General features: G+C 40.6%; 4 protein-coding genes across 6 annotated transcripts; 2 read left to right on the plus strand and 2 right to left on the minus strand.

The window, feature by feature from the left end:
- The first annotated feature begins 1,399 nt into the window (after positions 1 to 1,399).
- On the plus strand, positions 1,400 to 32,103 carry LOC142152841 (F-box/LRR-repeat protein 21-like). Of its 3 annotated transcripts, XM_075209863.1 has the most exons (7): positions 1,417 to 1,556; positions 2,948 to 3,010; positions 21,866 to 21,961; positions 23,495 to 23,870; positions 27,552 to 27,674; positions 28,894 to 29,065; positions 29,217 to 32,103. In XM_075209863.1, the coding sequence occupies exons 3-7, from the start codon at positions 21,900 to 21,902 to the stop codon at positions 29,858 to 29,860; spliced, it is 1,377 nt and encodes a 458-aa protein (XP_075065964.1). In that variant the 5' UTR covers positions 1,417 to 1,556; positions 2,948 to 3,010; positions 21,866 to 21,899; the 3' UTR covers positions 29,861 to 32,103. The 3 variants fall into 3 exon arrangements, with proteins under 3 accessions (XP_075065966.1, XP_075065964.1, XP_075065965.1); XM_075209865.1 differs by lacking the exon at positions 21,866 to 21,961 and having other exon boundaries at positions 1,400 to 1,556; XM_075209864.1 differs by lacking the exon at positions 2,948 to 3,010.
- A 22,185-nt stretch (positions 32,104 to 54,288) lies between these two features.
- On the minus strand, positions 54,289 to 104,163 carry HMMR (hyaluronan mediated motility receptor). Its single transcript, XM_075209866.1, has 21 exons — positions 103,916 to 104,163; positions 102,583 to 102,681; positions 101,748 to 101,830; positions 96,598 to 96,675; positions 95,358 to 95,546; positions 91,457 to 91,543; positions 88,330 to 88,441; positions 79,315 to 79,380; positions 79,152 to 79,225; positions 78,434 to 78,520; positions 74,944 to 75,041; positions 74,448 to 74,534; positions 73,718 to 73,896; positions 73,487 to 73,635; positions 73,064 to 73,278; positions 64,730 to 64,834; positions 62,059 to 63,042; positions 61,018 to 61,111; positions 59,526 to 59,702; positions 58,361 to 58,523; positions 54,289 to 54,433 (listed from the first exon to the last, which is right to left on the minus strand). The coding sequence occupies exons 1-21, from the start codon at positions 103,959 to 103,961 to the stop codon at positions 54,414 to 54,416; spliced, it is 3,192 nt and encodes a 1,063-aa protein (XP_075065967.1). The 5' UTR covers positions 103,962 to 104,163; the 3' UTR covers positions 54,289 to 54,413.
- A 362-nt stretch (positions 104,164 to 104,525) lies between these two features.
- NUDCD2 (NudC domain containing 2) lies at positions 104,526 to 119,785 on the plus strand. Its single transcript, XM_075209867.1, has 4 exons — positions 104,526 to 104,765; positions 109,025 to 109,073; positions 113,704 to 113,855; positions 117,386 to 119,785. The coding sequence occupies exons 1-4, from the start codon at positions 104,535 to 104,537 to the stop codon at positions 117,458 to 117,460; spliced, it is 507 nt and encodes a 168-aa protein (XP_075065968.1). The 5' UTR covers positions 104,526 to 104,534; the 3' UTR covers positions 117,461 to 119,785.
- Positions 119,786 to 131,109: 11,324 nt separating this feature from the next.
- CCNG1 (cyclin G1) lies at positions 131,110 to 141,008 on the minus strand. The gene is made up of 7 exons (XM_075209868.1): positions 140,801 to 141,008; positions 136,989 to 137,252; positions 136,626 to 136,879; positions 135,762 to 135,840; positions 135,495 to 135,593; positions 134,428 to 134,631; positions 131,110 to 133,163 (listed from the first exon to the last, which is right to left on the minus strand). The coding sequence occupies exons 2-6, from the start codon at positions 137,250 to 137,252 to the stop codon at positions 134,440 to 134,442; spliced, it is 888 nt and encodes a 295-aa protein (XP_075065969.1). The 5' UTR covers positions 140,801 to 141,008; the 3' UTR covers positions 131,110 to 133,163; positions 134,428 to 134,439.
- Between the last annotated feature and the right edge of the window lie 3,171 nt (positions 141,009 to 144,179).

Raw genomic sequence — 144,179 nt, forward strand, 5'->3', positions numbered from 1 at the left:
ATTCCTCCTTACTGGTCTTCCCCAAACCAGAGTCTCACCCCTTCAATCTATCTTACATGCAACAGCTAGATTGATTTCCTTTGCAAATCGCTCTTCCACTGCTGGACTGCTCTGCCAGTCTGTATACATTGGTTGCCTCTTTTTTACTGAAACGGATATAAAATTCTTCTACTAACATACAAGGCCATCAACAAAATTGAACAAACATCTATTCATTTGCTTGAATATATCAATTCAACACCTCCGTTCTTCACAAAATCTGCGTCTCTGTTCCACACTCATTAATTGATAGCCATTCCAGGATACAGGTCTTTTTTCGGGTTGCACCCACTTTGTGGAATTCCCTCCCTAACACAACAACATTTTCCATTAGTGTTCAAACCTTCAAACTATTAAAACCCACCTCTTCAGGCTAGCTTATCAAATCCCTGCCTACACAGTTCACACAAGACTTGCACGTGTTCTTTCTATACTCAAGCAACCCTTTGATCCCCTGACCAACATTACTGTGTGAATGGATCATAGAGCCCACTAAGCACTTTTTACCTTTGTAATCTGCTGTATCAATATGCAGTATGTAGCACTTAACCTCATGTATTAAACCAATATTGTCCTATAGATTGGAAGCTTGTGAGCAGGACACTCTTACCTCTCTGTCTGTTTGTATTACCCACAGAGCCAGATTAACAATAGGGCTAAAGGGGTTACAGCCCAGGGGCCTCAGGCATATGGGGGGCCCTCCGGCATTCATTGGGTCGGGGGCATCTCCGCCCTGGATCTGACTTTCAGCTGTTCAAGGAGAATGGCAGGCAGCTAACAGCAAATGTTATGCTGTTAGCTGCCTGCTGCCACTGTAGGGCTTACACGGCGGGCAGTAATCTCCTTACTACGGAGATCTTGTGAGGGTGAGACTATGGGTGGGGGGGGGCACATGGCTGGGGGGGCCCTCACAGTACCCTTAGCCCAGGGGCCTTCCTTCCCTTAATCCGGCCCTGATTACCCAGTATTGTTTTATTACTGTGATTGTTCCCACTTGTAAAGCACAACTGAATATCTTGGTGCTATATAAATAAATGTTAATAATAATAATAATAACAATAATAATAGTAATAATACTAATAAAAAAACACCACAAATCAAAAACACCATGGGCAGATTAAACTATACATCTTTTAATAGTGGCCTGTTATGTGGGTCACTTTTATTATAGTGTAGTGTTGCTCATTAGAAATGTAAGATAATGCATAGGATCATTAACAGAAGCATATTTTAATTATTTTCAAAGCAGCGTATTTTATGAAGCTGGTAACCCTGCTGCTAGTTCACTTAAGTGATTACTGCGCCTACACTGGAGCTTCGCCAGATCTCCTCCTTTCCATAGACCTCACCGACACATTGACCTACTTTACACAGAGAGAAACACAGAAAGGCTGGGGAGGGAGGGGGACAGACGTAGAAGCTGTAGTCATCAAACACAGAGATTCTGGTCTCACAGTCTGCAGGGATACTAAGAACAACAACTCTGTCACTATAGGTGCTGGCGTAGCAAGTTGGAGGTAAGATGTTTTTATTCATTATTCTTTCAATATTTGCTATGGCCTTTTAGCAGTGACTGAATTGCTTTTGTCTTGTTTGTGTATATACATTACGTACATGGTGTTATGTAATCTACAAGGCAGTAGATCCAGTTACTGTTTAACCAGCTGAATCTCCGAGTAGAGAAAAATGATTATTATTTCATTTTGGAATGTTGGATTTTTAGCTTATTCTTGAGAATTAATGTCTGTGTTCAGATGACGTGAGTACATGACTCATGATTCTCACTTCTTTTCAGTGTGTCAGATATAATGATTTGTAACGTTTGTATACAATTATGTTTCAGATACATAACTAAACATTTAAGATATATCATTTTTAATGACTGCATTTTATATATGGGAATATTCTAGTGTGTTTATATCTTGATCATTTTAGGTGGTATTAGGTTTTTAGGTGTCTGCTTCTGACCAAAACCTATTTTTATGGCAATATCTATGCATACATTGACATGTTTCTGTCCTTATCAGACTTTTTATACAATTTTTGTATAATGTCATTACTATGACATCAGAACTATCACCATCATCATCATCATCATGAACATTTATTTATATAGTGCCAGCAAATTCCGTAGTGCTTTACAATTGGGAACAAACATTAATAAAACAATACTGGGTAATACATACAGACAGAGAGGTAAGAGAACCCTGCTCGCAAGCTTACAAACTATTATTTGTATTTGTCTGTGTACAAATGATTATATTTTCCCCATGTGTGAAAGTATATGTAGAGTATGTGCCACCTAGCACTTCAATCAAGTAATTATTTCAGTTTAATATGACGCACTTGGGATTAAATAACAGAATATCCTTTCCAAGTATCTGAAGCACGGTGACCTCAGGTCAAGAGGACTAAAGAGATTTGTAGCCCTGCTCCAGTCAGGAAACTGTGGTGTGAAACTACAGCCTTTAGTACTGACTAAGAGTGGTGGGTTTGAATAGGTAGGTGTTACATCAGATGTCAGGGTTCTACTATTTCAGTATCTACTTACATTATAGATTCAAAAAAATAAGTTATTCTTTTTCTACAGCTATTAAAAAAAACATGGATTTCCCATTTTATTGATAACATCGCATTTTCATTTACTTTCCTTTTCCTGGTTATACCCTGCTGACACAAAAAAAAATATTCACAAATGTTTTTTAGGAGTGTGGTCCCCTTCTACAGAAAACCACCAGAAATTGTACTTAGTAACATGCCGCTGTGTATTTCCCTTTTATGTGGTATATGTGGATTGTTTCTGGATTTTTAACCGTTTTACCTGATCACTTGCTAACTGGAACAAAAACAGAGTAAAACAAAGAAATTTCAGTTTTTTCTGTAATTGTGGTTACTTTTTCTTTCCCAGAGACAACTTAATAAAACTGAAACTGAGGTCTCTCATTAAAACAAATTTAAACTTCACTTACAGGTATGTCATTTTTTTTGTAAGCTTATGGTTTTATTATGTATATACATTGTCAAAAATGTGTAAAAAATGTATCTTTGAACATTTATGTTCTTTTCAGTATTTTAGTAGAATAATTGCTTTGTTTTTCTATAATGTTGGGAAATTAGTAGAAATGGTAGCAGTTGAGGCTTAGAAGGTATTTTCTACCTTCTAATCCTTAACAGCCGCTTCTATGCCTGGTTGATTCTGTTACATTCCCTCCAGTGAATTTTCTCTGAACGCAGAATTGGGAATGCATAGCCATGGTGTTGCCAGGGATTACTAGTTAAAATGGGCACTGTGGAGGCATCTATTTTGTGAGCTGATCAATTTTCTCTAAACCAGTGACATCACTGAGGCACATTCTGACTAATATTCATGAGCCATGACTTTTTTTTGGTAAGTGTTGACTCCAAGTGGCTTAAAAGGCCACCTTCTTAGTTCATCCACTGTGTATGTGACAGGACAACTTAAAAGCTCATTCACACATGCTCTGGGAAGATGGGATAAAATACATGAAAATTAGCATGCGCTTTAATGGTGTTTCATTAACACATTTACCATCCTCTTTTCATATGTTGCACTTTTACAAATACAAATTACTGCATCGGTAATGTTCTCTAAATGCATGAGAAATAGGACATCCTGCATTCTAAAAGTTCAAAGTGGCATTCAAATTTTAGAATGCAATGGGGAAACTATTTTATAAGAAATAATTCCTCCTATTTTAATTGGGATGTTCACACATTATTTATCTAGTGAAATAACATTTAAAGTATATAGGTGTGAATGAACCCTAATAAATACTGGAAATATTTGAAAATTTATATGAAATAAATATAGGTTGGCCTTTATGTGTTATGTCTGGTTTGAAATTGTTTATTCCCTTTGTGAATATGAAAATATATCGGTGTGTGACTGTCTTGTTTTTATGTACGTTTTGATGACACCAAGAGTATAGTACAAATCTGTACTGCTTTAAAACACCAAGGGGTATATTTATCGATCGGCAGGTAGGAAAAAATGCTGATTCTCTGCTGTTTGCCGCCATTATTTAGAACGGCATCAGGCTTGATAAATTTACCCCCAAATGTTAATTATCCAGGAGTTGGTTTCTAATTGGTGCATAGCAAAACCCTTCTATTGAAGTGTACAATATTTTTAAATACTATATAAAGTTAAATTGCAGTATAAACTTAGAACATAATGTTCTATATTTTATCAGGCCTCCATGCTAATACAGCAGAATACAGCTTCTTATTTTTTTTTACATTGTATATAAATGTATTTTTATCTGACAATGGTAATTCCTTTAATTAATGTTTGTTTTGTTATAATCATTGTTACATTTATCCAATGTAGTGGTTTGGTGTTTTTGCTTAAATTTGACCTTACTACTTTTGTTTGACTTCATGTCTGTTCATTGTCATTCATTCACATACCAGTAAAGCTTGTAAAAATGATGATATATTTATTTGTGTGACCTTCTTTTCATTTAAATTTTAAATGGATTAAAATAACTATTTAACATAATTATATAGACTGTCTCACAGCACTGGGGTTATGTGTTCGATTCCCGACCATGGCCTTATCTGTGTGGAGTTTGTATGTTCTCCCTGTGTTTGCGTGGGTTTCCTCCGGGTGCTCCGGTTTCCTCCCACACTCCAAAAACATACTGGTAGGTTAATTGGCTGCTATCAAAATTGACCCTAGTATCTCCATCTCTGTCTGTCTGTCTGTCTGTGTGTTTCCCTCTCTGTCTGTGTGTGAGTGTGTGTCTATATTAGGGAATTTAAACTGTAAGCTCCAATGGGGCAGGGACTGATGTGAGTGAGTTCTCTGTACAGCGCTGCGGAATTAGTGGCGCTATATAAATAAATGATGATGATGATAAATGTAAGTTATGTCTATTTCCTCATATCTAGGTTTTCATAGGTGTATGTAATGAACACCATACTTGTGAAATTATGCTTAGAAAGCTATATACAAGCACATTTTGCTATTGTTAATGCAGATACGTAAGTCAAGTAGTTGATAAGGTCCTGATGTACCACAAGGATCAGTATTTGGCCCTGTCATTTTCAATCTTTACAGCCTTGTAGATTTCATAGAATGTAAGACTTCCATACCAGATGACAGTAAGTTGTGTAGCATTATTAACACAGAGTAGGATAACATTCATTGTAGATAAATGTAGGCTTATGCACCTAGGATGTGTTAATAAATTTGGCTCTTATACATTAATTTGAATAGAAATGTGGGAAAACTGAGGTGGAAAAAATGTATTATTAATTATCAGTTGACAGAAAGTAGCAGCACACGGTGCCAGGCACCTGCTGCAAAGGTGAATAAAAGTGCGTGATAAGTGCATGGAATGTGGACCTAGTATTACCTTTTATATTCATTACTGGTTAGACGTATCTTCAATACGATGTACGATGGTGGACCCTTCATTGTAGGAAGGACAATGGAGAACCTGGGAAGGTTACAGGTGGGCAGCCTCCTTAATAAAGGGAATGTAATGGTTACATTATAAAGAGAAGTTAGAAAAAAGTAGGTGTGTTTACTTTGGAAAAACCTAATTATTTAAATACATCTGAGGTCAATACAGACATTTGTATAATTAACTTTTTCTAAGAAGGACCATACAGAGGATATGGGTCATTAGTTGTGAATAGAAGAAAGAAGGTTTCACCATCAGCATTGGAAGGGGTTATTTATCCCAATTGTCAAGCGCTACGGAATATGTTGGCGATATATAAATAAATGAAAATGTTGATGATGATGATTTATCATACATGTGGTTATGCTTTACAATAAAGGTGGCGATGGTAAATTCACAACAGACTTTAAACATGATCCATGCCTTTCGTACAAGAAATCACATCAGTAGATTTAATTAGTAGAAAACATTATTAGTGTGACTGATCCAGGGAATTTATCAGATTGCCATTTTGGTTATCAGGACGGTATTGTAAGGTTATGTTGGCAACACTCATCTGGATCAATACAATTATAATTTTTGAAAGGTTGAACTTGATAGACCTCTCTTTTTCCAACTTCACTAACTAAGTAACTAAGTAGACTGTAACTAAGAACAGAAAGTTTACATGTGACATCGCAGTTACAGTCTTTTCAGTTGCCTTAGTTTTGCTACAGGTTAAGAAGAGTAATGTACATTTGCCACCAGAATGGAGTCTATATTGTGTACTAGTCACCAAACTGCATGGTATGCATGCCACCCAAACGCAGTCTGTATTCTATAATGGTTAACCAAAATGTGGTCTGCTTTGTATACTTGCAACTCTTCATTATATAATGGTGACTATAAGTGCTCTAAGGTGTATACTAGCCACCAGAAAGGAATCTATTTGTATACTTTCCACATTATAAGGGGCTCTACTATGGTTACCACAATTGTTAATTCTTTTTCTTACAAAATGAAATACATTTTGATTATATTTCTATAACTACTTTAATAAATATACAGACAAACAACTTATAGTAGATGAATCATGTTTATTACAGGATAGATGCCAACTGTTTCTAATTTCCAGAGAAGATCCCAGGATTTAAACATGTGTCTTGAAAATGCTCCTATTTTTCCAATATTCATCTAGTAAAAATAATAACCTTCCTCTTTTTTGTATGTTAGATGCAATTCTTACTCTCTAGGATTTATGTCAGTATTTCTTGAAAGGGAGCATTTCAACTGCAAAAAGTACACTGTTATAAAATTCAATAAACAACAAGATGGGAATTGTCATACTCCAAAGTCCACTGCGATAATATTAAGTGTAACCGGCGTGTATTCGCCTGCTCAGCTGTGCAGTGTCCCTGGAAAATATTTAAAAATATTGGCAACTTGAGCTTTTTTCCAGAATAAACTGTATTAATAATTTACCAGATTTTCAAAAATGCTTCTTCGTGGAAGAGGGTGTTTCATTGATGTATTCATTATTTCAATGAATATAGTTAATGGCCAATTCTTGAATGTTCCAAGATGAAATAGGAATGTTGAAGTTACTGGATAATGGAAGGAGGTATGATCACAAAGTTCCTTTTGTCATCAAAATCTTGCCCTCGACCCTGTCAATGCTGCAATAGCAGAAAATACTTATTATAATATGAATTAATACTTATTAATACATGGTGCTAAAGGTTAGCAATACTATGGATGGTGAGGATATAGATTGGTCATTTAAACAAAAATAAGTAAATAATAACTGCACATATGAAAAGAGAAGACATCCTACCAGCCAGTTGAATGCAAAATAACAAAATAACATTCATTTCAGGGGAATTGGAGTGGATTGGGTAAGCTTGGCTATTAGTCTAATGTTGCTTGGAGGAGCTTACTATCAGAGTGCTTGGGGATGTTACGGTTAAGCTACAGGGAACGTTAAGGTAAAAGACAACTATGGCATGGGGGTTAGTGTATACAGCTAGCTTTATATGATACTGAATTGATTTATTATCATATATTTATATAGCACCAACAGCATTGTACAGAAGATATGTAGCCATTAATATCAGTCACTGTCGCACTGGAGCTTACAATCTAAATTATATATTAAATTATTACTGAAATATATCATTATATATCTATAGCATACCATATACAGTATGTAAATATCATTTATACAGTATTTGCTTTTTCTCAGTGGAAGCTGCAATCACTGTGTCTCAGAATGGATGTTCTTAATTAAATGAGAGCAAAGAAAATTCTATGGCAACTATGCTCTAATTGTCTTTACCATTGTTGTAAAATAGTGTGATATACAGAAAACCATTGTGGTTTCTATATGTCCCTCATACATACAGAAACACCAACATGGTCTGTTTAGTAAGTTATTTAGACTTCCTAATTTTGAACTCTTGCTTCAGTGCTCCTGGTTTATAAAAGCTAAAACTGCTAAACAGGTTTTTCTGGTCCTTCCACATTAACAAAGAGAGGAACAGAATTAGGTAGTCCTAAGGCAGAAGGCCAAATATTGGGGCCACAGTGAGCCCATGAGAGCTCATGGACCACGGTGTGCTTGCACTGCTGCTACCGGTATTACCAAACCACTGCAGTTAGAGCTGTTTATGGAAACATACACACCCACACAACAGTACGTTATTCATTCATCTAAGTCACTAAGTTGACATGTGAACCTGACTTTCACATGAATATGATAGTGATAAATATCTGAAAGATTTTCAGATAAAAATAAAGCTGTTCTGGAAACTTAAAAACAAACTTACACTTTTCTAAAAACATATTTTTTCCCCCAATATGGGACCATTTTTATAATGCTTGTATTGTATTAAACCCTTTCATATTTTTTCCCCATAATTCACTGAATTTCCTTTAAAAAAGTAGCAATTTGCAGCAATTTTGCTTGAATTGGAAACTAAAAAAAGCACTGATAGATTTGACTGATTTCAGTGGGCCAATAATATTTAATGTAAAAAAACAATATCTCCCCATCCCCAGAGCTACCAAAACCAATGTTTTAAGCTTTTATATTTATACTTCAACAAAAAGCATTAAGAGACTAAAGCATTAAAAACTACCAATTTATTTAACCAGGGATGACTCGGCCAGTTGCTACTTAGTCATTGGTCAACTCGCCTATCAGGGGAGGTGGTAGAGGTTCTAAATTCAAATGATCTGACACTTCCTGTGTCTACGCTCCGATTGGATGACTGCTTAACCATTCACTGAGCTCTCTCAGCTCAAGAATGAGGTGTCAGATCGCTTAGGTTTAAGCTTCTCCTGCAGCAAGCAGATATGGGGGGATGAGTATATTACAAATAGCATGAGTCATGGAAACCAGTCCCACAATTTGTACTATTTGGGGGTGAGGTGTTACACTAAAATTTGGAAGAGATCATCTAGAGAGAGAGGAATAGACATTTATTTAAAAGATGACGTTACAAAGACAAACTATGTGTCACGGAATTTCAGAGATGGCCGCTAACCAGTATTGGCGCAACTGAACAGGGAGTCTAACGTACCCCCGGTATTCACCAGGGACCTGGGTTTTGGCTTAGCTGCAGAGGGTACGCAGGTCGCGGTTCTCCAAGACAGTAACCGTTATAGCGACAGTAGTAGACAGGCGTAATCAGGCAATCCAGGTCAGAGCCAACCGAGCAGTGCAGTACACAGGAAGGATCCAGAGAGAAGTCAGGACAAGCCAAATAGTCAAACCGGCTGGGCAGTGAGGTACCAAAATGAAACACAGAGAATAGTCACAGGAAGCCGAGTCAGAACCGAAGAACACTGGATCAGAAGTTCAGGAAACGTTGGAGCAGGAGTGAACCAATACTCTGGCACTAGACATGTGTCAGAGGCTGCTTTATATACCATAAGGTGCATCCTGATTGGGTTAGGGAGATTTTGGCGGTCAGACATGCTGACTGCCGACAGGTGAGCAGAGATAGTGTCCCGCTGCTAGGCAACAGGACGTGGCTGCAGAGAAGGTGCAGGCGTCTGTCTCCTGCACCAAGTGTCAGTGTGGAGACGGCGCCTGACACTATGTGCATGTAAGCTATTGCCAATAGTAGCAAGAAATGTGAAGGAGGGTGAATGGCGGGAAAACAATTCAATCTTTTGTAAATAAAACAACGAGGTTACATAGTAGGGATAAATAAGAGCATAGATTGTAGTATACTGTAGTATACCGACATGGATTATGACAAAATTGATATTAAAGAATTGATAGGAAAGTGAAATCTTAGAGAAATACAATCACATCAAAAAAATGAATGAGGTTTAATTATTGGTTACAATGCTCTAAACAAGTTGAAACTTACTAAAGAGATTTTGCGATAACATTGCTAGCAGTCAGGTAAATTATTTAAAAATACAAATATATCTGGATATATAACAAACTACCCAACTATGTCAAGCAAAATAGCTGAGATCTGCAGCATTAATTTAGCCAATGTTCCAATATTATAAAAACGCATGGTTTAACAGTAGTCTGTATATATCCATGTAATTAAAATTACTATTCGGAAAATAAGCTAGTAATATACCCAGTGTTATATATGCATTTCCATAAATGTGGCATACAGTTTATCACTGGGATACATACATGCAGTTAGAGTACACATAGATTAATATGCAGGGCAGTGACAATAGTACACTATGTCATAAAGCCCTCTACAGTGCTGCATTGTAGATTGATATGTGAGCTATACATAAACATTATGAGGTTACTACAACCAGTCCCGGCTGTGGGCCATGTCCACTGGCCTGTCCTTCTGTCCAGGCTGCCTTCACTCCTATCTCCCTGAACTATCACAATAAAGCAATGCATGATGGGAGGCCTCCTAGAGCCATGTGAATCCCTGCAGAGCTCCTGGTGTGTGTCAGTACGTGGTGGCCGGCCCTCAAGGCGCCAATCTTAAACACAATTGCTCTCCCCCTGGCAATGCCACTGCTTGTACACTAAATGGCGCTCAGTTAGATAGGCACTACAGACAGATAAGAGATAGACAGATAAATAAATAGATATGAGAGATAGATAATGTGGAATTTGGTTTGGCGAGATCAGGTCACATTAGATTGGGAGTATCCTGGGAGGGACTTATTTTGTTGGGAAGTAGAGGTAGTGTGAATTGTTGTATAAACTGAATTGTTGTATAATCTTTGACATCATAAGTCATCAAAGATAACGTGAAGCCCCCAATCGGCTCAAACAGCCGACATACGACCGCTCGTTCAAAAGTCGGGTCAGTGTGTGCAGTGACACGATGGTCGAAAATCTGCCCAAATGGACGATTGTCGCCTCATTTGTTTGGTTGTACCGTTTAATATTTTCATTCCAATCTCGTTTCCGCTGTGTAGTGTATAAACTTCCGACCGATCCACGACAATCCTCCGATACTTCCTCGACCTGGGGGGCGTGTGTGTGTAAATTTTTTTATGTCTCTCCCAGTCCCACGTGGTGCGGAATCCGCACATCACAGACTAGTGTTTTGTATCGATGTATATTGCACCTGTCTGGCTGCAGACCATTACACTTGTGTAAAGCACGTGTGTTATTCATATTTACTCTTTATACACTTATACCTTTATAACCTATTAAAGTTATATTAACCTTTATTAACTTATAATTGTGAAGTACCCAGAATAAACCACACAGTGTTTTATTGCAGGAAAAAGGTACAAAAATTTTAACACACACAGCTGTCTGAAAGATCCGCATGAGAAGTGAGCGCGCCAATACCAATCAGAGAGCTGAGTACTACAGAGTATTATATTTAGTATTTAGTATTTGTAAAGGTGCTACTGGTTTGTGGCAGAACAGGTCTTGATGTCGCTTGGGTTTCTATTCCCTTTGATTATTTTATCTACGATACAAGGAAATAAAAAAATGTTTACCATTTAACTTCTATATATATCTGTAATTTATATTCAACTACATAATTACTCTCATTTTCTCACCTTTCACACTGCTCGAGATCAGTTTATATTTTGGTTCCTGTGGCGAAATCGCAATAATAGCGGGCTTAACCTCCAAGCATTCTGGAAAACTGGCGCCATTTTGGTTATTATAACGGTACAGGTATGTGCCCAAAGCATTTAGTTGTCTACACATGTTCACTGAAATACCTTTGTGTAGAACTTCTTTAGTATATTTTTCTTTTTCAATTTTTTCTTGTTTGCTAACAGGTGTAACATTAGTGGTATCAGTAATATCTAAACAGACCGTCTCACCGTTAATTCTTCGTTCTGACATAAAAAATTAGGTTACCAATTAGTTTCCATTGCTTTATGTGACACTAGAATGAAATAAAGTCCTTCTATCATGGACACTACATGTGCTACTGACTTTTTTTAATGTCGTTGTTGTCTTGGTCCAGTACTTTGACCATCATCTCCACCTCTCTTGGGCTCATTGGATTTGCTCTTTGCTCTTCTTGAGTATCTCCATCCCCCACCTTAACTTTTCCAACATTTTTTGGCCCTTCCAGCACCATCTCTGACTCTATCTGCGTCTCCGTCTCTGTCTCCATAGCTGCAACCCCCACTGACACCTTCTCCTCACCCGCAACCCCCACTGACATCTTCTCCTCACCCGCAACCCCCACTGACATCTTCTCCTCACCCGCAACCCCCACTGCCACTTGCTCACTCGCCATCTTCTGACGCTCCTCGGCGCCAAACAGGTTCCTCTGTCATTTTATACACTCACACATGGGCGTTTGTTTCTGCTGTGGACCAATCAGCGATGATGCAGGCCGAGAATTATTATTATTATTATTATCCTTTATTTGTTGGGCACCACAAGGTTTCCGCAGCGCCGTACACAGTACAAACAGTAGTACAAAACAGGGTGACAAAGTACAGAACAATAAACACAAAGTACCAATGCTTCAAGAACTCCAGAAAGACATATGGAGTAAAGACAGAGCAGAAGAACCGGTATGGAGACAGGAGGGGAGGGGGGCCCTGCTCATAAGAGCTTACATCCTAAGGGAGGGTGAAACAAAAACAGGCACTAAAGGGAGCCAGTGAAGCAGGGGGAGAGAGAAGAAAGGGGCCAGGGGAGAAAGGGAGAACGAAAAGAGTGGATGAGGGTTATGTGGCTGGTTGGTAGGCTTTAAGGAACAGGTGGGTTTTAAGTGCCCGTTTGAAGGAGCACAGGTTGGGAGAGAGACGGATGGAACGAGGGAGGTTATTCCAGTTTAAGGGTGCAGCTCGGGAGAAGTCCTGGATTCTAGAGTGGGAAGAGGTGATCAGAGTGGAGGAGAAGCGAAGGTCATTGGCCGAGCGCAGGGAGCGGACCGGAGTGTAGGTGGTGAGGAGGTTAGAGATATAGGGGGCTGTAGACTGGGAGAGAGCTTTGTAAGTGGTGGTGAGGAGTTTGAAAAGGATCCTGTAGGGGAAGGGGAGCCAGTGAAGGGGCGTGGTAGAGAGGGGAGGTAGAGGAGGAGTGGCGTGAGAGAAAGATGAGTCGAGCAGCCGCATTGAGAATGGAGCGGAGGGGGCAAGGTGGGAGAGGGGGAGGCCAGTGAGGAGAAGGTTGCAGTAATCGAGGCGGGAGATGATGAGAGAGTGGATGATTGTTTTGGTGGCATCTTGAGAGAGGAAGGGCCGGATGCGAGCGATGTTGCGCAGTTGGAAGCGACAGGCTTGGGCAAGGAATTGGATGTGGGGGCAAAGGAGAGAGAGGAGTCAAGAGTGACACCTAGGCATCGGAGTTGGGTGACAGAGGAGATGGTAGTGTTATTGACAACGATAGAGAGGTTGTGATGGGAGGGGAGTCTGGCGGGAGGGAAGACAATAAGTTCAGTTTTAGAGATATTAATGTTAAGAAAGCGTGAGGACATCCAGAAGGAGATGGCGGAGAGGCAGTCATTTTTTGGCCCTTCCAGCACCATCTCTGACTCTATCTGCGTCTCCGTCTCTGTCTCCATAGCTGCAACCCCCACTGACACCTTCTCCTCACCCGCAACCCCCACTGACATCTTCTCCTCACCCGCAACCCCCACTGACATCTTCTCCTCACCCGCAACCCCCACTGCCACTTGCTCACTCGCCATCTTCTGACGCTCCTCGGCGCCAAACAGGTTCCTCTGTCATTTTATACACTCACACATGGGCGTTTGTTTCTGCTGTGGACCAATCAGCGATGATGCAGGCCGAGAATTATTATTATTATTATTATCCTTTATTTGTTGGGCACCACAAGGTTTCCGCAGCGCCGTACACAGTACAAACAGTAGTACAAAACAGGGTGACAAAGTACAGAACAATAAACACAAAGTACCAATGCTTCAAGAACTCCAGAAAGACATATGGAGTAAAGACAGAGCAGAAGAACCGGTATGGAGACAGGAGGGGAGGGGGGCCCTGCTCATAAGAGCTTACATCCTAAGGGAGGGTGAAACAAAAACAGGCACTAAAGGGAGCCAGTGAAGCAGGGGGAGAGAGAAGAAAGGGGCCAGGGGAGAAAGGGAGAACGAAAAGAGTGGATGAGGGTTATGTGGCTGGTTGGTAGGCTTTAAGGAACAGGTGGGTTTTAAGTGCCCGTTTGAAGGAGCACAGGTTGGGAGAGAGACGGATGGAACGAGGGAGGTTATTCCAGTTTAAGGGTGCAGCTCGGGAGAAGTCCTGGATTCTAGAGTGGGAAGAGGTGATCAGAGTGGAGGAGAAGCGAAGGTCATTGGCCGAGCGCAGGGAGCGGACCGGAGTGTAGGTGGTGAGGAGGTTAGAGATATAGGGGGCTGTAGACTGGGAGAGAGCTTTGTAAGTGGTGGTGAGGAGTTTGAAAAGGATCCTGTAGGGGAAGGGGAGCCAGTGAAGGGGCGTGGTAGAGAGGGGAGGTAGAGGAGGAGTGGCGTGAGAGAAAGATGAGTCGAGCAGCCGCATTGAGAATGGAGCGGAGGGGGCAAGGTGGGAGAGGGGGAGGCCAGTGAGGAGAAGGTTGCAGTAATCGAGGCGGGAGATGATGAGAGAGTGGATGATTGTTTTGGTGGCATCTTGAGAGAGGAAGGGCCGGATGCGAGCGATGTTGCGCAGTTGGAAGCGACAGGCTTGGGCAAGGAATTGGATGTGGGGGCAAAGGAGAGAGAGGAGTCAAGAGTGACACCTAGGCATCGGAGTTGGGTGACAGAGGAGATGGTAGTGTTATTGACAACGATAGAGAGGTTGTGATGGGAGGGGAGTCTGGCGGGAGGGAAGACAATAAGTTCAGTTTTAGAGATATTAATGTTAAGAAAGCGTGAGGACATCCAGAAGGAGATGGCGGAGAGGCAGTCAGATACACGAGAGAGGGGAGTGGAAGAGAGATCAGGAGAAGAGATGTAGAGTTGAATGTCGTCAGCGTAAAGGTGATACTGAAGACCAAAGGAGGTGATAAGAGCACCGAGGGAGGAAGTGTAGAGCGAAAAGAGAAGGGGGCCGAGAACAGAGCCCTGGGGGATGCCAACCGGGAGAGGGGAGGGGGTAGAAGAGGAGCCAGACATGGAGACAGAGAAGGTTGCGGTTAGCGAGGTAAGAGCAGAACCAGGCATGGACTGAGCCAGAGAGGCCGAGAGATAGAAGAGTTTGCAGAAGGAGAGGGTGATCAACGGTATCAAAGGCCGCGGAGAGGTCAAGGAGGATGAGTATGGAGAAGTGACCCTTGGATTTGGCTAATAGGAGGTCATTGGTAACTTTGGCCAGGGCAGTTTCAGTGGAGTGGAGGGGGCGGTAACCAGATTGGAGAGGGTCAAGGAGGGAATGGTCAGAGAGGTATTTGGTGAGGCGACAGCAGACTAAGCGCTCAAGTAATTTGGAGGCGTAGGGGAGAAGTGAGATGGGGCGATAATTGGCAAGGGAGGGGGGGGGTCAAGATTGGGTTTTTTGAGGATAGGAGAGATAAGAGCGTGTTTAAAGGAGGAGGGTACTACACCAGAGGAGAGTGATAGGTTGAAAAGGTGAGCAAGGTAGGAGCACGCAGTGGGAGAGAGAGAGCAAAGGAGGTTAGAGGGAATGGGATCGAGAGGACAGGTAGAGGGAGGGGAGGAGAGAATGAGGCTTTGAACTTCTTTGCCAGAAGTAGGACAGAAGGAGCACCAGAATTGTTTGTTGAGGGGGGAGGAGGGATGGGGCAGTTGGAGAAGGGGTGGAGGAGGAGATGTTGAGTCTGATGGCCCCAATTTTGGAAGAGAAAAATGTGGCGAAGTCTGCAGCGCAGAGGGAAAGTGGGACTGGAGAATGGAGCATTCCATTACATACGAAGGGATTTTATTATTAGGGAATAGTCATTGCATTGCACTTTAGCAGTTAAATGTTTTTCTAAATTAAATGTATATTGCTAAACTTCTATTTTATAGAAATGAATGAAAAGACAGTGTAGTCTTCTCTTTTTATGCAGCTTTGGGTGTTAACTTTAGCGAAAGCTCTGCCCCTTTATGCTAATGCCTTTGGTATCTCGTTACATTTCCCGCAAATGTCGCTGCAGTGTGTACGAAATTAAAATCATTGCTCACGACAACATGGCTGTAAAAAGTCGCTAAAGGGACGTCCGCTCTTCCCTATATCGTCCTAAACAAGGCTAGTGTGTATGCAGTCCATGGACCGAGCGATCGGACCATCGATCGCATGTAAAATCGCTCGGCATAAAAAGTTGGTCGAAATTTTCTGTAGTGTGTACCCAGGGCCGGATTAAGGGAATGAAGGCCCCTGGGCTAAGGGGGCGTCCATTCCCCGTGAGGGCCGCACCCCCCCCCATGATCCGAGCTGCCCCCGACCGATCAATACTGCTGCTGAGCACTTTTAAGGGCCCCCTGGATGCCATAGCCTATGGTTGATCCGGCCCTGTGTGTACCCAGCTTTACTGCTAGACTGCTCTGCAGGTGATGGCTGTGGGAGACAAAATCATCTGTACTATCTCTGCACACAAGGGGAGCTGGTCCCAACGTCACATGTGTTGAAGGATAGATATGGCCTACCAGGTGGAAGGGAGTAAGGGGGATAAGGGAATGTTAATTGGTTTCCTGATAGCAGTATTTTTTGTGAAAACATCACTTAATAGTTAGATTGATTTTCTATATGTCATGTGATAACGTATCACATGACATGTGGTATGCTGTGATACATGATTTAAAAATGCTGTAAGTGTTAATGTATTTTTAAAAATGCTGAGGCCTTTGTTATTCAAACCATATTTGTTTTGAGAATTTCAATTGTACATGATTTAGAATTATTAGTAATACTTTGTAACGTCATGGATAAGAAATGAATCCTGCATTAATCACGTCTTTCTTTTTCAAATTTACCTCAGTCAGTCATTACACTGATCACAAATACACTCCGCTTCTGTCATGCATTTGGCTCCGTTCCAGCCCCTTCCTCATGTAGCTTCCTGTCTCAGATAGTCACCACACAAGACACAGCCGTGTGACAGACTGACAAATTTCCTTTCTCTCATCAAGAAGAACACACATAGTTAAACAAAAGAAAACGTACACTAAAACATAGGAGCTCCAATTAGAAAAAAATATGCGCAATGTTTCTCCTAAATGGCTGCGGAGACACCTCTCATTTTTTTTTTAATGAAATTATGGATTTTTGCTCATGCCCCATAGAGGTACTAACAGTAAAAATGCGCAGCTGGAATGTTCCTGAGAAGATTACGATTAATTGATTCTCCCCCATAATGTTAATAAAAGTGCAAAAATGTTTTATTTTCTTTGTTGTAAAACTACTACTAATGTAATGTAAGGAATAATGCACCCCATAAGGTGATGTAAAATAGACATTGTCTCAAAGTCCTGTATGAAAGCACTTGGTCTGCATGGCCTCCTGCTTTTATATGGCCTTCCTTACCCTTTGTTTTCATGTCTGCATTTATTTTGTCTACTTTGTCCCTGTTTTATGTAGGCCCTGTTTTGCCCATTGTCAGGAGCTGCAGAGCACTGTGGCATCTTACAAACCAACAACAATAATAATATGGTCATGGAATGTCTTGGTGACTTCGAAATATCATTAACTTTTAAAAAGTAGTGGGTACATTGTCACATATCAAATGTACATTAGTAGTTACAATAAAAACCATACCTCCCAATGGTCCCCGATTCTGGAGGGACATTCCAAATTGTGTACCATAAAAGGGTTTGGACTTAACAGGATATAAGGTGGAATTTTGACAAATTTGTTTGGAATGCAGGTGGGGTTTATTTTGTCCGGTTTCCGTGGTTCTAAAAGTTGGGAGGTATGTATAACCCAAACACTAAACAAATGCTCTTGCAGAAAAGTACATCAAATGCCATTCATACTCAATATATTGTACAAAGTAAAGACACATGAATAATGTTCCAACAACATTCTGGGCCTGATTCATTACGGAAAGGAAAGCAAAAAAATGAGGAACTTTTCACCTGGGCAAAACCATGTTGCATTGGAGGGGGTGGCAAATTTAAAATGTGATGGCAGATTTATAGTTGGGGTTGGGCATGTCCTAGATCAACTTTAAATTTCAGTGTACAAATAAAGCTACCAAGTATTTGTGAGCTACATGAAAAAACAGCCAGTATTTATCTTATGTGCAAAATAATAAACTAATTTGCACCCCTTGCAATGTAACATGGTTTTGTCCAGTAGAAAACTTACTCCTTTTTTGCCTTCATCATCGTCATCCCATTTATTTATATAGCGCCACTAATTCCGCAGCACTGAACAGAGAACTCACTCACATCAGTCTCTGCCCCATTGGGGCTTACAGTATAAATTCCCTAATACACACACACACACACACACACACACAGACTAGGGTCAATTTATTGACCCTCGTCTACCAGTATGTTTTTGGAGTGTGGGAGGAAACCGGAGTACCCGGAGGAAACCCACGCAAACACGGGGAAAATATACAAACTTCGCACACATAAGGCCATGGTTGGGAATTGCACTCATGACCCCTGTGCTGTAAGGCAGAAGTGCTGACCACTAAGCCACCGTGCCTTACTTTCCTTAATGAATTAGGCCCTCTTGTGTGAACATGTGATCACTATGTAAACGTTTTGTGCTTTTTACAATATTAGAAAAGTAGATCTCAGTCACTTTAATAATTGTAAAGACTTTCTAAGCCGAATTCTACACATCCACATTTTTTTCTGACCTTTATAGAAAAGATTATAAAAAATAAGCCCTACTTACAGCTAGGTTATGTCCCAAACTTAAATTCTGCCTTATAAATACATTTATCAAATGATAAGTAAGTTATGTGTTTTTAGCAATTCAATTTAGTATTAATATTATTGTATATTACAAATAGTAGAATAATATTTTTAATTGAGATCATAAAAAAATATTACTTGTTATTGTTATGATAATTCTAATTCAATAACTGTCCCAACTAATTTAGCACAAATGACTTGTTTCGATTTATAGGGACGAAAAGAGAAACATGGAAAATCTATTCATTTTCTATTTGTGATAAAAATAGTTTCAATGAAAGTGATGAATAACTGGTTCAGTCCCTCAGACATCGTGTACCGAATGTTTGGACGTCGTGTCTCATAGTGTTTGGTAATTAGGTCAAGGTCGTGATTTTGCTTTGGATGTCTGCCACTTCCTTAGAATTTTCTTTTATGGCACATAATGCTTCACTCATCTCTAATTGGTATACTCAGATCGAAGTTAGAAAACCTTACCTTTTATTTTAATAGAGAAACCTTCTGAATCGGAAATAAAATAATAGCTAGTAGACCTAATTACACTAGTCCTTCGCACCATTTCAGCTGCTTTTTATAGAACCATAATTACATAATAATAGCAAGTAACAGGCTATTTTTAAACATGTAATTTGCTATAGAGGACTGATTTTTTTTTCATTAATTGATCAAATAAAACAGCCAATTCTTTTCTTTTACATCTTTTTAAAATAATGTTTAGTCTATTTAATAAATAGGTTAGATTTATTTAAGCTGCGGTACCACCAAGATTTTTTTTTTCTTATGGTGGGCCTTTCCCCTTGACAGTTCCCCGGGGGCTACTATATGGTGCCATCTTTCCATAGACTTCTGTATTACTGAAACCAGGTACTAATTTTATTTACCAACATTAAATGGCAGTGAAGATGGCTTGTGCCCAAGAGGACCAATTACAAGCCACAGTCTGTTGATTGTCATAGACCAACAGTTCCAAGGAAGATGAAATGACCACATTTGATCATCTACATAAGAACTATGTAGTCCATGTTTCACCAGTTCCTGTGGAAGTAGACATCCTTGTCTGAGGCTGACATGGTATCTTGGATCCTGTAGTTCCATAAGAGTCTGAGAGCCATAGATTGACAACTTTGACATAGATGATTGTTGGAATCTAGTATTTTTGCAGGGAGACAAAGGCTCCACTAAACAGGGAATGTTACCATAAATGCAGAGGCGGAACTAGCAAGCTGTGGACCGTCCAGCGGGCCCCATTATCTCCACAGGCCCTGGTGCACTGCACCTACTGCATCAATGGTAGTTCCGCCACTGCATAAATGTGCTTTCTTCACCGCTTGAATCTCATTTATACGTACACCCCAACATAGATTCAGGCACAACTGGAACAAAATGAGTGTGGCCCAAAAGTGCACAAACCTCGTCCCCAATTCACACAAAACACGCCCCAATCTGGCATTTTCTGACCAAACACACCTGCCTTTTTTTTTTGTTGCAAATCCAGTCCATTTCAATCCACTCAGTTTACATGACCTTCTTTACTTGGTAAAGTCAAACTAAGTTACAAAGCTTTTGGTGCAGAATAACTATAGCCCTTGTGTTTTACTGATCAATACTGCAAAGATACATTGAATATGATCCAAACTTTAAAGTGTGCCCATCGCCTGCTCACGATAAGATAGTAATATGTGGATTTAACCAATTTTCATTAGAAGCAAATGACATCACCGCGAGTCGAGGTACAAAGTGCAACTGTTGTCACTAGACCCTAGTGGACTAATAGGCTGCATTCTCATTAAAATTGGCTCAGTGCACAAAATGCTTCTTCCGCTGAGAGTAATTGATGTGCACACTTTAAACAAGGTATTTAATTTCTGGAAAGATAGACTATTTCTTACTATATCTTATATATTTAATTATAAAACCCATGCCTACCAATGTCAGTAAAATGGAAATATGTCTTTTTCTGTAAGCTAAAAATACAATTTGCTATTCTTTAAAGGCGGGGACTCTGGGGAGGTATCGTCAAATTCAGGGTTTAATATGTGTAAAAACTAATATGAAAGTCACTGTTCATCATGATGAAGAAAGTAACTAAATACCCTCCCACCGGGAAAATTGCATAAAAAATCTGTGATTTAAAAACTACAACAACAATCTTTGATTACTAATGCCCATGGTGGTCAAATAAGAGAGGTTTAAGAGATCATATGCACTTCTGTTGCCGTTGTTTTACAAAACTGTAAGTAAAAAAACGAAGGCCGATGTGTCTGTTATAAGATCTCTTGAGTGTTCCTATTGTGATTACTTGTGGTAAAAAGAAGTGAAAGTACATGATGCATTCATGGAAATGCGTCCTCTCTTGCGCACAGTACGATAGTAAATATGCCAGTGGTTATGGCGTCAATCTTTTTTTTTGAGTACTGGCATGCAATGTACCATTAAACTGTAAACACATGTAATTACCACCAGTGGGTACTTCCCATTACAGACCAACAAGGGACGCTTAAAATTGTAACAGTTTGTAGTTGTTCCTGGCCATCATTGTTGGTCACTGGAGGCCGATATGGTGAATTTAAGCCAGTTTGGTCCATATCTGTCAAAGTGTGTTGTCCTTTTGAAGATAACGTAGGTGAAAAATTATTCATCGTTTTGGCACATGTACATGAAATTCACCTCTAATTATTCTACTGCGATATTTCCATACTGGGGTGGATTTGCTAAAAAAAAAAGATAAAAGGCGCAGAATTAACTTTGATCAGCCCAATTAAACAATGAAAACAATTGTCTTATAGACGAATTACCGTAGGTTGCTATGGGTTACTACATATTTGAGGTTTGTAAGTAAGTCCAGCTCTTTGGAAATAGTTGTAAATAGTTGTAAAATATTATTATCATTATATTGCTATTATTTTATTTTATAGTTGTTTATTTTTATATTATTATTAATATTTATTCACATGATGAAAATATGAACAAAAATGACCAAAATAATATATTTTTAATATCCTGATTTTTATACTTTCCATATATTGCTGTCAACTCTGCTGGCTCTCGTGTAAATTTGTATACCTTGTATTTAATATTAATATTGCACAACAGGTGGTGGTCTGTTAAATGTAAGTGTCTTGTCTTAGTTACAAGATTTTCTGACGGGTTTATTTTTGTGGTATTCTGCTGAGGTAGGAAGTCAAAGTGGACGGATGCTGGTGAATGCCCCATGGCAGCGGCTAACTCAGTCCATACATCAAGTACAAGCTATAACTTGGAAGCATTCTTTAGGTAAGAACTTTGTTTCCCATTCTGGAAATGCACTTCTTACTGTAGGAAAATAGCTTGCAGTCATATATTGTGTAGATAAGTGTCTGTCACTCAACTTATTCTCTTATAGTTTAAGAGAAAATAACTTTAAATCTTCTGCAACTATACATTGAATTAAATAAGGCAATGTGTTTGATTATATATGCTATTCTGTATCTTCACAAACTGAACTACTTCACATACAATGATAGCACCAGACACCTGAAAGGTGAGAAATGTAATTAAAAATATTAGCTATTAAAAAAATATACACATATAAGTCATCCCTTAATGTACGTATAAAGTACCTGATTAAAAAAAAAACATCCTACTTTCTACAATTAATATAGTTATAAATCATTCCAGCACAAATTCATAGGAAGCCGTCTTGATCAATTTTATTTTGGAATGCTATGTTCACAACTAATAAGTATCAATATATTTTGCAGTGTGCCATGTTTACAAAGAATGATAGTTCACTAAATACTTTGATTCGCTTGTGCGGGTATTTTTAGATCTACCTTATTTAATATGACACCAAAATGTTCAAATAACTTCTTTATTTAAGCAAACATAGTAAAATCAGACAATTAACATAAGCAGTCCCAATTTTAAAATATATGAAAACGACATTGTGTAGGCAGCCATAGCTTAATGTACCGCAAAGGTAATGTGTGTGCCTTCTAGTATTAAGAGTGAGATACAAATCTACTGTAAAATACCATTTACCCACTACTAGTCTATTTTCGGTTCCATGCTATTATTTATAATTTGTATTTTATCATGATCCCCTCAATTACAGAGCTACATAATATGCTTGTCCTTTATAAATGAAAGCTAATGATGATAATAACATAATAATGGTCTATGGTACTTGTAAGGGATCCTTTAAGATGCCCACACACATGGAGTCTGTTATTCAGCCAGATCATCAAAGTACATTGGTGTGGTTCATATAGAAAGACCCCGTATAACAAACCCCCGATCATAATATTAAGCAATATAGTTGAAAAAGTTGACGTGTAGCATCCCCATTTTAAAATGTGTTTGGGATAGGGTCATAGTTGCATTAAGCTTTGGGATTAAGGTGTTTTAGTTTGGTGAGGGCTATTAGCTCTTTTTTAAACTTTAGGCATTGGACAAGTAGTGCAACATAAATGTTGAGCTAAACTTGCCATTTTGAAACCCTTTGACTTTATGTTAAAATATTATTTCTGTCAAGATGACAGACATCTATGGTTTGGAGCATGGTTGCCCATCACCTGAGCATGGCCATTGATAATGAGCCTCCGCTGTGTGGAGAGCCGGTTACAGAAACATGTACTCCATGGGGATGCTCCCTATAAGTCTTGGCCAACTAAGTAGCCGTGTGTAGTATTCTCTCCATAAGAAACACAATCATGATGAACAGAGAACTAAAGTTTAGAATCTTGGAATCTCCAGATCTGTGAAATAAGCATTTGTTTCAATAATCCTTTCTGTAACCCTAATGCTTTTAAATTTTGTATTTTCCAGAATGAAGCGAGGTAGACTAACTGTTACCATTGATAGCCAAGTTGTGGAAGGACCACAAAGGACAAAGAAACAAAAAAAGGATATTCAATCACCTAAACTTTACAAATCTCAGATGCTGACCTATATGTTGGATTGGGGGAGTCTGCCGCACCATGTAGTGCTGCATATCTTCCAGTACCTGCCGCTTGTGGACAGGGCTCGCGCATCATCCGTTTGCCGCCGCTGGAATGAAGTTTTTCATATACCTGAGTTATGGAGGAAGTTCGAGTTTGAGCTTAATCAGCCAGCTACTTCATACTTGAAGTCTACTCACCCTGATCTCATTCAGCAAATCATTAAAAGACATGCTAACCATCTTCAGTATGTTAGTTTCAAGGTACAGTTCACAACTTTATATGTTTTAATTACAAATCAAAAGAAGAAAATTAAAATCAATGTACCGTAACAGTAATAATGATATTCCTATAGTTAAACATTTACATTAATTATATGGGCTGAAAGCCTTCCTGTTTTGTTCTACTAATCATTACTTGTAGATTTACTTATTAACATAGAGCTTAAAACAATGAATTGCTGTAACCTCGCTAATGAAAATTAAAATATAACTCTACATAGCTTATGCCTATTTTTTTTTATAAATCAACAACTCTCTTCTCAGCTGGTATAAATGTGAGGTTACCAAGTCCAGAATTTGTGCAGTTACCAAGATATTCACCCATGCATCGGCCTTACAGATAGTACTGTCACACAACGCGCTATCTTGGTTCAGCCCCCGGGCAGATATAGTCATGTAAGGTTTGCCCTTAAAGCCCATTACCTTAAACATCTTGCCATTGAGTATGTTTCACCTACATTCTGAATTGTAGGCTAAAGTGCAGCAGGACTGTAGATGAGGGTTCCAGAAGCTGCTGGTTCAGCGGCATTGTCTGGTCTGACCTCTATGTGTAAGCAGTGTGTTGTCATTGTGAAAACCCAGTTATACCCCGATTATTGGCATCATTATCTGTCCCTTATATGCTATAGTAACCCAGCATGCTGAGTGGAGGGTTGAAAGATTATTGTGTTTCAGTCACTGTGTCTACTGTTACAACTTGTTCTCGATGTTATGCTGTGTCCCAGACCCTTGGATCGTTCCTGACTACAAGTTCCAGTTCTCCCTTGTCTTTACCATCTCTGCACTTATTGCATTAACTCTTGCTAATACTGAGACCAGTAAAGCTATCAGAGTTCTTGCTTCTGTTCTGACTACCTAGGTTACCAGAGCCTTGACATATGACTTATTTATGATTACAGTCCTCTTCCAGACATTAAGCCTTGACACTTCTCTGAGCACTATATACATATACAGTTTATGCTTGTTTTAGTGCTGATCTGCTAGCACTGTTATGGATACTATGAAAGGCACTCAAACCTTTGTCACTCGAACCTTGGTCACATATGATTTAGAAGTCTCTCTATGTTGATGCACTACTGTTGCGGGTCACATGGGGCTGTTCCCTTCCCTCTTGGCACCCCTACATATCGATCTATTTGCACTCAGTGGTGTAAAACTACTGGAGAACAAGAACTACAGTGTACCCCCCTCACTGCGATAATCCAATATAAGTAACTATTAACACTTGAGGTGTACTGAAATAATATATGTGTGTTGTACCTCTAACAGGTTATTACTAGTAGTTGCAGAGGTATTTCCGGAAATGTGAGGGCATGGAAGCTATGCATTTATGGTGGTTAGGGGAAGGTTGTTGAATTATTTAAAAAAAACATGTAGGTGGAGATCTACTCAGTAAAGAAGAAGAAAAATATATCTGTAGAGCATATTAAAGATTAATATTAAATATTCAGAAGGTAATCAGTGAAAAAGACACTAAGCTGCTTGCCAAATAGGATTCTGTAGTCCTAAAAGAAAAATGCAAAACAAAAGTACAAGGCACTGACTCAAAACTCAAAAATTCCCCTCAATACCAATATAATAAAAATGTATTAAATGTTAACATTTTAAAATATCAAAACCTCAAGTTAGAAGATAAATATATTACACTAATATCTGGAACTGACCATCAAACAGTTTGAAATAATCATCCAATGAGATATAGATTGAACGCACGTTCTGACCTTACATCTACATAGGTGAGTCATGCATATAGAATGTAACATATCAGTCTCCTTTTTAGGAACAGAAATTCCTAGTTCATTAACGGAGAACTAAAGGAATTTGAATACTTTGAGCTCACCAGTTCTGTGTGGTGATAAATTACTCCGTTCTTGTACATGGTCTCTTTACTCCTAGTATAATATCTAGACCAATGATAGGCAGCCTGGTACACCTCAGGGTCTGCATGGACATCAATAAAGCAGGAAGGAGCTGCGGATGAAAGCTCTGTGGGCTGTATGTGGCCCAAGGACCACCTATTGGCCATTATGATCTAGACGGTCTAGCATCCAAACACCTTGAAAGTCTTTTAGTACAAAGATCCTGATCCAAATGAGCACCTCATATCTAATGTGTTTCTTTGCATGTGACAATTTCATCAGAGGCATGTTGGTAGCCGATATGGGGTTTTCTTAAAATTCCAGTCTGCCAATCAAAGCAATTAATTAATTAACTAGTCAACTGCTGGATCTGAACAAGTATAGCACTTAGTCATAATACATAATTAAATGAAATTCATTGAACTCATATTCCATATCATAAATCCACCATTAAATACACGCAATAGGAGCTTATTTGGATAGGGACCTTTGTACTAAAAGACTTTCAAGGTGTCCAGACACTTCATCTTCTAGATATTACACTAGGAGCAATGAGACCACAGACAAGAACAGAGTAATTCATCTCCACACAGGACTAGTGAGCTGAACGTATGCCAATTCCTTTACTTCCAGCTTTTGATTATTTGTTGATATTAATAAAGTAAATATAAATTGTTATATTGTAAAATCTGTCTCATCTTAAAATATTTTTATTATAATGGTATAGGGGGAATTTTTTGAGTCAGTGTGCCTTGTACTTTTTTTTTTTGTTCTATCTGACATCTAAAGATTACAGCACATGTGTTTTATATTCATGGTTCTATCAATACTAATGGGCAGATTTATCAAAGGGTGAAGAGTTCTATTGCCAACGATAGCAATGAAAATGTGTTTTTGCCTCATTATCTCATCAACCTACACATTCAATGGGTTACTGCCAGCGATGATAATATATCCGCCGCCAGGTTCATGGGGAAGGCCATTTAAGAAGTTTCAAATAGGCACTTGTACCCTTACAATATCTCTTCTGTTAACGTCATCTTAACAGCATACAGAACATAATCATTAGAAGATGCTTTATTCTTAGAATAAAGCATTTTTAATGCATCATTTTGTTTTAAAGCTGCAATATTGCTTATGAAACATTTTCCCTATTGTGACCTCTCCCCCTGAAACGCTTTGTTAACCATCATTAAATGACTGAGGATGGTGGAGCAAGAAAGAGGACCAATCACAATCCGCAGTCTTTAAACTGTGCTCTTTGATTTATCCTTTTGCTCCGTTTCTCTCATAGCCCAGGGGAAAATGGCCGCACATAGCAGTCTCCTAGGTCTCCAGCTAAAGGGAGGTTTACCTTTGTAAAAAATGTAATAAGTGGTAACGCAGCTTTAAAATATTTGTCATATTTTTTAAATAAATAACATGTGATTTATACTTATGAAAATAATATTTTCCATGTTAGTGAAACTTAAAGCTGACTGATACATACACACAGCTAGAGACTGGCCTGGCAAAGCAGTAAGTTAACTCATACAGCTCCAGTACAGTATCTCTGTACATTGCTCAGTTTATTTGGCAATAGTTGTTTTCATGAGTCTCAGAAGCCCAAATGGAGGTATCAGTATATTGATTGCGCTATACTGGGGCCCCTTATATGGGCATTTTGTATACATTTATGTTTTGTCCGTTATATAGGTTATTTAAAACAACAGAAAAAACAAAACCAAATGCGCCTCCTCCTGGTTATTTGTAAGATATGTAGGACAAATTTGGGCTTTCCATAAAGCTGCTCTTCATTTTTCAGGTTGATAGCTGCACAGAGTCAGCGGAAGCAGCTTGTGATATCCTTTCTCAGCTTGTGAATTGCTCCATTAAAACTCTTGGTCTGATATCAACCGCAAAGCCCAGTTTCATGAATGTCTCTAAGGTAAAACTAAACAGATAAAATACTGTAATTTGTATTCATGGCAAGGTTTGCTTCCATAGTGAATGAATAAATACTGTATTAACAAGGCTGGATTTACATTTTAATATCCCCTTTGAAATGTAACTATTAACACTCCTGATGCGAGACTCATCAATGTCTGAGCTGCATGTTTTTATATTCAGGGGGGGTGCGAAAGTGCTAAGATTGATGTATGTGTTTATCAAGGTGTGCAGGTGGAGGGTTTGTGATTAGGTGTAGGGGAGATCCACAACATGCTTTCTGTCCATGAAAAGTGAACAGTAGTCAATGACATTTTGCTTTAGCAATTTGGAGACTATTAAAGTTATTTTATCGTTTACCAATAATCATTGTCTATGCAATTTGTGTGGTTCCAACTCACAAAGCGATTTATTAGCAAAAGCAAAAGAATAACAATTAAATAAATAACTACAGCCGATACATACGCCGCGCTGTGCTGGATCCAGCTTGCAGTCATTCAATCCTGAAGTCTATGGTCAAAAAGACTGTAAGCGAATTCCAGAGAGCAATATATATACATTTGGTGTTACAGTAAATACAATACAGATGTTTCCATAGGTTCAGGCTCCAGGACAGTCCAGTATAGTATAGTTCATAGGTCAGTTCAAACGACGCCCTCCAAGGGTGGGGGTCAGCTCTCCAATCAGATGCATACTAATCTTCCCGCCGAAAGCTAGTTCAAACTTGTCTATTTACATTATACACACAATACCATTCTGATCACTAATTCCCTATATTCCATAACTAGCATACACGAGGTGCGATTTTATAGCTGATGGAACTGGATTACTAAGGATAAATAGGGGATTAGAATGACACCAAACATGATATGTTTCTTGTAACCTGAACCTTAGATCTCACTAAAGTGCAAATAACATTATAATATTTAACTATAAGCTCAATAACATCTGTTCATAAACAACTGTGGGTTGGAACTATTATAAAATGAACTATGTACAAGTGAATGTGTAAGTGTAAGTGCATGCGTGCGTCATTTATCATGCGATTGTGTCATAACATGTGGCGTACTGATCGCAATCGCACGGTAAAACAATATTAATCAATATACTTTCTTTCATCCAATTATTCGACTTTGACAAGACATATTTAAAGTATATATTTTTGATAGCTTTAATTTAATATCTATAGTAACTAAAAAAATGCCTCTTTTTTTTGACAGTCTCACTTCGCATCTGCACTAACCGTAGTTTTTGTCAACTCAAAGTCATTGTCTTCAATAAAGATCGATGACACCCCGGTGGATGACCCTTCGTTAAAAGTTTTGGTGGCAAATAACAGTGATACTTTGAAGCTACTGAAAATGAGCAGCTGTCCTCATGTATCTCCTGCTGGTAAGACACATTTTTTAAAAAAAAGTTTAGAAGAAAAGTAACTGCAAACATGAAGATTTGATTAAGTATTTTTGTCATGTATGCAAAGTAGAACCTAAAAAAGAGAGTGGTATAAATACATTGTACTAATTTTTTGCCTTATTGCCATTAGGAATTTTGTGTGTGGCTGACCAGTGTCATGGACTTAGAGAACTAGCATTGAATTATCATCTTTTGAGTGATGAGTTACTGTTGGCTCTTTCGACTGAGAAACACGTTCGCCTTGAACACCTTCGTATCGATGTTGTAAGTGAAAATCCTGGTCAAACATATTTTCACACAATAAAGAAGCAAAGCTGGGATGCCCTTATCAAACATTCTCCCAAAGTCAATATTGTTATGTACTTTTTTCTGTATGAAGAAGAGTTTGATGCATTTTTTAGAGAGGAGACTCCAGTTACTCATCTTTACTTTGGTCGTGCCGTGAGCAAGGCCATGCTTGGTCGTATAGGCATGAATTGCCCACGTTTGATCGAACTAGTGGTTTGTGCAAATGGACTTCAGCCGTTGGATGATGAGTTGATCCGCATTGCTGATCGTTGCAAGAACTTGACTGCCATTGGCCTGGGAGAATGTGAAGTTTCTTGCAGTGCATTTGTTGAGTTTGTAAAGATGTGCGGGAGAAGACTGACGCAGCTGTCCATTATGGAGGAAGTACTCATTCCAGACAACAAATACAACTTGGAGCAAATTCATTGTGAAGTTTCAAAGTACCTTGGAAGAATGTGGTTTCCAGACATGATGCCTACGTGGTAGGCTATAAGAAGACTATGTTTTAGGATGCTTTTTGCATTTGCTTACTATGCAATAATCATATGATACACCGATGAATATGGCATATAGAATCCCACTTACAAACCAAATAAGGCAATTTCAAGATCAATATCATTGTGTACATGGACCAAATTTATCCTGACATCAACTACAAAGCAATTATATTATTCAATAACATGTAATTGTAACGGTATATAATTTGAAATCATACTTGCACAGATCAGAGAATTTGATTATTTGTTACTTTGTGTGGTATTAAGATAACTATTATCAAGATTCAATGATTATTTAAAATGCAGTGAGTTAATGGTGTTTATAAATATCTATTGTATGCACTATAATTTATTATAAATGTACCACAGTTTCAAAGGTTTTATGCTGATGAAAGACACTGGAATATATCATTTGGCCTAGGGTTGTTAATATAAGGTAGCATGGAGTTTGTTTATCAGTTGTGTACATATAATAAGACTACTACTGTATAAGATATATCTATAGATATTTAGAAGCAGAACTACTATGTGAAAGGGGGCAGAATTATTACTTGTTCTTTCATCAACTTTATTAGAGTTGTATTGACAAATAATGCACTATGTCATTTCTGGTTAACAGATTGTGTCAAGAACCTTAGATATGACTCTTTATAAGGACTGTATACTACATATACAGAAATGCTTTAGATTAGAAAATCCTATCTCCTCTGCACCGACTAGGACTGTGTCCTTTATATCTATATTATCAGAGTGGCAGCTTGATGTTCACACTGCCAATATGAAGAAGAGTCCATGATTGATTGTTCGTGCTATTTTATAATTCCCAATTTCAGACTGATGTGTATAGGGCCCAACAGTCAAGCAAGTTACTAGGGCACATGGTAGAGTTCAAATAATATATTCTAGGTAGCACACATATTTCATACCATAAATATACACTAATTCCCATGCTATTACGCTTCTATTAAACATACAATGGAACCTTTTTAAGTTTAGGTTTTAGAGAAATATCATCTAGAAACATTAACAGTTCATCTGAGCCTGACCCTGCTGCATAGGTAGTGGGACCATTTATTATTGCAACATTTACACAGAACCAGAAGACAAATGGGAGAAAGTAATATTTTACAGCTCAAACACAGCAGCCAAAAAATGTATTATTTGTTTAACACCCCAAATCCTTGTGGTCTTTTGGGACAGGAGAATAGGCTATTTTCTTCCACAGGTTACCATTTACCCACCACTGCTCTAGGTGATCATATTATGTCACAAACACACAACACAATTATAGGACAGACAGTAACACTCTTGTACACTATAAAGGTAACAACCAACACATAATAGAAACAAACTATGTGATTCATTAATGTATTTCCAATCTCCCAGGTTAAACATCATTTATGTGGAATGCAGCATCACCCAAAGTACCGAAATCAATAATTCAAGTCTAAACATAAGGTTGGAAAGTAACAAAGCTACTTTTGCCTTGTAAAATTACGTATTGTAGAAATGACCCAAATTAGACCAGATGAATAATCCAGTTCCCTCTTCAGTGATGTCAGACCCTGGCCTATCCCGGATCAAAGTGGTCCACATAAAGTCCCATCTTCCATTTTTTTACCAAAAAGATCAGAATCATGCTGGAATTCTAGTTTGTTGAATAATAATTAAATATCTAGTTGCACACTGTCTGCAATCCACACGTGTGCTCAGGGATGAGGGTTTAAAGCCGCACATGATCGGATCGCTCTGTAAAATTCATCCAATGTTCATGGCTAAGCTGAACCAGAACCGGTTCTTTGGCAGTGAAGATGTGCAGAAGATTATGCTTATGTTTGGAGAGCATAAGTGCTGGAAATCCTGGCTTAGTACAATAAAATGTTGAGATTTTCAGCACATGCCATAGAAACACAGGGTTTGACGTCTCTAGAGGAGAGTGGATTTAGTTACTTGCTGATTGTAGCCAGAATTCCCATTTCCTTTTAACAATAGTAAAAGCTACAAGCAGGGCAGGTGAGGTGCTGTTGGGGGATGAGCTTATACATATGTGGTAGGTACACTGTAAGATTAAATATAACTACAAACCTTTACAAATGACTCATACTGAGTTAGATTTTATTTACGTGACATTGTTTTAAATATATGAACTTTTCTGTGTTTGAGTATGTAATGATTCTGTAGACAATACTGTGCAAACTGTTTTCTTGTATGCATATTAAAAGTTTAACTATATTATCACTTCTTTGACATAATTTGCTCTTAGACAAGAGTACTTAAGCTGGGTACACACTACAGTTTTTTTCACCCGATTATCACACCAATCAGACGATTAACGACTGTTAGGTGCGATATTGCATTCATGTAGGCTCCCATGATCATGTTTTATGGTACTAAAGCAAATCGTATCATTTCATTTGATTTGAAAACCAGATGAGAAATCTCTATAAATGATGGAACGATGTCAGACAAATTCTGAAGTGTGTACGGACTCACGACTAGCAGTGTAGGCAGCTCTCCATAGAGTTTACAGAGTCACAATCTTTTCAGCCGATGGTCATGACAGATGAAGAGCACAGATCTAAAGGGAAATCGTGTAAGTGTGTACGATTGGATCGGCATGCTGAACAGGACTTTCAGTTGGTGGTAAAATTGTTAAAGATATTGCTTTGGGAGAAATTTTCTGTAGTGTGTGCCTAGCTATAGTTTTCACTGATAGTTCTGTTACTTTGTGTGCACTGCCACACCCATACAGTGCAATACTAGGTCACATGAAATGGGCATGCCACTTATGTGATGCCAGGATACAGGATCACACGAGACAAATTACATCTATACACGGCTTACTTCATGCTAACAGGACAACTAGATGTAAAATGCAAACTGTTGATAGAAACATAGAGGTATCTGCAAAACCTTCAGGGGTTTATTAGAATGTAAAATATATTATTGAAGGTGGAATTTTCTGTGTACATCAGATTTCTCACTGTATCATTCTCAATAGCTCATTTTGGCATCACTGAGAGTCTGTTTATAACAAGACTTTCGTGAATATGCTGTCAACATACCCACCCTACTATGGCCATTTCCCTTTCATTGTTGGGTAGCAGTCATTTGCTGATCATCACAAGGACTATACCAAGTTTCTATAGTGGTGCTAGTTAGTCAGCTTGCAGAGGTTACCATGCTGGAGAAGTGCCAGGGGGTAAATTTATAAAGCTGTTGGTTTGAAAAAATGGAGATGTTGCGTATAACAATCAGATTCTAGTTATCATTAATTAGTACATTTTACAAAATGACAGCTAGAAACTGATTGGTTACCACAGGCAACATCTCTTTTTCAAACCCGCAGCTTCATAAATTTACCCCCCACCCCCAGTCTTTGACTTCTCATTTTCATATTCCCTTTAGTTCCTCAGAAAGCTTTAATGTTCAACTTACTATGGGGTGATAATCAATCCCCCCTCTCTCTTTTAAAAGTGAAAAATAATTGATTGATCCAGTTGCTTAAAGGGAAAATAAATACAGTTATTTACTACAACATTAATTTAAGATTGAATTACGCAGAGCAGCCAACATGATAACTTTTATTACTGAACTCTTTCTCCATAGCAGCAAGAGGGAAGTTTTCATACTATTTGTACAATGGGAACAGTTCACAAATATACATAAATTATTCGGTGGTAGTCACTTTAACGATGCTGATAACGCTGACAGTGACTACCATGATGGTACCAAAGCGAAAATGACTTAGCCGACTTACAAGAAAGGAGGACTGACCTTAAGAATGACAGATCAAGTGGGCGGCGATCTCATAAGAAATGACGATCCCTAGTAACAACGGCATGTTGTTACTACGTCATTTTCAATTGTCTCACTATTTTTAAAGCGCTTCTCATCCCACCTAACTATTAGACTAAGGCTTAAGTGTATTAGGTGGGATGACAAACGGCATCGCCACTTTAAAAATAGGCACCTTCCTGTTCATCATCTGTGTTTGTTTCTTAGTCATTGGACACTAAAGAGCCTATGCAATTAGGAGCCTACCGTCTTTCTGCAAAGGAAAAGAACAGAAGACGGATCCAAGGTCTGTGTCTTTACTGTGGCATCAAAGGACATTTTTCTCTTTCCTGCCCTAACAAGTCAGGAAAAGAGTTGGCCTAGGAGATAAAGAAAAGGTCCAGTTAGGTCTGCAGATCATCTCCTCTAAAAATGCAGTTTTGGTTCCCGCGCACATTACCTATGGTGATCATTCTGTTGATATCTCAGCCTTTATTGACAGTGGTGCTGCTGGAAATTTTCTGGACATTGAATTCGCCAAATCTGCTGGAATTCCTTTCAAGCATATTAGTACAGTTATTACTGTAAGTGGTCTAGATGGAGGATCACTCCCAGATGGCAAGGTCTTGTATGAAACACCCCCGTTACACTTGACTGTGGGAACCCTTTATTCAGAAACTCTTTCCTACCTTATCAATTGCCCATCTGTACCGGTAATATTGTGGAATCCCTCACTACGCCTTCACAACCCTGTAATTGATTGGGCACAAGGGGAGATTAGAGAAAAAAGGCAAACCCATCTCGCTCTAGAGTTAGGACTTCCTCATCCTTGTTACCTTAAAATTTACAAGGGGAGATTACTCAGTGGAGTTCCTTGTGTTCTCAGACTTGTTTGAGCTTGCCTATTCGGATTCTGCAGCCTGCTTCCGAATTTCTTCCTCTAAAAAAGTGTCTGACACTCTGCCTCAACATCGGGATTTTGATTGTGAGATCAAATTAATTCCAGGTACTAAATTACCAAAAGGAAGACTGTATTCACTCTCCGGTCCTGAAACCAAGGCCATGCAGGAATACATCAAGGAGAATATACAAAAAGGCTTTATTAGGCCTTCAAAGTCTCCGATGGGAGCTAGCTGTTTCTTCGTCTCTAAGAAGTATGGTGGACTACGGCCCTGTATTGATTCCAGAGGTCTTAACAAAATCACTATTAAAAACACTTCCTCTCATCCTGCTCCTGTTTAATCAACTCGGAGGTGCTATCATCTTCACAAAAATTGATCTTCGCGGGGCATACAATCTCATCTGCATCAGAAGAGTCATCGAGTGGAAAACGGCTTTCAATACCCATTCCGGCCACTAAGAGTATTTGGTTATGCCATTAGGTCTTTGTAACGCACTAGCTGTCTTCCAAGATCTCATTAATGAAGTTCTCCGGAAATTTCTTGATCAGTTCGGGGTTGTGTACTTGGATGACATATTAATACATTCCCACTCTCTGTCTCAGCACCGGCTCCATGTTCAGCAATTTTTCCATAAATTACGGAAGCATCATCGGTTTGCCAAGCTTGAGAATTGCGAGTTTGAAATTCGAAGTGTTTCATTTCTAGGATATATAATATCCTCTACCGGTTTCTCTATGGACCCAAGCTCTTCTAAATTGGGTGCGGCCCGTTAATCTGAAAGCTGTAGAAAGGTTTCTGGGGTTAGCCAATTACTACAGAAGATTCATTCAAGGCTTTTCCAATTTGGTGGCTCCCATTGTTGACCTCACCCGAAAGTGGGCAGATCCTGATAGTTGGTCCTCAGAAGCTATCAATTCCTTTGAGGCTCTAAAAAAAAGCATTTACCTCCGCCCCTGTCTTGAGACATCCTAATCCTGAGCTGCCGTTCATTCTGGAGGTCGATGCCTCTGACATTGGTGCAGGCGCTGTTCTCTCTCAAAAAGATCCTGGTAATCACCAACTGTTTCCTTGCGCCTCTGTTTCCCGCAAGTTTTCTGCTGCAGAGACCAACTATGATGTTGGTAATCGGGAACTCTTAGCCATCAAATGGGGTTTTGAAGAATTGCTTCACTGGCTGGAAGGGGCCATCCATGTCATCACGGTTCATAAAAACCTCCAATACATTGAATCCGCAAAACGGCTGAATCCTAGGCAAGCCCGTTGGCCAATGTTCTTTACCCGCTTCCGTTTTGTTATCAGTTATAGACCAGGATCTAAGAACACCAAGGCTGATGCTTTATCCAGAAGTTTTGTTTCTCATCATGCACCAGTTCCGAAACCTTTGCCTATAATACCACCTTCAATTATTCACACAAGTTTAGCCCAGGACTTGGGTATAACCCTTCGCAGGTTCCAAAAGTTGGCTCCCTCTGAGACACTCGCAAACCGCTTATTTGTGCCAGTCCACCTTTGAAAGGCTGTCCTCACTGAGGCCCACGAAAATAAAACTGCCGGACACCCCGTTATCTTTAAAACCACAGAAAATCTTTCACGCTCTGTTTGGTGGCCCGATATTTCTTCAGATGTTCGAGACTTTGTTAAGTCCTGTGAAATTTGTGTTAAAACCAAAACCCCTAGGAACCGCCCTTCTGGTCAGCTTATGCCATTATCTGTTCCTACAAGACCTTGGACACACCTGTCCATGGGTTTTATTGTAGAGCCCCCTTCTTCAGCAGGCCACAATACTATCTGGGTAGTGGTTGACCGCTTCAGTAAAATGTCCCATTTCATACCTTTAACCAGACTTCCTAATGCACAGACCTTAGCATAGCTTTTTGTCCAGCACATTTTTCGGCTCCATGGCTCACCTGTAGACATTGTTTCTGATCACGGCTCTCAGTTTATTGCTCAGTTCTGGAAGTCCATGGTGACGGCCCAGGACGGAAACCGTAAGTAACGCCCCGGTCATCATGACGACGGCCGGGACACATCTGAGGGGCCGGAGCTAGTCGCAGTGGTGCCGAGCCGCTGTGGCTCGTAACAGTACCCTCCCCTTGAGGAGGGGTGAAAAAACCCCGACATCCTGGTTTCCCAGGGAACTGTTTGCAAAAGTCCTTGAGCAGCTTGTTAGCATGTTGATGTCTTTGTTTCACCCAACAATGTTCTTCTGGGTAATAGCCCTTCCAGTGGACCAGAAAGTGAACTTGTCCTTGGACCTTTTTGAAATCGAGGATTTTTTCGATTAGAAATTCTTGGTGTCCCTTGACTTTGACAGAATGAATTTTATGAACCTGAGGCGGTCTGTAACAGGTTTGAGTAACGAGCAATGAAAGGTATTCTGAGTGAAGGAGGGAGATTCAGTCTGAAAGCCACTGGGTTGATTTGCCTTGAAATGACAAAGGGTCCAATGAATCTGGGACCTATCTTCTTGCAGGGCTGTTTGAGTTTGATGTTTTGCAAGTACACAGCCAGACCTTATCACCAACCTTAAAAGAGCATGGTCCACAATGCAGATCAGCATAATGTTTAGATTTGAACGAGGCTTGTTTGAGGGCAATATGAACTTTCTTCCATATCCGTGAAAGACGGGCAGCAGAGTGATGAAAATCCGGGAGGTTAGAGGGCACCAGAGCAGATAAATAATTGGACTGAGGATGGAACCCAAGGTTAGAGAAGAACGGAGACTTATTAGTAGAAGAGTGGCATGCGTTGTTGTAGGCAAAATCTGCCCATGGATACAGAGTGGCCCAGTCGGTCTGACATTTGGACACATACAAGCGAAGAAATTGTTCGAGGGATTGGTTCACCCTCTCTGTTTGTCCATTGGACTACGGGTGATACCCAGAAGCAGGGCTGCCATCAGGGGGGTACAGGGGGTACTCTTGTACCGGGCCCGGGCTCACCAGGGGGCCCGGCGGCCAGGCCCACACTGCCCAGCGGGCTGGCGCTGGTGCTTGTGTTTGGTAGTTCATTGGTGGGGGAGAGGGTAGTGGAGAAAAAAAAAATCCAGATACTCACCTGATCGCAGCACCGCCGTCCCTCCTTCTTCCTCTCTGCACTAATTACACTGAATGTTAGGCGTGACATCAAGTCACGTCTGACACTCAGTGAGGAACTGTGCAGAGAGGAACAAGACAGAAGCAAGAAGACAGAAGAAAAGAGAAGAGAAGAGAGGAAAAAAGCTAATACAAAGGTAAGTAAATAAAGGGAGAAAGTCACACCATGAGGAAAAAGTAGGGGAAAGAGGCACAGACAGTATGAAGAAAAATGGGGGGAGAGGCACAGACAGTATGAAGAAAAATGGGGGGAGAGGCACAGACAGTATGAGGAAAAAGGGGGGGGGAGAAGCACAGACAGTATGAAGAAAAATGGGGCTAGAGGCACAGACAATATGAGGAAAAAGGGGGGGGGTGAGAGAGGCACAGTGTGAGGAAAAAGGGGGGGTAGCAGAAAGTCACCGAGTGATGGAGAGGGGGGGCAGGAAGGCACAGTGATGGAGAGGGGGTGCAGGATGGCACAGTGTGATAATGGGGGGCCAGGAGAAGGGGGAAAAGCAGCATGGAGGGCACAGTGTGATCATAATGTGCAAAACATGGTGATGAAGGGGCACAGTAATGTGTGTGTGATGGTACAGGGGGCTTGTGGCAATGTAGTGTGAGGTAGTCGGTGGCTAACTAATGGGTGCAAGTTTGTTTGTGGGGTAATGGTTGGGCAATTTTATTATGCGGACTATTACTTTAAGATGGGGTGGTTTGGGGGCTACTGAATGTGGGGGAGAATGAGGTCACTTTATTAAATGTGACTATGAATTATTTAATGTCAGTGATAGGTATATTTCTGAAATGTAAATACTATTAATTTATTGCTGGGGCTGTTTGTAGAGAGGGAAATAGGTTTATTTATTAAATGTGAATACTGTTATTTTAATGTTGAGGTTGGAGGAAGGCCTGATTATTAATCGTGGATGCTATTGATTTAATGCCGGGGCTGGCTGTAATTTTCTATATGTACCCATTTTTCTTCCAAATAGGGCCCCCAACATTCCAGGATCCAGACAAGCCGCAACTAAAGAAACCTGCAGTCACAGGTGGGGAAAGTGTGTGAAATGTTGTGATTCTAGTAGGGACAAAGCCAATATTTGGTGAGTGTGTGTGTGTGTATATATATATATATATATATATATATATATACACATTAGGTGCCCCCTTAACTTACCTGAACTTAACTGATTTAGTTCAGTGATTTTTTTTTTCATTGTCATGGGCCCCCTTTTCCCCTGGGCCCCCGTCCATCGTGCGCAGTTGGAAAGATGGCCCTGGTTCATTGGGTGGGGGGGTCATCGGGGGGCCCTGCCTGCTTCATTTGTACTGGGCCCCATGATTTCTGATGGTGGCCCTGCCCAGAAGACAAACAAAATTTGATTCCCAGCCGGGTATAAAAAGCTCTTCAGAAGGTGGTGACAAATTGGGAGCCACGATCCGAAACAATGTTGATGAGAGTTAAGAACATGGACAGGATATCTCTGCTAGAACAAAACAAAAAAAATGGATAAGTTGAAAAGGGATGTAGCCTTCATTACTCAATATAACAGGAAATTTAGAAATTATGAGAATGTATTGAGAAAGTATTGGAAGATACTTACCAGCAATCCCATTTTGAAAGATCAGTTACCTAAGGAACCCAAATTCGTGCATAGGAAAGCTCTGAATATTAAAGATCACATTGTCTGCAGTGTATTACCTAGAAAAACTAACCAACAATGAATTAATACTACAGGTTTCCACAGATGTGGCATGTGCCTACCGTGTAGAACTATACAGAGTAATCAATCAAAAATCACAGAATGCAAATCTACAGCAAATGGCTTGAATTATAAAATCAAGGAGTTCATTACCTGCCATTCAAAAAATGTGATCTATTTGATTCAATGCAAGTGCGGCAAGCAATACATAGGAAAAACCAGCCGACCGCTTAAAGTGCGTTTGGCGGAACATTTGAGAAATATACAGAAAGGCAATTTAAATCATTCCTTGTCTGCTCACTGCAAAGATTTGCATGATTGTAATCCTAATGCAATTGAGTTTTTTTTGTGTTATTAGGAAGATAGCGAGCACTTGGAGATGTAATGACCTAGACATTAGATTAGCTAGGGCTGAAATGGAGAATATCTGTTACGAGCCGCGGCGGTACTCACAGCCGCCGCGGCTCGCTTACTGTGCCCTCTGGCGTCCCGGCGGTCAGAAGCTTTGTGTTCTGCACTGCATCCCGGCAGCGGAGGGAGCCAGGTGCGCACGCGCAGCAGCCTGAAACCTGTGGCTTAATTAGACAAGCCTTCCACCAGTCTGTGAGTTAATTTATGTTGTGTTAATTAATCATGCAGGAGGCTGTGAGTTATTCAGAGCTAGGCTCTGATTAGTGGCCACTAGTATTTAAGGCAGTGAGGTCTGCAGCCTCACTGCCGGTTATAGCTTCTGTTACCAGTCTGCTGACCTGCTCTGCTCCTTGCTCCTGTCCTTTGGATATTCTGTTGGATTGCCCATGTATGACCCCTTGCCTGGATTTGGTCCCTGCCTGTGTTTCTTGTGACCCCGACCTCTGGTGTGTTTACCGACTTTCCTGTTTACTCATGACCCTTGACCTTGGCTTGTCTATTGGATTTGTTGTCTGCTGCCAGCCCTAGACCCTTGCCCGAACTACACTCCGCTTTCCTGGGATCTCCCCAGCCGGTACGCACTTCACGACCCTCTGTCAGTCTGCGGCCAAGTCTGTCCCCACCACTAGGGTCTCCAGTGAACACCTGACTGGCAGAGCAGATTCCGGGTTGTGCTGTACCGGCTAGAGGGGTTCCTAGCAATATCTATAAATTTAAAACACTAGCCCCAGAGGGTCTAAATGCAGAATTTGAGATAAAATGTTTTTCTTGTTCCAAAGAACAATGGAGAATATCAATTACCCCAATTTTTCTTTGCAAACTCTTTATTTTTGTCTCTGAGATATTCTTTATCATTAATATATATGAATGGATATGGGGATTGGAGTAGGGTTATTACTCATAGGGACGTGGATCCTCCAATATACCTCGGTGTATATATATATATATTTGTAAGGATGTTAGAATTTGATTATCAATTTCGTGACATTTTTACTTGTCAATATATATGTGTGGATTGGTGCAACAGTCGCCTCCGAGAGAGAAGTAATTTGGTGGAATGTTACCTATTTTAATATATACTTTTACTGCATGTTGGGATGCATGTTGGGATGGATAACTAATTCTGCTGGCCGGTTACTGTATCTATATAGGCATACATCATTTTTGATGGAGAGACCTGACATTTATTGGTTACTTCCGGAATAACTGAAAGATATCACATAGGGCTAGATTTACTAAGCTGCGGGTTTAAAAAAGTGGGGATGTTGCCTATAGCAACCAATCAGATTCTAGCTTTCATTTATTTAGTACATTCTACAAAATGACAGCTAGAATCTGATTGGTTGCTATAGGCAACATCCCCACTTTTTCAAACCCGCAGCTTAGTAAATCTAGCCCATAGTGTTGATACAATAAGTATGTATAGACTAAAGAGGGAATTACAGTACTTTGTTATAATGTTATGTTTATATCGGAACCTTGATTGGAACTGATTACCTCAGTCGGATTTGGGATGTTTGATGTATATTTATCATGTAAGGAATGTCTTGATAGAGATAGGCTATCTGAAGTATAAATGAAGACCAGCTGGAACTCCGTGTTACACTTTGACAAAGACTCCAGAGGTGGAGTCAATACATGTTAGATGAACATGGGTTATCCTATCATAGCAACGTCTCAACATACGGAGGAATACTAATTGCCCAGCTGATCATGCCCGGGATTTTTACATCTTTATGCTGGCTTTTATCTTCTACTCGGTACGAGTACATTAGCTGCTTGATGTCAGGATTCATTTTAGAGTTTTTTTATATTGTTTGTAGTCTGCTATTTTTATGAATAAATCAAAAGGTAATGCACCAGATGTCCTCTCCCCTTTCTTTTATATATTGATGGGGTTTTTGAGCTTTACATGGACAGAAGTGTTGCCGTGGAAGCGGACTTACTTACGAATATATGTGTACGTTTATTTGATGATTTGTATGCAATACCATTTTTGAAAGACTTCTTCGCACATATGTGGTGGTGGTTTGCTGTTTAACAATCAACACAGCTTTCTTAGCGGTATTTCTGGGTATATTGAAGTCCGTGATTGGTGATATATCCACTAACCCAGTACTTTTTTATTTTTTTTTCTATTTTTATATAATTCTTCCATCACTATCGCTGGGAGATAGTGAGAAGCAATTTTGATATACAGAAGAACTTTAGGAGGCATCTACATATGATCCATAGAAGAAAGTGATTTTATGGTGGACATTGTACATGTTTTTTCATCTGCTTGGATGATGATAATGTGTTTATCTTACTATTACCGCCTTGTATACTTTTTTGGTTTTATAAATGTTGATGGGGAGTCCATGTAGGAGGAAGACATGTTAGATGAACAAGGAAGCCAGCAGTCTGGCACATGGCAACCCTGTAAGTGGAATGAACTGTGCCATCTTACTAAACCGGTCAACAATCACCCAGATGGTGTTAAGGCCGGATGAGCGAGGCAATTTCACAATGAAGTCCATAGATATGTGTGTCCATGGTTTTATTGGAACGGATAAAGGCATGAGAGGGCCAGCTGGAAGACTACGAGAGAATTTATTCCTAGCACAAATCTCGCAGGAAAGTATGAACTCTCTGGCATCAGCAGATAAAGAAGACCACCAAACTGAATGAGATAGCTGTTCAATAGTTTTGGATACTTCAGGATGACTAGAAGTTTTGTTGTCTTGACATTCAGTGAGAACTGTCTTCCTCAGATGATCTGGTACAAATAACTTGCCTTTGGGAGTCGCTGGAGGGGCCAAATCCTGAAGGATCATGCCTAAATCCTCGGTCAGACCTAGAACAATGTCGGAGGCAGTGATTATAGAAGAAGTTTCGGTGAGGGATAGATGCGTGGAGATAAAGCTGTGAGACAAGGCATCCGCTTTGATGTTTTTGGATCCTGGTCGGACTGTACTAATAAACTTAAAACGAGTGAAGAACAGGGCCCACCGGGCTTGACTGGAATTTATGGTCTTAGCAGATTGGATAAATTGGAGATTCTTGTGGTCAGTGAATACCGTAATCACATGAGCTGCTCCCTCAAGCCAGTGGCTCCATTCTTCAAATGCCCACTTGACTGTTAACTCCCGATTACCAGCATCTTAGTGGACTTCTGTGGAAGAAAACTTTAGAGAGAAAAATGCACAGGGGTGCAGTTTGTGGTCGTAGGGATCCTTTTGCAAAAGAATTGTGCCAGCTCCAACATCAGAGAAGTCTACTTCGACTATGAACGGCAGTTCTGGATCCGGATGTCGAAGGTGCAGAGATGAATGCATTCTTGAGCGCCTTGAAGGAAGCCAAAGCTGAGGGAGACCACTTAGTGATATCGGCCCCTTTGTGAGTAACGGCTGTAATGGGAGCCACCAATACAGAGAAGTAATTGATGAATCGCCTGTAGTAATCAAGGATTGCCTGGACGTTACTGGGGTCCATCGAGAAGCCATTAGGGGAGAGGATATATCCCAGGAACGTGACTTGGGTAACCTCAAACTCACATTTCTCCAACTTAGCGAAGAAATGGTGCTGACGTAGTTTGAGGAATACCTCCCTGACGTGTAGTTGGTGAAGTTCCAGTGATTTGGAGTAGATTAAAATGTCATTGAGGTAGAGCACAACGAATTTGACCAGAACATCTCGCAGTACATCGTTGATAAAATCTTGGAACACAGCAGGGACATTACATAGGCCAAAAGGCATGACCAGGTACTCGTAATGAATCGAGTGAGTGTTGAAGGCCGTCTTCCACTCGTCCCCGTCTGAACCGAACCAGGTGGTATGCTCCTGGCAAATCAATTTTAGAGAAAATGGTGGCCTGCTTGAGCTAGTTGAAAAGAACAGAGATGAGAGGTAATGGATAAGTATTTTTTATTAGTAATTCTATTTAGGCCACGGTAATATATGCATGGCCTAAGACTTCCGTCCTTTTTGGAAACAAAAAAGAAACCAGCTCCCACCGGTGATTTAGAAGTTCTGATGAATCCCTTCCGAAGGTTCTCTTCCACGTATTCCTCCATAACTTTGGTCTCTGGAACAGATAACGCCTACAGCAAATATCAAACTCGTAGAACAGGTAGCAGAGGTCTTCACCTATAGCAGCCACCTTTCCCGTAGAGCTGACCGTGCTCACAGGTACTGGGATGCCCCCATGTCTTAAACTCAGAGTAGTACAAGTTTATAATCTTACCGTAGCGCAGACAAGGGCCAGGTGGTAGAAACAGCGAAGTCCAAAATGGGCCGAGGTCAAAGGGTACAGCAGGCAGCGGTAGTGAGGTCCAGCCAGAGGTCAGGGCTGGCAGCAAACATCGTATCCAGGTAACAGGCGGAGATCAGGGTCACAAGCAATCCAACAGAGTCCAGTAAGCGAGCCAAGGGTCATACACGAAAGAGTCAATCCAAATAACAAGAGCAGAGGAGCAGAGAAAGAAGCAGGTCAGCAGCCAGAGACTGAAGGTATAACCGTCAGGGAGGCTAATACCTCCCTGCTTTAAATACTTGCAAAGAAAAATAGGAACTGACGAACACAGGAGGATAATCAGGCCCAACAGGAGGCTAATTATTCCAACGTTGCGCATGCGCCCGGCTGTCCAGCTGGCCTGGTTGCGGCGGTGCTGTTCAGAGCCGGAAGTGACACCCCAATCGTCATGACGTTGGCCAGGGCGTGTCTGAGGGGCCAGAGCAAGTTGCGGCAGTGCTGAGCCGCAGCGGCTCATAACAATATAAGGTGTTCACCTTTTGCGATTATACCCGGCTGGCGAAAATCCTTGAGTGCCACTTTGCCTGAAATGTATACATAGTACCATTTTCATTAAAGTTTTGAGGAAGGCAAGTGGGTAAAGTACTCTTTTTCCTAATATACTGTATATATATATATATATATATATATATATATCTATCTCTATCACCATTTATTAAAACTCTAGTTATCAGACATCACCCCCAACCCTTGCACATAGTTTTGAATTCTGACATGCCTATTTCGGCAATAGTTCCACTGACCTGTTAGCTGACTGATGTAACCCATCTATTATTCTGGTAGTAGCATGAGCATGTACATAGGGTGGTGGTGTAAGGGATGAAGTTGGATGTGGGCGAGAGAAAGAGGTAAGAGTTGAAGGGATGCGAGGGGTAGCTAATCCATGTAATAAAAGGCAGTGATTGTAAATAAAATAAGGTGGGGAAATCTATAGTAAAGAACATTACTAAGCCCTGTTATGTGTCATGGGGTGGTAATAAACAACATTGCAGATCAAAGACAAGTATTATGGATCAGTAGAACATAATGCAAGACATCACATGGCAGAATGTTGAATCATGGAATATTATTCAGTGTAAAATATTACTACATGTGATAGCAGGGGGGTAGTGATATGGAGAGTGTTCACTACACGAGATCCCGATTGAGACTCAGTGGCCTCGAAGGCTTGTGTCTTTGTATTATTATTACATATTAATTTTTTTCTCCCAAAGCATCCGAGCCCCCTTTTGGAAATGTTTGTTTTTTTTAAAAAAATAAAAAATGCCAGTACCCTAGTAAATATCCAAAAAATAGCGCAACTCTACCTCAGCCCTGTTGTAAATTGACTCTGTACAAGGTAACGGAGCCTAGAAAGATAGCAGCAGTACATTAAGCAGGCCTTAAAAGTTTATGCCTCAGAACTCATGTGCTATACAGCTCTCAAATGGAAGGGATTCTGTAGAGGAAATTCTGTAGTCTAGACTTTAGATGGAACCTTTCTTTTAACAAACATCATAAGAGTGAGCCTAACTAGGTGAAACAACAAACGTTAAACAACCAAGCAAGCAAGCAAGCAAAGGGAGGGAGAGCAGTGTCCCTAAAGAACTCAGAAATTGATTTTACGACGAGTAAGAAAATCCTCTTTTCTTTGTCATGCCATTGAGGGACACTGATGATGGGGACAATCCAAAGCTGCCCCTAAGGGAGGAATTGCTCTAAAACAGCTGGACGTATAACCTTGCATCCCAAAACTAGCATCGTGAGATGCAAAGACCTGCAACTTGTAGAAATTGATAAAAAGATGTGGACAGACTAGAAAATAGCAGTCTGGCAGAAATAGCAAGCAAGGACACTACCTTTCAGATGACATTGCAAAGATCCACTATATCCAACGATTGAAAAGGCTCTCTAGTAAGAGCCCAGAGCAACAAATTCAGATCCTGAGGGTGTACAAAAGGGGGTTGAGCATGTACGAAAGTATGTACTTTCTTTATTACTAGAAATTTGCACTGGAAGAAGAGTGCTGGGAGCTTCAAGGGAGAGGCTGAGATCTGTTGAGAACCTCCTGCAGGAACAGTAGCAATCAAGTTTAAAATGAGAAGTGTGGAAACCCTAAAGTGAAGAGGGCCTTGGAAGGGAAGATCAGGAGCAACCAGATGGGGGGCCTACGGCCATCAGGAGGAGGATGTCCACATGCCATCTTCTACATGGCCAAATCAGGGCCGCCAGAATGGCAGACATTCATATTTTTTTTTAGCTTCTTGAGCACCTAGAGGGGCATGGGAACTGGAGTCAAACAAACACCAAACAAAACACCCACTGAATATTCAAGGCATCTGTGTTACCTGGACTTTGTGCAGAAAAGAGTGATCTTAAAGCTCACAGGACGCCATGAGATCTATCTCCATGTGACCCAAACGTTGAATCAGAAAGCCAAAAACCTCTGATTAAAAAAAAAGTTCTCCTGGATGGGCCTGTTGAATCTAATCAGTCAGTTCATCTGTAAGCGTCAGTTTACCAGTTTATGAGCTCATCAGCCGGAGAGAATAGAATACACTGCAAGTTCTGTGTGTGCACTTAGCTCTACTTTGTTTACAAATTCACATACTTATAGCACTCTGGCAACACAAAATCACGTACTTCAGCAAACTACGCCCCCTAGCTGTCTTATCTTCGTCGTAACCACTCATTGTGCATGATTGTTACACAGACCTTGCTACATTCACGCAGGAATTCTCCCAAAGGGGCTGGTGTTCATCTGCTGTCTGCCATATCTAAAGTCCTGGACGCAGCACCTCTTAAAACAACAAGATAATAATGAATAACTTCTACAAACTAGCTGTATATAACCTGTCTTTGAGCTGTACAAGAACAAAATAGCTGACAGGTAACAAGATGGCGACAGCTCAGCAAAATCACATTTCTTAGTCCCTGTTGTGGCTGAGGTAATCTGTCTCCCAGTTGTCCACCTCTGGGATGAATATGGCAGATATTTCTGGAACATGGCGTGCTGCCCAGAACATGATCCACGCAATCTCCTTTATGTCCATGGCATTGCGGGTTCCCCCTTGATGGTTCATTAAGGTTACTGCTCTAGCGTTGTCCGATTGGATTTTCAGTGGATTGCCAGCCAGAGTTCAGCCTGCTCAAATGCCCAGCGGGCTAATTGGCACCCATGTCTCCTGGGGAGACCAAAGGCCCTGGAACAGGAGAACACCTATGACTGTGCGACTTTTGTACAGACTGGCGCCCGAAGTAACGAAAGTCTACTCCAATGATGGGTAGGACTGACCCTTGGCAAGATACGGCCTGGTCAATCACCACGTGATGGACTGACGAGTGGTCACGGACAACCCAATGAGCTGCTTGTCCAGATGAAGGGTGGATTTGGACCACTCCGGAGAAGCTCCGTCTGGAGTGGCCAAAAATGAAACTGCGTGAAGGGTACAGCTTTGAATACTGATACCATGGTCTCTAACAATTTCATGCAGCAGAGAAGGGATACTTCCCACTTGGTCAGAAGGTCTGAGGGAGGGAACGGAGAGAACTTTGTCCTCTGGAAGGAATACCCTCTGACGCACTGTCTATGTCGAGGCCAAGAAAATGCATCCTTTGCGCAGGAATTAAGGAAGACTTAGGCAGGATCCAGCCGTGTGCTTACAGAAATTTCATAGTTACCTGAATGTGTTGTAGAAGGACAGAATATGGGAACATTCAACAGATCGTTTCAGAGGAAACAATAGCAATGCCCTGAGAACACAGGAGACCTGCCATGACAACCATCACCTTTGTGAAAACCTGTGGTGTGGTAGCTAGGCCAAAAGGCAAAGCCCAGAACTGAAAATGTGTACTGCAGACCACAAAACGAAGCAGATATAGATTCCCCTCCCAAATGGTGACATGGAGGTAAGCATCCTTTATATCCAGGGAAGCATGGAACTCCCCATGATCCATGCCTGTGATGACTGACCACAATGATTCCATCTTCAAGCCCAGAACCAGTTTGAGGGTTTTGAGGTTCAGGATCGGATGAACAGAGTTGTCCGGTTTAGGAACCATAAAGAGTAAAACCCCAAACTTCTTTACAGAGGAGGAACAGAAATAATTACGCATAAAACCAGAAGTTTCTGGATAGCCTCCCGCAGTACCCTGCATCTCAGTCTGCAGGAGGGCAGACCTGTGGAAGAACTGGCAATGCAGGTAATGTACAAGCTTGATGACATAACCCTGGATGACAACCTCTCAAACACAGGCATTGTAGGTTGAGGTCTGTCATTGATCCTGAAACTGCAGGAGATGGGCCCCCATCACATTAACATGGTTGGGTGTCCTGTTACACAGAAACTGTTTCCGCCAGCTTTGGATTTCTGCATCTGGCAGACCCCTATGGAAACCTCCTCTAGAGGAGGGAGACTGCCCCTGGTGGAAGTCACCCTTAACCTACTGAAGGAATGAAAGGAATGAAACATGGGAGGATTTGGTTATTGGTTGACAGAAAGAAGAGCTCTTACCACCCAGGGCAATCTGAAATAATTTGTTCCAGCTGTGAACCAAAGAGTTACCTCTTCAAAAGGCAGATTTGACGTTTAGAGTCTGCATTCACTGAGCAAGAGTACAGCCACAAAGAAATCCAGGCCACTATAATGAATGCATAAAGTTTGGAAGTAACAGACATTGCATCCAAAGATGTTTAAACTTAATTTAAAAAAAAAAAAAAAAAAATCTGAAGTCTCCTCTCGAATGTTTTCAGCTAACAAGCAAATCAGCCATGGGCCAATTCAGACAGTTAGCCAACTGTTTCACCCATTGAATAGCCTTGTTCACCTAGACTGTAGATATACCTGGTCTGAACAAGCTACCAATCGCCACATAAGCTGCTTGAAGCAGAAAACTCATACTTTATCTGTAGCATCCCAGAATAAAACCCCACCCTGCACAGTGATAGCAATGGTCCATTAGGCAGACAATGGAAGGATCCAAGGTAGAGTGTTAGTTCAGCGCTCCCTATAGTGTAGTGTGGATAATATGCAGCCTCTTGGGATCAGGGAAAAGGGGGGGGGGATTTGAAGGGGAACTCAACCCTCAGTGAGAGTAAACAGTAATAATCCCTGGGTGCATAGACAAGGGCGGCATAGGACACAAACATTTATTGTAATAGACAATAGGTAAAAGAGTTGCAACTCTATAGGATGACTGTACAGTATAATCACAATGATTGTATACAAGTATCTTATAGATAAATCGATCATATACAGCAAAAATAAAGATATATCTTGCAAGCACTGAAATGGTGCTTAGATAGGTGAATATTATATGCAGAGCTTGGTAAATAGTGACAATGTTCAAAGCAGGAGTGGCCACAATTCCAATAGCCCTTTAGTTAGATATTAGGCAAGTAGAACACTGCTTTTAGGGCTATCAAGTCCACTAATTCAGATGAATGGCAGTAATAGCAGTCTTGAAATAAATCCTTATTCGAGAAGCAAGGCAGAAATGTCCATCGGATAAAGCCAGATGCGGAGGCTGGTAATGGGACTTACCGTTGGTAAAGCAGAGCAAAAATCACGCTGTAGTAGTCTTCCATATACCTTAATGTCTCCCGTCTGTTTAAGGCTGGTTACCGTGGGGACGCTCAAGCGTCCTGCTGCCGGGCGGAAGTCTCAGTCTTCCAGTTGGATTGTTGTGCGCATGCATCTGACATGATGCCACTTTGCAGCGGTGATTGAAACAATAGTCCACAATCAGTATAGTGTCGTTGGCAGTTGAGTGCAAGTATGAGTGATACAACCAACGCATTTCACCCTGGAGCTTCTTCAGGGATCGTAGATGAAGTGTGAGCAATCCTGTAGATCTAAATAGGCACCCTTTTTTCGTATTAAGCTGCTGATAGGTTGTTTCTCCTTGCCCTACCATACGTCTTTTTTTTTTTTTTTTGATGGACAGGTGCCTGGTCCAATGGGAAGTCCCATAGTGAGTTATTGGCTCCTACAGCATAACAGCTGTTCAATAGACCATACGTGGAGCATACCTCAGAAATTGCCCCAGTTCAAAATCGATATTAAGTCCTACTGGCACTAGGGTTTTCATTTTATATATGTATTTAGATTCTTCTCTTGAAATACATTTGATACAATCCCCCCTCTCCTGGGTTTAATGACTTTTTTGATACCAATAAACTCCAACAGTGATGGGTCCTTAGAATGTTTAGCAAAATGGTCAGAAACAGTTTTTCAAAGCCCTTTCGGATGTTCCTTTAGTGCTCAGATATTCTAACGTGCAGTTTTCTGATGGTTCTCCCAATATATTGTAACCCACAGGGGCATTGTAGGAGGTAAATGACCCCTGTGGTGTCAAAGGTGATTTTTTTTTTTCTTCTATAGTGAAAGATTCCCCAGTGGTGTGTGAGATGTATTGGATTGGGTGAATGGTTTAGTATGCCCCTTTCTTTGCATGCTGCACATCTGTTACAGTGGAAGAACCCATTTGTCTTTTCTTTGAGCCAAGTTTCACTTGTACTTGGTTTATTGGGTGGGATAGTGCTATGTACAAGTTTGGTTCTGAGGCTGTTTGCTTTGGTGTAGATGGAAGTATCCACATTGGAGGAATATTCTAATTTAAGGCTCTTTTTCAAAAATGAAAGTTATTAAATTTTCCCAGCATATGAAGCTTCCCATCTGGCTTCTGCCAAGCCTCCAAAACAAACTAAGAGCTGAGGAGATGGTGGGAAGGAGACCACCTGCTTCTTCTGCCATTTAAAAAGGGAGAATCTAGTTCTAGTAGTCCTTCAGGATGCGCAAGCCCTAAAGTTTGCCTAACCCCCAAGGCCAAGTCACCTACACTCAGACCAATCTTAACCACCATTAGAGCCCTCCCAGTCAGACTCCTGATAAACTGCCCTGTCATCTTCAGAAAAGACATCTAAGTTCGAGACAATTGCCTGACATCCTATGGAAGAAGTCCTAGCAGAAACCTGGGCAGACTCAGCAAGAGAACGCCAAACCTGCCTTAGCTTGGGAAACCCCACTAGTGGTCAGTACCGGCTGAATGTGTGGCACGGTAAAAGAAAGTGATCTACGTCTCCGGACTGAGGCATTAGCAGACTGAGTTTGGTTATGAACATGGTCAGTGACTTAAGCCAAGCTGGTTCATCCACTGCCACCAATGCAGTCAGAGGTAAAACTTTCTCAGCCATAGAGGTATAGTAAAACACAGGAAATACAAGAGAATTGATATAAATTAATATATCAGTAAAAAAAGAGTGACCAGTCTCTGAATTATACAGCTTCTGACATGTGCATAGTAACTATAATTATATAAATATATAAGGAAACACACACAGTACACAAGCTTAACAGTGTAGACAGCAGTGTGGAGGAAGGAAGAGAGGGAAAAAAAACCAAAAAAAAAAACGCAAATCTAAAACAGGTAAAAACTGCACCAACTCTAGGAGCACAGCAAGCGAGAACAGGATGTACAGGAATGGCGATACCAATTAAAACAGTACAACTATACTCCCACGCTATGACAAAATTATATCAAAATGTTGATATTAATTTAAATAATATTATTTAACATATAAAACTTCAAATTATTAATTTTAATTATGTTGCCCGCTTCAATGCTTCTAATTAGTCAATGGCCAGCTGACTCAAAGCTTATGGGAACACCATATAATCAAGTTCAATCGTTATTGCCAAATGTTAAATGTCGATCCACAGAAAAATGTTCTTCCACATTACTATCAAAATTATAACTTGCTGTCCCGGAGCATATACTCTATTGGTGCTTCTTGCTGTATTAGCCGCCTGATTGGAGACATTATAGACACCCTTTAGTGACGCAAAGCTTGGCACTTAAATCATAACCATAAAGCAGAAACTACACAGCAGCTGTCAGTGCAGAGGAGTATATGCAAGTGTTAGCTTGTTTTCAGCTAGCAATAGTCAGCACAGAGGACCTTATGTGATTAATATCTTGTGCTCAACTAAAGAGCCTAATTACCATCTCAGACTGTTCGATAACTTTCTTTTGCGACTGAATTTTTTTTTGTACAACTTGGGTCCATTAAAAAAAAAAAAAAAAAATTAAAGCGCATATAGGAGATATGTTGTTCCTTAACCAACTGATTTTGGATGACAGTTTGAATTCTGCATATTCATTATAGGGTTGTTTGCTCCCTCTACGCTGCACTCACTGTGCAGGGTATTCTACGGAGTTATAATTTTGCTAGCATGTGGAAGAATATTTTTCCATGGATTTATATTGTTATGTTTGTATAATCAAGTTCAATCCTTAATTATTTCCAGAGTTCAACTAAGATTTGAGTCAGCTGGCCACTAACTAATTAGTTGCATTGAAGCGGTCAACATTTTAATATATGTATTAGAGTTATGTTTGCTCCAATTCATATTTGTAAATGTCTGCCATTTGGATAGATCGTTTTTAGACTATGAGCTCATATTACAATTGATGTTCATGTGTTAGTGGATGTTTTATACGTTGAATAAAATTATTTAATATACACAAATCTCTATATAATTTTTGCATAGTGCAGAGAGCACAGATGTCCCATTACATTGTTATCTAGATTTTGTGATTGGGGAGTGCAGATCCCCAGCAACTGCTGGCCTTACCCTATAATCATACTCAGTGCTGAAAATTTATTTTGAACAGAAATGGGAGTCTCCACTGAGGAAGTCCAACAAAAAGGGAAAGCCATCCTGCATCAAACTCCGTGTCTAACAAGAAGTCTGAATGGCATCCCCCGCTGACCTCTACTGATGCTCTTGAGGAATGTAATCACAATGGCACTCTCTGATTCAGAGGTCTGCTGTGGCTGTTGTCTCTTCTGGCAGAACTGGTCGTTGCCAAGTGACACCTATCCACGGACCCGCTGTTCTGTGGCTGTAACCAGACACCCCAAACAGCATTTCTGTGCTGCAGTTGCTGACAATGAGGAGGGACTGGCTACAGCATGGAGATGAGAGAATCCCATAGGCTTTCCTTTGAGCCAAACATAAAATGAATGAATAAACTAATCAAAGAAAATAAGTTCTACTCCAAAGGTTCCATCTAGAAGGCATCCACCTACTATAACCCATTGTTGCAGTGTGTCCCCCCCCCCAATGGCAAGAAAAATGACTTTTGCCCATATATTGATGATAACAGTGTATTGTTTATTTATATACTCTTTCTGAAGCTGTTTCAAACCTTTTTTTTTTTTTTAAGCCAAATTTTCATCTGCAGTTTTATGGCCCAGTTTGCCATTTTGTGTATATCTTTTAAATCTAATAGACGTACTAAAGTTTAAGATCACCAGCAAAAGAGACACTCTACAAAGAGCACTTCTCTTATGCACAATACAGTGCAACAATATTTAACGCTTTGCAAAATCCATTTATATAGTTAAATTTAGTTCAATTGAAACTTGGCTCCTAAAAAAAAAAAAAATTTTTTGTTAGGCATGGCTAGCCCTTCATGAAAACCAGACTGCTAAGGGACATTGAGGTGAGGTGGCCCTCGCAATGCTCTCAAAAGAGCAGAGTGAAGACCTCTTGCTCAGCGAGGAACCCCTCGCTCTGCTCTCAGGAGACAGACCGTATCACTGGGAACCTACCTACATTTTACTACGGGTTCAGCAATGCATTGTTTTACCTTTCCCACTGAAATAAAGTATTATCTTCAACTGAAATCTCTCATGGGCCTTATTTTCATGTCATGATTTTGACCCCTCTATTAAAGATTGGCACCACATCTGCTTACTACAATTTGGTATGAGGGAGTACAAAAATATAACAAATGGTTCAGTTACTGAACCAAGTTCCTTAAGCACACATGGATGGATTCCACCTGGGACAGCTGTATAATAAGTTAAAATTTTGTTTAGACAATTGCATTATCCTGCATTACTCTTCCCCGGTTATCTGATACAGACACCACACTAGTTGCTTTTTATGTCTAAATATATTTTATTGCCATAAGGTACACACAGAAGTTAAAATATTTTTTAAAAAAAAACAGTTTCCTATTTGGTCTTCACGCTTTTATTTAAAAAATTACACATTCCAAGTTTACAAGCGTCAATGCTTCTTCATTCCATGCATAGTCTACATTTGATTGACAATGAAGCAGTTTATTAAAGACCCATCCCTTACCTCTGACTGCAATATATGAATTCCAAGTGACATTTGTAAAAGGAAATAAAATGCAGCACTCACATATATTTATTAAAAAGTGTGCCAACGGTTTCTAAAAACATAATAAAAACAGACTCTCATTTACATGATTTAATAGATATTATAAGCAGTATTTATAAAATAAACATACTATGTTCAAAACATTATAACTACTTCTTGGGTATCAAATTATGATACAAGTAGAAAAATACAGGTCTCCCTCAGCACTTGCTTCTGTTTCCTGTATAAGAAAAGAATAAAAAGATAAGTTAGAAAAGGTTATTAAATACACAAAACGTACCTGGAAGAATAATGTGAGTGCACTTGCACACTTGAAAAATGTTGGAACATTATGTTTTGCTACACGTGTCTAGTACAGGGTAGTTATAATTTGATGCTATTCCTCTGTGCAGGCTAAACTGCACAAACTTACTCTTAGTCATTACACTTTTGATCCTATTGGGAAGCACCACATCTCCAATCATACCATGCACCATTCTCATGTCACGCATTGCTTGCCACTAGGCCATGTCGCAAAGTGATTGTATTGTAGAGTATTATCATACTCTATAGAGGAGCACCAGGAAGAAAATGGGATTTTTGTACTTACTGTAAAATTCTCTCACTTAACCCAGTTGGGGGGGGGGGGGGAGGGAATGACACTGCTCACCTTGGCGTATAAAGGGCGCTGTGTGGCGTAAGGCACTAAAAATCCATCTAGCCTACTCCCCTCCCCGGCCACCATCTTCAGTTTATTTACTAACAAAGCCGCAACCAGTCAGAACGGATAGGAGCAGAGTGTCCCCAACTGGGTAAAGTGAGATTTTACAGCAAGTACAAAAATCCCATTATCACTTGCACTACCCTTATGGGTGGGAATGCTCATACTGAGCGGCACCTAAAACATTATGGCCAAAACTGGCATCTTTGGAAGAAAAGATGTGCAACCTGTAAAATCTGGTAAAAGTATGGATGGAAGACCAGGTAGCAGCCCTGCACAACTGTTCAACCGCAGCCCCATGCCGTGCTGCCCAAGAAGTGCTAACTGATCTGGTAGAATGAGCCATAAGGCCTTCAGGAACAGGAGATCCATTTAAAATGTAAGCCTGATGAATAGGGTCAGTAATCCACCTGGTAACAGTCTGTTTCGTAGCTGGCCAGCCACGCATGCAAATATCATATAGTACCAGAAGGCCATCCGTCTTCCTCATCTTTGACTTACGATCCACATAAATCCCTAACCGCATCCAAGAGGGCTAGAACCCTCTTGGTTAGAAAACCTGTCACAAGGCAACATATGAATAACCATTTCCTGGTTGATATGAAAATTTTGACACCACCTTTGGCTGAAGACAGTAAAGTGTGTAAAACCGCCCTATCATGAAAAATCAAGAAAGGAAGGCGACATGAAAAAGCCGCTAATTCGGAAACCCGCTTGGTTGAAGAAATGGTCAACAAAAAGGAAACCTTCCAAGTAAGCAGTTTTAAAGAAACCGACGCCAAGGGCTCAAGGTAAGTTTACCTTGATAAAGGCCATTAGATTGAAATGCGTCGATTGGAGGTGTATCAAGTACTCCTGCTATTAACATCTAACTTGGCTGAATTATTCTAGTTTGTCCGGACTATTTAAAGATCTTTCTGTCTGCAATCATTTGTGCATAAGTATGGTAGGACTAATTTGGACTCTCATTTTAATGGAATTGTATTTTAAGAGATGATTGAATTAATGTTTTCTTTTCACTGCTTGGAACTGGCATGAGATAAATACCATTTTTCCCTCAATAAGTGGAAGAATTAAAATTTGAACACTTCTAAAGATGTCTTTTGAGGCTCTTATTTAAGAATACATCTTGTAAGTGAGATATTTAAAGGAGCTCTTCTATTAGACAACGATCCTGTTATATACTGAAGATTTTCCAGCATTAACACGCACTTATTCTCACTAACAATTGGTACTGCATTTATAAACTAAGAGCACATTTCTGCTGTAAAATCAGAAAGAAAAATATAATGTTTTGAGGAATAAACAGCTTATGAATCTATTACACATTATAATTGATTGCATCACTATGTATATTTTTTGTTGTTTCATTGTTAATGAGTGAATATTGCATTTCAACATTGGAGGAAAAGACATAACTGAATATAGGCATCAATATAATTTTGATTACATCACGTGCACATTTCATAATTTTGGCAACTTCTGGTCCCGCCCTGATTTATATAGATCACTGCTGTAGCGTTGTCTGATTGAATGCAATTCAGTCTGTGCCAGTCATGCTCTGACCTGAACTAGTACATTGAACACTGCCCGCAACTGGAGCACATTGATGGGCAATCTTGTTCCACAGAACGGCAAAATATTGGAGTCGTTCATGCAGAAAAATCTAAGAACAGCTGATCAGGTGACCCACCTCCAATTGGCCAATAAAAGTGCATAATACCAGCGCTCAATCACTGATGAAGGAAAAACTACTCAGTAAGTAGGCTAGAGAGAAAAGCGGATATCTATATACTAAATGGTCAAAATATTGAAAAAAAGTCTTGTGACATAGAGCCAAGGTTTTAAATGTATTCTATAGATATCCACTTCTCTCTATCCTACTTACCAAGTAGTTTATCCTTCATCAGTGATTGAGCGCAGGAACTATACACTAATCTTGTTCCACAGTCAAACTGCTGAGCAGGGGACTGACCGGGCACAGACTGCAGGCAGCGCTGACATCCCCTCTGCCTGGGAAACAGCTGCAGCAGCCACGGTCCCAAGGTGGCCTACAACGCTGCCCTAGACAGAGGCTGGGTCCCCAGGCACATTACTGGTGCAGATTGACCCTTTCCTGGGGACCAGCACTTGATAAGGGGGCGGCACTGAAGCACCTTTAGAGCTCTCCCTAACTGCTAGTCGAAGTGTTCACCTAGTGAACGCCGCTGTCTCAGACATTCGAAGTAAAGATTGCAAAAAAAATATATAAAATAAAAAGATAAAGACTAAACTAAAAACGTGGCCTACCCTGTAGTCACCATTAAAAAAATTGAAGATGGTGGCTGGAAGGGAGCAGGTTAGAGTAGCTCGCCTTGACCCTCTTAAGTCTATCCTCAATGCTGCTGCCCGCCTCATTTTTCTCTCCCGCCGCTCTGTATCTGCAGTCTCCCTCCAGCAGTCACTACATTGGCTCCCCATACCCTATAGAATTAAATTTAAACTCCTCACCCTCACATTTAAAGTTCTTAGTCAATCCTCCCCTCCCTACATCTCCAATCTCATCTCTACCCACACTCCTACCCGCCCCCTTCGCTCTACCTGTGACCACCGTTTTCAGGATTTTGCCCGGGCTGCTCCCCTGCTGTGGAACTATCTTCCACGTTCCATCAGGTTAGCATCTACTCTCAAAGGCTTCAATTGTGCCCTTAACACTCATTTCTTTATTGAAGCCCATCAGTCCTCCTCCTAACTCTCTCCTCCAGTTAGTACCACCCTATTTGTGTCTCCCACTTCCCTTTAGAATGTAAGCTCTCATGAGCAGGGCCCTCTTTCCGTGCGTGCTCCTTCTACTGTTCCTTCACCCTCTGTACCTCTTGGCCTGCTTCGCTAGCCCTGGTTTCCCTGTTTATTAAAGTTCGGGCCTTCTTCTCGCTGATTTCTACCATCCCTTTCACTATCTGTCCCAGATTAATCTGATTTGCTTTACCCTGTCACCTGTGTTTGTATACATTTTTGTATCATGTTGTGTCTTGGTTCAGTTTTCTGTATATGTAATGTACGGCACTGAGGACCCTTTGTGGCACCTTATAAAAGTCAAAGATATTATTATTAATAATTTTTAGTGCCTTACTCTACACAGCGCCCTCTATACCCCAAGGTGAGTAGTGTCAACCAACTAGTAGTGCAAATGAAATTAAGATGGGAATTGAAGACAACCATTAGAACCTTCTTACACATTCTTTGCGTAAATATGGAGTCAGCATTCCTTTAACAAGTGGCAAAATCTAGTATGTAGAAATATATATTGCTAGTGCTCAGAGATATAAAGTGTACCTTAAACTGTCTGCAAAAAAAAAACAAAAAAAACTGGTTTGAAATGCAGTTTACAAATATTGCCCACCGTGCCACCCTCCCCTCCCCCAATACCTCTCCCATCCCAATTAACTACTAGTTGATTGGTCTTACCATCTCTTAATGGAGCTTTAGGATAAATGTTCTCTTTGACATTGTGCTGGAATGCTTTGGATGCATCAAAGCGTTTTATGCCTTGCAATTCATTGACGTGGGACTGCAGCTGTTTTTCAGTTTGCTTTTCCTTTGCCAGCTGAGATCTCAGTTTGGTAACCTCCTAGAGAACAGAAAAAAAAAAAAAAAAATGAACACTTTAGATACAGCATACAAACGCTTAATATTAAAGCAGTGTTTTGTTTTTTTCAGGTTAATGCAAAACAAAACCCATAATGTAGCCAATAACCTTAACATTTATTCAATTATCTATTAAGCATTATTGCAGTGCATTGTCACAAAGTATTTGATCATTGTCTAGTTTAAATTCGTCCAGCTTTATAAGTCTACATTACTGCCTTTACGTGCCCATAGTTGTTACCAAAGCAGAATATCTACAAGCCAAAATTACAACACTGAGAACATTCCCTGTATCAGTGCTATACAAATGAAAAGAAAAAAGTGAAGAATCCCTGTAAGGAATCTACAGTATTTATTTTTACATTAACTACATAAAAATATGCAGATTAGAATTTATAATCTCTTGCAAGTTGTACGTATTACATTGCTGCTTTTCATTACTTTATCCAGTATGTGCATGGAGGTTGTCATATTTGTCATTTATGTAGGAATGTGCAGTTAAGTGTCCACGGATTGATCCTTTCACAGTCTACATTTCCCTTGCACTGGAACCTTTGAACATAACTGAACATCCTCATCCATTCCAGCCACTTACTAAAACTACAGACGTTCTGCAGCACCATGGAAGATTTATTTCACACCACTTCAGCATTTTCATCCACAACTTCTACATTCCACTACAATTCCCCCCAAACACATGTTCCCTTCAGTGTGGTACACAGATTCAGTGCATTTGAAACAGTTAATACATCTATATATATATATATATACACACACACACACACACACACACATCAGAATATATGAATACAGTATATTGGAGATGTGGTAGGGTGATAGTCAATACTTGAGAGAAAAGGGGTCTAGGAAAATAGTCTCAGGAATGTCACTGGTAACATTTCTAAAAGTGTTCTAAAAACAAAAGATAATTGAGAATTACTGCAGCCTAATACGGTCCAGTCACCATAAAACACTTGGACAGCACCTGTTTGAGCTGCGTGTTCTCGGTTTTCAGCTTCATAACATGTTTGATCTTCTGCTTTTGATTTTGATGCCCAAGCAGCTTGGCATACGCTTCACTGAGCTTGTTCATTTCATCCTGTGCTGCTCCGTTCTCATTAAGTAGAGCGTTCTTTTCAGCTTCAAATGCATCCAATTGTTGCTGCAGTAAATACAAAAGTCAGCCAAAATTAAGCACAACTCCAAGGGTACTTAAACACTGAAAAGCTGTTAGAAGTTGGCAATTAAATAGTTAACCGAGTCCCCTCATACAACCAAATTGGATGAAAGAAGAACAGGTTCATTTTGGACCCCCCATGCCAGGAATGTTAGGTGAGAAAAAAAATGTGAGCAATGTCCAGAAACTGTCCGAGGAACCACATATCTGACACCTGGGATTGTGAAGTGGCGCCAGTAATATAAGTGGAGCATGAACTTCCCACAGGTAAATTAAACCTGGCAATTGGAACAGCAACTGTGGGTCACCAAAGATTGGGGGGGCGAGGTGGACTATTGCCCTTCTTATGCAGTGGGTTCCTGGGAATGATATGCTTGCACCCTAGAATTAACAAGGCTGTCCCAAGACTACTCTGCCACCCTCAAGTGAGCCTTCCTGCTCATCCACAAGGGGAGCAGGACAGTCCTCATGGGCCAGATAGTACTGTCTCATCTGGGAAAGCTGCACAATGAGTGTTGGAAATTTAGGTTGCTGGAGGCAGGTTGTGATCTGCAGTCACATGGACCACACAGAAGCTGCTGTTAACAGCATTCCTACTATTCTGAGTGTATCCCATGTGCTGGACCCAAACTTACCCTAGGTAGGTCCACTTTATAGCACTTAAAAGTGGTGAACAATACCATTAGTAGAAAAGGTGCAGACAACATCTGCCACACTTCAGAAGACAGCGGAGTGTGCAAATTAAAAAGGGGCGAGTGACCTCATAATATGCAGAGCAATACAAGGAGTAACGTCTTCTTCCGATGGGTAAACATAACCCAGTCTGAACACCTTACTGCTAAAGGATAAAATGGTACAAAAACAAAAACCACCTTCCAGTAATGCAACACTGTCACACAGCCAAGTATCTATGAGTATTACAATGAACGACTTGGTATCCAACCTGTCATATCCAATAATTTATCTTCTCCATCCCTATTAACCTTTCTTCTAAAGGCATACATTCAAATTGTACACATGAATATGAGCGAGTTGTATTACAATGTGCTACCGAAAGAAAGCCATGTCTGTATTACAGTACACTTTGAGGAGGCACAACAATAAAGTAATACCCAATGAATCTGGCAGACATAAGTGTAAATCTGGTGTTATGATGGGCAGCATTACTTTGCTTGATAAAGTGGCAAGAGTATTGTGGTATGACAGCTAGCATGTTCGAGGCTGGGCAAGTTTTATGAACCTTTTATGTAAAGAAAACTATTCGTTGCAGACTGATGTCTATAGAACACATTAAGCTCACCTGAAACGGTCGAACTTTATTTTGCAGCTCCTCGAACATGGTGCGCCACTTAACCGTTTCCATCTTTTCAGCCGCATTCGTTTCAGACTGCATTCTGCATGGAAGCATATTGTATATTTGCATTACAAATTCTGATGAGCACGTTTCAGTAGTGCACATATGGCATACACTGCACAACACTTTCTGCTTATATCACAAATACACTAGCTTTGTGGCATTTGTTTTACATAAACCGCGTTACAAGGCATGAATTAACAGCTGCTAATTGCCAGTGGCAGGCCGATCTTTAACGCACGGACGCTATAAGTTTCACGTTTGCAGCTTTGGAAGTTTCGTTGTCCCTACAACCCAGCCAGCACATCAGATGTGGCTTTATGTGAAATGAGAATATACGGAAGGGAGAAGAGGACCTAATTACTAAATATTACTGCAAGCAACAAGCATCAGTAAAGAGCTTCTGAAAAATAGTAATTTTCTCCAAATTTATATTCCAATTACCAAGCCTTCAGAAAAGACTTTAGTATTGTCCTCCAGTTTCAGCCATGATGTTGTGATGTTTAATCATGCAGTAAGAACTTTTCTGCTTTCCTTATGAACTAATACATTTAGTCAATATGTAATTTTGCAAAGAGGATTATGCAGAGTGTTCTGTGCCTTCCACAAGTTCCAAATCCCTCAGGACAACTGCAGCACACATTTTGTATATCTTTTTTGAACACAGGATAGGTCTGGAAACAAATTTATGCCTATTTGACTGAGACCAACCAAAACAAACATTTACAACTAGTGTACAGGGCGATTCAAAAGTCGCAGTAAACCCTTTTATTTCAAAAACTCTACAGGAATTGGGCCGATTTCAAGATGGCGCCCATGTTTGGTACATACCGTAAAAGATAGACCACGTCACCCATACCTTACTGGAGTATTCAGGTTTCCCAATTTCCTGTCGAGTTTTTGAAATAAAAGGTTGTACGGTGACTTTTGAATTGCCCTGTATAATCCCCAACTTACATAAAATGTAGGTTTTTCTAGCTATCATACCTCATATGTTCATCTTGTAGCTCAGTAAGTTGGTTCCTCAGATCATAGAGTTGTCTATTTTGCTCCTCTAGTTCTTCTTTCATTTGAGCATTGATCTTTTGAAGCTCATGACGTTGCATTTCCAACCTTTCCTTGGATTTATTTGACTGTTCCAGCTCATGCTCCAATTCGTCTCTTATTTTAGCAGAAGCCACGTTCTGCTCATGAATTTCCTTTTCCATGGCATCCTTATTTTCAGTCAACAGTTCTTGACGTTCCTGCTCCACCTTGTTCTTTGTTTTGAGAGATTCATTCTGTAGTTCAAGCACCTGCAGCTCTAACTCAAACACCGTTTTGGTTGAGGACTCTTGCAGCTGATGCAGTTGTTTCTCTAACTCCTCTTTGGTTCTGTTTGAGGCCTCCTTGAGCTCAGAAAGCTGCTGCCTCAAAACTTCTTTGTCTTTTTCTGCAGCATCCTGGACCTCAATTTGCTGTTCCAATAGTTTCTTCGTTGTGGCAGAGGTTTCCTGAAGCTCGTAAAGCTGCTTTTCTAAGCTTTCCTTTTTATCTTGAAGCTCAAGAAGCTGCTGTTCCAATAATTCCTGTGTTTTATTGGAGGTCTGCTGGAGCGCAAATAGTTGCTGTTCTAAATCTTCCTTACTTTTAGCAGAGTTCTCCTGTAGCTGAAGAAGCTGCTGTTCTAAACTTTCCTTCATTCTGCTCGATGTCTCTTGGAGTTCAACAAGCTGCATTTCCAAGCTTTCCTTTGTTTGGGCTGAAGTCTCCTGCAGCTCAAGTAGTTTGTGCTCCAAAGCTTCCTTAGTGTTGCTGCACTCTTCTTGTAGCTTACAGACTTGCAGTTCCAAATCTTCCATTGCTTTGGTTTCGTCTTCAAGCTGTTGTTGTAACGCGTCCTTATCCTTTTCTGCCTGAGCAAATTTATCATGCAGGGACGCGTTTGTAGATTTTAAGGAATCAATTTCTGTGGTTGCTGAAACCCTGTAACTGGAAAAAAAACAAAAACAAAACATTTATAATATGATACACACACGTTACCTAAACCTAGTTATAGCCTAAACCAGTGGTTCCCAAACTTTTGCAGTTCACGGCACCCTTAGAGTCTCCAAATTTTTTCAAGGCACCCCTCCAAAATAATTACTGAGCAGTCCTGTTTTAGAAGTAGTTGGGTCAAAAAAATGTAATAAGTATTTAGGTCAGGACAGAAATACTTATTTAGTTGTATGCAAAAATGCCCCCCTCTACTTCTCCCAGCCATAAAAAAAAAAAAAAAAGCACATAAACTTACCAATCCGCCGGGCGCCGGGACCCAGCAGCCTCCTCTCTCCCGCAGCTGTCACTGACGTCGATATTCAGTGACAGCTGCGGGAGAGAGGAGGCTGCTGGGTCCCGGCGCCCGGCGGATTGGTAAGTTTATGTGCTCTCTCTTTTTTTATGGCTGGCCCGCGGCACCCCAGTGACAGCACCGCGTCACCCCTGGGAGCCGCGGCGCACAGTTTGGGAACCGCCGGCCTAAACTATAACAATAAATCAAACTATCTTTAAAGAGGTCACAAAAACATGAAACCATTGTAATGTAAAGATAGAGCATAAAATATTACATTTAAAGAGCCTTTTGAACACTGGACACATGTAGATGACTTATTGTATTTCATATCTGACTTCCTCTCAGGTTCAGTGACCTCATTACTACACTGACTATTGAGGTAGGTCCACGTCAGAGCAGAGTAGTAACTTATGCTCACGGAGCATCTTGCCTCAAAGAGTGCCCCCAAATCACAAGCTAGCTCATTTCTATACCCAGTAATTATGTAGGCACATGATCAATCAGAGCTTCAGTGGCAACTCACAGACTTCACAATAGATGTTCTATGGAGTGTCCATCAATTCTGTGTGGCAGGTAAAGCTTAAAATAGGACATGAACACGGTTCTTAAAAAGGGGAGGGGGAACGACATCCTTAAGCAAAATATGTTAAACATACTCAGGCTTCCATTCTGTTGAGAATGCACAGTCACAAATGTAATTATTTAGCCCAAGATACTACAAGAGCGAAATTTCTATTTGTTTTTTTAAAGATGTAACGCCTTTACAGCAAAAAAGATTTTTGCTGTGTATGTGGGTCTACATTAGAGTAACTTATAGTACACCTGTTCAATATGGTTGGGTAATTAACGCCTTCCAAACACAATCTAGCCATTTTGAAAAGAACGTCCCTGTATACTCTACAGACAGCTTCTAAAAGAGCCAGAAGGGTTGCCAGCGCAGGAAAAAAGAAAATGAGAATATAACTTGCGATTTGGGACTTTAAAGTCCTCAGCTGCTGTTGGTATATAGTGGGTAATAGGATATTTTACTAGTGGTCAGGGGTGCTGTTAGTAATAGAGTCACCATTTACTGGTGCCATCCTTTCAAACCACATGTCATCTGAAAACTCAAGCTCACAAGTATATAGTTTCTAACCCATCAACTGTCATTTTCTGTTAAAAAGAAAAAACATGCATTATTTGCCAATCTCCTCATCATTTGGGGGGCAAGCATTAAAGTATCCTGAAAGTACAAATTATTTACCTTGACAAACTGAAAACAAGGACGAAGCACAGTAGATTAAAACGAGACTACATGGCTACCCTAAAGAACTACATGTTTCATATGTACAAATAGCATATAGATACCTTTCATAGTCAGCAAGTTTAAGCAGTGTCATACTCTGCTCTTCCTTTATCTGCAAAATTGTTTTTCTGTGTTTTTCTTTTGCTCGTTCCAGTGCAGCATTTTTTCTGAAAGACAACATTCAATTATTAGCACTAGTAAGCGCTAGGAGGGGCAGAACACCAACAGGACAGAGAAACTTACCTCATCAATCATGATCTTCCAAATGTTAAAAGGTTTATGCACTTTGATGCTTTCCCTGCACCCATTGTACATTTGATAAGAGTTGCACAATGTTTGATTAATACAGCTCAAGGTACTGCAAAAAGATTTCACTGAAACCGTATAAGAAAATTGGCAACAGTATATACAAGCATTCAGAGGGGACGCTGCATGAACATACATGTAGTAGGTCCAATGGTCTTGCATCTGGCCATACAGCACTCGCTTTGTAAAACGTGTGTACAGTTGACTATTAAGAGTCTCAGTGAATATGCCAGTCAAGGGCTCAACTGTGCCTAGCAAATATAAGATAAAGTATATGCTAAACAGTTATCCATCTGTGCACAGACTCATTTAGCCACTTCATCCAGTCATTATATTTGGTTTTCTCCAGATGTAGCCATGCCCCTGCCCTTATGGGGTGACACTAGACATTGCACCCAAGCCATTCTTACATAGTTAATGTTGGAAAAGACAAGTCTGTCAAGACCAACCTTTCATAACTTAATTCTTATCCTCCTTAAACATGCATAATCTCACAATGTCTATATAAACCTTCTCTCAACCAAGCCTCTCTCTCAAGATTATGCTCTATTTCTCGCCTTCCTTTGGTCTCCACTTTACTTGAGTGGCTTCGTATTGATCACCTGCCTGCTCATGTCCTTCTTGACTCTACAAACGAGCTTCCGTCCACAACATTTCATTAATACCATCACCAAAGTGATGAACAATCAGGAAAGGGTTACTTGTCCATCCTCCTTCTGGACCTCCCTAATGCTCTGAACACGGCTTCCTGCACACCAATCACTCCATTGGCCATTTGTGACCATTCTCTCCAGGTTCATATCAACCCAAACAGTCCTTCATGTACACATATGGTACATCATCATCATCAACTCCTATTTGTCTGGAGTCCTGCAAGGCTGTTTATTGGTTCTCTGATCTTACCCCGAGTAGGTAAACTAATTTGCTCATCCTGCACCCAATACCACTCAAATGTACCTCTCCTCCCATAGCATGTACTATATTGATCCATGTTGTATACCACTAGACTTTAGCATAGAAGAATAAAGGGACACTACCCATGTATGCACTTATCTAGAACTCATCTATACCAAAATTATGTGAAATTTTGTGTAAGTGTTCAATATGATCACATCAATTGCACCACCTAAATCCTGTTTGACAATTAACCGGCAAAAAAAAAAAAATTGGCCCTTCATGAAATAATGCACAGAAGTGTCAAATTATTTTTTATAATGTATTTAAAAATGCCATCCCTCTGAATCCCTTAAATTATTTTTAGCTACAACTGAAGTCCTGTTTCTTGGTAATTTTGTGGTTCTGATATTATCCCCTTTTAAAAATTGGGACCACATCAGCTTTCTACCAATACTACAATTGTACCTATGAATTAAATATAAGAAATAGTGTACTATTACCAGCCTTCGTTTTATTAATTTTCAACATGGACGGATGCCATTTGGGTACAGTGATCTGTTAACTTGTTTAGGCGCATCTGCATTGTATTGTGAGGGGATTATCACATTTCAATAAAAGACTGAATAAAGAAGTTATTGGGAAGTAAAACTGTAGTATTGTAAAGGGTATACTACTCTGCAACCATACTACCTAGCACTCATGAAAACTAGGTAAAGCAATATAAAATATTAATATTTTACATCCATTAAGATTTACAAAAAGGACAAAATTGTAAGGTCTCTAAGCCGTGGTGATGAATGCACCTCAGACTGAACATACCATGGGAAAGTGCCGACGTGCAAGATGAGTGTTGCCCAAAGGAACGTTTTAAACAGAAACTACACTATTTGTTCTTACTAAACGGTGCTGCAATTCCTGTGAAACGGTTACTAAATAATCAGCAGGTGTTGTGCACAGAAAACTATATGCCTGCTTAAGAACTGAAACTGCTAGATTTACCGACCTGTAACATAAAATATTCACCATGTCTACCAAATGGAAAAGGAAATGTGACAATGACGAACTAGAACTGTACTGCCATAGATGCACGGAGTTTCTTGCACATTTCCATTATAGATATTAGATAGTTTTCAAAAAAGAGGATTTATGTACTTACGTTAAATCCGTTTCTCTGATTCCCTCTGAGGGACACTGCTTTACCATGGGTTGTGGAGGGGAGTTTGGGAGTTGGCACCTAACTAGTTAACTTTAGTACTGCTGGCAAACCCCTCCCCTCTACAATCCCCCTGCCTCTTCCTGTCCAGTTAGTTTTAACAAAGCCCAAGGATAAAAAGGGCAGTCACACAAGAGCACACAGAAGAAAAACAGACGGGAGGGATCGCAGTGTCCCCCAGACGGAATCAGAGAAACGGATTTAACGTAAGTACATAAATCCTCTTTTCTCTTTCATCCGGTCTGGGGGACACTGCTTTACCATGGGGACGTTCTAAAGCAGCCCCCTAAGGGTGGGACTACTCTGAAAATCCCGCTCGTAAGGCATTACGAGCGAAATCTGCATCAGCTGATGCAAAAACATTAAACTGATAAAATTTTGCAAAGGTATGGACAGAGGACCAGGTGGCTGCCCTGCAAAGCTGGTCTGCAGAAGCTCCATTCCTTGCTGCCAACGAAACCCCTACCGATCTGGTGGAATGGGCTGTAAGTCTCTCCGGCACAGGACGGCTAGCCTTTATATATGCTAGTCTGAAGGTAGACGTAATCCATCTAGCGATGGATTGTTTTGAGGCTGGCCAGCCTCTCTTATTAGCGTCATAAAGGACAAAAAGAGAATCGGTACGTCTAATCTGGGAAGTTCTTTTGACATATATACGTAGAGCCCTAACAACATCTAGCTTCTCCATAGATTTTTTATCTGAATGGGAAGAAGCTGAAAAGACTGGAACTACAATATCCTGGTTAAGATGGAAAGCTGACACTACTTTAGGGACAAAGGAAGGAAGGGTCTTTAACACCGCTCTGTCCTCGTGGAAAACCAAATAAGGTTCTCTACATGACAGGGCTAATTCAGAAACTCTACGAGCAGATGCGATAGCCAGAAGAAAGAGGACCTTCCAGGTCAACCATTTTAAATCTGTCTCTCTCAAGAGCTCAAATTGAGGCCCCTTGAGCATATCCAGTACCATGTTGAGGTCCCACGGAGCTGTAGGAGGTACATAAGGAGGCTGTATGTACAAGAGTCCCTGAAAAAAAGTTCTAATATCTGGCAAATCAGCTAATTTCATATGAAAGAATACTGAAAGTGCCGATACCTGCACCTTTAGGGAACCTAATCTGAGACCTGCTTCCTGGCCCTTTTGAAGAAAAGCTAATAAGCGAGGAATATGAAAAGCGGATGAAAGGCATGTCCTGCTTTCGCACCACCTAATGTAGGCCTTCCAGATCCTGTGATAGATGCGAGATGTAACAGGTTTCCTAGCTAACATCAAAGTGTTAACTACGCTGGAAGAAAAACCTCTAGACCTCCAGAGGCTGGCTTCAACAGCCATGCCGTTAAACTGAGCTGAGGTAAACTCTGGTGGTGGAATGGACCCTGTAGAAGAAGGTCGTCTCGATGCGGAAGATGGACCCCTGGTCCTTCCGCCATTGACAATATGTCTGCGTACCACGCTCGGCGCGGCCAAGAGGGAGCAACTAGAATTACCGGCAGACCGCCCTGCCTTACTCGTTTGAGGACGCGAGGAAGCATGGGAATTGGAGGAAATAGGTATCCCATCCTGAACTCCCATGACATAGTCATGACATCCACTGCTACCGCTAAGGGATCCCTTGCCCTTGCGCAAAACCTTTGAACTTTCCTGTTGTGTCTGGAGGCCATGAGATCTATGTCCGGAAGGCCCCACTTCTGAACCAGGAACTGGAAGACTTCCGGGTGGCGTGACCACTCTCCCGGCATCATCTGAATTCGGCTTAGATAGTCCACCTCCCAGTTTTCTATTCCTGGAATGAAGACTGCAGAAATAGCCGGAACGTTTAACTCCGCCCAAAACAGTATTTGAGCTGCGATATCCATGGCAGCTGCACTCCTGGTTCCTCCCTGTCTGTTGACATATGCAACAGCCGTGGCATTGTCGGATTGAATTCTGACCGGGTGGCCCGAAGAAGGGGCTGAGCTCCCCCTTGAGGGCCAATAGAATGGCCTTCAATTCTAATACATTTATCGATAGAGCCGATTCCTGAACCGACCAGCGTCACTGAAGTCGGAGGTGCAGGACTACCGCCCCCCAACCCTTCAGGCTGGCGTCCGTCGTGGCTATGATCCACGACCATGGAGCGAAGGATCTGCCTACCTGCAGATGATCCTGAACCAGCCACCACTGAAGAGATTCCCTCGCCCTCGGGAATAGGGAGATCCTCTGACGTTCTAGGTGTAGGTGTGAACCCGACCACTTCGACAGTAGATCCCACTGGAAACATCGAGAATGGGCCCAACCAAAGGGAATGGTCTCGAAGGAGGCCACCATCTTTCCGAGTAGCCTCATGCATAAATGCATTGAGGGACTTGGGGAAGACAAAACCTTAGTTACAGTCTGAATAGAGCTGATCTTCTCTACTGGGAGAAACACCCTCTGTTTGCTGGTGTCCATGATGAGCCCCAGAAAAACCATGCGCTGACACGGAACCATCTGGGATTTTGCTGAATTTATCAGCCAACCGTGGCCCTCGAGAACCGCTCGGGTGAGGGATAAATGAAGAAGACAATCTTCGGAGGAAGCCTTGATGAGTAGGTCGTCCAAATAAGTAAGAAACGACCTGAACTCCCTGCAGGTGAAGACATGCTGCCATTATTGACATAATTTTTGTGAAGACCCTTGGCGCCGTTGAGAGGCCGGAGGGGAGAGCCCGAAACTGGTAGTGAAAAGATCCCACCGAGAATCTGAGAAGAGACTGATGGTGGATCCAAATGGGAACGTGGAGATATGCGTCCTTTATATCTATGGACACCATATACTGGTCCTTTTCTAGGCCGTTTATTACTGACCTCAGAGATTCCATCCGAAATCTGTTGACCCTTAAGTGAACATTGAGGCCTTTTAAGTTTAGTATGGGACGAAAAGAGCCGTCCGGCTTCTTGACTAGGAACAGGTTGGATTAGAACCCTCGCCCTTTCTGGCAATCTGGAACTCTGCAGATGACCCTCTGAAGCAGAAGGGAAGCGACACAATCCTGTATAGCCTGTCTTCTTGATGGATCCCGGGGGAGCGGAGTCTGGAAGTAACGCTGCGGGGCCGGGCCCAACAGTTCTATCCTGTATCCTTCTGAAATGATTTCCCGGATCCAGGGATCCTGGGAAGACTCTGCTCACTGTTCCCAAAATAGAGACAGACGTCCCCCCACTGGTGTCCCCTGTGGAACGGGGAGGCAGTCAGGACGCAGGTTTCTCCTGGTTTTTGGAGGCCTGGCGCCTAGATGCAAACGAGGATCTCCCTCTAGTGGAGGAGCCTCGAGAATTAGGTTGTCTGCCCCTAAAGGACTGTCCCCTATGAGAGGAGGTCCCCCGAAAGGGCTGACAGAAAGAGCTGCCCCGAGAGTTGCGGCTCCTGTACGAATATACTGGCAAGGAAGTGCTTTTGCCCCCCGTTGCCTGTGAAATAAGGGTATCTAATTCCGGTCCGAACAAACCTGCTGCAGAAAATGGAATAGATTCAACGGACCTTTTTGATTCCGCATCACCCTCCCAGGATTTCAGCCATAGCGTTCTTCTTGCAGAAATAGAGGCCGCCTGAATGGAAGAGGAGACTGCCGCTGAGTTCTGGGTTGCCTCGTATAGGTACCCCGAAGCCTCCTTCAAGTGCATGGCCAGGGGGAGAAGTTCTGAGTCCTGTAAGGCTTCTGCCAGTTGGTCTGCCCAAGCTTCCATGGCTCTAGCCACCCAAGCTGAGGCAAAAGTAGGTCTGAAAGAGGAACCCGCAGCCGCAAAAATGGATTTTAGCTGGGATTCAACTTTGCGGTCGTTGGCGTCTGGAAAAGGACGCTGAACCAGGAGCTGGGAGTAAGGTATGCTTTGCCAATCGGGTAATAGGGATATCCACCTTGGGAATAGTCTCCCAGCGAACCACCTCTTCTTCTAAGGGATACAGGGAAGAGAATCTCCTAGGAATAGAAAACCTTCTTTCAGGCTGTTTCCATGCCCCTTCGGCAATAACCCTAAGCTCAGCAGAAGGGGGAAAATGGCTGGCCTTTCTCTTATCCTTCTTAAAGAGGCTCCTGTCTCTGGGGGTAAGATCCTCCGGTTCAGGGAGGTCCAGCGCTTGTCTAACCGCTAAAACCAAATCATTAACAAATTGGTTCTTGGGATAGTCTTCCTGTTGCAATTGGAGTAATTGGTCAGAATCTGAATAAATTTCCCCCTCTTCCTCAGAACCCTCCTCAGAGTCTGATAGGACCACAAGGGGATTTACTGATCTAGGTCTCCTTCTTTTAGCAGGCGGGGTATTAGCGGTATCAAGCAACTGGTTTAGCTTGTTCAAGCCCTTTAAAAATGCCGTAGACCATGCCGGGTCTGTAAGAACAGGGGCTGGGTCAGGCTGCAACGAGGAAGGTCCTGGCAAACCCCCTGCACTAGAACCTGAGGAAGCCGGGAGGTCTGACTGTGGGTTAGCATTACTAGCCACCGAAGTTGCTACAGTAGATAACAACTGATTAGACTGGAAAACCATCTGAGCTAAGGAGGAAACCGACTGTGTCAGGGAGGCCACCCAGGCCGGTTCCTCCGTCGGTGGGGCTGAAACCTGCTGGGTATGCACAGTGGGAAACCCTGCTTCGCATGCAGAGCGCCAAAGGGTCCTTCTGGCCACACGGTAATTTTACATGACATTTTGAGCATGTGAAGTATTTAGCCATGGGGCCCTTTCCCTTATCTGTCATCTTATAAAGGAAGGTACACCAAACACACAGAGTAAAATATGACTCTAGCTGAGCACAGAGAAAAATGGAGAGAGAGAGATAGAGAGAGCAAGTATATAAATGTGGAGGAACAGATATGAAAACAAGTAATCAACAGATATTTTATAAAAGTTGTACTTGTAAAAAATTAATACCACCAATATATATGTAAACCAGTAGGAGACTATAATGTAAATCCTACTGGCCCAGTTATTAAACATTAGAAAGTGTGTAATAAAGGTGATACTTAGCCAATAGGCCACACAAGGGGAGAAGTTCAACAGCAGTTTGTCCTGTGCCTGCTCCCTGCGTTCTGTTCCTCTTCCCGGGCTTCTCTTGGCGCCAGAAGGCTGGGAAAAACCATCTCTCTCAGGAAGGTGGGGGGAACTCTATTCTGTAGCTCCCCCCCCTTCAGTAACTGCTGCTTTGCAGCTATTTAGCATAAATTGAAATAAAAAAACATGGAGCCTGATAAAAAAAAGCTCCAAGCGTGGCAGAGTAGTGGAGACCTCTAGGACAGAGGTCTCCGCAGCAATAGCTACCCGGCGCCCCCCTCCTATGTATGAGGGGGGAATCGTGGTATGGCCCCCTCTCCTCCTTCTCCGTCTAGCGCTGGCTGTCAGAAAAAAATAAAATGGCCGGCGACGTTTGTCCGCTGCCGATAACCGGCACTCTCTGCCTGTAATGGCAGCGCCGGTTATCGGGGGAGGGGGGGGGTTAGAGGAGTGACAGCGGTCCGTGAGACCCTTGTTCACTCCTCAATCAGGCACCTCTAGACTTTGCAAATATATACCAGTGAGCGCCGCTGGCGCTCGTCTGGCAAACGGATGCCTGCGCTGCTGAAGCTGTGAGTGTGTTCTCTATAGTAGAACACACTCCAGCGCTGCCACTGTTGAAGGAAAAAACCCTAAAAAAAGGAAATAAAATAAAGTAAATCTATAAAATTTACCTAAGTACTAAAACACTGCCCCAACTCCAGGGCACCTAAAAAAAACTGGACAGGAAGAGGCAGGGGGATTGTAGAGGGGAGGGGTTTGCCAGCAGTACTAAAGTTAACTAGTTAGGTGCCAACTCCCAAGCTCCCCTCCACAACCCATGGTAAAGCAGTGTCCCCCAGACCGGATGAAAGAGAAAAAGTGATTTTATTGCATCTAAACTTTAAAGGAAAGCTGTAACAACGAGCCTTTAGGTTATGAACCCTGGCATGGTGGTTGCATGCCATATTGTTTCAATAATGCAGATTAACATACCCTTTTAGCGTTTCCGCTAGACAAACAAGCTCCTCTGCCCTCTTCTTATTTTTTTCTTCCAGTTGGGAAATGAGTTTCTCAGCCACTTCTTCCTCTTGTTGCAGCCGATCAAGTTCATCTAGTGTCCCTTCCAGCTCCTCTTCCAAAAGACGTCTCTCTGTCATCATTCCCTCCTGTACATTCTCCAGTTCTAGACGGAGGGCGTTTGAAATTTCCTAATAGAAAAAGTGAAGGAACATTAAACATAAAAGTTATCTGTAATTTTCAGTATATTGGTTTAAGATTATTTATAAATGGCAATAGAACATGTCTCCACCAACAGGCAATTTAGCTGCAGTCACTGGTATGTTTACTTAATCTATATTTGGAGAATGAGACGTTTTATGGTATTTTCAAATCAAATACTATTTGTGTCCACATTACCATCTCTTTCTCCATCAGCAGCCGCAGTTCTTCCTCTCTCTTTTGTGAAGACTGAAGTTCTCCAGCTCCTTGGCTCATTTGCTGTTTTAAGGTTTCAAGATCTTTATTTAAACTTTCCTCTCTTGCTTTACATTCAATGATGAACGTTTCTGTAACAACAATTAAATACTTTATTTTCCACCATTACATAAAGCAGAGAGGTCTCATATCCATATCAAACGGGTGGCGTACCTTTTTCTTGCAGTTGAGCAACATACATCTCTTCTAGCGCTGTCATTTTGGTCAATAGCTCCTCCTCTCTTTGGACAAAGTTGTCTTTTTGGCTTATTTGCTCCAGCTCTTTCTGCTTCAAAAGCTCTTCCGCTTGGTCTATATGCAGCCTGTACTTCTCAGCTTGCACAATACCTTCCCTAAAAAGTAGTAATTTAAAAGCTTTAGGAGCTAGTTCCTGTTATGCAAAACACTTCACCCTCACATACACGTAGGCCATCGCGTATTTCAATAGCGTCCAATGGCTGGTTCACACTGTCACTCATATACCAGGACCATATATGTAGTGCCAATCTGCTACCAGCCTCCAATCATTATTACTGTAAACTTTCAGTGAAAGGATATTACATAGTAGTGAAGCTAGTCAAAGAACTAGTAAAACTTAAATTCAAGTTGCTTTATAGGAAAAAATAAAATAAAAAAAATCTCTGGAGCCACGGACGACTAAACTTGTGTTCAGCTGCATAAAATTGGTAAATGACATTTCAAGTATCTTAAAGGGTAAATTTTCACGTAATGTACCCACAGCTTTATACTGGAGCTCTAGTTTATTTCTTACATAGTGAATACATAGTATGCATGATTATAGAAAGAGATACACAAACCTAATAATGAGCAATTCTGCTTAATACAAGATTCTCTCTTGATATATAAATTCCCTAATGACATGGAACGTGCAAGAAGTTTTTACCTCATTTGCTCCAGAGTTGCAGCAAGCTTCTTCTCCGTTTCTGCCTTTTCCTCCACAAGCTTGTTCTTTTCCCCACTTGTTGCAGAGCTAGGGTGAAGATTACATGTGGTCAAGGGTATAATTACTTATTACTATTTTCTGTACTTCGTTACAACTAAACTAAAATATATGGAGAGCATTCTCATGAAATCTGGTTCATTACACAAAATAACAGCTTCCACTGTACATAGGTAAAATGAGCTCTTTTATGGCAGTAGATATTACCTGCACCTTCTTGGATAAACAGATGTCCGATAAATAAAGAACAGCCACAAGACACCTATTTATTCCACTTTAAAATGTTGAAAGCTTAGATAATTCCATAAAAAACCTGAAATAGCTATATCTGGTTTACATGGGGTCTGGACATAGAAACACAGTTTTGGGTGGAATTATTCTTGAAGACGTTCATCACATCCTTCTAAAGCTATGGAAAACACACTAACTGCAGACTTACAGTTGTTCTTCAAGATGAGTGACTTTTTGCAATGCTTCTTCCAACTTGTTCTGAGCCTGCAGGAGATTGCTCTCCATTTCTTCAAGTTTGGCAAGAGCCTGAAAATAGTTAAATCAAATTTAGTTTGGACAATATAGAACTACATAAACATCCTTAAGTAAAAAGAACATATTACATTTATAGCAAATATCCAATGGTTAGTAGGGACCATTTATGATATAATATAAATATAAACATACATAAATATAAACATATACACATATACATATACACACGTTCAATACTTTCTTTGCCTTATGGACTATAAACCAATAAGCTCATTAATTAGTGTCCTCCAGCAACCAAATATATAAAAAAACAAAACCAGAAATAAAAACCTGTGATTTTTAGCATTCAATTATTTTATCTGTATCCATTGTGAGACACTAAGACCATGGGTATAGAGCAGTGTTGGCTCCAGGTGTTGTGAAACTACAAGTCCCAGCATGCTTTGCTAATATATAGCAGCTTATTGCTGGAAGGGTATGCTGGGACTGGTAGTTTCACAACATCTGGAGTGTCACAGGTTAGCCAACACTGGTATAGAGGCTCCAGTTAGTACAGTGGCACTTGCTGCTTTTCCTCTGCCCTTCTCTATATCTATATCTCACTAACCAACCACACAGGATAGAGCTGGAGAGAAAAACAAAAAAACAACCCCCGAGTAATAAATTTAACAGGTGGACTACAGCATGAAAAAAAGGTGGTCGTGGTTCAGAAAAAATTTAAAAGTATAAAAAACAACATGTTTTCTCTTGCACATACAGTTGGGGGACACTGCTTACCATGGGGAAGTTCCAAAGCTGCCCCTAATGGGTGGGAACACGCAGCCTGAGCTGCGCGTAAAACTTATCGGTCAAAACTGGTGTCTTTGGATGCAAAGACATGAAAACGATAAAATTTAGTGAACATGTGGACAGACGACCATGTGGCTGCCCGACAACTGCTCCACTGAAATCCTGTGCTCCGCTGCCCAGGAAGTATCAACTGACCTGGTGAAGTAAGCTGTGAGGCCATCAGGAACTGGAGACCCCTGAGAAACATAGGTCTGCCTAATAGTAGGAGTCAGAAAAGTTGCTTGTTTGTTGGCTTTGGGCAGCGCTATGTCCAAGCCTGCCTACCTCGCTGCGCCCCTTCCCAAGGTACTTACAAATGACCTCTAGTGGGGGTGCTTCTAGATCTGCCTGCAAAACAAAAGGAGCGGTAACGCCTACCTTTTGTCTTGGGAGCAGCCACTGGCAGAAACGCACTTCCTCCCCCAGTGGCCTGAGAGACAACTTTTTCTAAGGGTGAACTGAATAATGATGAGCCATCATATGGTCATGCCTCCAAAGCCTTTTTTGGATTCAGCATCTGCCTCCCACAATCTCAACCACAGTGTGCTTTCTAGCTGCCACTGCCAGGGAGGAGGTCCGGGATAATCCTTGATCTGCATCAAGTACTGCATCTCCCAAATATTCATACAGACATTTGAGGCTTTGCTTGCTGGATGCTTTGCGGGCCCATTACGGACTATGGTGTCAACCTCAATGAGCAGACAGATGCCCTTTCAATACCAAAGTCTAAGATTTCCAGCAGCATGAGAGACCAATGGCTAATGGTCTTATCCAGTTTAGGGCCAAATAAGACATCTGAAAACAGATGGAGTCTAAGATTCTGGAGTCTTGGCTACCCAGCCTTGAGCCAAAGAACATTGCAAGTAGACACCCAAGAAAACTGTAAACGCTGCTCCCAATGAGACCCACATCCAGAGCTGATCTGCCAGATATGCACAAACAAGGATGCCAATTACTAGTCTTTCGAACTTTTGCAACCCTTCAAAAGCCGCTCTGACCATGGTAATGGGTCTCAGAAGCACTAGCCTTTATAAAATATAGAAGTAACACACTCAACTTCCCTACTTCCTAAAGTGCTGCAGCAGTCAGGGTTATAAAGTCATCGCCCTAGACCACACCATGCTATAGGAGCATCCACAGACGATGTTCCCATAATCAATAAACCATCCACTATGTCAAAGAACACTAATCAACACACAAGGAACCCCCAATACCCGATTCCATCACTACCTTACCCTCTACGAGTGAGGGGTCCTTAGGATCAGACCTTCCCCAGGCCGGACAATGTAGTATTCTGACATTTCTGGGACCTAGTCCCTGATGGTTCTCCAAAAATTCTCTGAAATGAGGAAATTAAACGAAACCCTGTCTAGCCAGGGTCTGCGTTCAGAGCGTCTCGTCTAGTGGCACCACCTAAACAGCTAGGAAGAGGGACAACTAGCTTCACCTATAACCTGGTGATAGGCAGCAAGCTGCAGAAGCTCAGAAAAATTAAACCAAGGATTTAACGAAAACCATAGGCACATGCAACAGTCGGCTGAGCCTCACAGGCTGAGCAAAGGCATGCTTGCATGACTGTCCACTGGGCAAACTAGCATGACATAGAAACAAGTGTATAAAGTCACAAAAGCAGCAACTCCAGAAGCAAAACTATTCTACCCTCCTCCCCCCATCAGACATGAAGAAAATGAACCTGCAAAGAGACCCGGCAAGTGCAGTGTGAACCAACATTAGGCAGGAAAAAGTACCTTTTGTGTGAGTTGTTTCCTCCAGCTGGATGGAGCAGAAGCGGCTGTATTTCTAGAAGGCTTCAGTCAGGAAACTGAAGCCTGCCAAGGAGGTGCTGCTATGCTGCCAAGGCTACACTCCTACCTTGGGCCCTTCATGGACAGCTATCGCCCAAGAAGATGGCCCCCTTATAACCAACAAGTACCTAGTGCAGGGCTGGTTGTCTTCAGCTACCCCCAACCTGACTAGGCTATTGAGGCTAACCGTGCCTGAACTGTCTTCTCCCCCTCCCGACAATGTCAGCCCGGGACCCCCGGACACTGCACTACCTGCAGTACTAATCTCTCAGAAGGTATAAAATCTGGGAACAGGGTGACAGTTGGAGGTACAGATGGCAGAAAATTTAAATGAGAGAAAACTAAAAAATATACATGATGCCGGAGAAGCCCAAAAGTAAAGCACCCTTTCATGTGGCACTCAAGTTAGGATGATTACAGGGTGGGGATATAGAGGACGTATGACGAGGATTTTTTGTGTGTCATATTAGTCTCTATACCCATTTCAAGGTCTTCAAATTGGATGAATGAGCAAAGAACTTTTAATCAATGTACCTTACAGACAGCCAAATACACATTTTATATCTTTTTATAATTTTTAAAATCTATTTTTAGATATTTACATAGCACCAACATATCACATCACTAGAAAATAAGAATATTTTTCAGGCACAAAAATGTTTGCCGAGTCAACAATCCAGTGTTCCTACCTCAATTTCTTATAAAAAGTTTCAAAATGAGTGAACTGAAAGAAAATGTATTTGACTTGCTGTGGTGAGAAATAACCTATCCTTAATGATTGTATAACCCACAAGTGTTGGTTACTCTTACCAAGTTCTGTTCGGATATTTGAGAATTTGCAATTTGTAATTTGCTCCCATATTCTTTTTCTTTGGCGCTCATTTCCAACTGGAGATCCTGGAGGAGGAAAAAAAATAAAAATAAAATTACTGGAATATTAAAAAATAATAATCACCCTTTCGTTTGTACAACTTATTGGTTTGCAGACACCCTCTTGCAACAATGAATGTCTTAATTGTTCTTTCCTCCTATCTGTGTTTTTCACCAAAGTCTGTGCATTTGAGTCCCACTAGACTACAGGAAGAACGGCAGTGACAGGCTGCTACAGAGTCCTTGAGGAGGAGGAATACCTGAAGCTACATCACTCTCTGCTGCCCCTCAGTCATTTGATTGGAACTGGACGTTTGACAACACTTGGTGGCTAATCAAACTGAGCACCTCTAACACTAGTCAAATGAGGAGATCCATGCCTTAGTATGCTGCGCTCCCACCACTGCAGCCTTCAGAGTCTGTGGAGGCTTCCATTCCGAAAATGCCAGATGCCAAGGTCCATGCACTGTGGTACATTGCAGTCACCAATTCACCACTACCAATCCTGGGCACCCAGAACAATTTATGAACCAACCTGATTGGTTAGTTTTTCTTCCAGTGCCCTGTCTGATAGAGGGTGCTTAACCACCTTGTGTCCCTCTATTGCAGGATACAATACATTAAAAAAATAAAAAAAAGTAAAGTAGAGTCCATTTACCTGCACCTGTTCATGGGCCTTTGATAGATATCCTTCAAGGTTTTTACTTTCTCCTCTCAATTCCTCAATTGCACCTGGAGAAATAATTAGATATTAAAGTATTCATTTATGTGTGTAAAAATATACTTAAGAAAAATAAAGCCATCCCCACAAATAATGTTACCATGTACGTGGTTAAGTTCCTTCTCCAAAACGTCATTTTTCTTAGCGGCTTTTTTCCGACTCTCCTCTAGAGACCAGACACACAGAAGACATTAATACATGTACTTGGAACCAAAAATTGTTGTTTTGGCTTTTCTTTTACAGACATTTGAAATCCAGAATACTACAACATGTGCATGCTAAATAAGAGCTCTCACAAAGCCACCTCATTAGAATATGGAATAGCAAAGGAAAGTTTTCTTGATGTAAAGCAAATTACAAGTGTACCAGCTTGCGAGACAAGTAAAACAGCCAGATTTTCATAATGTTATCAACTCTTGTGCCTATAACTCGCCTCAGACACCAAACTGTAAAAAGGAATGATGTTTTTAAAGGGCCATTTCCCAAAATGTCCTTTAATTTACATACAGAAGATTTTCAAATGCAAGTCAGGGTAGGTAATCAGTGCTATGGCCGACGAGTTTGAAAAGTTGGAAAGAGATGGTGTTCTCATACTGCTATTAACTTGTGGCAATACATAATGTATATGCAATGCATTTATACACATAGGACAATAAATATGAAAATACATAGAATGAACCCTGAGAATGTGTGTGAAATTTCTGGCTTATTCTCCAAATCAGAATGAAATGTCACATTCCCAAGGTTCAGTCTATGGGGCATATTCAATTAGCTTTCGGATTCGCGGTAACGCACAGGAACAGCCGCGAAACGTAATACACGTTACCGCAATAACGTGGATTTTCGTGCGCAGCCCATAGGGTTGCGAACGAAAATCTGCGTTAATGCGGTACCGTAATACCCACAAGAACGCGCACTTTTCGCGGTAACGCGCGTTACCGCGAATCCGAAAGCTAATTGAATATGCCCCTATATGTATATAAAAAAGATTCATCTTTATAGTTACACGTTGCCACCAGATGTTTGTGTAAGCCCGACTCTAATGTTACTTATCTTGAGGAGAACATTCCAAAGTCAGTTAGGTGAATGGACATCATTCATTAACAAACAGAACCTTTAGCAAGCAGAGTGTCAACTCCTAGATTGTACACCCAACACTTACGATGTGCAAATAAAAAATAAAATAAAAAATAAAAATATCCCACATTCACTCTTCAGTACTGAAAATAAATCGGACCCTCTAAATATGCAAAAACAGAATGCCAAAGCAGGCCAACTTCCTACTAATCAGTAACATCCCAATAATAAATCACTGTCAAACAGATATATTTGTAGAACATTTTGTTGTTCAGCTATATATTTCAATGTCAGCGACAAGAGTACACAGGATAAGAGACTCCTGACTTTTGTTCGAGCTAGTAGCATTGAACGTGTTACAATAGCAACCTCTACAGGAAATTATTAGTAATGCCAGTAAGAGTATATACATGGGTCCTGCTATGTGCCTAAGGAGCATTAAACCTTAGCTGCGTTTCACAAGCTTGAATAGCAAGAACACTCCACTGAACAGTCAGTACACAGATATTATTTTAGAATGCTTAACAAGCAATATTCATGGCCCAGCAAAGCATGACCATGTAACACCCACTGCCACCTATGTCAACTATCAACTGTCTAAAGATTGTTTTATTCAGGTGCTTACCCAAAATTTGTGTTACTCAATTTGCAGAATCAGAGTACATGCTTTTTGAAAATCTCATGTTAGTATAAATTTTTAGTCACTTGTATATTTATACTTATGGGGCAGAACAATCTTGTTTCCTACTTTAATTACAGTTATAAAATACACATAAGAACATCAATTCTATTAGTGCAAGACTGCAGCAAATGCAACTGAGCTCAGAATCAGATAGACAGTTGCTTAAATGCTGCACCAGTGCCCAATGCAGACAAATGGACATATTTATCAAAGGGTAAACAGCTCTGTCTTTTCACTGGCGATAAGACGTTGTTTTCTTTGCTTCTAACAATATACCAAAGGGTTACCTCCACCAATAACTTCCATGTGATTTTGCATTGTGAAGCCTATTTAGCAAGTATTGTGCCAGTACTTGCTGCAAGCAGATGTAAACAGGATTAAAAGGAGCAAGAGATAATCAGTCTTCCTACAGTCTAGACTTTATTTACATATTGTCAGAATCCCTACACAGAATACTGTGAAACGAGGATTGATCTTGTTGTCATAATGTTGGGATTAGAATTTCCCTATTTAAAATGACACCTAGAAGTCACTTTATGTTGACAGGATTGTGTTATCCCAAAAGCAGCCCTATTCTCATGAAAAATTAGACCTGTAAGATAGAGACCCCAGCTCAGATACATCACCGCTAAAAAAAAAAAACCCCCGCAAAAACCCTTCATGTCCATTGACTCCAAGGGGTAAATGTATCAAGGTTCGATTTTGCAAATCCAGCTATTTTCTCGGGAGAGTTGAACCTCGCAGATGTATGAAGCTGAGATTTCATGTAAAATTGCAAGAGTTGTGCTTCTGTCAAAATCGCTGTTTCCAAAATCGATAGATATCAAACTCCCGACTGTTTGCCACTCCAGCTATACAAGTCTCAAATGTATGAAGCTGCGATTAAGCAAACTCGGGAGAGTTTGCTTTAAAACACGCCAGATACAGCATGTTACACTGCCCTGTCAAACTGCCGGAGCAGTATGTAGGGGATTTATCCATGAAAATCACCCAATACTATAAAATAGACCTACTGCAATGAGCTTAGCTCATTGCGTATCGGAGCTTCTACTTAGTAGAAGCTGTTAGCGGTGGTCCAGCTGTTTTGTTATTTTTTTTCTTCAAGCAGAAGAATTGTGGAATTTACAAATATGGGGCCCTCCTGGCTGAAGCAAAGAAGACTTTAATCGACAAGGGGGACTTTGTGCCCAAGAAGATCAGAAGAGATTTCAAGCTGGACTTTTGGATCTACAAATTTATTTTGGACTTTTACAAGCCGAACTTTGGATACAAATATATTTTGGACTTGGGCGACAGCCATTTTAGGATTAAAAGCTGCTGACGACAGATGAAAAATTCAGTGGTTAGTATAGGGAATTTATTATTTTTAATAAAAATATATGGTGTAAATGAGGGCTTTCACTGTCTATTGTGTGTTTTTATTTTTATTAAATGTCAGTGGTTTTAATGAGGGTGTTGTGGTTTTGTAAACATTTTCTTTTGTGGAACTACAGGTCCCAGCCAGCCGTAGGTGTCAGGGCATGTTGACACTTGTGGTTCTCCAAGTGTCAACATGCCCTGGCTGCCATGGGTATGCTGGTGCATGTAGTTATAAAAGTATCAGCATGCCCACACTATTTATGGCACCCGGGCTGGCTGGGTATTGTAGTTGCACAAAATAAAATGGCGCCCGTTTGTTTTTTCCACCTATAATCGCTATTACCCTACACCCACCGCCAAGGGGTGTAGGAAGAGCCCTAGTGCCATCAGCACTGGGCGTCCCACCTTTTTTTTCGACGGACCCCACTCCCTAGGGAATCCAGCCCAATGCTGAACAGCCTGGGGTTGGTTGTCATTATGGCAGGGCGAGCATTGCCGCATGTCCCCCTGCTATAGTGCCACCAACCCCGGCTGGTTTGCCTAGTGCTGGTTCCGTGAAAATAGGGGGAACCAGACGCAAAATTACCCCCCCGATTTTCACAGAACCAGCAGTAGGCTGGCAGCACTAGGGTTAAGACTGAATAGAGGGGGACCCCACATTTTTACAGCTACCGGAGCTCCGGCTCTATAGGCAGAACAGTGTAACAGTGATGTGTTTATAGAACACGCTGCTACAACACAGGAGAGTTAGCCAACACAGGCGTGTTTTACATCGCAGCAAATCGCCAGAGATGACCAACGATTTTAAAAAGGGTAAAAAAAAAATAAAAATAAATCGCAGCTTGATACATTTACCCCCAAGGGTTCAAAATGGGGGTTGTTGTAATGCCATCAACGTTAAATTCAAATCCCAAGGAGGATTTTATGGAGCCTGCATATGCATCTCTCCCTGAAGAAATGTCTGCACATCCAGTGTCTTACAAACCCTGCGATAACTTTTTGCCAAGACTGGCATTTCTAGCCTTGAGCATGGTCTCGACTAGTCTGCCAGAAAACCCCTTTGCAATAAACTGTGTGGCCGTTGAAACAATGACTCAAAAGGTATACCCAATGATAAAATGGGCCATAAAATAGCAGGTCTTGTCTGAGATGAAGACACCACAACAGATCGACCAACATTCAAAGATTTACGATTGTTTTGGCCAGTCTAGTTCTACCAGAAGCACCTGGACCCCCTCTTTCCTTCTTGAGAAGGCACTTAAGCATTGCCATTGAAGAGAACAGATAAACTAGATGAAATTTCAATGGAACAGACAGTGACTCCCACCAGACAAGCCTGCGGGTCCCTTGTCCTTGAACTGAATCACTCTTGTGGCTCAACCGAGATGGTATGTCGACATCTGGCTGACACCATCTCTCCACAATCTGATGACAACTTTCGGATTGAGACACCATTCTCATACATGTAGATAATGCCTGTTGAAAATCTGCCTTACCATTCTCCACTCCTGGAAAGAACACCGCTCATATTGCAGGAACATTTAGCTCTGCCAAACACATAAGGTTTCTGCTTTCCTTTGCGTCTCCTTGATGGTTGATGTACGCAACCAATGCGTCATTGCCTGAACAAATCTTTAAATCTAGCACACTTACCGGACTCTACATTATCCCAGCCCCATTTGTGTCAAGATCGCCCATGGAAGCTGTATGGATGCCACCAACCACACTGACAGCTAAGTGTTAAATTTGGAATAGTCGCAGTATGCAGGACCTAAGGTCCAAAACTTGCATCATTGGATGCAAAAGTATTCTATGTATAAAACCTTGTGTGCACCAAAAAGGTGGCAAAAGGAAACCTAAAAGACAGTAGATCTAAAACTCTCCTAGCTGTCTTTCAAGTAAGGAACTTTGATTCAGTGGAATTAATCTGCTCAACAGGAGGATGCTGCAAGGTCATCAGCACCAGATTGAGATCCCACATGCATTACTCCCTACAAGAAGGTCTGCACACCAGGTAAAAGCCAGTTCTCTGAAAAAAAAACAAAAAAACCCAGGGCGCTGAAACATGAAGTTTCAACAAACTGGTTTAACCACCCCTCCCCCCTCAATTTCTAGACCATCCAGCAGGAAAAGAAACCAGTCAACCATATCAATCCTTCAATTCACACAAGATATAAATCCTTCAAACCCTGTGGTAATTTCTGGCAGAATCCAGCTTCTGAGCCTTGAACATGGTTTGGACCACACTGTCAGAAAAACCCTTACGTCCAAGATTCATGACTTCAACAGCATGCCATTAAAGCCAGTCAATGTAAACTCTGGTGCAGGAAGGTGCCATGCCTTAATAGGTCGCCATGTTTCAGATGTTTGTCTACCAAGACCCCCTGAACCTTTCCAGTGCTAAGAGAATCACAAGAATGCCTTCAACTCTTTTTTTTTAGTACCTGCAGAAGCATCGCCACTGGTGGCAACAGGGAAGGAAGCTCCACCTTCTGGTTCAAATAAGATCCCATCATGTCAACATCTGGTTGGCCCCACCTGACCACCAGCTGCTGAAAAACTTACTCGTGAAGGAACCATTCCCCGTGATGAAGGGCCGAGCCGCTGAAGAAGTTGGCAACCCAGTTCTCTACCCCTGGGATTAAGTCAGCTGCAAGGTTAAGAAAGTTTTGGCCAGGGAACGCTTTGTGCCTTCCTGGTGATTAGGTAAGCCACAGCCATGGTAGTGTTGATTGAATCTTGATGGGCCTTCCTTGCAAGAAATTTCACCTTGTGAAGAACACGGAGTTCCTGCAGTTTTTTTCTGGGAAACTTGGACGGCCGAATAAGAAATAAAATAAAGCAAAACATAAAATAAATTCAAAAAGTCTGCAAAAGGCAGTCCTAGAAAACTCACTCAGCTCCAGCAGGCACTGAAAAAGGCTGAAGTCCTAAGAATCCAATGGAGGTACAGGGCAAAAAGCTTGAATTTGAAAGTGCCCAAGCTCCTGTCACCCCAGTGCTCCAGTGTCCGCCATGTATGAGAAATCTATATTTGGCTAGCCAGAGAAACAAATACAACAGACACCAAGTGCCAATATGTCTATATAGAACACAAACGTCAAGGCACATTTCTTCATATTTCATGTTTTGAGATATTGTTTCAGCACTGTATAGTTACGGGCCACAAGCACATAAGGTCTGTAAAATACAAATAACTGAAGTATGAAGAATCTACAGCAATCATATTTATTATAACCGTAAATATAATTCAAGGAGATACATATTTGATATTTCAAGAACACCGTAGCCCCACAATTCCTTCATCTCTATCCCTCACACGCATCCTCTAACCAGTATTTATTCCTCCAATTTACCTTCCCAATTACTGCCCTTACAAACTATCTCACCTTCCATTCCAGCTGCAAGAACTGCCTCTCCCATACCTGGGCCCCACCCTATTACTGTCCATCTACTGCCACTACCCTCTCACCTTATCCCCAGTCCGCCTCCCAAGTTCCTTCCCGCTACCTGCGCAATCTGGAACACCAGATCCAAGAAGTTTGCTCCAATCCATGACATTTTCCTTTCTCACTCCTTCAATCTACTGCTCACTGAAACCTGGATCCCACCTTCTGACACAGTCTCTGCTGCTGCTCTCTCCTCAGTCTATCCTTTACACACCACACAGATGGTGGCCTAGGCGACCTTTTATCTCCTAACGGCACCTTCAGCATAACGTTGCCTGTCCCTTCCCTCTTCCGGATAGACTCATACCATACGGCTTTTCTCCCCTCTCCATCTCTGTGTGGCAGTTATTTACCGCCCCCCCCCCAGCTCTCGTTTCTGACAATTTTACAAACTCAACTCCATCAGATCTGCCCATGAACCTCTTCTCCCACACAGTGATAGACATGCCCTTGATCTCATTCTCACCTCTGACAGACTTCTCCAATTCATAATTCCCATTTTCTGATCACAACTTCTTCCCCTTCCACCTCTCCATCTCCAGCACCCAAAACCCTGCAGGCACTACGCAACATGCGTGATAATGACCCCCTCTCGCTTCTCTGCAACCCCTCAACCACTGCTCCTTATCTCATCTTTATCTTGTCCTAATACAACAGTCTCCTTTGACAACTCCACCATCTCCGCACACCCCAATTGAAGCAGCCCCTGCTACCACACTTTACCTCTGCCATCTTAAGCACTCCCCTTGGAATTCCAAGCTTGCTTGCTACCTTCAGATATGCTCCTGTTCCGCTGAGCACCTCTGGAGAAAGCTCTACTCAGACTTTATCCACTTCAAATTCACTGTCATCCTATTACAATGCCATCTTTTGCCAAACGATGCTACTTCAAAGTCCTCATCTCCGCACAGTCCAAAAACACCTGTCACCTATTTTCCACCATCAACTACCTTCTCTGTTCTTGGATCATTACTTTTCCCTCTTTAAACATCTCCTCTCCTCTCTTGGTTAACTCATTCGTTCTGTTGACCTCAAATGTTTCCTCCATACCAATGACTCTGATCTACCTTTCCTTCCCCGATCTCGCTCCCTCCCCAATGTGTCAGACTGCCTCTGTCATCTCCAACTGGATGGCTGGGCACTACCTCAAGCTCAACATATCCAAATTTGAGTTTATCATCTTTCCACAACCTAGTGCCACATCCTCAAATCTGATCGCTCTTAAGGTTGATGGTGTCATCCGCTCTCCTGTACTCCAAAAATGCTGCCTGGGGAAAATCATTGACTCTGCCCTCAATTTCACTCACCATATCCAGTCACTTGCCAACTGCTGTCGCCACCATCTTTGCAAAATTGCAAAGATTTCCCCTTTGCTCTAGTCATCTCCAGTCTTGATTACTGCAATCTTCTCTTCTCAGACTTGCCCAACCCCCTGATATCTGTACTGTACTCAATAAATTGAATAAGGTTTTGTGACTAATCTTTCTCTTCAGACGTTTGTTCCCGCTATGAATCTCTGCAAAACCACCACTGGCTTCCCATTCCCTCCAGAATACAATTCAAGTTGCTTACACTCACTTGTAAAGCACTCTTTGTCAAGAAACATTCCCTTACTCGTCCACTACATCCTTTTAATGACCTTCGCCTCTCCTCATCACCACCTCGCACTCCTGCCTTCAGGACTATGCCTGCGCTGCTTCCCACCTTGGAACTCCCTGCGCCACCCAGTCAGACTCTACCCCAACTTTGAATCTCTCAAACGCTCTCTCAATACTCACCTCTTCCCTCTAACCTACCTGGTCCTATCCTAAGGCAATTTCCCCGCCACTCTCCACGTGTCTGTTTACCACCCTAACGATCCCAAGTTTGGCCCTCTACCTCCCATCTCCTCATCATCTTTGTAATGTTTCCATTGTTCTAGTTGTGTCTTATGTAGTTGCTTTCTCTAAAGCCCTTTTTATAGATATTTACCAATTCTATGGTTTATCTTGTCCCTTACTTATTTGTATTATTTTCAGTTTATTTGCTTGACTGAGGTGCTGCGGATTCTGGCGTGCTATACAAAATAACGATGATTTTATATACAAATGTCAGGAAGATTATGGCCAATTGAAGGTGGGGTTAGGTCATATGCCCCCAAAATAACTATGAGTTAAACTATTTGACGGTTAGATAAACTGTAATCGCTGCCCAGAAGACATTTCCTCCCCCACATGTGCATACACACTGCTCCTCGGAATGCCTAATGGGATCTGATAAAAAGGCAGATTGTGGTCATTTTAGCCACTGCCTCTTAACTGGCCTACTCTTTTGTACAACTTTGAAGGCTTGCTTTGCAGACATGAACTATGCCGGTCTGTCTACTGTGTAACAAACCTTTCTGTAGGAGACTGCATGTTAGAAAGGAAATTAAAATGCCTGGCAGCTATATTTAGAATAAACACTCCAGTTATTCATGAAATTATTCATCAATAGTCTACATTCGTGTCAAATAGTGGCTTTATTTATGCAAACGTCTTACCATTTTATGGAAAACAATTCAACATACCTAGAATAGCATTCTTTTCAGAAAGAGATTTTAAAGCCGCTTTAGAAGTTGCCAAGCTGGTCTGCAGTGTCTGAACCTGGTCTTCAAAGTTTGTTTGAATATGATAAATCTCCTACAATATAATTACATAAAGAAAAGTGTCATGGAAGTTAAAAATCTGAACATATTAGATAAATGAAGAGCAAATAGTACATATGACAACCGGTCAGAAATTTGCAGCTATAAAAGTGAAATTGAGAATGAGTGAAGACCAATTTAATAGGCTTCCAAAAATCCCTGCATGAAATAAGTATTTTTGTTCTTACCATTAATCTCCACCCCCCACTTCAGAGGGCATAAATCTGCACCTTAAGAGAATTGCACATATGTGGCTTTTAGGGTTGATACCATTGTCTGCAACAGCCTTATTGGCCAGTAGTTTACAGGTTGATCAGAAGTGGTGATATTGGATCCAGAAGAAAGCAAATTGTTTTCAGAAGGAAAATGCTGAAACGCAGATCCACAAACCCTATGTATGTTAACGGGTCTGCAACAATTTGGGTCCAAAGTGTTGATTTCTTCACTCCCAGCCTGAAGAGGGCCTTTCCTGAAAATGCCAGGACCTTATGAAAGCAAGAGGACACTGCGCGATGCCACTGAATTGCCTAAGGATCTGGACAATTATCTAGCCAAATAAAGGGCTACCTCCAGCAAGCACCCTCATTGGAACTTGTTCTGCCGAAAGGAATGTGGTTTTAACACCCAAACAGCTGCAAGGGCGGCCTAAGCACCAAATCATAGGTGGAAAATAGTCTCTTTAAAAGACCATTTAACATCTTACCTGTGGGGTCCATAAAGGACCTTTATATCTGCACAACCAGAGGGTCCACAGCTTGAGAGGATGTCTACAACTCCAAACCTCAAGGAGAGCAAAGCATGCAAGATGCAAAGGTTTGCCTGCATCTGCCCATTTCCAACACATTAAAGAACTGTTTTGGGAGTGGGTAACAGGATTACCCTTTTTTTTTTTAAAAAAAAAAAAAGGGAGCATGGGGACTGACCCAAGACATGACAATCCTGAATGTGCTGGACCAAAAGTACCAATCGATAATATTGTCAACAAAACCCATTGAGTACTCGGGAGGCTGCACAACTATAGGCAATTTACCTCCCCTGTTTAACGATATAGGAATTTAGCCCAGGCAGATTCCAAGACAGAAATATCTGAAGTACTTGAATCCTCCCGTCAGGAAAGACAGGACAAAAGAAATCCAAACACTGCGCTAAGGACTGGGCCTAACCAGGCTCAGGATTAGCCTCTTGGATTTTAGCCCCTGGAGGCGTCACTTGAGACTGCCAAGGGATGCTGGTAGCACAAAACGGTCTAAATGCCCCACCGTTAATGGTTCAGCATTTGGTACAGACATAACTGAGGCCCCCAACCTTGGTGGTCCAATCACCCCTCTTCTTGGGCAAAGATTTTTTGGAATCTGACTTGCGCACATTCTGGACGGAAAAATACATTCTACCCTGCAGTCCTTTAAAGTGAGCAAGAGACTATCAAAGGAGCAGAGTACTGGGGCAAAACACTTCTCCTTGGGAAGATGCAGCACTGAGGGAAGCAGTAGACAGTCAACTTCAGTCTATCACAAGACAGATTAGTGGTGGATATTCAGTCTGTTGTGACCGTCTAACATTCATAGGATCCTGTAAACTGAAGTCACACTGACTGCATAAGAGCTGCCCTTGTTAAAAGCACTCCTATTCATGGGCATAAGCGCCTGGGTAGGACCAGACTGGTTCTGCATTCTTACAGTGGGAGTTACATTCACATTGCAGCCAATCAGGTTGTTTTTTACTGACCGCCCAATATGAAATTGCTCTGCCAGAGTGAGTGCTATCAGGAGGCCCCCCACACTGTCAAGGGGAGCATGGCTACCAATCAGCCTACCCTGTCTGGGACACAGATGACAAGGCTATTGGGGCATGCAACCCCTCTTCAACAAAGCGAAAAAGAAAGGTATTCCTATAGAGAGCACTCTAGGGCTGTATAAAATTAAGTTTTATTGGTATACATTAAAACTAGTATCCACTTTGTATTATAGGTGATATCTAAAAACAAAATATGATGTGACCACGCAAGTGAAACTAAAAACGATAAGAAACCAATAGTTCATATTTTATATATATATATAAATATTTTTGACTGAAAAATTGACACCACTAAAGATTACAGTATTAATGCCAAGTTGAAAGTTTGTTGTTTTTTTTTTTTTTTATTAGATTTATCATCAAAATATTGATATTAGTATATGCATGTACTGTGTCATTACATGGATATAAGTGTGCCTTCATCACTGATTGAGAATAATATTTAAGATTTGAAAATGCTTCTACATTATGAAAGTTATACAGATTCACAGAATACATTATATGAAAATGGTAATTTCCCCAAAATTAAACCAATTCCATATCTTGAATATTAGCCTGATATTTATAACCAGTGATAGCTGCACACGGATATGCTTGTAATGACGCAATACATGTATATACCAATATCAATATTTAGGAGATACATCTGGTATGAAGATATTTTCAAATAAGCATTAAGGGTGTAGTTTTTAGTGGTGTCATTAATTTATAAAAGGAGGGAGAGAACTAAAGATCTATAAATACATAAATAATAAGACCAATAGTTCCTGTTAACTCTAATCTCATTTACACCATCACAAATAACATTCTGTTTTTAGATATGTCTTCTATAATACAAAAAGGAGATGCTGGTTTAATGTAAACCAATAAAAAAAAAAATATTGTCATTTTAGCCCCTAGAGGGCTCTATAGGAATACACTTTCTCTTGGTTGTACAATGGTGATACTGTATTCAGAGGTGCACCCCCTATTGGATATGACAAAATATACCGTTTATTAGGGAAAGCTGTCATTGTTGAATGACAATGTCTGGTGCAAGTTCCAACTTTGGTAGACAAGGGTCCATTTGACCATGGCGGAAGTGGGAGGTGAAACAACCAGAGGGGTAAGTCAATGATTGGTTTGAGTGTATTTACTCATTTTGAGCCAAAATAGAGCGTAACAAACATTAGTCCAATGACCGGTAATCATATAGAAAGTACAACCCAACACAAACCTTTCCTTTTGCATCCACTTTATTTTTTGCTTCCATTAGTTCTGCACATAGACTGTCAATTTTCCTTTTTGAGCCATCATCAGAAAACTAGGAACAGAAAGAAAGGTCCATGAATATGTAAGTATTTTGGGAAGAATGTTTACATGTCACAATTTCCAATTATCATGGCACCATGGATGTATACAGAAAACCTTGCAACTATCTACTAAAACAGGATACTATACACGGAGGCAGTTATTTCCAATGATGCAGAGGGCTACCAGCAAGACCCCAACTACCTTAGCTACACTTAGACTTTAACACTTACACAAAGCAGAGGCAGCCATTTAAGGAATGAACCATTATTTGCAAGAATTAAGAAAATTCTGTGAACCTGTGACTATTGTAGCATGTTCCTAGTGTAAACCGGATATTATGCACCGCATACAATACTGCAAATCTGTTGCTTTAAGCATGAGGAAAAACCAGTGCAATACACGCTCTTAACAATGTCCTATCTAGAGCATATGGTTATAATGGCAAAACTTAGCACTAATTAGGTAATAAATAACACTTCCAAGTAAACATGAAAGTCCGATTGCATCATTACAATTTTTAATGGCGTTAAATTATCCCACACAAGACAAGGTGGCCACATTACTTTTTTAGAAGTGCTTCCTTGTAGTTTGTCATTTCAACTTGCATCAATGAAGACCTTAAATTTATGTTAATACATCCCTTAAAAATAAAACTGGCGGTAAAGGGTGAACTACAAATAAACACTCCACCTTCCTTGCAACCCCATCTTTGTTGTGGTCCCATCCTCTGTGCTGTATGGGTCCCTAAATAAAATCTGAGTAGGCCCCAAACAGCTTTAAGTCAGCCACCTCCTGACCCCATCACATCAGGTGTGTGACATCCCAGCAACAATATTACAGCTGGGACCAATGTGTCAACAACCAAAGCAACCTCATGACTGGGAAAAGGTTGCAAACAGCTGGCTCTAAGCAGACACCCCTTTGTGTGCACGTGCGAGGGGGGGAATAATATCTTAAAGTAACCCTACATGGCAGAGTATGTTTCCTCACAGTTACAGTACACAATAGCAAGGGAAGGAGTTAGTTTGAACAATTATTTACTCAAAATGTGCATTAGGTTTTAAAGAGAACAATTCACCACTGAAGTAAATGCAATTAACAATATCTGGCACTTACATCTAATTATTGATAATACAGCCAACCACTGCAGTTATTAGAAGGGGATATTGCTATCCCTTTGTTGAAGAACAAAACTACATACACAAACAGCCGATAAGGAACTTTTCCATAAATTACTTATTTGGGACACGGAAGACATGGTCTTTGTCCTTCACTGAAGCTACACTGGATGACCTCCGTGGTTCTGCCCACACATTGAGGTCTTTAAAATCCCGCTTCAGGGAACACAAGAGAAACACTGCCAATAGAGTACAGATGCATTATATCCAAAAACATATTTCTATAATACATAATGGTAATCCTGAGAGTTTGACTGTTTTAGGAATAAATTATAGAGGTACCAACATAAGAAGGGGAGATAAAGGGAAAAAAAGTGTTTATTCTCTTTATTTGAGTGTCTATGCTTGAAACCCCGGAAGGGTTAAATGAGGCTTTGACCCATAACTGGCCAGAGTAGGGACTCATATTAGAAAGGATATAGGGTCATGTTTTGGGATTCCTATTGGATAATCATCATATCAAAAATGCAGATGGGTTTAATCTTGTATGATTATTTAATATGATTACACATATTTACATATATAGTTATTAATCAGATCCAATATACTTAATGTATGGAACGTGTGTTCCAACAGCTATCCATCTCTAAGGGTGTGTTTATTCATATATGTATCATACATAAAAAGTATAAAATATTGTTTGTTTAAGTAACTGTCAAAGGGAATTGGTCAAAATTTCATTATGAAGATGGACATTTAATTGGGCTCCTCCCACATGACTTTATAAATCAGCAAACTAAACATGTTAGTGGTACACATTAATGGAGGATTCAGAAATGAATTCTAGCCAATCTAAAATCCTATGCAACAGTAAGGAAGAACCAAAATAACAGCTTTGTTTCCTATATGGAGGATATTCTGGAGCGGACATCATCATCTATTTATATAGCGCCACTAATTCCACAACGCTGTACAGAGAACTCACTCACATCAGTCCCTGCCTCATTGGGACAGACAGACGTCAACTTTGTTAGCAGCCAATTAACCTACTAGTATGTTTTTGGAGTGTGGAAGGAAACCGGAGTACCCGGAGGAATCCCACGCAAACACAGGGAGAACATACAAACTCCACACAGGTAAGGCCATGGTCGGGAATTGAACTCATGACCCCAGTGCTGTAAGACATAAGTGCTAACCACTTAGCCACCGTGCTGCCCATACACATCAGGACGCAAGTTGCTGTGGTACTTGGACAATGGCCTCACATGCCGGAGAGAGAAGATATGATTGCATTCTACCAGCCGAATAAGCAAGTGTTATTAGGAATATTGGACACCATTGACTGATCTAGTGGTAATCTGTGTCGGGATGTGACCGTCTAACAGCTGGAGACCATTTGCTTGCAACTCAGACATAACTTTATTTTGACGAGAAGTGGTCTCCTAAGAGGAGTAACCGAGGAACGCTCCATACAACTTTGGTCCTTTGTCCCAACACTACTATGCAGGCTGAAACTCCCATTATTCGGACAATGTATTAATGTGATTTTATGTCTGATCATTCACAAATAATTTCTTGCTGCTTGAATTATTAGAGAGCAAGGGATATTTTTTCTACTGCACAGATTATGGGAAAATTCCCTCTTTAATATGTTATAAACAGAATGTTCTGTAGAAATATAAGAGGGGTGATAAGATGGAGAAAATAAATAACTTATTCAAAATAAGCTAAAATTGTATAAAATTAGCGAAATTGTAGTGAACTAGTGAAAGTTAAAACTTGGATGCTCTGCCATTATACGTCTCTAATATCGTGAGAGAACAATCTTAAGGGATTCCTATGTTGGAATTGGGTACAATGCTGATCAATTTTAGATAGAACTGCTTATGTGTACGCTCATATAACCTCCAGATTCTACTCTTCTGGTAATAATTATATCCTTGATTGTCACACTGGCTAGATATATACTAGCCCACTATAGGCTATCTAGCCAGTGTGACAATCAAGAATATAATCATTATAATTACCAGAAGAGTAGAATCTGGAGGTTATATGAGCGTACACATAAGCAGTTCCATCTAAAATTGATCAGCATTGTACCCAATTCCAACATAGGAATCCCTTATTAAGATTGTTCTCTCATGATATTATAGACGTATAATGGCAGAGCATCAAAGTTTTAACTTTCACTAGTTCACTACAATTATTTCGCTAATTTTATAAAATTTTAGCTTATTTTGAATAAAAGGTTTATTTTATTTTATTCTCATCCATTATGGTTACATTTTGAATTGGGAATTCTAGTGCACCTTATTTAACTTCGTCTTTTCATCTTGCTAGAATTATTGCACAGATTAGACTGGGTCTCAAATGCCAGTCAATATGCTAATTTATTGTTTTTAACTAGTAATATTGAATTAAAATGTGTTTTTTTTATATATCCAAAGAAAGCGACCAATTCCTTTTGTTTGTAGGCTCTGCCATGATGCATTTAATTAATCCCCTCATCCCTCTTTTTTATATACACACTTTGGTAATCAATGTAGTCTTTTCTAAGAAATACTAAAGTAAAATGTTTTTATTAGTATTCGCTATTCCAGAGTGATATTTTCATATATGAAGTAAATGTGTATAGAAAAGGGAAAATAACCACATAAATGAGACATTGTGTGCATAGGTCACATGATCACAAATGTACACATTTACCTTTGTTTTTAGGAGCTCATTTGATTTAATCAGGTCAGATATTTGTCTCTCCAAGGATGCAATACTTGCAGCAAGCGAAGACTTCTCCCGAACAGCAGTGACCAGTTTAGCCTCAGTCTTCATGAGTTCCTTCTCCAAGTCTTGAAGTTTCTTGTCTTGCTGAGCACGATCCTTTAAGAGAGCACGAATCTAAAACAAATAAAATTATTTTATGTCTAAGGGCTAATTCACCAGCATGGGCAATAGACATTTTTGTGGGTCTAATAGTTCAAATGAATCTTTGGTTAGGTCTTTATCACAAACTGTTGAAAAAAAGACGTTCCAAATTGAATTCCTTTGTTGCAATAAAGTTCTACAAATAATTTCAAACGCATTTGTTCATGCGTAAAATGAGGATTATACTTTAGTTACTATACAAAATAGCAAATCATCGCTTACAAAAAAAAGTCTATTCAAGTTGACGTCACATATCCACATCAGTGAGTTAGTCTCACAGGCCTTGCTGCTGCCATATTTCTTTCAGCACGTAAGCAGCAGTTGCATTGCTATATACAAACATTGGTAGTAAACGATTCATGTGAATCACATTTGATGGGAAGCACCCTGCGCTATGGCAGATTGGGATTTTCTCCAAGCTATAGTCAAAGGGCACTTTTTGACAAATGGTCTTGAATTGTAAACTTGTTGAAAAGGTGTCAACTGAAAATCAAAGTTTGGGAGAATATTTTAGATGGAGAAGCCGATCATTTTGCCTTTCCAGGAGCACTCAACATAAAAACTAGATAAAAAAAAAATAAAAAAAATTAGATCCCAATCAAACCAACAATAGGTCTGATTGGGACCTGAAACACCACTGGTTACTGTAAGTCAGGCAGAATATTTTACTTCGAGGGGGCAGAATTTTCAAAGAAGGGGGAGTCAGCAGTGAGGTAGCACGTTACATTCTGCCAATAGAGGCATTATCATGGCAAAGAGGATGGGTTGGGTAGAGAAAAAGTAAAAACTCCATAAAAACTCCAGTGTATCTTAAAGTGCAAAAATACCGTTCGTAAATTGAGCTGTTACTATAATCGAATTATGGAAAACTGCAGTTCAGCCTAGCAGAGAAGGGAAAAAAAATATTCACCTGGACAACAAAGCTTTTCACACTGAAAGGCTGCTTACGAGATTTCTACATCTTGTTGTAACATTCACACCCAACCAGTTGACACAATATTTTGTCAACATACCCTTCACTTACCTCTTTCTCCAATGCTTTCTGTTTCTTTACTTCTTTGCTAAATTCCACATCTCGCTCAGGCTTCTGTCTAAGGTTTGGCTGTAATGAACAAACAAGCGGTTATTTAATGCTCTATTTTACTATAAACACAGCTTACTGCCAAAGCAGCACTACCCTTCTTCACAATTTCGCTCTTGTGCGGGTAATCTTTCAGTTTGGATATGTAATCTGTCTAACATGACACCAATATTGTGCAGTACTGCATAGTATGCTGGTGCTTTAGAACAAATACTCGTGACCGAAGTGCTGCAAGACAGAAATGCTAACCACTGAGCCACCATGCTGCCCTAAAACCCACTGCTTACAAAAGATCAAAGAATTTAGGTGTAGTTTCAAGAGTGCTGGAACATTTTATTTTTAACCTGCTAGGGAAAACTTTGCTTTCATGCATTTTACACGGTGTTCAAGGGTTTTACAGTCATTTCAATGGGGCTATATTGTAGCAGGCTTTTTGCCAAGTGAAAATAAAATGTAAGTGTTAATAAGTATTAGATTCAACAGTCAAAGGATGGGGGGGGGTATTCAATTGACCGCGAGTTATTTTTTAACACCGTGTTAAATCATTTTAACGCAGGTTTTCTTCATTTTGAAGAGCATTAAATTTACCTGCTATTCAATTCAAAATTTTAAAGCACCATTTTTTTGCTCAAACAGTCCTATCGCGCTCAAGTAGAACGTCTATTGAAAGTATAGGGTGGGAGAGAGGCAGATGCGTTAAAAGCTATTCAATTGTTTTTTAATGCAGTGCGTTAAACAGGCCAATATGCTGTTTTATCTCGCACATCTTTGGGATTTGCTAAAAATAAAAACAAAAGAAATTTGAAATCATGTAATGATTGAAAGAAAAAAAACAAACAAACAAAAATATTATGTTTATCAGTAATGCATAACACGAAGTTAATTTTATTTTAAAAAATGAAAAAAAAACCTCCATAAAAACAAAAAACACACGCAAAAATAAATAAATCACTAATTAATTATATGCATGTATTTTTTTTGTACTAATATGTATGTACTAATGTGTTGACATGGTATAGATAGATACTATAGTAAGAAATGTTTAAATAAATAAAAAAAAAAAATAAATGATAAAACTATGTATTGTATGTAGCATGTATTCTAAAATAGAAAGTGTGTAATGCAATCTAATGTATGCAAACCCTTTATTTTTATTTATTTTTTTATACACGACTGCGGTAAATCCTCCCCTTCACTCCCCTAAAAATTTGCAAGCACCAATGATTAACGTGCGGGGGCAACGTTATCTGTTTTTCATTTGGATTGCACAAATTTTAATGCTGCATTAACTAAAAAGGGTCGCTCTAGCGGGTCAAAACCTGCGTGGGATTTTTTTATTTATTTTTTTAACGCTGCAGAAAAATCGCCCAAAAAACACCAAACACAAAACTTGGTCAATTGAATAATTCATTGACTGAAATCCACACAAAATGTACATCTTACACTCACTGTTAAACAAAGTCCTCCCACAACTAAAAATTTAGTTCAAATGCTGCCTTAAGAAGTCTTCATTTAATCCCTGCTTTATCCCAAAATGCAACTACATATGCAGCATTCTAAAAACCAAGCCCGACAAGTGAATTATTTAAGCATACAAAGACAAAACATTATTAAATGTGTTTTAGTAAGACAAAAATTTAACGCTTTCAGTAATGCTTACTGAAAAAAATGGGGATTACAAATGGAGACAGAAAAATAAAAGCTAAATACTTTCATTAATATAAATATAAAAAATATAATATAAAAACAGAAATAAAACACAGAAGCAGAAGAACCACACACCTGTACTTTTCAGGCAATATGCCACCTGGGGGAAGGCTAGAAGGTGGACAGTTCCTCAATACCAGTTATTCTATCACTTTTTTTTAGCCTTGTTCTTTCGTGTCTAAAATCCCCCTTGTGATATCACAAGAGGTGTGTTTTACAACTGTTTTAGTGCCCTTTGCACAAGAACAGTTAAAATAACTTTTCTATAACAAAATATTATATTCTGAAACAGATATACGTCATTCATTCCACTAAACGTGGTATGATCTTTCGCACATATACATATGAAAGATGATTATTCTCTACGGATTCTTTGGGGAGATAAATAAATCCTATAGGTTCCTTACGGGCCAATTACTATATAAATCGGCACATTTTATGTGGCTAGTCATAGTGGTTACAAATTTATACTAAGGTCTGCTCAATCATGGATTATGGAACGCATTTCTTTCATCCATTCAATTTCTCCTAAGGATTATACACTGACTAAATGACAAATTGGTTTACTATGCTACAACCGTATGTGTCACCTCAATGTATTATATATAATATATCATACATAACTTAACATATCTTGTCGCATACCCTGTATGAGATTGCCAAGCTCCAAAATGTGTGTAGAACCAAAGTAATAAACAGGGTGCGTCCAAAGAGGATATAAAAATATTTATTATATAAAAATATATTAATAGCCGAGCTCACATGCGTGTCATCCAAATGATATAACGGGTGATACCCGATACGATGTTACAATAAACACATTTCTAATGAGATGGTAATGATAGGTTATAATAAGTGTCTGGCCAGTACACAATATCATAAAAACATTATATATAGACCAAGTCCTTGTGATCAACAGATAGTAGCAGGAGAGATCTCACCCAATAATCAAGTACAGCTGCAGCGCGAGGGTGCATGACCACAGATCCGTAATAGGATCCAGCGTGATATGTGGATTTTCCTTAATGTGGCTCTCAAATAGTACCACGATGAGCAATCAAACTTCTTGTAAATGGTAAAAGCGATGAGGTGTTACATCTCACCACTTAAAATCAACGTCCCGAGAAGACAGATGACGAACCACCGCTGATGGATGTAGGTGGTGTGTATCAGCAGATATCAGGATACCGTATATACTCGAGTATAAGTCGACCCGAATATAAGCCGAGGCACCTAATTTTACCACATAAAACTGGGAAAACTTATTGACTCGAGTATAAGCCTAGGTTGGAAAACAGCGCTAATTTACAGATACAGCGCTGAGAGTTAATCACCCAAGTGTGTTGTAATTGAACAATTCCAACAGAGATAATCACATGAATGATCTCTTGAAAATGACATAAAATTTATTCAAACATATAGAACATAACAATAAACCACAATACTGGATGCATCAAGGACTTGAATGAAATGGGGTCTGTCATAGGTGATTGACACGACATGAACCATATGGAGAGATGACGGAAAGCTAGCACTGCCTAATAACAATGATGACATGAGTGAAATTGAGACTGACTTCAATTTGATCCAACGATGTAAAGGATCTATATATTATGCCCAATGATAGGTCTGTATAGCTGGGCAGTATATGGTGGATCAATAAAATAACAGTGTGACAGTCAAACTGGAGGAAAAAGACATCAAACTAAAAATGCAAGAAATGCAGGGCACACTTACAAATCTTCATAGGGATTGTGGTCCCGCATAAGTGCCTCCGTATTTGCGCTGACGTGTTGGCAATGGAATCCGATGTCCGGAAGATGAAACAGGTGCGCACCTAAAAAAAAGTAGAAACTCACTACCGCAGAAAGGGTTCCTAGCAAGTCCATGGATGATAACACATCAGCGATCTTAGCGGACTGGATCTCTGTTCATCAGGTGAGTGTGGAAGTTGGTCACAGGAGTATGCAGCAATATGCTGGTGACTTGGAACACAGCAACGAGTTTCGTCCACCCCTTGTGGACTTTCTCAATCAGGAAATAGATTGAGAGATGCTAGGCTTACCCCGCAGTGGAACGCACGTGCGTTCCAACAACAGGAAGTTCGGCATTTGGAACGCAAGTTAGCGTTCCAAATGCCGAACTTCCTGTTGTTGGAACGAATATGCGTTCCAATGCAGAAGTTAACAGCCGAGGGACCGGACACCAGGTAAGTTCACCCGTGTATAAGCCGAGTGGCCTTTTTCAGCATACAAAAATGTGCTGAAAAACTCGGCTTATACACGAGTATATACGGTAAGTATAATCAGGTGCCGGAGTTCCGTTGTGCCGAGGAGTGATGTCCCGTTGTAAAATGGCCTCAGGTATTAGGCAGTTCGGCATACACACTGAGTGGATATACTCGTCCCGAATCTTCACATTGACACAGAATGATCTCCTTGGAAATAATGGAGATGTATTCTCCTTCAAATAGCGATCCAGATGTAGGGGAATCCTGCTAACGCGTTTCGTTAGCAATGAGCTAACTTTTTCAAAGATATCCTGATATCTGCTGATACACACCACCTACATCCATCAGCGGTGGTTCGTCATCTGTCTTCTCGGTACGTTGATTTTAAGTGGTGAGATGTAACACCTCATCGCTTTTACCATTTACAAGAAGTTTGATTGCTCATCGTGGTACTATTTGAGAGCCACATTAAGGAAAATCCACATATCACACTGGATCCTATTACGGATCTGTGGTCATGCACCCTCGCGCTGCAGCTGTACTTGATTATTGGGTGAGATCTCTCCTGCTACTATCTGTTGATCACAAGGACTTGGTCCATATATAATGTTTTTATGATATTGTGTACTGGCCAGACACTTATTATAACCTATCATTACCATCTCATTAGAAATGTGTTTATTGTAACATTGTATCGGGTATCACCCGTTATATCATTTGGATGACACGCATGTGAGCTCGGCTATTAATATATTTTTATATAATAAATATTTTTATATCCTCTTTGGACGCACCATGTTTATTACTTTAGGATTATACACTGAACTTGAAATGACCCAAATATGATCCTTCTCGCACAAGGAATTTCAGTCAAACTTTTAGGATCTGTGGACTGGTCAGTAAAGGTGGACTGTCCCTCTGTGACACCAGGCATCTCTGGATCATAGCCAGATGAAGCAGGCTTCAGAACCATGCTAGTCTCCATCAAAATGTATTAACCCCTTGATAGCTTACACAATTATTTGCTGGAAACCATTTATCTAAAGTACATTCAAATTGTAGGATAGATCATGACTACTTGAATATATTTTCTAAATTGTCCTGATTAGGCTATAAGCATGAAAATCAGGATAATAGAATGTTACGAAACACTTACTGTTGAGCCAAGAGAAGAATTTTTGCGCAGACGCACTGGGGATGCAGGTTCATCCACTCTATCCATACTCTCCATACTCAAGACTAAATAAAATAAAAACAACAAATTTATACATTTTATATATATATATATATATATATATATATATATATATATATATATATATATATATATATATATATATATATTTACCAAAAGTAATTATATAATATTGCTGCAATACGAGTGATGTGTATTGCCAGTCAAAATGATGTAGTCTGACTTAAACTGCATTTAAAAAAACATACATTTAGGGAAGGATTTCAATTGGTCGTGAGGTGCTGCCAGACATCGTGCACATTGACAGCTAATATGGTACAGAAACCTTTGCTCATTTTCCCTTATCTCTATGGGAGGTGAGGAAAAATGAACAGCGATTTTAGTAAAGTCTTACGCAATGTGTCACAGCGGGCTGTTCCGAACATATTGCATCACCCCAGTAACCACCCCACAGGCAATGCATAACCCAAATTTTTCTAAAATGGGCCTAACAGAAAACAGCTTATGACTAGATGGCCATGGGAGGCACACATATCAGGAGAGGTCTTTACGTCTAACTGCTTCCACACAATTTGAAATTCACAACGCTTACAGAGGAATGGAGAACTCAACTTAATGTCAGTATTGGAATGCTCAGTATATTAAACAGGAAGGGTACTAGTAGATGCTACCTGGACAACTCATTAACAAGTATTTAAGCATAAGAGGAATGCAAGCCTGAAACGTTTTATTACAAATAGTACTTCAAACTTTCAAAACCTTCTCTTTATACCATTGAGGTGTAATTGATACATACCTTTCTTTGCTTTAAATCTTTGAGATTTCTCAAAGGACACAGGTCCCTTAAGTCCATCTGCAGCTGTTATTTCATAAGAGCCCGGAGCTGGAGCACAACCTATAAAGAATATATACAATATTTCAATATAATATATATAATAATAAGCATGTAGGGAATCATATAAAGAAAATGGATCCCAGAAAATCTAATTCTTCAAGACTACAACTTCAGCATAGCCCATTGTTCACAATTTTTTATACTGGCCAGAGCCAGATTATCCATAGGGCACAGAGAGGCCCGGATTACTGTAGCCTATTTGTATGTGCTTTTTTTTAAAAAATAAATCAAAAAACTAAATTAAATTAAAGGAAAGGGGGGGGGGGGGGGGTTGGCAGACAATACCATGAATAGGGCCCCATGGGGTTCTAATTATGGCTGTGATTTAGGCCTTACATGCAGCAATATCGAAGCCAAAACCACCCAACTAAGAAACAAAATGAGTCTTGAATAAAGTATTTGCCATGGGAATTGGGCAGTTGCATTTCACTTTGACTTAACAGTATACAATCTATTACAGTACACATTTTTAAGAAACTATGTTACAGACAACTGTAATTGTCTTCCGCTTGTAGAAAATGCACAATACATATATTCAGATCCTTTAGCTCTTTTAAATGTCAGTAACCATGCAGTAGATGTATAAAATATAACAGCAGATAGTGCACAATCATTATACCCCATTCTACGGAGGGACTGTCAGGATAATGACAGGAATTGTATTTCCAGAACATCGGCACAGTCACAGACTGCCCACCCAGGGGAGAGCTGGCAGATTTTAACCCCAGGGGCAAACGCAGGATATTTAGAGGGGGGCTTCCACACCACCAGTGGGCATGACGAGCATGCATGGGGGCGTGGCTATAATTTTAGACAGTGCTTGGCTGCTCTCCAACTCTTCCTACCCCCATAATATACATAGGCAATGCTGCGCGGACTACTGTTAGCTGCACGCAGGTCTCCCTTTTCAAGCAGGGCCATGTGAAGCAGGGGCAGGGTCCAGCCACCTCAATTATACAGTGCCCCAGGCTTGGAGGGGGGTTTCCAGGCACTAGCAACCCCCTCTGTTTGCCTATGAGCCCGGAGGGCAAGACATGAATCAGTAGCCTATTTTAATGGAAAAAAATGCAGGTGGCCCAGAAACCTCAACCCAAGGTAGCCCACTATGTGACCGCCCGGGGAGCACAAGCCCCCCTGCACACCTCTGACATAACATCCAGGATCACAGCAGGGTGATCTCCAAGCAGAATTACGTAACATGACAACCGACTGGTCTCCCAACAGACATACATACCAACATGCTCGTTAAACCGTTTCAGAGGCGCCTTAGGAAAAGACATCTCGGCAAACACCGGGATGAGACCGGGAGACTCGCGACCAAAGAAACCGATCGCTGTAACACAGAATTCCTCTGGCTCTTTCGACTCTTATCTTTAAAAGCTGCGCACAAGGTTCTCCACCAATGGCAGAAGAGCTCCCGACCGGCACCGGGCGACCCAGCCTGTCAACAGCGCCTGTCCAATAACAAGTGAGACCAGTTCTAACCACCCAATAGGTGCGTTCTACCTTGCGTAAACAATAGCCTGCGATAACCCTGTACGTCACAGAGACTTACGCCCGCCTTGCAGAGGTATGAATGCTTCTATTGGTCAAAACTTATGATAGACAGCATTAACAGCCAATGTAAGGCGCTCTAACATAGCTTTTTTGATCATACCTGCGATATATAGTCTGAGAACATTCCGTTTTTTAAATAAAACGGACCCAGTTATAAGGCAGTGTGTGTGGTTTACATCTGTTAGTGGTTTACAGTTTGAAAACTAAATAGGCGTCGCTAAACAGTATTTCCTCCATTGGCATCATGGGAGTCGTAGTTCAATGTCTGCTACGCTATGGACGCTGGATCACTGCGCATGCGCTTTGGGCTTCCACAGGCACTTTACATAATCAGTGTCATGTCTATGAATTTCGATGAGAGAAGCGGAGTGGTGCTGTGCAATACCCCCTGGGGCTGCTGGTACCAGACCATGGAGGAGGTCTTCATTGAAGTCCATGTGCCACCTGGTACACAGAGCCGAGATATCCGCTGTAAACTGGGGATCAGGGACATAGCGCTGACAGTGCGGGAGAAACAGGTTTTACAGGTGTGATTGGATGTCGGCCCTCGATGAGCTATTCTGGGAGTGGGTGTGCGAAACATAGGGCAGATATGGGCAGCAGAAGTAGGCAACTCGTGTATTTTTGTTTTGTGGAATAACAAAGCTAAGCATGACTTGCTAGCTGCAACTTGTTGACTATATATCCTTTATAGAGCATAATATTTATATTCTTTACCGGTGAGCATCTTGTTTGACAATAAGAACCAAGCTTCACAGTGAAGCTTGGTTCTTATTGTCAAACAGGATGCTCACCGGTAAAGAATATAAATATTGACACTGATGTCAATAATCATTGACCTGTGTTTGCAAATACTATACATTTTCCTGTAAATAGATAGAGCATTGTATCCAGAATCATTACAAAAAGTAATGGCCTCAAAACAAATATATTATTAAGATAACTTATTTGTTATATCTGTCTCTTTAGTCTTTGTGACAGCAAAATCTCCTCCTGTACCTTGTATCCTATATGGTGAGGAATGCAAACACCACCAAAAGCAGATAAATACTAGTAAAGTTTAATGCCTGGGTATACAGGTCTTATTTTAAAGAGTTGCTTTATGTACATTTTGACGTTGCGTGCGTTGTTCAGAAGCAATAAATGAGTATTATAGAAATGTGCATTTCACTCTTGCTAAGGATGTGTTTGACCGCACAGTATTTAAATGAAATGGTCCAGAGGATGTGATCCTGTTTAAACATAAAAAAAACCAAGGGCCATTGTTTTTATTTTTACACTGCTAGGATTCTTCTCTCCGTGATCTTATTTACATACCAAAGTAAATGGTGGTAGGTAGGATTGATAGGATTAAAAAATAAAAACAAAATAACTTTCTGGAATAATGATTAGTGTGATACATATGTATGTTGTATTTTTTTTATTTTTACACTTGAATGTGAAAAATGTCAATTTGCAGTAATAGATGTCCTTTTTGTAATTTTATTTTACACCCTCCCCAAATTCTGTAAAAAATACATGTTTTTTTCCTAATCCGCCCCTTTCGATGTCTTTTCTTTTTGGACACATTTTTATTCTCTATAGGGTTCCAAGAAGTTTTCCTCCCATGTCAGGATGTTGCCACTCTCAACATCCAACTATGGTTCCTATTGGTGGGTTGATTCTAGTGGGGGGGGGTAGTATTGCAGAGACAGTCCATGCTTCCTCTTTGGAAAGGACTAGCATCTAATTGCATAATCGTGGCCCTAAATACAGATCTATACCTTCTAAATCTATCGCTTGTGGCTGGGAAGTGATCCTGTAACCACCAGCAGTGAAACCAAAATGTAACGTTTATTTGCATTCATTCTATGGAAAACCTATCTTGTTTTTCTCTAGTTATTTACAAACTCTGTTAAGGAACTGACTTTCATGGAGTATGCACAAAGGGTTGGAGGGGCTAAGGGAGTGGGGTTCACAGGCCCAAAACTTTATTGAAAAAAACAGACCTATAAAGGAGAAGAGGGAGACAAAATCATTTTCCTCTTCCTCGGAACTGTCAGTGGTGTTATAGTCTCTTAGCAGGCTGATCACTGCGACAGTCCTGGATGGTCATCTTCTTCCTTTACAAAATGAGGCGATTCCTGGCAAGCTATATAGCGTCTTTAATAAAGTTCATAAGGCGCCAGACCTCCTGGATTGCCCCAAGAGTGTGGGTTCCAGGAAATAATCCATAAAATTCTGAATGGTATGAAAGGCAAGTCCTGGGCACACTGTCCTTAAGTTCATGTTCCAAGGCCTCCAGCAGTGCCTGTGCAGTGGGACAGTCCCCAAAAATATGCTAAGATGTTTCTTTTCTGGTGATACAAAAGGGGCAGTGGACATATCTGCACAGGTTTCGGGAGTGCAAAAATGTCTTGAGAGGAAATTCCATCCTGGATAGCCATCCATTCAATGTCTTTGTGTCTATTAGTCAGCCTCTTAGCCTCAGCCTCTTAGCCTATTCTCCCAAACATGTTTAGCTGCCTTAGCTCTGATGAGCTTGTGGATAGTTTTTGGCTTCCACAAGTCTGGTTTAGGTCCCTCAATTGTCCAACAACCAGGTAAAACCAAATTGTAGTCCAGTCGTAAGGAAAAGAGCTGTCCAAAGAGGCAGGATGAAAAAGGAGAGACATGGAGTTTCCAGCAAAGCAAGTGTTCTTTTTGATCAGAGTCCTGCAGATACAGTTACAAACAAAGAAGGCTTGTAGCATGATGGTGACATCAAGTATCCCTTTCCTGCCTTTGTGGGGCTCCTTTACATAATCAGCTGCATCACTCTGTCTATTTTGGAGCCCCAGGTGAAGTGCAAATGGAGTGGTTACTATAGGCAACACATCAGATTCTTGCTATCATTTTCTAGTATGTATTAAATAAGTGATAGAATCTGATTGGTTGCTCTGGGAACCACCTACACCAGGGGTGGCCAACCAGTCAGAGACCAAGAGCCAAAAAATATCTATAGGTACTGCAGAGACTTTACCTTTTAAATGTGTGTGCAAATACATATACCCAATATAAACACGCGCCTACATACTGCACACACATTCATTGAAAATATAACATAATTTACAATATCTTGCTAAGGAAAAAAACAAAATATCCAGCACATTGTCATAATGTTCAGAATAATCCTAAAATCCTTCCCACATGCCCCTTAAATATCATCAGATCTCCCCACATGCCATCGGATCTACCCAGTTTCCCCATACATGCCATCAGACGTCCACACATGCCCCTTAAATACCCATCAACCTCCCCACATGCCATCAAATCCCACATGCTCCCTTACCCGCATAAAGGAAGGAGGAAGAGCACACTGCTGTCTCTCCTCCTCCTTTCCTGATTGGATTGTCTGTGACACTGTGACCTCTCTGCACAAGATGTGGCTGCTCGCGGTCAGTCTAGCAGATGAATATTTTCCAACCTACCCCTGCCTGTGCCTGGACAACTATACTATGTTGGTGCTCCCAGCCAGGAGCCACATTTCAAAGCTCAAAGAGCCACATGTGGCTCTAGAGCCACAGGTTGGCCATCGCTAACCTACATTTTTCCCTCTTTAGAAGGTTTGATAAATCTGCCTGAAACTTGTTTCAGTAACAAATTTTGCACTAAGTAACTGGATTTGGTCTTAACTCTAATTCAGCCCCACAGTCCAGGATGGGGTTGCCATGGAAATCCTTCAAAGAGCGCTGACCCCGTTAAAGCAGGAGAGACCTGATTTATGTCCCACCTGCCCCTCCGTACCAATCGATCACTGTTATTTGTGTGCTCATGTTAGCTTGCATACAAATTAGCTGTGATTGTTAGTAGTGATCTTAACTTGATGAAGGGTAGGGGAGATATGTATGAAACCTGTTTGCACCTTGGCTTGGGAGATATACAAAATATCCCCACACTAATGATATACATACATCATGATGAATATCCATGTAGCGGAAAAGGCACAAAAAACACTATGTATTGCGGGTGTGGCATTAAATGAAGATTGAAGGGGATTGCAATGTTTAAGACTGAAACTGGTAAAATATTGAACTTTAAAGCACATGTATTTGGTATGGCTGTACTCAGGAGAGCTAGCTGAATTGTAGGGTAACTTTCCAGGGCTGCGCTATTTACACTTAAGTTATGGGAATAATTATGAACAAAACTCTTTTATTTCCTAATATTGCCTGATTTCCCCAAGGTAATGCTTAAAATAAAAGGGTATATGATCTGATTTTCTAGCACAGGAAAGTCCTAATTATTGTGATGAATCGTGTTTGAGTAGACTAACCAATAAAAAAAGTTAACCCTATTTAAACGAACACGTCCCAAAATGAAATTTGGTCTGGTCGTGAAGGGTTTAAAAACATCTAGGGCTAGATTTACTAAGCTGCGGGTTTGAAAAAGTGGGGATGTTGCCTATAGCAACCAATCAGATTCTAGCTTTCATCTATTTAGTACCTTCTACAAAATGACAGCTAGAATCTGATTAGTTGCTATGGGCAACATCCCCACTTTTTCAAACCCGCAGCTTAGTAAATCTAGCCCCTAGTCATCAGGTGTAGGGTGAAAGGTCCGCTTTAAGTGGATTAGATATTGGCGTTTTATAAATAGAACATTTGCACAATAGTGTCCTATATGTCCACTAAAGATAGAATTAATTTATATAAACTAATGTTTGAATTATCCTTTACCAAGCCCAATTATAATGTCAAGATGCTAGTTTGCAAGTTTAAATTAAGATAGAAAGAGCAAGTACATTATTTATTTATTTATATTCCAGGGAAGACTGTTTGATTCTACTATAAGTGATGAAAGCACATGGACCTTAGGTGAGAGCTTTGATTTATTTTTTTGTTTGTGTTGATTTTTCATTTTGTGTAACGATGAATCTGAACCCATATTTACTTGGTAGACATCCTTGATCATCTGATTAATTAGTAGAAACGTTTTTGTGAGGACTGCGCTCTCTCCAGTGGTGCAGGAACTGCGCTGACCAAGGGTATCCCTCCCTTAAAATCCGTTAAAAGATAGTAATGGTCAGGTGCTCATAAAGTCATCCGTATACATGAGTCATGTATGGGAGTGTAAATGTAGGATCCTACTAATAGTAATTAAATACGGTGTCACACTTTATTAGTTAAATTACAACATATATCAACAGCAAATACCAATATCTAACACATATAGGTTCTTCCAAAATTTTAATTAACATAAAACGTGCATATATCCCTATACTATCTAAAACACCAAATTAATACATAGTAAAACAGCCCAGTGTACAAAATAAAGGGAACTAAGATAACAAGTTAAATGAACAATCAGATGAATCAATAATATGTAACGCAAGGATTTATCATAATTAAAACAGTTAAAGTTAAAAAGTCCAGAGGTACAGTTAATGTCATTAAAATTTGTGTATTGATTTAAGATTCATGATGGGCAAGTCAATCCATGATGGGCTTTTTCAAACCCGCACCTTAGTAAATCTAGCCCCTAGGGCTAGATTTACTAAGGTGCGGGTTTGAAAAAGTGGAGATGTTGCCTATAGCAACCAATCAGATTCTAGTTGTCATTTTGTAGAATGTACTAAATAAATGAAAGCTAGAATCTGATTGGTTGCTATAGGCAACATCCCCACTTTTTCAAATCCGCAGCTTAGTAAATTTAGCCCTCAGTATTTATCCATTATTAATCCTGAACCTGTTAGATTGCAGTACAACATCTGTAATGTATGCTAGCAATGTTTACTGTTACAAGACGTGCAGTCAGCCAATGCATCCAGTTTTAGTGCTATTGATAGCAATAATGTGCTGGTGGTAATCACAGTAGTAGATTATATTTGCTGTTTTGGGTGTGCTGATATGACTGGGTACTCAGTAGTGTAGTGGTGAAGTGCTCTATACGGTTGTCAGTGCACTTTCTATATTTTACCAATGGAGAGTGCTAATCCATGAAGGTCATTCAGTTTCTTTCCTGAATATCCAATCAACCGACGTTGGCCGCAGTGCTCTGATCTGAAAATAATGTTTAAAGTTAAACTACAGGATACAACGTTAGACAGGGTGAAAGAGCAGAAAACAGTAGAATAGTTGTGATTATTGTAAAGCAGTTCTGTAGGGATCTGTCAGCTAGAATAGTTTTCTGATCAATTGGTTTTAATTTCAATCTTTCAGAGAGTTTAGATGGAGAAGTGGCTACTGCTTATTATTAATGGATTTATATAGTACTAGTATACAGACTGAGATAGATATCATTCTGAACTAACTAGTATAGTTATGGTTTAGTGGAGAAAAACAGTGTGCTTTTGCTGTATACCTGTAAAAAGTAGAACCCAATAACAATTAGATTTATTTCATTGAAAATGTTAAGCTTTTCTAGTGAAAGTAATCTTGTGTGAGGCAGTGACATCTGTTTTAAGTGGGAAAACACTGGGGGCTAGATTTACTAAACTGTGGGTTTGAAAAAGTGGAGATGTCTATGGCAACCAATCAGATTCTAGCTGTCATTTATTTAGTGCATTCTACAAAATGACAGCAAGAATCTGATTGGTTGCCATAGGCAACATCTCCACTTTTTCAAACCCGCAGTTTAGTAAATATACCCCTGGGTGTTTGTGTGTGAGGGAGATAGAGAACCATATAGACTGGTTAATTATTTTTTTAAATGAATCGGAAAAAGCAAATGCAACGATGGCAGTTACAAAATCCTTCATTAAGATGAGAGTGGACACAAGACCTCAACTACAGACAACGGCATTAGTAGACATTTATTAGATGATGAGAGGGCATAATGTTAAATGGTGCAAGTCAAGATGGCATCGTCCTTGGAAATGTTGAAAAGGACATGCACACAGTTTAACAAATCAAGCACCGTAGCGACGGGAACTGCCACTTTTGTGGCTGCAGTGCTTGATTTATTTGGCTAACATTTTGGAACTGGAGAATAGATAGGTATGTTAACAAATGAATGATGGGCATTTGGATAACAGTGTACACTAGCCTTCTTCCTCAATGGTGACAAATAACAATATTATCATCACCCTCAGGGCCGTAACTAGGGCTGTGCGACAGGGGCGACCGCCCAGGGCGCAACGCTGAAGGGGGCGCAATTTAGGAATATTTTAGGTTAATTTGGTTAAAATTGAGGGCTAGGGGGGCGGCATTTGTCTTTCTCGCCCAGGGCGCTAGAATTCTAAGTTACGACTCTGATCACCCTCATCATCATCAAAGATGCCAACATCAATTCAATTTTAATTTTAAAAAAAGCAGACACACCAAGTAGGTAACTGTTAGGAAACGTGCGACACATTGGAGAGGGTCAGCAGCAATTCTTTGGCCAAAATTGGTGAAAATTTAGACAGTTGTGAAGCGATCATTAGGAAATATACTGTACATGACTGTTAATGCCATAAATAGTAATATAGGAGCAAAACTCACATAATGTTTCCTATTTTTCAAAACTTTTAAATCAGATCCAAACCCAAAAACTTTCATGATTTTGGGGCAAAACCTTTAACAAAAGCAAAACACGAAGATATTTTAGAACCATAACCACATCTAAAACCAAATCACAGGGGTTAGTGCACATATTTTGCACACCCTGACACAAGGACTGCTCTCGGTCCTGTGCTTAGTACTGTACTGATTGCAGTCTAGCAAACTAAGGCTCAATAGAGACACTAGTCATTACTCTATACTATAGTTCAACTTTGATTCGTGGAACTACTTAAGGGAATGTTCCTTAGTTTCAAAAACATAAGGTGCCCGTACATGCTGCAATATTGCAGCTGATGTCATGCACATTATTTATATCTCTGATAGTTATCACATTACCCCATTAAACAATTGGATATTCTATTGTCCTCCTTCTTCTACCCCATGCCTCAGTATGGATACATGGAGGCCCCAGTAATCACTGGCATTTTGGCTCTCCCACATTTTCAGTTTAATTTTACTTCGCCCAACTGGTGTATACTTGTTGGAGGCTGCTCCTGTCTTAGGGAATCCAGATCATAGCTATTCTAGTTGGCTCATTGGATACCCTGTCGAATCTTGACTACAGAAGTACACGGCCAATTCAGAATCCTAGTACCTGCATGAGCGTAGTGATTGTTCTTGGACAAAGCCAGTGTTATCATATGCTGGGAATGAGAAGCTTTGGTCACCTTTCCATCAACTTTAATGAACTCATAATCTGTTTAATTTACCTGACTTTTATTTTTGGCCTCAAAAAGGTTTTAACTATCTTGGACAACTGTACTGAGAGGAGCTCTTTGTCACCTTCCAACCATCTATAAGCTGATACTATTCCAAACACAAAGCTGTATCTTCGGTTTATAAAATGGTAATCTCCAGGTTTGAGTCCCCACTGGACAAAGCATATAACATATAAAGGTTATGTATTCCAGATATTTTGTAGCACAGTTGGGGACAGGTGATTAACAAGTTAGTTTATGCCAACTGTTATAAGTGCAAAAGTCAGAATTTTATGTCATTGCAATAGATGCCTTGGTTATACACCAGCTAGATTCAAAGTGAAGGGATATATAGTATCAGTCCAGTGTTACCAATGTAACTCAGCAAAAGGCTGCTTGTTGCACATGTTAGGAATTTTTTTGGCTGACCTGCTAATGTTTATTAACAAAACATTGGTTCTTCCTGGGCCTCCGTCTCCTGCTATGTGACTTCTTGGCATGATGTAGGATGTCTAAGAGCAGAAGCTGGAGAAGGACCTACCTACCATCTGAAACATAGGGCTAGATTTACTAAGCTGCGGGTTTGAAAAAGTGGGGATGTTGCCTATAGCAACCAATCAGATTCTAGCTGTCATTTTGTAGAAGGTACTAAATAAATGAAAGCTAGAATCTGATTGGTTGCTATAGGCAACATCCCCACTTTTTCAAACCCGCAGCTTAGTAAATCTAGCCCATAGTGTCTATTATCGTCCTGAAATAAACACACCCCTAATGAAGTTTAACAATGTGTATTTGTGTAGCCTGTGATTTCTATAAACACAGTCTTATTTAGGATTCATTGATGCCATCTTTAAATACAAGGATTTATTGTAGTTAAATGTGTCACCATGTATTGATTTATATTGAATGTTTGTCTTTGTATTTATTGTGGTTTTCAAGTTTGCCAGTGAATTAAAGCTGAAAATATTTTTTATTTACTTTAAATAATAGTGAAAAGAGCAGGGATCAATGATTATTTGCTCAGTCAGCATCCCGTTCACTAAGGGAACTGAGCATTTTATTGTCTGGGAAATAACACGTGTGTTCACAAACTATTTTTTCTTTTAGCTGGTTTTTCAATTTTTTGTGCATATTTAATAAAAAAAAAAATGTTTCATAAAATAGTGTTTGTATATTTTGGGTCATTAATATAGCTTTGTACTATTTTGACATTTTGGAAATAAAATTTTCTTGTTTTTGTTATTTTTTTTTTTTTTATTATAAAGAGGACAAAAAACTTATACGGATAGTTTTAACCAAGTCCAACCGGGATGCAGGCAATTGCTGGCCCTCCTTACTGGAAGACGAGTACTCTGCTGATCCTTGGGTTCAAGATGAGATGCAGAAGAAGCTCACCCTGGAGAGATTTCAGAGAGAGGTATTATATTGTAATAATCATTACACCTGACCAAAGGAGTTCACAAATTTTGTTTGTTTTGGTACAATAAAAAAAAAAATTGTCCTGACCCCTGGAACCTCGGACAGGAGTTGAAGGTGTTGCTGAAGTTGCTTCTGACACACAGTTTAGGGGCCAGCTGCTGCTTATAGGAGCGGAGTACTATGCTGAGTGAGTCCGCATAGGATCTCGTTAAGACATTACCTCCTTTGCACTCTGAAGTCATGACATTTTCGTGGCAGACACCAGTAGAGGAGAAGCTCATATGTGGAACATAAAACGCAGCTCGGTCATAGTTCATGTGAAGGGTGAGCTAAGTAGGTGTATTGGTTAGAACAAGTTGGCATTCAGACCGTAACAAGTTTGGTTTGATGCTAACAGCACATGGGGGGACACTGGTGCTGGTATTCTTATATAGTAATATCATTAGTGCCTTCTCACAGAAGGGACATAGATGTTACCATATGGAGGGACACAACCATAAGTACAATGTAAGGGTACAGAAATGTGAGGAAGACTTTGGTATTGGCTGGTATAATATAAGGGAATTACTTGGTATGTGGAGAACATTGGTGCTGGCAGTGAGTGTGGGACGCTTACTCTGGTATTAATGTTTAAACACTTCCTGATATGTGGGGAAAATGACTAGTAAACATTGGAGTGAGTATGTATTTTTGGGACACTGTTTGCTATTTGGGGACCACAGGATTATAAACAGGTGACATTGGAGGTATATAATGTAAAAACAGTGGCTGGTGATATTATGTTTGTCATTTGACTTCCACAAATATTTCTCTCTCCAAAATTGCTAAATTTCCTTACTTTTGGCTCAATCTTTCTAGTACCTTTAAAATAAAGATGGGCCCTACCATAAGCTTTTAGGTGATGATGGGTGATAATGTAATTACCTTTCCTTTATTTTTTATTTGTATATTTAACAGGACTCAAGTGAACAGGTTTTAAACACAGCAAGTTTTTTTTACATAATACCAGTAAATTCAAGTATCATATAAATAAACACACATAATAGGGGTATTTGAGAAGGGGAGGGAGGGACAGGAGGGAGTTGCCATCCTGACACCCAGAAGGGTACAGAAAGGGGAAACCAAGGAATTAAGAATGTAAAGATCTAAGTTCCAATATAACCATAACTATCAAAGACATGTAGGGGAACCAAGGCAGAGGAGTGCAAGGAAGGTGGGGCAGGGCCCAAAGTTCAATTCGGGAACAATTTTTTTTGGAACAAGTTGACCAAATATGGAGATATGTGCCCGTTTCACGGCAATTCCGCCAGTATGTGGTATGGCAGAGGGGAACATAGCTGTGAGCCTATCTAGGGGTGTAGTACCAACGATTAAACACTTTGTAGGCGTTTTCTTTTATCAGGGTCGAGATGGAGCTGGATGCGACCTTCTCTGTAATTAGTTCCCAAGAATCTTCGTCGATGGTGTGCCAGGTCCTTTTCTCATTCTCACTCATGCCTGTCCTGCGACCCAGGGCTGAATCTAGAAGGATACCATAAAAAGAGGTTAAAAAAGTTTCCAGAAAGATCAGGGTATTGAACACAGAGGGCCTCAAAGGTGAGCCAAGAGCCTCTGACGATAAGGTCATGTGCATAGTGGATTCCCATCGTTCTCAAGGATAGGGAGTATAAGCGAGAAAGACCAGGGGGTAAATGTATTAAGCTCCGGGTTCTTCAACACCCGCGAGTTCGGCGTCTTCGGCGTGTAAATTTAAAGCGGCGCTGCCTTGTAAAGGGAAGTTTCCCTTAGGAGAGAAGTTAGGATTATCCCACAGCGTGAGAATCAGGAGAGTTGGAGAACATGAGGTGACCTAATTCTTACATCTGTCCCAGATCATGTATGAAAAAAATATAGTAGGAAGCAACTTAACGGTTGTCAATCTCTGCGGCTTAATGAGACCCCAAAGACTAGACAGGTAGCCAAGTCCAAGATAGGTAGCCTCAATGTCAAGTCAGGATAGAGTAGAGGGAGAGGCAAAGGAGGCAACAATCTGGCTAAGGTGAGTTGCCCAGTAGTAAAGCTTAAAGTCAGGTAAGCCTCTTCCTCCCTGGGTTGTTGATTTTTAAGTAAGGGAAAGCAGGTCCTTGGGGGCGGGGATTATTATTCCATGCAAATTTGGTAGAAATGAAATTCAGAGAAGGGAACTTTAATTGGGAGGGCCTGAAATATGTAAAGGAGTTTGGGACGGATGTTCAGTTTGATCACGATAATCCTGCCCAGCCACGAGAACAATTGAGGTCTCCAGGAGAGAAGGTCTTTCTTGATGCAAGAGAAGAGGGATGGGAATTTCTCAGTATACCGGGCAACATAGGATCGTGTGATGTAGACCCCCAGATAGTTGATCCTCCTTGTCTGCCATTTAATTTGGGCAGTGAAGTTGTGTTGTGCACGGGTGGGGACATTCAGGAGCATCTCTTATGATTTTGACACATTAATCTTGTAAACCCGATATGGTCATATTGGTCCATAGTTCTATGGAGGGAAATATTGGGTTGTTGAAAAGTCAGAAGGACATCATCAGCAAATGAGGTTCTTAGTCTCCAGGGAACCCTCCTCCACACTCCTAACATCAGGAGAGGCTCGGATAGCCACAGTCGGTGGTTTGATTGCCAGTGCGAATGTTAATGGGGATAACGGGCACCCCTGTCTGGTACCGTTACGGATTAAGATAGATTCAGAGGGAGAGCCATTGCACATGACCCTAGCGGAATTGCAACAATAGTGAGCTTTGACACTAGTGATAAAGTCCCCTGTTTTACCAAAATGCTGCATAGTCTGGAGAATACATTTCCATGAGATCTTATAAAAGGCCTTCTCAGTGTCAAGGGGAAAGGATTATAGCTGGAACTTTCCCTAATTCTCTCCTCGTCTTGTCTCTGACCTGTCGACCCGTGATGAAGCTCACCTAGTCATATTGGATCAGATATGGTCTCTCTCTCTCTCTCCTCTCTCTTCTCTCTCTCTCTCTCTCTCGATCAACAGGTGTGAGTGAGTTCTCTGTACAGCACTGCGGAATCAGTGGCGCTATATAAATAAATGATGATGATGAGTCTGTTTTCCAGGATCTTGGCAAGTAACTTATGATCAGTCTTCAAGAGGGGAAATGGTGCAGTAGCTGGCATAGTCTTTGCCTTCTTTAGAATTGGTCAAAATCCTGGCCTCCAGTGCCCAAACAGACCAATGGGTGCCACCCAGAACAGAGAGGGTAGGAAAATAGGAGACTGTAACTTGTTATTATAAGAAGCGGCCGTAAACCTATCTGGGCCAGAAGCCTCGCCTGAATTTTTTGTGCTTTAATTAGCCTTTCCTTTCATTTAATATACAGTCACACATAAAATTCCATGCTAGACATACTGTAATTTATTGTGACTATGCTAGGTTACTTACATTCTACGCTTTAGAGTGCTCAAATGTTCTACAGATGATTTTGAGTAAGAAACAAGGTAACATAAAATGAATGGCTAATTGTGCTAACTTGTTCTATTTCAGAACCCTGGCTTTGACTTTAGTGGAGCAGAAATTTCTGGGAACTACAACAAGGGTGGACCTGACTTCTCTGATTAACAAAAGTAAACACATTTCATTGGGAAAGGACTATTTTATATTTTTACAACTGCTGGATACAAATAAAACTATGAATGTACTTTATTGCTTGTTTACCTAAGAGACCACCCATAGAAACTTGAACCAACCAGTATTATCTCTTTTAAGGGAAAATGTCAGTGCATTCAGATGATGTCTGTATACTAATATACTTTGCAGCAATTGGTTGGCCAGTTTTTCCAGCCAAACTGATCAAAATACAATTATCCCAGTCTCATTTTGATGACAGATATTGTCGTCTGGACAATATGATTGGATAAAACATATGAATGGATAATGATAAATGCATGCAGAAACGTTCTAAGGACGTTAAAAAAAAAATCATGATAATAATATGACTCCCAGGAGTCTTTTTTTTTTTTTAACGTATTCCACTTTTTTTTCAATATCTGTCTCTGATAATGTCCCGCTATGCCTTTAAACAAAGAATGAGCTGCATAGTACTTATTTTCAGATGCTGGATGCATTTCTTAATGTAATATCTTGTATATGATCCATCAACAAGCACCTCACTATTAAGTTCATTATTAGTGCAAATATAGTCCTTCAAACATGTAGCAGGTACGATTTCCTCAACACCAAATAGTAAAATAGTCTTGCTGTTCAGTATAGTTTTTGACCACCAGGGGGTGCAGGTTCTGTTCTGTTCTATGGTATTTCTGTGCTTACTTTTGATACTTTATTGACATAACCTTAAAACAGAAGCCATTTACATATATCTGCTATAAAATAGCATTAGTTCACCAAATAAAAACCATTGCTGGTAGGACTTCATAGCACAAATTAATACAACAGATTTCAGGAAATTCTCAGCAGTGGATAGCTTTTTTTTTTTTTTGTTAGTTGTAAAGGAAAACATACTTAGTTGTTCTTGTGTGCTGACAGTATGAAACAAAAATGAGGGCCCCTCATTTTTACTGTTATTCTACCAGCAATTGCTATTATCAGTGATCAATCCGCAGGATATACACAGGAGAGCAAATCAGTGGTGGCTGAGGATAGGGGGTATAGGATTCCAAAACTGCAAGATAAGATTGGTGAGAACGGACATCTCTGGCAGTCCCAAAGCCGAGAGAGAATGCCCATTACTCCTGATGTGCAAAATACAAATAGTCTTTGTTTTCACCCACTGACAGATGTATTTTAGATTAATATACATAACACCAGATTATGCAATGCATGGTACTCCTGCTTCTGCTGCATTCGGCCATAACATATGGTTGTGCACTGTATACAGCCACAGTGTTTTCTTTGGACTAGCCTCCACTTTCGCATTTCCCTGGTACCTCGGCAATACACACATTTTCTCTAAGCTACAGTAAGCAACGGGGTTAGCCAATATTAAATATAATCAATGTCAACCATGGCTGTCGTTAGAAATGGGTGTGGCTTCATTCAGTAGAGTAAGTGGATTTTGTTTGTTTTTTTAAAGCCATATGGGGGAATGTGACCCACCCACATTTGACATAATGGGTGTTGAGTCTCAATGGATATAATCTGGATAATATGGAACAGAAGTGGAAAGCGCTCATAAAATTGTAATTAAAATTAGAGATTATTCTATCATTGCAGCATATATGTGATTTATCTCTCACCTCTCATTCATTATTATTATTACCATTTATTTATATAGCGCCACTAATTACGCAGCGATGTACAGAAAACTCACTCACACCAGTCCCTGCCCCATTGGGACTTAGTCTAAATTCCCTAACATACACACACACACACAGACAGACACACAGACTAGGGTCAATTTGTTAGCAGCTAATTAACCTACCAGTATGTTTTTGGAGTGTGGGAGGAAACCGGAGCACCCGGAGGAAACCCACGCAAACACTGGGAGAACATACAAACTCCTCACAGATAAGGCCATGGTTGGGAATTGAACTCATGACCCAAGTGTTGTAAGGCAGAAGTGCTAACCACTTAGCCAATGCTTCTCATGGAGCATGCATGTTGTGTTCACCCGTATAGAAGTCCCCCCCTTCGATCTCCCAGACCAGTGCATGTAATGTAATGTAATGTCTGCATTACCTTATAAACCACAAACGTTGCTGAGTCCCTTAGGGTGAGTTATGGCTGACTGTGTCTATGCTGTGGTTGCAGCACTCGGTAACCATGAAAGACAACCATCACTATCCTCATTTTGGGCACTTGTGCTCACTCTTTATCCCACCAGCTTAAAACACAAACCAAAACTGATATTATATTGAGGGTAAAAGTAAAATATGAAATTATATGTATGTCTGTGCAATAAAACCATGTGTGTTTTATAAGATTTTATTTTTTATTATTTTGTGTTATTACTTCCCTTCTTTAGTATTAAATATGGTGTACAGAAGAAGGGCAGACAATGATGTGGGTGACAAATCCAGGATTTCCATGGTAGTTTGGTATTTGTGTGAAAAACATAAAGAGCCCAATTCAAATTGGGTTGGAACTTACACGCGAGTTGAATTTAAAAAAAAAAAAGAGCATGGACCTTGAGTGTAGGTCTAACAGTATTAAAATCCAAGCTGAAGATATGTTTCAATTTGAATGAAGGAGTATGTACGCTCTGCCTCAACATTACTTGCTGTATATTAACAGACAGAACAGACTGCAGTATGTTAGGTAAGCAGCAAAATTACGAGGTGTGTACTTAAAATGCCAGTCTTTATTTTAGAACGCAATTAATCAGCAGTATATGCAGATTCTCAGGTTCAGATGCTCTGCTGTCAATAGGCAAAAATGCAGAATACAAAAAGTCCCAATATCAGAGTATCAGCAGACACGTTACAGGGAATGTTACAGTGTACTTATCAACAGTGTATAACTAAGTCCTGAGAATCCAAAATATTCTGAGACAGACTGAGTCCCTCAGAACAGCCGGACACAAACGCACTTAAAAATAGGGATGTGCACCGGCCTCTTTTGGTGTCTCGTGTTTTGTGTTTTGGATTCGGATTTGCTTGAGGTTTTGGGTTCGGATTTGTTTCGAAAAAAACATAAAAAGTGTTAAAATCAAGTTTTTTGGTTTATTTTCACTCCTACGCTATTATTAAACTCAATAACATTCAATAACAATCATTTCCACTAATTCCCAGTCTATTCTGCAGAATCAGTGAACTTTGTAATATTGCAGTACCAATGGACTTATACTGCAGGATTGTTTTTGGATATTTTTTTTTTTTTTTTTATAATTATTTTTTTTTAAATTTTTCGTGCACAGCACGAGATATAGCAGGACAGAGGACCACCTAACACAACCTCCCTCTACCCTGATCAATGCCCGAGTGAAGATGGCGGCGGCTAGCGGGGAATTTATAGGATCCGAGTATCGCGAGATCCGACAGCGGGATTATGACTCAGAGCCTCGATTTCAGTTTTGCAATTGGCGGGCATACCCGGATCTGTCTCGGATCCGGCTCGGATCGGCAACGTTCGGGTGGGCTCGGATTTCAGATATCCGAGCCCGCTCATCTCTACTTGAAAGCAGTTCAAAAGTCAGTGCGATCTATTACCACTCCAATTGGATTGAGTGGAGCTGCCCAACTGATGGTCAGGATGCCAGCCAGAATAGATGTGGAGAAGCTGGACACCAGCGAGATGTACCACCAGACCAGTGGCGGATCCAGGGGGGGGGGGGGGGGGAACGTTCGGGGCGATTGCCCCCCCTAGCAGAGGCTAGCTGCCGACAGCTGCACACTGTGCAGGTCCGTTCGGTAGTGACAGTGTGCTGCCCGGCTGCTCTGATTGTGTTTTAAACACAATCAGAGCAGCGGGGCAGCACACTGCCACTGCCGAGCGGACCTGCACATACTGTGCAGCCGCCGGCAGCCTTAGAAATCAGAAAGGGGGTGTGGCCTAAATTGCCCCCCCCCCCCCCCCTTCCCCTAAAATCGCCCCGGGTATATCAATAGTCTAGATCCGCCCCTGCACCAGACGTTGGCAAACAATGCGTTATAGAAATGTTAATGGTACCACTGTCGCGACTTTCTCTGGACACCGCCACCTAAGCCAGGAATGGAGCGCTAAGTAATTGGCAGCCAGGTAGGTAACAGGAACACGACCAGTCAGACAAAGCCAGGAATCAGAACCAGAACTGTAGCCAGGGATCAGGACCAGAACTGTAGTCAGTTGTGGTCTGTAGGTGTGCTACTTACATTCAGCTGCAGTGTAGTTAGCACACCTACATTGCAGCTGAAACTAATTGAAAGCATCAGAAACAAAATCCTAACACAGTAGATGCACAAGCATATGTACAATAAAAGGTCACATCTGAATGCATACAAAAAAATATAAAATACACAAACAGCTCTAAACAATATAATCATTAATAAAAATATGGTTGGTTTTAAAAGATATTTTGTATATATTTTTTTTATATTAAATACATACATTAAAGTGTGCTTAATGTGTACTGTGCATACAATGCATTTTTATGGTCTATCACAGTTGCATACACATATTCTGTGCTAGCTAGTGGCACGCATACATATATTTTTTCAGAAAAAGACTACCATAATCAGGCCCATAATGTTGCAATATTTCCTCTAAAAAATATAACGGTACTCCCCTACCAAAGTAAAAATAACAATATAATACTAATAAATGTGCACAACATTAGATAGAACGTCTCGCTTTTTTAGTTAGACATTTAAAAACAATTTTGGAAGGATAAATGGGCCAGATAACATTCATACATGTGTTCTACAGGAATTAAACTCAGTGCTAGGTCAGTCACTCCCACAGAAAAAGATAGGGATAGTTTCTCCCTACATATGGATTTAGACGTTGTAAAGTAGAGCAGGAAAAATGGAGATCACCATCATCATTTATGGAGATAAATAAAGTTACTCGCCTAGGTCGTGGTAACAATTACTGCATGCTTCTTACACATAAAATGAGATACAGTTGGAGGACAACTGAGATGGTAATAGGTTTAGAAATACTAATAGACTCATCTGCAGCTGGAAAGCCCAATACATTTGTGGAACGCATAAATTATATATACATGTGATGCAGATATAGTTTTACAATTGTATAAGTCACTTGTCAGATCACATCTCTATCATCAGCTATAGCAGGCCTGTCCAACCTGCGGCCCTCCAGATGTTGTGAAACTACAAGTCCCAGCATGCCCTTCCAGCTATCAACAGGTTGTCTACTGGCAAAGCATGCTGGGACTTGTAGTTTCACAACACCTGGAGGGCCGCAGGTTGGACAGGCCTGAGCTATAGTTTTGTGCACCTGTCTATGAGAATGACATAGGAAACTTTGAGAGAGTTCAAAGATTGGCAACTTTACTAATCAAGGAAATGGATGGATTAGATTACACAGAAGGAATAGACAAATTGGGCCTGTTTACAGTGGGAGGGAAAAGACGTATTAGATGTAACCTATATAGTAAGGCTAGGTACACACTGGAGTGTTTTCGTCCAATAATCGTGCAAATCAGTCAACATACGAGGTCGGGGTAGTGTGTATAGTGACACGATGGTCGAAAGTCATTCCACAGTGTCGATTGTCGGTTCATTTGGTTCGTCGTACTGTTTAACATTTTCCGACCAATCGCCTAACGGTCATGTAGTGTGTATACACTCATGCTCACGATCTCCATAGAGTTTACAGAGTCGGGCTCTTTTCAGCCGATGCTAGCAATGAATTTCCCGGTGAATAAATGTAGAGAGTGCTGTAGAAGGAATAATTAATTTGTTAATTCTGAGACAGAATGTTTTGTTTCAGAGTCACAAAAGCTAACGAAATTCGTTAGAACATGTGGATAGCTATAACAAGGCGGTTTTAATCAGTGTGACAATATGACAATAATGAATGAATGAATATTGTGCTGTCATTCTCTGGACTAGAGGACCAGATAAAGAGAACAGATCTGAAGGTAAATCGTATCAGTGTGTACGTATGAATCGTCAGACTGATCGGACTTTCAGTCATAGGATTTATCTAATGCATATTTTATACCCTCAAGTGTACAGGTGACAAAGGCCTATCCACTTTGTCTGGAAGAAAGATCTGACTCTGTCAGTCTCTACATTGGTTCAATATATTCTGGTTAAATGAATAAAGTGTTAGAGGAGACCTGACAGTCGTGAGACTAAGTCAGTAGCATAATATCATTATAAGTGTCATAGTGGAAGTATGTATATGGGAAAAAAAATTGATTAGTTTCTCGTCACTGATTTGCCGTTTCCTCAGAGGCAAGTCAGTGCCGAGAAACGCGTCAGGCGGAGTTCACCTATCTATTGGAGACCTGGAGACTTGGAGACGTGGCAGAAAAACTAATCAATTTTTTTTCCCATACCCCGGGGTTGGATTAAGTTCATTCTGCTTGTTGACCACACATTGCTCTCTGCGCTTTATTTGAAACGGATGCCGACACGGCTTAATCTGTAGGCGGAGGACACTGAACCTGATGGGATCACTCACTACTCTCTACGATCCATTTCAATGGACGCTAACACGATTAAAACCGCGGCTGCAGGACACTGAGCCCGACATGCAGCGTGCTACACCTTTTTACTTGCTTGGACTTGATCGTTATCATATGATATTCTGAGGAGATTTATTGTGTAGAGGTGCATATCAATACCAGTCTGGAAATCAATTTAACGAGACTGACATTTAAACGGAAGCCCTTTGCGATTTCCCTGAATTCACATCCCAATCGATGCTCTAATTGGAGACCATCTAAGCACGTTTTTACTAATTGGAATTACCTGTTTATCGTTACTGTTCACTGTATGTTGTTAATTGGATAGTAGATGCTCTTTGATGAGATCTGTAACCATCTGCATAGTGATAATTATTATAACAGTAACACCCCAGTAGCCAATCTCCATGATATTCATGACACCTATCAGTCTCTGAAAGCTCTCTGAACCAGGTTATATGTTTCTGTGTGACACAATCTATAAATCCTAAGTGTTACTGTTCTAGTGATATATACATACTTCCACTATGACACTTATAATGATATTATGCTACTGACTTAGTCTCACGACTGTCAGGTCTCCTCTAACACTTTATTCATTTAACCAGAATATATTGAAGTAATTGTTTACCTTTTTTATCATTGATACACATGTATTTGTAATAAATTTTATATCGATTTGAGTCTTGCGCTATCTTACCTTATTATATTAGTCTCTATACCTTTGACGGGTCCAGATCCCGTTTAGACAGCTGCATCTTGATCGATCAATATAGGGTAACCAGCGCCCCATTTATCTGTATTTGTTTTGATACTCTACATTGGTTGCCTGTATTTCAACAAATCTAATATAAAATTCTTCTAATATACAAGGCCGTCAACAAAATTGCACCGACATACATTTCCTCACTTGTCTCAAAATATCTCCCAACTCGACACCTCCGTTCTCCACAAGATCTGCGTCTCTCTTCCACTCTCATCACTTCCTTCCATTCTCGGTTACAGGACTTTTTTCGGGCTCCATCCACTTTGTGGAATTCCCTCCACACAGTAAGACTTTCCTCTAGTCTTCAAACCTTCAAGCGTTCTCTCAAAACCCAGCTCTTCAGATAAGCTTATGATATTGCTCAACCACCATCTTAATCTCCCTAGGTTACCATATTACCACCATCTACACAGCTAACACAAGACAGCAACCCTGGACTTTAAGGGCACATTTGAAGGCACGGAGACTAGTCCATAGTCTAATTGGACGTGGGAGTGTGTTCTAGAGGTTGGGAGCAGGGTGGGAGAAGTTCTAAAGGCCACGAGTGGGAAGAGGCAATCAGTGAGGAAATTAGGCGGTGCTCATTAACAGAGTGAAGCGAGTGGGAGTGAGTGTGTGGAAATGAGGTTGGATATGTAGGGGGGAGAGGAGTGGTCGAGGGCTTTGTAGGTGAGAGAAGATTGAATTGAATTCCGAAGCAGACCGGAAGTCAGTATAGCGACTGGTAGAGAGAGGTGGCAGTGGGCTGAGCGAGGACATTGAGTTGGGCAGCAACACTGAAAACAGTTGGAAGTGGAGGGAGATGGGAGAAAGGAAGGCCAGTGAGGAGTAGGTTACAGTAATTAATGCAAGAGATAACAAGTAAGTGGTTGAAAGTTTTAGTTGCATTGAGGGTGAGACAGGGCTTGATTCTGGATGTGTTATGAAGGTGGTAGCAGCAGAATTGGAACAGGGACTGAATGTGTGGGGTGATGGAGAGGGAGTAGAGACAGCTGACCTGAAGGACAGTGATGAGGATGGTATTGTCAACGGAAGGGAGGTGAGAGGAACTTTGAGGAGGGAAAAAACATTGATTTCTGACTTTGACATGTTCAGCTTAAGAAAGAACTGGGATCTCCAAGAAGAGATGGCTGATAAACAAATGAAGACGCGAAAGAGGAGTGAAGGGGAGACATTGAGAGAGGAGAAATAAATTTGGGTATCATCACCATAAAGGTGATATTGGAAAAGAGCTGATGATATCACAGAGGGAAAAAGCATAGAGAGAGAAGAACAGGGGGCCAAGAATGGACTCTTGGGGGACACCGACAGGCAGGGATAGACATAGAGAAGGAGCTGTTGGTGAGGTAGGAGGTGAACGATGCAAAGACGGTGTTGCGGATACCGATGTAAGATGAGACAGTGGTTGTTTTGAATGCCACAGAGAGGTCTAAGGATGAGTAGGCAGAAATAACCCTTCGTTTTGGGAGTCAGGAGGTCATTAGTGACCTTGGTGAGAGTAGTTTCTGTGGAATGGAATTTAAAAAGACTTGACCTCCCCCCTTTCCCCCAAAAGTGCTTCAAGTCCCAGCACTTATTGTGGAAATTTCGAAAGGACAAACAGTGTGGGACCAGTACTAGGCTATGACAGGCTGGGTTGGTCAATCTATAACAAGGAAGCCTGCAGAGTGTGGTGGACACTTGCATTCCACCCTTCTTGTTTTATCAAATGCGTATAAATTCCACCATTTCAGAACTAAATAAAGTTGCTTTCCCAAGGAGGTTTACATACATTATAGCACATATTTGACAATGGGCCTCATATACTAAATACCAAACAGCCCGAGACACAGTACAATCTTTGCTGATGTGTACGTTGATTTGCACAGGTAAGTCTAGTTTTCCACCAAAGCATATGCACTTGCAACTCAAGATGACTTTTGTGGAGGAGCAGAAGTTTGTACCTCCAGGTATCTTCAAGCTAGTTTAAGTGGAGCGGGGTGCCAATCATCCCCCCACTCGTATATCACTGAATTAAATGTTCCATTAAGAACACTCCTTGAGAGCAGAGTGTATATTTGCTACTTGACACCAACACCATTGTTGCATGGCTAGAGGAGACAGATTAAATAAATGCTTGTGTGCTTAAATTTATCAGAAATGGGCATCAATTAATACTAACTCTGCTTGCAATTATCGTATATTGATGTGACTATACAAAAACAAAATATGCAGTTTTTCTTCCAGAAGAAAAAATTATGTGTGTGGCATTCTTTAGGCAGTATTTCTGTCTATCAGATATCTACAGATAACCAGTGGGAGAATCTGTGCTAAACTACACTTGTAATGAACATAATTATCAAAACACCTACAGTAAATTGCCACAGCAATTCCGTAGCCATTTGTCAAAGGAGGAATGCATATTCTTATTCCTGTTTTCCAGTTGATCAGATGACATATATTGCTTTATTAGTTTCTCTGCTGTCTCATGATTGAAATATAGCATGAATAAATGTCATTTTCGCATATCTCTTTTTCTAATAATATTTATTCATAACTCTCTCCACACCCCACACACACAAAAGTGGAGTTTGAGCAGGGTGGTGATGGTGAGAAGAGGTTTTGTTGCTAAAATGCCTATACCTTTTTAATACGACCTTGAGAGAAATACATTGACTTAGTTAGGTATAGCTAGCTCTTATCTGCACAGTACGGTGGCCGTAGATATTGGCTTGTCAGCAACTCCATCTATACCTGCTTCAATCTGTTCTAGTTGCTGCAGCAAGACCGAACTTAATCTCTCGCTGCTCCACATCTACAAGACCACTCTGCATCGGTGTTGTAGATGTGGAGCATCTCTACATCAGCTCCATATATCCTCCATAATCCAATCTTTCCTAGTTCTGTCAACTCCACCTTAGAAATATTGCCAGAATTACCCTTTACTTACCCAAGATGCCTTCAAAACTCTTATACTCTCTCCCATTGTCTCCCACCCTGACTACTGCAATCTTCTCCTACCTGGCATTCCTGTCACATCTATTCCTGTTTAAATTAATCTTAAATGCCACAGAAAGATTGATCTTCTCTTGCAGCTCCACTTTGTAAATCCCTACACTGTCTGCCCCATGTCCTTCAAAATCCAACGCAAATTACGCACCCTTAACTACAAAGCCCACTACAATACTACCCCCTCATGCATCTCAAAATACTTGCACCCTCTTACATCTATCTCTGACCTGCTCCTCACTTCTGGTAACCACCTCACTCCGGCCTATAAGACCTCTCCCTGCCCAACCCACTTATGGAATGCCCTAAAACACACAATCAGATTTCAAGGGCCTGATTCATTAAGACACACTAAAAAATGTTTGGTGCATTTTGTTTAAAACGCATATAAATCTGTCATACACACGTATTAATATATGAACGGATCTGAAAAAACATCTGTTGTTGAATACGCAACTATGTAAGTTCTGCTTATCCGCCACTTGCTGTACTGACACAGGCACAATACACTGCAGGATATGTAAAATAGAGATGTGGAATATAAAATACCAGCATAACGCACAGTGAAATACATTTAAGTGGAAGTTATTAATGTCTACTGCACATAAAATGCATTTTTACAGTTGCTCCTGATTATAAACACATGTTATAGCATGCGTGACCATCGTCACTATCACTCGGCACTTACACCTGACCTGTAGCTGGTGCAAGTGATACGACAGAAAAATACGTACCTTAGATATGCCCAAAGCTTAAATCAGATACTGTGTGCGCTCCAGCTTGACATGCCCTTACATTGACTATGTGCACACGCCCATTCACCTCTCTGTTCCACCCATGAAATCATAGGCTGCCGTAAGTGTATGATTTTACGCAAAATACAGCACATATCAGTATTCGCGTTCTTTAACGAACTAGACCCCAAATCTTTAAACACTCTCTGAAAACCTATCTTATTAGAGCTCATCCTACTCCCACCTATAATACTCACACTGGTACACCATCAACTCGGTTCTCTTCTCTCAGCTCTGTCTGTTTTCTATTAAATCTCATGCTCTCTCTTGAGCAGGAAGCTCCCTGCCCATTGTTTTCATGTTTGCATTTATTTTGTCTACCCTGTTTGTCCCTATTTTCCCTACTGTCCGATGCTGTGGAACTCTGAGGCACCTTATAAATTAACAATCAGCAATAATAATCCTGGCCTTCCATTCTGGTAGCTGGCAAGACAATGTCAATAATATATTCATACAGCATGTGAGAGGGAACACCCACAGAAACGTTGGAGCCTTAATTAGCAAATTGGCTTAGTTTAATGCATGGAAAATTCACCACGGATGTTCAGCAATATTCCCATTTTTTATATCTTATCAAACATTACCCAGGATAGATGTTACTAATTGATTATACATTGACCTGTAAAACCATCCATAATATTAATGATGAGAGAGTAGAAAGATTACATTAACTTTTATCTAGGTTAGTGAATATACAGTATATTTATTATTTAAAGATAAAAAAAAAAAATTCAGGTGCAGAATTTCTTAAATATATATTAACTATTTAGGACTTTAAAAACAAAAACATTTTATATAAGTTTAACACAAATTAATAGTTTATTTTTTTTGGTACTTTTCAATTATGCAGACGCCACTGTAGCTCACTAACAACACACCACAACTTCTACTTGAACCGCTGTTTTCAAATCTTCTGCTGCCTGGCTGATTTATTCACTGACTTGAGCTTGGCAGTGGGAGATGTGAAAACAGTGGTCTAAGTGAAAAAAGCAGTGTGGCACTGGCGAGTTATAGTGGTGCCCATATGATCATCAAGTACTGTTCTTATTTATACACGATTCCTAAAATTTAAACAGTATGGGCATCTCCCAACATTTGTCCCTCCGACAAGGGGACAGGGACGTGGCCACGGCACTTGTCTTGTTCAGTGGGAAGGAGAGATTCTGCCCAGCAGAGCAGTGAACTGGTGCCGTGCGGACAGCCATGATAGGGTGGGGAGGACAGAACGGGTCAGCCCAGTGCTTCAAATGCCAGTATTTAACTCATTCTTTTGTAGTGCAAATCAAACACAAGCCCTTTCACTGGCCAAAAAGTCAGTTTTTCCAGCAAAAGGGCTTTTCATCTTTTGATAAGGATAGCACGGTAGCACAGTGGTTAGCATTGCTACCTTACAGGACTAAGATCAGGGGGTTCAATTCCAACCAGCAGTGGCGCACGCAGGGGTGGGGGGGGGGGGGGGGTTGAGTCTCCAGAAACCCCCCCCCCCCCCCCCCCCCTACGCTAACTAAGTGGCCACTTTAGCTGCACTGTCCTATACAGCAGCTGCGGCGCTGTCAAAGAAGCGTCCGCGGCAGTGCTGTAGTGTATACAGCACCGCCGCGGCCGCTTCTTAGACAGCGCCGCGGCTGCTGTATAGGACAGTGCTGAAGAAACGGAGCGGGGGGGGGGGTGTGTTTTTTTTTTTTTTGGACCGGCAATCCTCCGTTCGCCCCTGACCAGGGCTCTCTATGTACGGGTGTTGCATCTTCTCAATGTTTGTTTTGGTTTCCTCTGGGTATGTTGATTTAACCCCACACTAAGGACTAGTAGGCCAACTGACTTCTGATGACATTTACCCTACACATCCACAGTATCTGTGTGTGAGGGATTGTATTTACCTAAAACCACCTTTTAAGGATGCTGCTCATATGCCAGTGCTGTGTGATTAAATCTGCCAGCTAGCCCCTGCTCTACAATGTGCATATGGGAACTGAACTTCTAGCTAGGGGCATAGAGCAAGATGTGTCCAGTGTACTATACAACGATAATGTTACTTGAGGCTTGTCAATGATGACGTTTTGTGTAAAATCGTAATTTCGGAACTTGGGATTTTTAGAAACATGCTTTAGAGATGGTTTTGAAAATTTAGCCATTATAAGTTATAGCCCATACTTGCCTACTTTTTAGTCTTCCCTTCCGGAAGATCCAAAGATCAAGTGCAGGAGACGTAAATGCGCTATTTGTGTCATTATTGCCCAGCCCCAGATGCACAATAATGCAATTCGCATCCTTGTGCAGCGATGCGCTGCACCAAGGCCCTGCACACTTCAGGAGAGAGCAGGGCGGGCTACTCTGTTGGCAAGAGTAGGCAACTTATGTTATAGAAAGAGATAGCAATTCCCTAACGTGTTACAGCCCTATTTCTAGCTTGAAAAGAGGTGGGGCTGTATCTGGATGACCAGAAAGGCACCCACGATTTTCCAAAATGAGTCGACCCAAAAAAAAAAAAAAAAAAAAAAAGATAAATTTATAAATGTTAGGCTTTCTGGGAACCCTGGCATAATAAAATAAATACAACTTCACAGGCTGCATTTTGTTTTATACTTATGTGCTTATTAAAAGTATGAAAAAAAATAAAACACACACTTGCTTCTTTTCAATAGGTTTATTGAAAGGTACACATCTTACCTTCATTGAACAGTGGCACTTCCTCTTAACATTGGTAGAATATGTTGGCCTATCCAGAAGCAGCTAAACCAGTAATGGGCAATCTGCTATCGCTATAGTGTCTAGCATTTGATTATTTGAGTCTATCTCTGCGCTAAACATGTAACAATTTCCCGTAAGGTTTAATACGCTGCAATAGAGGCACTTTACACAGCGTCTCCGCGTTATATCAGACTACTTAAAACACATGCCTTTCTGCAATATCTCTAGCGTGCAACTAAATGCAAGTTTTGTCTAGGTCTTGAAATGGCAACTTTTTTGTAGAAGATATAGAAAGGCATGTATTGAAGTGTGTGTGTGATTATATATATATATATATATTTTAATGGAGACTTTACTAGTGTTGCTGTGCCTTTAAACAGATACATGTTAATAAGTAACCACTGCACATTTACTTAGCTTTCCTTACCTCCGTTTCAGTTATTCACTAGTGAAATTGATTTGACCTTTGCAGATTTGTCAGGGAGACTGGTCATTAAATGACAGTAGTTAAAAGGCCTGTAACACTGCTTGGCTTTTATCACCCTCATGGCACTGAAAGGGTGTAGGCTCTTCAACAATTAGAAATCTTTACAGCATTTCAGTTTATATGGGAAAGGTGATGATACACAGAACTTATACCCAATCATTAGGCATTGTTTATTAGGCTGTGTTTCAACAACTATGCAGTCAGCACAAGATAACGGGCTGAAGATTTTAGAATGCATATTTAATAGAAAGGCTATGACCTCAGTGGCCACGTACAAACCAGAATGTAAAAAAAAAACAAAAAAAAACAAAGCCTTAGTTAGGAGTTGACCAATGCAGTCTTTCATGACCGATTTGCCTTAAACCCATAAGCACTTTACACCAACATTTGTGTATCGCTAGGCACTGAAACCCAACTGCAACTTTGCAAAAAGCATCAATTTGTTATCTCCTCAATACCAATACGAGTATACAGACATACTTCAATATTACATCTTGTGGTACCACAACATCTTAAAATGTTGACAAGTGCATTTTTTTTTTTTAATAAATTACATAGATCTCACATTTACATTTAAATCAGAGTCAACATTTTGTACTCCAACTGCTGAACTACAAACGTAACAATTAGTCAGGATATTACTTAGAGAATCAGATTTATAGTCCAGCAACAGCTAGATTTAAATAGTAAACAGTGTTTTTAGTGTATTTAACCGAAATTGCATTTGCTTCCTTAACGAAACCTAAATAGGTTATGTTTAACACTGGTTTAATGCATCAGCCCTCTCCGTAATTAAGTGTGAAGAGTGTAGTATACAGCAAGCACTTACTGTAACTCTACATGACAAAACGCATTACTCGGGTTTCCAAATTTGAAGACACAAAATAGTTTGAAATCATAAGTTCTAACACCGGCAACATTGCCAATACTGCAGCTTGGTTTAAGTAATTGTAACAAAAAGCAAACACATTAGTAGTGCTTACTGACCTGAATCAATGCATTTATCACATGTTTTGTATTGACTGCAAGAGCACCTTATTGGTGCCCTTACCTTAGGTACCACTGAACACAATAGCCATAGCAACTAAAGAATCTGCAATTGTTGGTTATCACTTATTCCTTGAAATACATTGATAGCCCTTTAGCATAAAATTGCTTTTCCCCTAAAATTGACCTTGTGGCTTGGAGTGAACATGCAGCAGTCATGGTTGGATAGGACAGGCGTAGGTAATCTCAATCAGCATTACATTTCACAGTTATTTTTTCAGAAGCTATGCACATTATGAAGTGCTTCCAGTGAAGAAATAAAGATAAAGTTTCTTGTGCATATTTCTCTGTATGTACTTTGTTTCCCTAATTTTTTTGTTCTTTGTTAAACCTTCAGAGAACGTCAAAGCTAGCTGCCATGTGATCTTTAGGCTTCACAGTTCAGTTGTGCATTTCAAACAAGTGCGCCATTGTCCATATAAATTAAAGTCACAGTTTTATGTCCTCTTCTCCTTTATACCCTGCGCAAAGAAAGATTATACAACATTGTCAGAAACATACTAAAATAAACACACGTGAAATACATATTCATATTAAAGTTATAAGACAGCAAGCGTGTTCTACTAGTTAGGTTTCCAGACTACCAACATTTGAGAGAGAGTAAATACTAGGGGACGGTGTTCTGCATGTGCATACATGCAATGTCAGGAGTAGAGGTCGGTGCTAGTCTAAGTAACTTGAGAGCAAGTTGTATAAGAGGTGCTTTAATTTCTTGGAGCACATCTGTTTCTATCATAAGGTGAGGGAGATAAGCTTGTCTCAGGCAGCACAGACAGTTGTCACTTAGGGGTAAATGTATGATACTCCGGTTTCTTCAACTCCCGCGAGATGACAGCTAAAATTTAAAGCGGCGCTGCCTTGTAAAGGCAAGTTTCCCTTTACAAGGCAGCGCCGCTTTAAATTTTAGCTGTCATCTCGCGGGAGTTGAAGAAACCGGAGTATCATACATTTACCCCTAAGTGTTCTGCTCCCTTTCATACATTCTTGGGAACCCCTCAGAGGGCATTAGTGGCTGGAATGCCCCTGAAAGAGGCATTAAATAGCTTTTTTCATATGTGTCAAATATAAATATACTCCCATGAATTGTGATTAATTGTAAGTATTGCTCACACACAGTTAAGGCAGCGATTTTATGGGCCAAAATAGTCATGAGAATACATCCCTTTATACCAGAGTTATGTCAGATTCCTTTTGAGTTTATTGTAATAATGATTCTCAATGCTTCTGTTCATTAATCTGAACCAGTAGCATAGTCATCCAGTCTAAATCATAACAAGGGGGTGTTGAGCAGAGTGCAACACCAAGTTGGGCACACATCTAAGATCAGGCAACGCAATCTATAGATACACTCCTGAAGCTTGTTAAAAATATAGTCAATCTCAGTTTCATGCTCACATATGTACAAGTGAGATAGTTTACATGGACTGTTCTTCAATGTCTGGTGAGTTTTGCCTTAACCATTTCTGTCAATTAGTCAACTGAGGAATGCTTTTAAAGTATAGTGTCATGATGACCATGTGTGGCCTGTTTTTAGTACATTAAAAACAAGCACTAAACAAAAAAAACAAACATACTGGTGAGTGTAGAAAGAGAGGAGTTAAGGCTGTAGTTTATATTACAGTAGGTAGGATTGTAGGGGACTAGTGTACCCAATTTTAAGACCAATACATTTTACAATAATTTATTTTAAAGATACCATACAACACAGCTGAGGGGTAATCTAACCTTCAATAGTTTTTAGGAGCCAGATTCTGGAATTGTGGGAAGATGTGCTATCCTGTAGTAACTGTGCTTCAGCTGCCTTGCTGTGCGACCCGATACGATCCATTTAAGTTTTTGAACATTTGGTTTTGAACATTTGCTTGAAGAATATTCTGCAAGGCACTTTGATACTAGCTCTTTCCAGCATACCAGGTCTCTAGAGCCCATCTGGGAAAATACAAATAAAAGTAAAGTGTTACAACAAGTTAATCAAAGCCTTAATTACATTTTAAACTAATCAAAGCTTCAGGTATATAATTTATAAAGCGTTTATGTGATTTCAGTTTCCAGATTTGGTTTATCTGGGTGGAATAAATTATGCCAATATGTCTCACCGATCACATATACCTATATATAGAAATTTCATTATTATTCATACAATGCAATCATCATTTTGAGTAACATTATGGCCATCAAGGTACTGAAATATCAGTACAAAACAGTTGCAAAAATTTTTTATTTATTTACACAAAAAATAAATCCAGCTAACATTCCTATCAGGGGTTACACATTTATATAAAGTTATTTTATTTTAGTAGGGGTGGAGAGACCAGTCTTACCAATTTAGCTGGAGTGTATCTCATACTCCCGGGAAAGTGTGGCAATCTTCCGGATCTGCCCACTTCCTAGTGAAGTGGGCAGATTTTAGGTCCAAAATGCCACGATTCACCGGGAATCGCGGCATTTGGCTGCACCCCCGCTGTAAAATGACGCGTTTTGAGTCATTACGTCACGGGGCGGGGCCAAAATGACGCGTGTAGATTATAAGTTAAGGCTATATCAAAAACTAATAGGACAATCTAAAGCAGGCCTGGCCAACAGCTCTCCAGGTGTTGTGATACTACAATCCCCAGCATGCTTTTCCAGTAAACTGCCAGGATATGTTGGGACTTGTAATACCTGGAGACCCACAGGTTGGCCAGGCCTGATCTAAAGGTAAAGCAAAATGTATAGGATGTCACATACATTACTTCCTAGATTATACCAATTTGTGGCTAAGAATTGGGGAAACATTAAAGCAATATTGTTACCTTGGAATGTATTTGTAGACATTCTACTGCCTCTGTCAATTCAAACAGCTTCTGTTCCTGTATCTCAACAGCCAAAATAGACAATGCTAACACAGAGGGCTAAGGGAAAGAGAAAACATTTGTATATTAACACCTTATATTAAAGTGCACATCCCTTTGTAAAACAGCTGTTCCATATGTATCATTTACTATTACTCTTTTAAGATAGATGCATTTTCCATGTTAAATCTTAATCCACTACTATTTTACTTCTCTTCAATGACTTACCTTTGCTTTAGAAAATCCAATCTTACAGTGACAGGCTTTAAGATGTGTTTCAAGCCTCTCCAATGTAAACAGCTTTTGCCTACAAGTTAAAAAGAAATATATATATATATTTTATCACATAATGTACATTGTAAATGAAAACTATTGCTAACATGCACGTTAACCCTGTCAGAAAGAGCACTTTATTACATTTTAAAGCTGCACGACCACCTAGTAAAATATTTTCTATATGTGCCCTTTAACCCCTAGCCAAAGTCATGGGGGCTACTGTGTGTGGGACTGTTTCTCAGCCCCGAATAAGAGCGAGGGGTTGGTTGAGTAAGCATAAGGACCAATCAGAAGCCGCAATTAACATATTGCAGTTTGTGATTGACTGGGAGGACCAAACCTCACACCCACGCTTAAACATGGGAAGCTTTATTGATTACAATACAGAAATTAGTGCTGCAGGGGGTGTCCCATCTCTAGCAGCCCTGCTGTGTGCAAGAATCAGATAGGAGGAAGGAGCAGCTGCTGGAAAACCTTGTATGAACCGAGTCTGCCAATATTCACAGCTGTCTCCAGAAACTTGAAGCACTCCTCCATTCAGGGGTCAGCTCTCATTATTTAGCAGTGTATCAGATGCCAGCAGCAGCTCCTGCCTCCACCAGAAACAGTGCAGCTGGGATGTTTTGAGTGAGCAGAATCTTTGTGTCAACACTAAAATAAGCGTCAATAAGTAACTTGTTGCAGATTTACAATTAGGAAGCTCATTTGCAGAACATGAATTCATAGGTTAATAGGGCATAGCAAAAATAAATAAATAATATCAATATTTATATGCAGTAGGCATCCAAACCAAGTATCATAATCCAAACACTTTACCTTTCACTAGTTAAGTTCTCATATATAAGGGAATGGTAAAGATGTAAGAGGTGTAACGCAGTCGTAGCTTTTACTTTCCAGCCCAACTTCTCCAAAACTATCTTCTCCATCCGCATCATGTCAAACACAGTGAACTTGTATTGGCTTATTCTAATGATATCAGTCGCCAAGGGAACATTTCTTTCTTCTTCTGTGGCTTTTACTGCTAAGTAGAAACAGGTCAGGCCCACGCAGCCTAGATGTTTTGGCTGTACCTGGAAGTGCGGAGTAAAAAGAAATGTAAATATATATAACAAGTACCACAGTCTGTATGACAATCTGTAAATACATTATATTTTTTTTTTTTAAACACAAACTGCTTACTTTCATTTTGCCTAAAAAACGGTCCAACATGTTCACAGATAATGAGAATGTCTCTGTACTGAAACCAAAAAACTGAGTTAAGCTAAGCAAATCTTTCACTTCAAAGTCACGAAGTCTGGCAGTCATCCGGAGGCCATTGTCGTGAGCAGTTTCAATCAGCCGCAAACCACAAGCTTTTGGCTGGCATTTCAGCTCCTGCTCCAAGAGTGAGTTCAGCTGGTAAAGAAGGTCCTGAGCTTCTGATGTTACAAGTGTGTCAATCATCTGAAATGCAAGCAGAATTGAAATTAGACTCTGCAACGTTCTATACTACTCTAGAGCATTATATCTTAATACATTATCCAAGGAATTGAACACTCTGAATGTGCATGATGATAATATAATGGCTAGCGATGCAAAACCATTCTTATAGCAAGCCAATTAAATGGACGAGAAATTGAGGATTTCTATATGTAGCGTGCGCTCATGATCTGAGAACTACAATTCCCAGCATGCTTTACAAGCCAGGTAATCAGTCAGCTCAGCTGTACAGTATCAAAAGATAGCAATGGTCATAAATCAGAGATATAACACAACTGAGGTGAATCTGTAGGTGTGCAAGTCAGTGACATCTTGCCAACAAATCAAACTGGCTTATATTTCAGCAACATCTACAGAGCCAATGCACATAGCTTGAACAGTGTCAACTTAGGTAAGCAGTTGGATACAAAGTGTATCTGAAACATATGATATGATGTTTGGAGGGTCAACATTAGCTACTTATTTTTTAATTTCAACAAAATTTCCACCAGATTTCTTGTCTGCACAGCATTAGTCCTTATACACTGCGTGTTTTAGGTGTTCGCAGTACTGAGTTTTAAGGCCTGGGGCGCAGAGCCAATTAAGGCATCAGTGGTGCGCCAATTAGTCCCTTCGGTGATTGGTCAACACAGTCTCACTCGTATAGAGAAAGCGATCGAAGATTAATAAATTCTAGTTTTCTGGTTAACACCCCATTTGAAAGTGCCCCAGTGTGATGAACCGATGATGCCTTCAACGTGTCCCTGTCTATGAGGCCTCAAAATGCATTTCAGAAGTATTGACATTTTCAGCTACTGCTGTGCTACACCACTACGACACATGGCTGGAGCATATAAAAGGAAACAGTCTGTTTCTGTGATAAACTGCACCAGTGTCTTACAAAACCTATACCTTAACATGTTTGTTCATAGGAAGAGACTTAATTCAAGGTCAAAGTCACAAAACACCTATTCATAAGAAATAAGTTGAACTTTAGCTTCACCTTACATACTGAATGACTGTTTTATTAAGTCTTAATTATGTCCAACAATTGAATGCTTACCTGTCAACATAAATGACTATAGTTTGACACAATATTTGTGTTATCTTATTAATGGAGAGCTGTGGTGAGGAAAAATAAATTAACTATTATGTAACTATTTATGTAACACAGTAATGAGTCCTTGTGAGTATAACCAACTGAGTTGATTAATATGCAGAAAGTTAGTGAATAATACGTTAAGGCCTCATACCCACCTGTGTTAAGCTGGGTACACACTACAGAAATTTCCACCAACTTTTTATGCCGAGCGATTTTACATGCGACCGATCGCTCGGTCCATGGACTGCATACACACTAGCCTTGTTTAGGACGATAAAGGGAAGAGCGGGCGTCCCTTTAGCGACTTTTAACAGCCATGTTGTCGTGAGCAAGGATTTAAATTTCGTATACACTGCAGCGACATTTGCGGGAAATGTACGATATACCAAAGACATTAGCATAAAGGGGCAGAGCCTTCACTATAGTTAACTCCCAAAACAGTATAAAAACAGAAGGCTACACTGTCCCTTCATTCATTCCCATTTGTAAACCTACAATGGCTACAGAAGAACAAGAACATGCAACTGCACTTCTCCTGCTTGCTGTGGCAAGAAGACTGCTGGTACGGAACCAAAGAGAAAGGAGAAAGAATAGACCTTGTTGGAGCAAAGATTGGTTCAAGAGGAGAAACGCGTTCTCTCATATGCCCCTGCTACGGGACAACAACCCAGATGATTTCAAGATAGATGAAAAAGAGTAATAACCCACGTGCTTTATACACGTGTAACGGTCTGCAGCCAGACAGGTGCAATACACATCTATACAAAACACAAGCCTGTGATGTGCGGATTCCGCACCACGTGGGACTGGGATTGACATCAAAAATTAACATACACACCTCCCAGGTCGAGGAAGTATCGGAGGATTGTCGTGGATCAGTCAGAAGTTTATACACACTACACAGCGGAAACGAAATTGGAACGAAAATATTTAACGGTACGACCAACAAAATGAGGCGACAATCATCCATTTGGGCAGACTTTCGACCATCGTGTCACTGCACACACTGACCCGACTTTTGAACGAACGGTCGTATGTTGGCTGTTTGAGCAGATTATTGGACGAAAACAGTGTAGTGTGTACCCAGCTTTACTGTCAAGGTGTTTTACCAGTGTTTTAATGCTAGCATGCATGGAAACAGGTCTGATAATAGAAACCCGTCAATTCTAATGTCACCATACTTCGTATTGTTCAAGTGCTTTGTGTATTTTCAAGACACATTTTGTTCTATCCGTCTCAACTTCCAAACACTAGACAAACATTTGCATTCAATGTGTTGCCACTAGCTCGTTTCATTGCAAGAAAACAAAGAAATGCTTAAGGGTTTTAAATTGAAATGAGTTCTAAACGTACACAATATTATACTATGGTGCCACCATATTGCACAACAATTTACATAGAATAATTTAATCATTCACAGTAACTACTACACCAATAGCCTGCTAATATCTCCCAAGTGTGTGGCAGGATTAGTGTAAATAAGAGTTACACATAACACCATAAAGATCAGTACTTTATTTCTATGCTGATGTCAAGTCTAAAGCCCACTGTGCAAACAGCCTTTTTCATTTCATGTTACAGGTTCATTGGGCATAAACTCCAAACATGGGATAGCAGGGTCTATTGAAAGGCAGCAACCCATGAAGAGATGGCAGCTGCTGACACTGACACCCCAGGCTGCAGACTATCCCTCCCCTCCTCCATATCTGACAGTGATCCAGCACTCAGAGAACACATCCTGGCTGTTACCATTGTACAGCTGCTGTAGCCACGCCCCCAAACCGGCCATATTATACAAGTCCCGCCCCAGACAGATCTGCTGAAGGGTGACGTCAGTGTAACCCCGCCCCGTAACCAGACCGTCACGCCCCTTCTCTATGTAGACAGAGGACTAGCCAGGACATGTCCCTCCATAGCAGATACACTATGCACACAGGCCTGGCTGCAGCGGACTCAGCCACTGACATACACTGATATGAAGCCTCCTTTCAAACCCAATGTATTCGCTTTAGTTCTCCATTAACCCTGCACTGACTCATGGATTACAATTCCCTTTGTGCTGTAACTGTCAACCTGACACCAGAGATCTATCGGGGAGAACAAGCAGACAAACCCTACAAGTGTATATATGTGTTTATTCCGCGATAGAACAGATATGTTAGACGTTATGGCAGCTAGACAATTAACAGATCAGTGAATATACCTAGCAATTCATGATCGACTGAAGTTGATATCTAGCCCCAAGAGCATACAATCTAAAGTATTACAGTTTAATGAGGAACAGCCATAGAATGTATGTGTATCAGTAAATGTCAAAAGTTAAACTTAGATCTTAATACAAATAAGAATATAGTATAAAGAAAAGAACAAAAAAAAATATAATCAGAACTGTGATTACCCCCAGTGTGATATAGTTACCCCTCTGACTTACCTTCTATAGGGTGCGGGAGGTCGGTCTCTTAAGAAGTTGCTTTATTACCTTGTCTTGCTTAAAGTTACTTGTTCTCTTCTAGTTTAGTGTATCCTATAAGAATACTGTCTGCATAAGAACAGAACGATACTGAATGGTGAATTTCTCTTCCCCCACCCCAAGAAGCGATACCCCCTCTAGTACTTCCTTACTCAGCTGACTGCAGAACATTCCGGAGAGCGGCTTATATAGCCAGGCAGGGAGCCAGACCCTCCCCAGTCTATTGGTCCGCAGTACAGCTCAGTCATTCTCCCCTTTCATTGACGTTTATTGTCACCGCACGCCACCTGCTGGTGTTGTTGTACAACTGCGAGAAACTTGTGTACTTTTGTACACTATTTGTACGGTTTCACCGTGTATGCTTCAAATTACATATGATCAATGACAGATTTTCTGGCTTTGTAGTTATATTACTCTAGCACACATGCTCTTCAACTGTTGTGGAACTACAAGTCTCAGCTCTGTAATTAGCTGAGGGGTAAGAGCAGGGCTGCCAAGAGGAATTCAGGGCCCCGGTACAACAAATTTGTGGGGCCCCCCCTTATAGTTGAGCATGCAAAAAAATTTTGCGCCGCCTCACGGCGGCGCAAATTTTTTCAAAGTTGTAGTTAGGCATTTGGGGGCGTGGCTAACATCAAAATCACTAGGCACTCAATTCGCCGGAGCGTCACATATGTCCAAGCACTCCTGACTTTCAGGACATCTACCACCACAGTGTAGTATACAAAGAATGCAGTGTGTACACAAACAGTTCAGTCTTGGCCTGCACCTAACATTGGGCACAACACTCACCAAAAATTGGTATTGTCCCTACTAGAATCACAACATTTCACACACTCTGCTGCTCTCTCCTACCTGTTCTTCTCACTTTCTCCACCTGTGGCTGCTGCTTTCTTTAGTTGTGGCTTGTCTGGATCCTGGAATGTTGAAGGACCTATTTGGAAAAAAAAATGGCTACACTTAGAAAATTACAGCCAGCCCCGGCGTTAAATCAATAGCACCCACAATTAATAATTAGGCATTCCTCCAGCCCCAACATTAAAATAATAGTATTCACATTTAATAAATAAACCTATTCCCTTCCTGCAAACAGCAATACCTATTTCCCGCAACCATCACTGCCATTAAATAACTCATAGTCACATTTAATAAATAGACCTCATTCTCCCCAAACTCATCCCCACATTCAATAGCCCCCAAACCACCCCATCTTAAATTAAGTCCCCACTATTAAATTGCCTCCCCATCACCCTACAAACAAAATAGCACCCATTAATTTGCCACCATCTACCTCACACTCACTACATTGCAACAAGCCCCCTGTGCACATTACTGTGCCCCTTCATCACTACACTGTGCCCCCTTATGTTCACACTGCGCCCTCCATGCTGCTTCCCCTCCTTTTTATTCACTCTGTACATTTCTCCCACTTTTTTTTCATTCTGTACATCTCTCCCCACTTTTTTTTCATTCTGTACATCTCTCCCTGCTTTTTTTTCATTCTGTACATCTCTCCCCACTTTTTTTTTCATTCTGTACATCTCTCCCCACTTTTTTTTCATTCTGTACATCTCTCCCCACTTTTTTTTTCATTCTGTACATCTCTCCCCCTTCTTTGTCACACTCTCCCTTTCTACTTTCCTTCCCTTGACTCTCTGTTGTTTACTTACTTGTTAGTTTCTTTCTTTTCTTCTGTGTTCTCTTCTTTCTTCTTGCTTGGTCCCCTCTGCGACGTTCCTCACTGACTGTCGGGCGTGACTTGATGACGTCACGCCCGACAGTCAGTGTGAAACGAGCAGAGAGGAGGGAGGGCGGCGCGATCAGGTGAATATGTAAATTTTTTTTTTTTTAACTATCTAGCTCCCCCCACCAACGGACGGGTCGGACACCCCAAGCCCCCCCCCCCCCCCCCTCCCCGGGAAAAAAAAAAAAAAAAAGAAGACAAAAATAAAAAAAAATTGCAATAAAGAAAAGTGTAAAAAATAAAATAAAATTCAGCGGTGGGGGCCCGGTCCGGGCCCCCTGGCATGGCCGGGCCCGGGTAAATAGTACCCGCTCCCCCCCCCTCTCGGCGGCCCTGGGTAAGAGGGAACAGGTACGAAGTTCTTGTGTCTCCCTTGAGGTGCCGACAGTGGCTATTATGGTGGGAATCAATAGTGCTCATAGCCTTTGCAGTCTGCACCCCCTGCAACAGCAGTAATCCTGCCACTAGTAAATGGAACACTCCTGTGTACAACTTCCTACTTAAACATGTGTTTGTAAAGTTGTTCCCATTGATGCTAATATACACTGTCCCCTCTGATAGCTCTTAAAGCCTAATGTATGCTCTTGGCAATAAGATTTGCCCATTGTATCCAGGGCCATCTTTTCCATTGGGCACGATGGGCAGCTTCCGGGGGCCCCACGGGCAAGGGGGCCCCATAGGCACGGCTCTTAATGAGAAATAATAATCCTGCAAAAGAGAAAAACCTGCAAAAATAACCTACAAGGGTCACTGAGCAAGTACATCTATCTATCTATCTCTATCTCTATATATCGATATCTATATCTGTATACATCTATATATCTATATCTAGGGGCCCCGGTGCACTGCTTTGCCCGGGGGCCCCTAATGTTGTTAAGATGGTCCTGATTGTATCACTTCGATATTTGCACCAATATTGGACAATTGGCTCTTTCTCAGCATGTGTGGTACTAAAACAAGCCAGTCCCCAAATGATACTAAAATCAAAATCGATGAATTCATATTAGGGTGTGTGAAATGTTATAGAAAGATGACTGCTATCGGCCTATGTGTGGACCCATCTTCTGACCGCACTTACAAGTCAAGCTGGAAGTGATTCCCCGACCACATTTGTGGCCAAATTGGATATTGATCCTGTTACTCGGTTATCAGGTCAGGCACTTTACAATGTACACCATTGCGTTTGAATATTTTTAAATAGTTAGGGAAAGCTATTTATCCAGGTCATTACCAGGCATGGACAATAGAAGAGAAGCTCTGGAGTATTCTAGATTTTCAGGTCTCTTGCATCCTATTGCTTATGTGCCCTACTAGACTACTTTATGGCACCCACTGTCCAGCGCTGTAAGGTTTGTGCCATAAATGATGATGGAGATCATGTGGGCAGCATGGTGGCTAAGTGGTTAGTACTTCTGCCTTACAGCACTGGGGTCATGAGTTCAATTCCCGGCCATGGCTTTATATGTGAGGAGTTTGTATGTTCTCCTCCTGGTGCTCCGGTTTCCTCCCACACTAAAAGTACATACTGGTAGGTTAATTGGCTGCTAACAAAATTGACCCTAGTCTGTGTGTGTGTGAGTGTGTGTGTGTGTGTGT

This window comes from Mixophyes fleayi, chromosome 4 (genome assembly GCF_038048845.1).
Source record: "Mixophyes fleayi isolate aMixFle1 chromosome 4, aMixFle1.hap1, whole genome shotgun sequence".
NCBI classification, from domain to species: Eukaryota; Metazoa; Chordata; class Amphibia; order Anura; family Limnodynastidae; genus Mixophyes; species Mixophyes fleayi.

Coding starts and splice junctions, on each gene's coding strand:
- LOC142152841 (XM_075209863.1), top strand. CDS start 21,900: ATGGCAGCGGCTAACTCAGTCCATACATCAAGTACAAGCTATAACTTG. Junction 23,871..27,551: donor TTCAGTATGTTAGTTTCAAG/GTACAGTTCACA, acceptor TTCATTTTTCAG/GTTGATAGCTGCACAGAGTC. Junction 29,066..29,216: donor TCCTCATGTATCTCCTGCTG/GTAAGACACATT, acceptor TATTGCCATTAG/GAATTTTGTGTGTGGCTGAC.
- HMMR (XM_075209866.1), bottom strand. CDS start 103,961: ATGTCTTTTCCTAAGGCGCCTCTGAAACGGTTTAACGAGCATGTTG. Junction 102,682..103,915: donor ACGGTTTAACGAGCATGTTG/GTATGTATGTCT, acceptor TATTCTTTATAG/GTTGTGCTCCAGCTCCGGGC. Junction 59,703..61,017: donor ATAAAGTTCGACCGTTTCAG/GTGAGCTTAATG, acceptor TATTTACTGCAG/CAACAATTGGATGCATTTGA.
- NUDCD2 (XM_075209867.1), top strand. CDS start 104,535: ATGCGCTTTGGGCTTCCACAGGCACTTTACATAATCAGTGTCATGTCT. Junction 104,766..109,024: donor GGGAGAAACAGGTTTTACAG/GTGTGATTGGAT, acceptor TTTATATTCCAG/GGAAGACTGTTTGATTCTAC. Junction 109,074..113,703: donor TGAAAGCACATGGACCTTAG/GTGAGAGCTTTG, acceptor TTTATTATAAAG/AGGACAAAAAACTTATACGG.
- CCNG1 (XM_075209868.1), bottom strand. CDS start 137,252: ATGATTGACACACTTGTAACATCAGAAGCTCAGGACCTTCTTTACCAG. Junction 135,841..136,625: donor GAGAACTTAACTAGTGAAAG/GTAAAGTGTTTG, acceptor TTTAACTTGTAG/GCAAAAGCTGTTTACATTGG. Junction 135,594..135,761: donor TTGGATTTTCTAAAGCAAAG/GTAAGTCATTGA, acceptor TCTTTCCCTTAG/CCCTCTGTGTTAGCATTGTC.